This window comes from Pyxicephalus adspersus, chromosome 1 (genome assembly GCF_032062135.1).
Source record: "Pyxicephalus adspersus chromosome 1, UCB_Pads_2.0, whole genome shotgun sequence".
Lineage (NCBI taxonomy): Eukaryota > Metazoa > Chordata > Amphibia > Anura > Pyxicephalidae > Pyxicephalus > Pyxicephalus adspersus.
Genome location: NC_092858.1, coordinates 56,637,467 through 56,764,496, shown reverse-complemented (window position 1 = coordinate 56,764,496; position 127,030 = coordinate 56,637,467). Strand labels below are relative to the sequence as shown.

Sequence of the window (127,030 nt, the reverse complement as noted above, 5' to 3'; positions counted from 1 at the left end):
ACAATAGGAACAGTTAGTGGTATGACTATTGACTTTGTAAAGTGCTGCATAAAATGTTGGCACTATATAAATACTGAATAATAATAAAATAGAAATTATAACAATGAAATTACCATGTACATATAATAAAAACATTTATTTTCTCGTGATAGAGTAGAAAAAGATTGAAATCAGTGAAATAAAGTGGAAAAGGTAGAGGTACAGTACAGTAAAAACAGAAACAAGAAACATTTATAATACATGACAAAATCTGCTTAGTACTTTCCTTGGTATGAATGGAAATTTTAAGCATGGGACTACTGGGACGAGACGGCAGCAAAATCGGGAGTGGTACTGAACTGAATCCAGTAAAACCAAGTACGAGTAAATTTTTCATAAGTTCCCGAATCCGTGGATATCAGATCTTCCATACTATATATATCTGTAACTCTCCCCAGGCATTGTCTCACTTTTCCAACATGAGGGAATGCAGGCCTTAGCCACATTCAAAAGGTGACGCAGTAAAGAGGATTTATATTGTTTCATTGCCATTTTAGAAACATGCAACAACGCCAATTCCGGTCTACTCCTTATATCTATTGACGCAAGGTCATTTGTAAGTTTTGCGACAGCTTCCCAAAAGGGTGCAAATTTCGGACAATCCCAAAATATATGAAGTAGGGTGCCATGGGCCGTCTTACATCTCCAACAAGTTGTGTCTACATGAGGATATATTTTTGCTGATTAACCGGCGTTCTGTACCATCTAGTGAGTAGTTTGTAATTGATTTCTTGATACTTATTGCTTACCGAAAGCTTTATCGCCAAAGTGCAACAATTATCTCCCGTTGCTTGTCTCTGAATTTGAAAACCATGTCCTTCTTCCATCTAGTTACAAATGTTAGGGTATCCCCATCCGTTGGCGTAATGAGGTTGCTATATGCACATGACAGAGAACCTTTAACTCCTGTTTGAGAGTTACACAGTGATTCTAAAGGCAAAAGAGGGCAGATAAACTGAGATGGAGAAGGGAGAGACCTGAGAAAATATGTCAGCTGAATGCTGTGCCACACTTTTGAAGTTGGCAGATTATGATCAGCTTGCAGATTTGTGAATGACTGATTTTGACAACAGTAAAATGTGGGATTTTTCCTCTCTTTCTCTCTGTGACATTGGTCACATTGGTCACTGTTTGGTAAAGGGAAAGACAGCAAAAAATGCTTTGCAGCCTTACAGCAATCAATAGCAAACTCATCAGTTTTGACAATTAGGCCCCTGTCTATTGCCAACTGCTGACAGTCTCAAAAACAGCAGTGCCATTACCAACAGCATTAGAAGTCTGCTGCTATGCAAGTCAACCCTAGCAATGCCTGCACTGTAAACTGTGCCCCCTTTGGTGTTACCTTTAGTCAACAGTTTTCAGGTAAAAATGGGCGGTCAATTTATACCTAAATAGATTTACTTAAGTATATAAAACACTATGATCCCAATCCCCAGTGGAAGCTCAGCACATCAGGTGGCTTTACCACCTTAAAGTGCATAGGATTGTCTACTGTGCTTTTTGTGGATTCAAGAATGACTAAAGTTATAAAAATACTTAATATCAATTATTCTGCCACTTCTAATTCTAAACCATGGCCAGACTGTGACTCCTTCTCAGATTAAGTTGTTGAGTGTTGAGGGAAATACTTGGGGCTCTATCATAACATGAAACATGCTATAAAAAGAAGATACCAAATCTAACTGTCTCCTTGTGAAGTCTGTGGAGATCTAGAGGACAGGAATATGTTCCTAGGGTCCACAAGGAGTTCAGCATGAAGTCAAAGGCCAAATGTTTCAACCTAAACTATTAAGAGAACAACTATAAACAACAGTACATATTAAATGTAATTACCTTATCAGATCCACCAGCAACATGAGACTTAACATGCAGCATGGATTAGGAAGAAAGAGAACCTTAATTGCAGAGGCTTTACAATCCAAACCAATGTAAACCTATCTCTAAATCTATCAAGGGAGAGAAGAGTTTTGCACTGTATGTATCCAGACATTTCACACATTGTAACATTTGTTTTTTCTCATTTGTATTATCATTGGTTAATGTTTATATGGTCCTGTCTTTTTACTTTTTTATGTGTTTATTATATTTAAATGCATCTAGAGCCAAAACACTTTATGTATATGTAAGGTGGTGAGAGATTACAGTTCAGGTTTTTATTGCTGTCTGTGTTCCTGTCTAGGACATTTGTTCTAGTTATTTGTTATGTTGATCATTGTTACCTGGACTGACGAAAAAAACCAACATTCTGTTACCAGAGCAAAAATAGAGCAGAAATTTCCTAAAGTTGACACCAGAGTCAACTGTATAAATTATTTTATGTTCCTCTAATTTTGAGATTTGCTCTCACTTCCTGGTGGGTCTACAGGATGTGATGTGAAGAGAAGTCTTTACAATGGAATTAAGTAAATGTTACAATGGATGATGAGTAGATGTTACACAAATGGCAAAAAATGTAAATGGCAAGGGTATTACAATGATCTTACTGTAGCCAAACTACAAAAACATTGCTTAGGAATTACTTTCAGCATAAGGACTGCATTCTTCTCTACCACAACCATAAAGCCTCTGCAGACAAAATCTCTCTGATTTTAAAGTGGAATGAACCAGGGCCAGTACATCAAGCACAATGTGCTGTGCATCCACCGTATCTATAGAGAATAATGGTTTATTTGTACAATGCTTAGCTTCAGTTCAGGTAAATGCAATTATACCTTTATGACTAGGCCTGTCCTCAGACTGGAGTATGTGCAGCATTGTATAAGGGATGTGATCGAATGTGACTACTGTTTTTAAATTAAAAAGCCTTGAAAAGGCCTTCCAATGATGGAACATATAACAGATAGTTTTTGGGAATGACAAATTGAGCCCTAGAAACACCGGCTGCAGAATGTCTACTGTAAGTGCTTTATGGTTCGAAATAGACTTTCATTATACCATATTTAAACAGCTGCTGCAAGTAGTATGTCAGCTATGGTATAAGTCTCATCATTTAATAAAAACGTATTGCCTTGCGCTAATTTTAAATGCCCAATCAGGTTTAGAGGAATCAAAAAAGAGAGGCATCGCCTGCATATAAGTGGATGGTTAGTCCAAAGACAGGCTCATTTCACCAAAAGGTATAAGGAATGTTATTATTTACTTGACATTTAATAGCATGACATATTACGCGGTGTTTTACAAAGTATATATATATATATATATATATATATATATATATATATATATATATATATATATATCACCCAACTCCAGTTCACACAAATGCCCACTGTTTGCTATATACAGCACTGGCCCCTATGTGCCTGTATGACAAGATGGCAATCAGTCTTACAGGGCAAGCGTTAAAAAGGCAGGTAATAAAACCTTAACTGATAGATAAATACATGGGGAGGAAGGAAGAGATATAGTTGTGTCTGGTATATGTCAGAGAAAATCTAATTAGGTTGTGGTGTTAAAGGTTATGTAAGAGTGGTGAAGAGGGAATGAAAGCAAACTAGAGAGTACACTGATACAGATACTGTGGAATTATACAATGACAAGCTACAGAGCCACATACAGCACAAAAACATAAGATGGCTGAACTATCATGAGATATTGTACAATTCTTTCATTATTATAGCAAAGGAAAGCTACAATATAGTGGAATTATTGCTTTTGCTTTGAAAACAAGCCTTGTAAGAGTTTGTGTGCGGGCAAGTGTGCAGAAGGCATTGTAGCAAATATCAACTGATCAGAAACTGCCTTTTATTTTATAACTGGCACTGAAAAAAATATGATTGCTAAGCCTGCTATAATCACCTAGATTTATAGAGTATTTAGTGAATGATATGTATTGTAATTTTACAATTCACTAAAACTCTGGCCAGTATGGTAGGTAGGTGATGTATTTTGTGCTTAGCAGCATTAAGGTCCAGGAACCTCATCACTGCAATGTGTATATTCTGGCAATCTACGGGTATTCTAGTTTTATGTCAAGTAATTTATCTACTTGCTTCACAGCAGAGACACTCAAATCCTCTCAGCTGCTTAGCACCTCCTGTTCCCCCTTTTGTGTTAACAGATTACAGGGCTGGGAAGCTCTTAAGCTACATACACACTTCCAATTATTATCGTTGGTAAACGAACGACGAACGATCCTGTACGATATCTGCGAACGATCGTATAGCACCGATCCTGTACATACAGATAACGACACGATCGTTCGCAGATATTGTACACACGATAGATGCGATCGTTTGAACGATACAGGAAGTGACGTGCACCACAGGAAGTGAGCGAACATTCGTTCACCGCGCATGCTCAGACCATGTACGATCAATGAACGACCGTACACACGATAGATGGTCAACGATCGTCGTCCAATCCGATCCGCCGGTCCGGTCGTTCATTTCCAACGACTATCCTCGTTCGTCGGCGTCGTTGGTTACTTTTTTTACGAACGATTTTTGCCCAATCGATCGTTCGTCGTTCGTTCGTTGTTCATTTCCAACGATAAAAATTGGAAGTGTGTACGCAGCTTAAGTCACTGCTGTGAGTGGAAGCAGGTGGACTCACCTTACTTAAGCTGCATACACACACAAATTTTTTGTCACTGGAAATAATCTTTCATGATCGTTTCCAGTATTGGAGAGTGCCAGATGAACGAACAAGTGCTGTTTTGTTTATTGGAGAGGGGATTGGGGGGTAAGAGTAAGCAATACCCCGTCGTGCTGTCCTCCCTTGACTTGTATAACCGATCCATGAACAGAGTTGGACAATCATTGTATATGTGTCAGATTCTCTCTTAAGACGAGCAAGACCATTTATCTATTCTTGATCACGTAGAACAGTGTTTCCTGAACTTTTTTACACGGGTGGATCCCTTAAAATAAATTCTGTTGTTCAGGGAACTCTTTCTGTAATTACCATATACACAGATCACAGTACATTAGTGTGGTTAATACTCATGGCTCGAAGATCTCTTGAGTTATGATTCAAATTTACCTCAAGCTGGGTATGACATTTTTAGAATATAATACAATAGAATACAATACAATAATTTAACTTAACAATTCAGTTCATTTGACCCTAACCAAATGGATGCCATAATATTTATTGTGGAATAGGCTAGTGTTAAGGTTATTGGTAGAAGGGTTTGCTTATCTGTTCCGGTTACTATTGAAGTTGGGATCTGCACAGGCAGTACCAGTCATTATAATCTAGGGTAGTGCAGTTGGGATAGGAGATGAAATAGAAGCAAATGTATAGTATTTTTGTGGTCGTGATTTGCAGCCTACCAATTGTCGGGGTCAATAAAGAATGGTACATGAAAGGGCCACAATAAGGATCTGTGGGACAGAGGTTGGTTGGTGGGGAGTGAGGAATTGCTTATGTGTGTAATGAGAAACGAGTGGGTTTGGTACAAATAGTATAGAGAAGAGGAAACATCTCCAGAAGTACATATTCTTTGGCTATATCCTAATTCACTATCCTGTGAAATGGCATTTTAAATGGCCTTCATACTTTCCCATTTGAACAAAATACAGGGTCATGACAAAGGTCACAAGCCATTTATTGGTTGAAACATAAGATTTAATCATCCACTGTTTCATTCTGCTGATGCTGTTCTGTTTCTCTTTTACAGTAGCTGCAGGTGAAAGCAACTATAATACCAGCCATTAACTTTCTGGTAGCTTCCTTTCAGCATTTTGATCATTCCCTTCTAGCAGATCTTCTTCAGGGTGTAGCAAGTTTGCTGAGTGTCAATACACTTGAAGTTTTGTGGACAGAAAAGACACATTAAAAATATCTATGCATCAGTATCAACATATTAGATATTTATATAGTATTATACATATTAAATGCAGAACTGTCACTTGTACTAAAAGGAAAAATACATTGAAACAAAGTGAAAAAAAACATAAAAACCAAGATGCATAATAATATACATAATAAATGTAAAATAAGTATATATATAAATTATTAAATATGCGTGTGTGTGTGTGTGAGTGTGTGTGTGGTTGGATTGAATGGCAACAAAATCTCAACAAGAAATATGGCACAATAAAGAAATAGATATACATACCAAAATTCGCCTCATCCTCACTTGTGGTAGCCATTGTTCATTTTTTAAAAACTTCAACTTCCTATTAGTATCAGGGTATTTTCTATCTTTAGGGTCATGGAGTCCTGGCCTCTCCTCTGCAGCCTCAGTTATTTGGGGTGCCTCTGTAGTCCCTGGGTATATTTCCAGCATAGAGAATGGAAAAGATGGAGGAAATGTGACAGGATGCAGGAGAGTTACTCTGGGAAATATGAGAGACTGCAAAACAAACAACAACAACCAGAAAATTATTAATACAACTATGTGACTTTCTATGAAGATGGCTAAGCACCTCACTGTGAAGCTGTTGTTTGCCAGCCACTAGATGCGGTATATAGTGATTTGCTTACTGTTCTCAACAGAGCTGCCCTCCAACTGACTTCACATTGGTATTAATGCAGTTTTTATAAATGGGTGATTGGGGAGGCTTGAGTTGGATAACATTCTAATGAAACACTTGGAAAACACTAAAAAAGCTGTCTTAAAATACAACTTTTGCTTCTCTTGTAAAATTTTCCATAGGGCCTGAAGCTACATAGTGATAGTTTTCTATTTCTATTTCTATATGAGAATGTATAAATACCTGAAAGTCCATAGCCACAGATTCACTTTAATGCTACAATGGTTTTCTGTCACAAAACAAAATAGGTTATTGATCACTGGTTTCTGATCAAGCTAGACTGTGGGCATTTTAGTGCCACTATAAAGGCGGAAACCTAAGCTCTGTAAGCAGAACATTAATGTACTGTGTTTACCACTATATATAGGAAGATAAATACATACACAGTGCCATACAGCCAGCTCTCAAAGAAAATAAATTACCCTGAGACCACAGTTTATGTTCATTCAGGTAAGAAGGGAATGGAAGATTGCCAAGAGGAATCTCCGAGGGGGTGATACAGCACCGGCTCAGTTCAGCTCAGCAGTCTACATTCAATTTAAAATAAAAAATAAAGCACCACACCGGCTCAGGAATAACAAGCATTCAGTGCAATACACTTTCCATAAAAAAGGCTTTGGCGTTAATGTCTGATAGACTTTACAGTATAAAGTTCAGCATCTCTTTATTCTAAAAACACCTATTTGTGTAGAGGTTTTGTGTATATTGCAGAATTTACATGTTCTAAGCCCCAGCTTTGTTTATTCCCTTCGCATTTAAACCCTAAGGAATATTACTGACACACAGTCATTCGGGAGAACCATTGTGCAGGAAAAAAATAATTCTAAAAAGTTGCAGCTTTCACAATAAAGAATGTAAGCCAATGTTATCTAATATAACATGCCCAGAAGGACTAGGGGGCAAAGTATTGCACTTGCACTGCACTTTGTTAAAACGTGAGAAAGGCCACCTGACTTCTTAGAGTCATTTCCCACCTAAAGCAGACATAAACTCAACTTTTTTAATTTACATAAAAGGGTAGACAACCCTTATATATACAGAAAAAATGTAATTGATTTTTTTTTTAAAAAAAGGATGAAGCACTGCCCCTTTAAGTCTTGATTGCCACTGCGATCAAGACTGAATGGGAGCACAGAGCCTCCCGGGATACTTATATCATGCATCAGGAGGCTGGTGGCTGCTCCTTCTGTGCACGCCCGATTTTGGGGAAAGAGATGTCGATCTCAGGCATGCGCAGTGAGATCAGCTATCATTTTTCCCCTTTACAGCAGGCTATGTCACCCCATCTCGCACCTGCATAGTGTGAAATTGCACACTGTGGGTAACATAGCAAAAGGCCAGAAAAGAAGATGGCTGCGCCCGGTGCTTCATCCACACTGGGATAAAGAAGAATCCAAGGAGGGCACGGGACCACATCAAGGAAAGGTCCAGCATCATCGAGGGATCAAAGGTAAGTGTGTTTTTTTTACTTTAGTTCTGTTTTAACCCACGCCTATGCATACAGCTGCCTGGATTGTAAAAGTAATTGTGATATATGAAAATGACTTAACTGGTTACAGAAAGTGGTGGCAGGTTAGTTCCAAGCCAGTTTGGACTTTGAGTGTTTTTGAGCTATTTTTAACTTGGATTGGAGATTGCTAAAGACAGAAGGGATGGGTCCTCCCCAAACAATGTAAAGAAGGGTTAAAAAACAAAAAACATGCTTCCAGTATTTAAAAGGGATATCCACTCTTTTATATAATGTTAAAAATTTGATGAGAGGCCTGCTTTAATCCGCATATATGTTTATACAACATTTTTGTATGGACTGGACAAAAAACTAGCCTAAGTACCTGGATCTGTGTTATACTTACTTGCCTGATCCCTGTCTTCTGGTGAACAAAGCATAGCATCCCCTTGGGCTGCATTACGTTATCCCGCCATAGTCCCAATCAAGATGGGCAAAGATCCAAATCAAGAAGAGAAGAAGGTAGATGGCCGTACCCATGACAAAACAGGGACAAGTTAAAAATCAAGATCAGAGAGGTAATGTTATTTTATTGCAGAAGGGACTTTGCCTATAACTTATGCAATAAAGTACCTGCCAGGTCACAATTTTCTATTTCTAGAGTTTAGTTCCAATTTAGTACCATGAACAGCAGCTCTAAGAATGGGACAGAGAAAGGCATACAATCTGATCCATCAGACTCTTTTGCTTTGTACAGTGCTGTCTTACAGGATAGGGTAGTTTCATGAAATGTCCCCATGAATATGTTGCCATCTCTTAATTGTCTAGCTAGACCAAGCTATTTTGCATAACTTATTTCTAATTTCGTTCCATTATTATTTAATTTTTTATTGTTATGCATGAAAAGTGCATTTTTTTAATTTCATCTTTGTATGTTTTGTACCAAAACATAATTTTTTGTCAATATTTTTATAGAAATGAGTTTCAAAGATTAAAAAAGTTATTACTGAAAGAGACCCATAGCGGAAACATAGAACCATTTCACCTTGGAATCAAATTTAAGCTCCTGTGCTTTGCCTTCAAATCCCTACTCAGTTATTGTCCCACTTACATCTCTGACATGGTTAAAAAATACTCCCCCTGCAGCTCTCTCCGCTCCTCCAATGACCTACTAATGACTTCCTCACTCATAACCTCATCACACGCACGGTTACAAGACTTCTCTAGAGCTGCTCCAACTCTCTGGAATTGTCTTCATCGTCCTATTCGAATTGCTCCTACTTTGTGCTCATTTAAAAGAGCGCTCAAAACCCATTTTTTCAAACTTGCCTACCCATCTTCTTCTGTCATTTGAAACCACCACTACTTCCCACCACTACATATCGCCCATCCTATTGTGTGTGAAATTCCCCCACCTACTAGATTGTAAGCTCTTCGGGGCAGGGTCCTCTCCTCCTGTATCACTGTCTGTATTAGTCTGTCATTTGCAATCCCTATTTAATGTACAGCGCTGCGTAATATGTTGGCGCTATATAAATCCTGTTTACTAATAATAATAATAATAATAATAATCAAGTCCTGGTACAAGAGCTGTAGTGGTTATTACCAGCCTTTAGATGTGCTACAATGTACCTTCCCTTTACTTTCCCACCCCTGTATACGTTTACGGAAGCATAATGAACTATCTAATAATTTGTCATATGAAAGGAGCAGGTGAATATTTTTCTTTCTTCCATGTAACAACAATAATGTTTGGCTGTTTAAGAAGCCAACAATTTATACTCAACATTCCTTTACAAACATACATTTATAAACTTGTGCTGGCTAATTGAATATGCTTTTTCTGACTTAGAAAATAAAAATTTTCATATGAATTCCAGTATTTATTGCACAATTTTTTCTTCATTGTAGGGTTTGAAGAATATTGTGTTTTGGTAACATCCCTGATGAAATTTGATGATCACCATACCACCTTCAGGTGTTAAAAGTGACACCAGCAGGCTATAGAAACACGCTACAATCCAGATACAACCCAGGGATCAAATCATTACTATGTTCTATGACATGCACAGAGCAAGATATTGCCTTAAACAACAGTCATCCATTGTGTGGCATTTCCTCCTTCAAATCCCCTTAAATACAACACAGAAAGTAAAGAGAGTGAAATAAAACCATATGCAGGAAGCAACTTGCAATAAATTTGTTTATAGTCTCAGCGTTATTAATAGTGGCAATCTGAACAAGTTTTTATGGAAAAGCTTTGTTCACCAAAGTACCTCCTTTGTTTGCTAGCTTGGTGGGAACCCCTACAGGACGCTCATAAATGGACACATTTACAATGTGGACTGTGTAAAGTGCCTGCAGCACTTTTTACATCTAAACTGTCTTTGTGATTGTGTGCCACCTGTGATGCTGGGGGGGCTGGAGGTCAGAGCTAAGCAATTCCTTCAGCTCTTTATAACACAGAGCTGATCAATATGGTCTTATCTGAAGCTGAAAACTAGCTTTACCTCTTCTAATCTTTTTTATAGCGATGTTATTTTTAGACATTTGTGCTGTTTGCTGTTAGGATTTGTACTGTTTGCTACTTTGATTTGTAGGCCTCTTTATAAGTCAGTATACCATCAATGGGTTGTGCAGAACACTGTTGCACAGCCAAGCAAGGGACCAAAATTGCACAGGGTCAAAAAGAGGTTCAATTTTACTCTTTCACTGTCATTTGTCTTGGCTTTTGATGCAAGTATGATCATTTACTTCCACGGCTACAGACATCAAATGTTGGCATATGCAAACAAGCATTTTAGACTAAAATCAGGATTTGTAGAGCATGTAAAGTGCATAGACGAAAAAAGTTGGGTGCACAAGGGCAGCCGTTTCTTGAATGATCATTAATCATTTCCTTACAGATTAATATAACCATGATTATATGCAATTATCAAACAATTTAGAGTGATTTTTACAAAACTTTTTTTAAAAATGGGAAAAAGGTTTAGGGTCATGCTGCCTTTTTTCTGCTGTAGGGAATATAGTGCAGATTTAAGGGCACTGCTGTTAAAATTATCTACTGGGGGTTTAATTTTAATACCTTTTGCTATCCCTGAAGAATATTTTCTGTTCTGTTTTACATGCTAGTATAACCCACAGCCAGTGGTCCTCATAAAGTTGTTTGTCTTTGCCATGTTTGTGCAAGTTTATTCTGCTTATATTTTGCCTGTTCATTTCCCCTTTTTATCCACAAAAAACTGTTCAAATAAAAGCTTTCCTTTTTCATTCCTCAGTAATATCATGATGTGGGTCAGGGACAGTTAGGCTGGAGAAAAAAAGACTAGGTGATGCTGGATTTCCTCCAGTCAGGATATCTGAAATGAAATCTGCATAAGTATATTCATTACAAATGGTAACATTTTCTAAGGAATGTTCAAAGAAAAGAATTCCAAGAAAATTATCATTCCCTGTGCTGCAATTTCTTTTACTCAGAGTACTCAGCTTTCTTGGGAATATTGTTGAGGAGATAGTGAGGTCCCCTACTGCACTGCCGGAGCTAATTAAGGTAAGTATATTAGGGAAGTTTTCCCAGTTTTTTTTTAATTTAATGTAACATTTTATCAAAAATCAATAAAACAAGTTTCCTTGGCCTGTAAGGTCTGCCTTTATTGTGTCCTCTCATTAAAATCATTACGCTATAAAAATTGACATATATTCATAATGCAACAAATTTGGTGCATGTGCCACTTTTCCAAAATGAAATACTGCAACCAGTAAATCAATCATGCAATCAATTTGTGATCTCATTAAAAAGAACACCCATGTGTTTGTTTTAGTTGCCTCTAATGTGTTCCAAAGGTGACCATAAACACAAGCTATTTTACTATTTTACCTGCTTTATTGTGTGACCAAAAACGCCTATTAGTGTTTTGGCTAAGTGGGAACCAGCACAGTAGGTGGCCACAGTAACCAAAGGTTAATCATTAATAAAGTAATTGATTTGCAAGTGAACATTATACAGTACATAGGCAAATGAGTATGCAAAAATACCCCATAGTGTGCTAGACCATGGCTGAACATTGTGCTAGACCTTTGCATAAGATTGGCAAACCTCATATCACAGGCTACGTATTTTGACTGTACAATAAGTACTCGATTAAGGCAATATTTTACAGAAGATATTGCTATCAAGTATTCATATAGTTTTGATTCATTATAAAGTACTCATGTCACTAACTGTCCCCCAGAAGGGCTTACCACGTACCCGCCATAGTTATATGCAAATGCTTATACTAGTTTTGGGGTTATATGCAAATGTTTATACCAGTTTTTTTTTTTGGGGGGGGGGGGGGTGATATCATATACTTAAAGGTTTAAACTCCGCTCTAACAGTTGTAGCATTTACCCTGATGGGAAAGGGTAGAACTTCCTGGATGATCCTCTGTAGTGTGGCATAAGAAATCACAGAGGCTTGTACTTTGTTGTTTAGGTGAACTTACTGTGATACAACAAATAGCAGAGAGGGTTAAGGTAGCAGAATGTCATACAGTGGCAGATCACATCCAGTAGCAATCAATCAAAGTCAACACTGACAGCTGACCTCTAGCATCCTGTTTGAACTCTTCATCCATATCAGGCAATGAAAGAAGAGTCTCTCTTCCAGAGTGGGTCTCTCCATTGAAGTGACAGTCCCAAATTTAGCACCAACAGGATCCTGTCCTGTACATTCCTTCTACTTTGGTTTACACTTGCTAAGTCTTTTACTATTTGGGAACAAGGTTAATCTCCTTATTAGTTCAGTCTTCAGACCCAAGCCTAGCCAGGGTCCTGGAAGGCAACCATCTCTGTCTCTCCTTGCCCTTTTCTAGTCATCCATGGTAAGAGCATATCCCAGGTCAGGTCTCCCAAGCATTGACCCTGTTTATGGACCCACCTAAAAAGTACCAAACATCATAGTAGGTTCAACGGGTAAATGCACCAGAATATTGTTTGGTTCCTATCTTGCTAATTTTGGGATCTTCTTCTGCAATAGAAGGCAGCAAACCAATACTCCCAGGGAGGAACAGAGTCAAGCAGACACTAGTTTAAACCTATTCATCTTATGGAGACCTTTTGGTATTAAAGGGGCATTACACAATGCATCTCTGTTTTAACATACGTACCCTATCTGCACCTAAAGCATTGATGCCCAAAGCTACGATCACCAAGCTCTAAAAACTCGGGTCAATTGAACCATCTACCCACAACAGCAATATTAGATTTTAATAAGCTGTCTCTGTGCATGTTGTAAATTGCCTTTGTAATACCAAGTTTTGTTTTCTTTATTTCAGTGTTATATTTGCCATAATGTGAAAGCAAAAATTGAATTTTAATTCAGAAACTTACAGAAAATAACTACAAAAGGCAGTGGAATAATTTAAATTCCGCATGCATAAATAAGATGAAAGGCACCTTGTGCGGTAACCTCTGAAAACACTGGACTGTAAATAAAACCATAACTGATTTTCTAAACAATTTACGTCTGATTTATGTACAATGTTTAGATTGAACTGCCACCCAGCAGAAAATGAAGCTGCCTACTCAGGTAGAGTAATGCCATAATATTTAGCAACACATATTCCACGCTATGCTCTGCATAGAAATGAACAGCACACTCATTTAATTGGCTCAGTCACTGTGTTATATAGTTCCTTCTGATTGCACACCATACAAACTAGTTTTCAATAAAATGAAACATAAAGTAGAGATATTTTTCTCTATGCTAATGAGAAAAGCTGATCAGCAAAACTGCAGTGTTTTATTGTGTTATTAATTTTGCAATCATGAATTCATTTTTTACGCTGTTAATTTAAAGTCGTTTGAGAAACATTCAAATCTGTGGTTAGCCGGAGAAAAACAGTAAAGAAAGAAACATCTCATCAAGATGAAATAAGAGCAATCATGCAACTGCTGCATATTAATGCACTTCAATTCAAACTGTATTAGAAGCCTGCATTTTAACTCAAAAGCCATTCAGCAATACCCACCTTACTACAAGCAATATATATATATTGATGTATAAATTTTCATGTGTACTTTTTAAATGTCAGTTGCTAAGCAATAAAAACTATCACGTTAAACTGGAATACATTCTGTACCTTTTCCCTAATGTTATCTGTACATCTAAAGCTATCTTTACTTGCATTTTCAGAGCTGAAAGTGGTGGTCCAATTGCTGACCAATATGGCCCTATTTGTAAAAACAAGTCATTAGTCTAGCCTACGAATGCCATTTCCATCCAACCCAAATGATGTAGTGGTAAAAGGGTCATGCTTATTTCAGTTTGTAGGCTATGAAAACAAATTGAGTTTTTACTGGAACAGGTTCAATAGCTTTTCCCAAACAGTAAAACTCAATTCCAGCTACAGTTTATTTTTGTCTTGTTATATTGCAACCTTTTCCTCAATACTATCCCCCCTCCATGAATCACCATTGTCACCCCCAGGAAGCTTGGGCTGAGCGATGACATGGATTGTAGTGTAGCCATTGGAGTGTAGGCAAAAAGCTGCTTAAAGAAGCTGGAAAATGTCAGCAGGACCAATATGCAAGAAGGGAGGTGGGTAGAAAAGTGCTACTTTCTAAAAAAAACAAAGAACATTACACTTGTTTATGATACACAGTGCTTTAACAAACTAAAGGTCACCCAGTTAGGGGATTGATTTCCATTCAAGCACACTATTGTTTTAGATGAATATGACACATTACATGCCTACGTAGTAGGTTTCCTAGATCATACATATTTTATACATATATTTAAAAGGTCCTTTTATTATTAAATGCTAACAACCAGGCTATATGAACAGATTTGAAAATCTAAATAAGACTGGAGAAGATAGACTATCATGGGAGAATCTGGGTAAGCCAGCAAACTTGGAATGGATTTGGTCCAGGATTAAAAACATTTTCAAACTAATAGCAAATGATTTTTGGAATATTTGTTCTAGGTTTGCTGGCTCACCTAGGTTCTACCATGAAAGTCTTTCTTCTCTTGGGGAGCTTTATTTAATCAGACCCTATGTTCAGAAAATAGGAAAATTGTACTTTAACTGTACAGTTGATTGTTTTCCAATGCAGAAAATACACAGGGAAATCAGAAATGACCCTTTAAATTCGAAACAGATGCTAAACTTTAAAAAAGTGACACTAAACCCATCAATGTAACAATTTCCAAAAAAAAAGCTTACATTAGAAATTCACAATAAATGTTATTAACAAATCTGTATTAAAAGATACAAAGGTAAAGGTCTCTTGTTTTCAGCATTTTTTAGAACCTTACCACCAGTGAATGCATTGTGTATATTACATTCAAGTCATGCCTCTGATAACTGTCACAACTGTCAGTGCGGTTATGTTGGCTCGCAAAGCCCTCCTATGGCTGCTGTCACAGCTGGCCACATTGGCAGGACTATGGCAGCTACAGATCTAATAGAAGCTAACATGGTAATAGAAGGGTTTGGTTCCAGTTTAACTTGGCTGCACAAGACAGGAACATCCTACCTATTTTCTAAGACAGATTTACTAACCGATCACAGGTTTCCCTTTCCACTGCTTTAGTGGAATCAATAGAACTATGCAACGATGCTCTAGATTTTTCTTACATAGTTTCAAAAGTATATTCATAAATACAGTAAGATATTAAAAGAGACACAAGCAAGGTGTAAAGTCCCAATCCCCCCCCCCCCCCCCAAAAAAAAAAAAAAAATCTGTTACCTAATTTGCACTTGGTTGTGGTTTATAAATTTGTTATAAATATAAGTGATAAAACTTCTTTATTGTGTGTTTAATTCATTTATGAATGAAATGTTTTTACAAATATTACTTGCAGGATAATCTTCCTGGTACATGTGTATTAAATTAGAGTGATTGGTTCACCACAAGTGATTACATTTATTTATATGCCCCATTGAGGCCTGTTTATAACACATTGTGAGAACCTTCCAGGTCCCTGTGTTTCAGTTGCAGTAACCGATTCCCTAAAATATTGCAGGGAACATTTTAGGGGATGTCAGATTCCCTGTTTTTTAAATATGAGCCATTAGTGTTCCATGTCAATTAAGTCAAAAGCTGTATTTGTGCCTAAAATACTGATATTAGAATTCTACTAAAAAACCTAAGGGAGAGAGTGTTGTCCAGAAAAAGAGAATCAAGCATAAAACCCCAGATGCCTTTTAAAAAGGCATCTTTGAAACAGATTTGAGATGGTAATCACAACCCATATGCCTGCAGTCCAGGACAACTACCTGTGACAGTTGTATTGTTACTTTCAAGCCTGCAATTTGTTGATATCTGTCCAATTTTAGAGGAAGGAACTTATGAACCATCTGTGGTCTTCTAGGAAATCTATCCCATAAAATATGTATTGGCTCCCATTTTGAACTGCCTTGCTGTGCAGTAAAGTTGATAAATCGGTCCTACTGTGCAGTTGTCAAAAATTGAATTGAATCACGAATGTGCTTTATTTTGTATCATTTAGAAACATTTGCATTTCTGCCTCCCTGTAACCTTTTGACCTATGTCCTAATGGCACTGGTCACTCAAGAGCAAAAGTTCAGCTCCAGGTTAAGTCTGTGTGTGTTTGCATTGAGGAGGGGCACTGTCTGTTCTTACTTCCTCTTGTTAGATACACACAATGCAGTTACTCTCTAAAATTCAGTGTTGACCCCTGCTGTGTAAACTCCCTCCCCTCCTAAAGCATGAAGGAGGACCTGTGCCCTTGCCTTCACTCAACACAATCTTTTGTTTTGTTAACATCTGAATAATGTAACTAAGCCCATCTGACTACAGCAAACCCTTACTGGATGATGTACTAGGTTGTATGTCAGCAAAAGTTTTACTTCTTTCCCCAATTAATATTTAACAAAGTATTTTTCCTTACAATTCACTATTGTTATACAGTTTATGAAATGGTGGCTGCCCATCTGTTACTTAGCTGTGGGAAAATGTGTACATCCCTTCCATTAACCACAAGGGTGTTGCAGGAATTTACAGTGATTAAACACTTACACCAACTATGTTATTGCATAGGTACGAGTAATGTATATATTCCTATTGAAAATGTTTTTGGGTATGCAAACAACAAGTGTATACTAGGCATTTCTTTAGGTGGCAGTGCTTACTTTTTTCAGCTGTCACTCTGGACTGCAAACAGCTGTACCAACATACAGTACATAGGCATGCTCCACCATAGTCTGTCTGGGAAAATTGGGATATTCAGCTGAAAGGGGAGCAAATAATCCAATCCAAATGTGCAATGTTCTCTTTCAGGTTAGCCCAGTCAACAGTAATAAGGAAACTAATTGCCATATAGACAGTGGATTTGATTAACTAAAGGCCATTCATGTAAAAAAATGAATTATCATTTTGCAGGGGTTAATTCATTTGGAGAAGTAAGGGAAAATTCACTTTGAAATGAATACCCAAGAAAATGTACATAAATATCATTCTAATTTGATCATGATTTTGTCCCAAATCTGTTTTTAATTTATTGCAATTGAAAGTGGGGTAAATTTGTAGTCTAGTGACTCCACAACACTCCCCACAGAAAGACTTTCATGGTGTTTACCTGCCTGCACATAGCAGAGCAGAAACATATAGTAATATCATATATTAGTATTATTATGCCTCTCAGTGGGTTATCCCTAACTTGAAACAAATAAAACCTTCTAATAATAAAAACATATAAAAAAACACAAACATACACAATAATAGCTTGTTACACCTGTGGCCAGCAATTGTGTTATACGTAGGAACTGCCTAGGGCTTAAGTAAGGGGGAGCCCCAAATGCTTGGCCCGGTAGCACAATCACCAAAAAATGGTAGTTGCTGTTTCTTGTGAGGTCACTGCTTAACATGCCACCATATACTGGCATTGAGTGGGTCATCCATTTATCATTCCTAACAACTACTAGGTGCCCAGGAGTGGTAACAGAGAGAGAAGTGACTGCTGGGCTTTTAGGTATTTGCAAACATTTGTGCAGGTGCGTGTTGAGTTTGCAAAGGCAAGCAAATCAGTGCAGTTGTTGCTAACTTTTTTTTTAACTTCTGTTGTACACCGCAGGCAATATGCAATGTATCTCATTCATTACAACATATGCACATTTCTATATGCCCAGCATTTCATCGTATTCTAATTACATGCCATGTTACAATGGGTAGATCCAGCCTCCAGTGGTTTACAAGAGGTAAATCAGATTTAGGAATAGGCATACCATTCCTGCTGGGAACAGCTTGTGTTTTATTTTAGTGTTTTCCTGGGAGAAGATAAGAGGAGCAACTAACACTATTAGTGCTTGTTATCACACACAGAGATTTTCCAAACTGGTATACTACTAATGTGTACACTGTCTGGTCTAATTAGATCCTGGCTAAAGACTGTGGGTGATAACTGATAATGGATCTCTAGTCTGGAAACTGGTAAAAATAGCAAAGCATGCATGTCCTGAAGAACTGGATTGCATTAGGAGATAGGTCAGGACTTCCAGATAAATCCTGCACTTTATCTAATAGATGTTTATCTAGAAACACCTTTGATAATTGACAGATCCTTCAGGGTGCATTTGCAGCACTGAGATGTGTTAATGCAGGGACATTAACACAAATTATAATGCATGTGACCTATACTCTAATAAAACAGTTATAACACAGGTATATAGCAATCATTTTGACATCATTTTGACAACAGACCAACAAAAATTCTGCATGTACCATTTCTGACAGCACAGGCTGCACTTTAATACATTAAGTCCTTAAGGTACATTGGGATGTTTCATATCCCAAAAAAGCCATGTAACATTAGTTGCGGCATGCTAACCCAACCCAATAGTGTGAATGGGCATAGTATGGTCTGTGAATGAACCTGGTTGATTTCTGTATTTACATACAAAATATATAAACCCCAAATTTCCAGTGTGATATTCATGATCATGAAGCATATGTATTCTTATTATGAAACTTGCTAAAATTGATATTGTTACCAGTTTACTTTTGAACTAAAAAATAAACACACTATTAACTATTAATCTAATATTTAGACTGTGATGTGAAAAATACACTCAAGAATAGTTTCACATAGAGGCCCACATTTTAGCTAAAACTTTGGCCTATCCTAATTATATTAGTCCCAAAAATGAGGTCAGATGACCACCTGAATATAATGAATGACCAAGTTTTTCCATCAATGTGACATTGTTTGGCCAGGCTGTGTATGAGCAGTTTCATTTCCGGAGTCTGGTAACAGGTGCACTGTGAAACTAGCTTAGTAAGATAGACCTAGATAAGGATTAAAGTGTATGTAAACCCTAGCAATGAACATTTTTTTTTGTTTGCTCACTTTTAGTCTGTAAAAATATCAATGAAAGTGTTTTATTATGTTTGTCTGATAAAAAAAACAGTTTTTTCTCTTTGTAGAAATCTTGTTAGCTGATAACTTCCTTTTTCTCAGCTTCCGCTGACTGTTATCAGTTGGTATTTTTTAGACTGTAGATTATCAGCGGTGAAGCTTGGTAATCCAGCAAACCTGAAAAGGATTTATTGCTATTAGTTGCCACATGCTTTAAATCCTGAACAAAATCCATTTCAGATTTGCTGGATTGCCCAGTTTCACCCATGATAGTTTAACTTCTCCAGTCTTGGAGAGCTTTATTAAATCAGACCAAATGGGGCAGATTTATTAAAGCTCTCCAAGGCTGGGGAGGATACACTTTCATCAGTGAAGCTAGGTGATCCAACAAACCTTGAATGGATTTCTTAAAAGTAATGTGCTATTTGTCCTGGATCTATTCCAGGTTTGTTGGATCACCCAGTTTTTCCAGCCTTGGGGAACTTTAGTTAATTAGGCCCAATGTGTTTAACTGGTAAGCAGCAATGTATTACATTTTTCTTGTGTTAAGATACATTTAAATTCTATAGTAAAACCTCCACACAAGGCTTTAAAATGTAGGAATACCATCCCCTTCTATAAACACAATAAATTACTATACAATGTACCACGGGTGCACCCACCTAATGGCCACCAGACCTAATAATGCTTTTATTATTTTAATTTTTTATTCATTGAAACTGTTATCCTGCACATATGTAACTGTAATTATTTTTGTGTTTACAGCAAAAATGTACATTTCAACCGAAGGTTTGGAAAACTACACCGGTAACTACGATGCAAAGTACTGTACATCTGTTAAGAATTTGAAATGCAGATGTTGGATAATCACTGCTAAAATGACTTTAAAGAAATAATGGTGCCGTTTCCACCACTTCAAAGAATTATATATTTAAAATAAGGGAAACACTTTGATCATGTGATAGTTAAAATGTACACAATTAATGCAATTTAAGAACAGGAAAATGGTTTACATTTTTGCCTATATTAGTGGAGCATTATGCAGTGTACGGTGATGTCCAGAAAATATATTTAGTGTCTAGGAAAATGGATATAGCTAGCTAAACTGTCATATTATAAGAATAGATAGTGGAAATTAATTTTTTTATAGATTTATCTTCTGAATTTCATGCAAGGTTTTTTTTTTCTGGTGAAGAATCAACTTTGCTCTGATTAGACTTAATTGCTGCAGGTTTCCAACAGTCAAGCTTAAGGTTTAGTATTAATTCATTAAGAAATTAGATAAATGGTACTGTGCTTGAATATATAAATGTAGGCTGACAGATAAAATAAAAAATGTATTAAAAGTCAGCCTAAAATCTAAAAAGTGAACATCCATAGTCCCACAAGTGGTCCTACAACACAACCAAAAATTCAACAGATTGTGAAACATTGCATCAAATAATATTATTATCCAGTATTTGTATGGCACCAGAATATTATGCAGCACTTTACAAAGTTCATGGTCATGTCACAGTCTAAAACTAGTTTTTAGAGGAAGCCAATCAAGCTAACTGTATGTTTTTGGGATGTGGGAGGATACCAGAGTGTCTGGAGTATAAATACAGGGAGAACATATAAACTCCTTGCAGATAGTGTGCTGGCCAGGATTCCAATCTGTCCTAGTCCAGCACTTTCTGGTCAGACATTGCCTACATTTTAGGAATCAGACTATCCCATCTCAAAAGCTCAATGTCAACCAAGTCTTTTTGCCTGGTTTATTTGTTTGATTGCATGCTTTTACCATACATTTTGTATTCCTTGTGATTTTAGCTTCTTCTCAGCAGAACCATGGTGGGACTAGTCTATTTGAATGGACAAATTAAAATAATACAAAGCTACTTTATATGGCAAAAAAATGTTATTGACATTTAGTAAATAAATTTACAAAATCACAATAACAAGCTAATAGTTTAAAATATTGGTAAAATACTGGTATTGTTCTATAATTAGAATGGAAGAGAAATGAATAAACACACTTGTTCTGGTGACAGCTGTGTAAATGTGGATTTCCCTCATTGCAGACATATTTATTCTCATTTGCCATTGTATATATAGAACAGGAAATAAAGGGACACATCCCTAATGATACACAAACGACAAAACCTGACGGGTTTAATCCCTTCCTGCTCTATACAAAATGAAAATATATTTCAATGCTTTTTTTGTTCCACTGACCTAGAACAGATGTTCAGATTATGAATTCTGAAGCATACTCGTTCTGGGCCAGTGACTGAGAAATTATCAAGGGCCAAAACAGCCAGGGAACAGAAATCAGCAATAAAATTAGAAATAAATGTTTTTTTAAGTACGTCTCCTTTAAGACATTTTGATGAAACCTGTGCTTAATTAAAGTATAACCTGTTGGGGTAACCCTGGTGGGCTTTTTCCTTTGGGTTGGTTTAGTAAAGGAGTTTTCAATTAGCAAAGTGAATGAACGTTCTGAAAGTGAATGTGGTAAAAATTCACTTTGCAAAAAATTCCCAATCACATGCATTGAAATGTAAAAAAAAAATGTATTGCCCCTCATGTAGTCTGCATTAAGAGAGCATTTTACAGTGATGATGAGTGCAGGATCGCCAGGTGGAAATAAAGGAAAAAAGACGATATGATGGAAGTACAATGGAAAAATAGGACGGATTAATAAAGGTGACAAAAAAGTCAACAGGCAGCTGTGTGTCTGATGTTTTTAACAGTTATTTATGACACACATCAGTATTATCAAACTTTTATGGCAGAAACCTTACCACTCACCTTATAGAGTTTGAAGCAAGCTTTGATCAGGGGAGTCTGACTCCATCTTATCCTCAATCAGTTTACTGTAAGTATTTTACCTCCCCCAGCATAAGGTTTTGTTCTTCTGTACAGTTATACACCACCCATCACAATTCTGCTCCAGAAGTGTTTCACATAAGGTAATATGAAATATGGCGAGGGATGTCTCCAAAGCAGAATGGAGGTGAGTGACAGAGGACAGTTGCTTGGGAGAAGAAAACCTAATGCTGGAGGAGGTAATATATTTCTTTCTTTTTATTCACAGCTTTATTACTCTTAATTGGGGAAGAAGAAACTTATAGTTGCTGCACCTGACCTAATCTGAATGAAGCTTCTGGCCATTGGATTATCACAGGGGAAGAGGGGACCCCCTAAAGTTTCACAGGGTGAGGGCATAATTTGTAGTCATGCACTGCCCTACTTTACTTTGGGTCATAGTTAAATCACCAACACTTAGAGCTTCTACATCAAGGAAGTGTAACAAAAGTTACATTGCCATGGCGTGGCCGAAATTCTCAGAATAGTATTTCGCACACAATGGGTTATAAAAGGTAGCTGTTATAAATGACATAAATGGATGCAAGCAATACAATTGTATTCCTCCCATAGCACAACAACTCTTTCATAATACACCATTTTGCTTAGAATCCAAAAGCTAGTGTTTGCCTAATTCATACTGAAGCTGATTATCAGAGCAGAAATGGGGCAATAGACTGCATTCTTCCAATGCAGACAGCTATAAATAAAGACATGTTTCTATTTTGTATTTGCTCAATGGGGCCTTAACCACAGTAATCCTTCCACAACAATACAAAAACAATATTGAATGCAGTCATTTTATTGACTGCCATAGATTGGAGACAACAATAAACTGGAAATACCTGTGCTTCACTGATGTTATCTCTGTCATTTCCGAGCTTAATTAAGCCCCCATTACCAGGTCACATGAGCGCATTGTAAAAATCAGGCATCTGGCAGTAACCCTAGATGTTTTGGTCAGGAACTGCCTTATTGCTGTAAACATAGCATTCTGCTCTTCTGCAATAACAAAGTTTTTTTGGAACAAACAATTTACATAAAATGCAGCCAGTCCTTCCCTTCCTGTTATTATAAAATGTAGCATGTATATGAGAAGGCTTAGGGCTTGTTTATTATTATTGTTTTAGGGATGTAATTAGAAATATTTGATTTACAACTGTTTTGCAGAGGTAAAGGTATTTTATATTCAGACATTTACAATGCAAACTAGAATGCCTAGCAATGTCCTAAAGAACCCTTTCTACTGATTCTGCTTGCTGCAGTCAGAAGACTGCCTCAGTCTGTTATCCCCTATTTTCATTATTATTCCTTGTAATTTAATAAAATCATGTGCAATGAAAAAATCCTGCCTATTTAATTCCCATCGCACATAACTGACTATTCAAGGTAACTCTTACTTAGGTAAGTTGCACTTTTCTGCAAAGTGAAAGTTGACTACTCCTTTTGTGATCAACCTGCATGACATACTGTATCCCCCCAACTGGGTTTACAATGTAATTCCAGCCTAGGAACATTTGTTCCTGTGCTCGGCTGCTGCTCCGTGCAAAGTCTATGAACAGAATAATATTTCCCCCTGACAAACTCTGCTTCATAAAGGCAGATAGGAGAAATCAGTGGGGAAAGGCAGCAGGGTGGTACATGGTACAGGTAAGAGCTAGATGTTTCCTACTGATCATTTCTACATTGGTAAGTCAGAGGTTTGCAATGGGGTCTGTTACTAAAGTCTACATCAGGGGTTTGTCACAGAGGTCTGATGGGGGTTTGTCACTAAGGTCTGCACCTGAATGTCTGTTCCTAGAGTCGGCACCAGAGGTCTGTCACTAAGGTCTGCATTAAGCTGTTTCTCACTGGATCTCGGTCATGTCTACCATTTTTCACAGTTGAAATTGAAGCATGGTAACTGAGCATTTCTTGACTCTACTGCACACCAGGAATCTACCAAATAAAAATAATCCAGAGGTTCCTGTAGAGGTGTGCTACACTTCTATCAACAGGTGGCCACATTCTGTGCTTCACTGTTTTGTGGAACACTTCAATCCCTGAACACTTCAAGTTGTTGCCCAATTAGCCTTGAGTTGCCAACCCTCAACCCTGATGTCAGCAAATCTGCCTCTTGATGTAGGTAGAGCTTCTGCAATTTCTAATTATATAGGTGGCATGAACAGGAGCTAATTAGGTAGAAAAAGAAATGTGTGTGTGTATAGAAAATGAGTCAGAATGGGGACAGCTTTTGCTTTGGTGTCTTTTTAGATAACTCATAGTGCTGTGGGAATCTCTTGTTATGTACTAAATGCTTATACAAAAAGAGAGCGCATGATCATTTTTTCAAGTAAATAGTTTTTCCTAAGCCTTTAAAATTATAATTTAGTCCATCAATGATTACTATAGAAAATTACAAAATTCAAAATAGATATAGATGTCCTGACCATTTGGGTAATTAGACATAAATATATTTTTTTATTATGCAAATCTAATACCAGGAAAAAATTATCCATCCAAATATTACATCTAACTTTGGACTTTCATTTATTATAAGCATTTATTAAAAGGGAAAAATGTGCCCATGATTAAATGTTTATTGAAAGAACTCATTTTTGTCCCAGTGGTTTTTGAACATTACAGTTTCTCAACTAATGAACAATAAAGGAATGTCCGTAAATCGTAATCAGGCTAGAAATTCTCTAATTATTGCTATATGCAGTGATCTCTTTCATTAAAAGCTCTGGGAGTTTTGAAAAAATATGCTGAGCGCTTCTTATATCAGCAGCATTACTTTATACATCCCTGTCATTCACCCCTACCCATCTGCTATACATCATTAGCAGTAACAACCATTTCACTCCAGTAGAAAGTTAGCACTGTTGACACTAAAAAGGCTCAGGGAGATGATGCCATGCTATCAGCTGTGGCAACAGGAAACTACCAACAGACAACACCAAGGAATAACAGCAGCTGTAAAAGTAATAAGAGGACTTTGTGATATCTTTCCATGTTTGTTGTTCTCAGTCAGCTTTTATGCCATTGCACTGTACATAGTATTAAAAAGTTTGACATTGTTAAGTACTGTCATAAAGTGCTAGAAACTGGAAGAACTCTATGTTACTACTAATCAAAGAGCATATATAGAAGGAAAACATCACCAGTTAAATTAAATTCACTCACATACATAGTTAATGAGCTGTGAAATATGAATATTTCTTTGTAGCAGATATGGAGTTAATTTTTATTGAATCTTATGTGATCAGCTAGCAATAGTCAGGGACCTAAAACAATTTATTGCTGAAATAAAGTGCTAACTTTAAAATCCAATTCAAACAACTAGCCCCCACATTTATACTATATTGTGTATGTAGAGGTTTGTGTAAGGACCACTGTGTGAAGCCAGACATCATCAATTCTGAAACTGTTGATTTTAGAGATTCTTCAGGGTGTGATTTCTCCTTTGTAGTGGAACAATCATCAGCATGGGCAGCATGAGAAGTAAGTATCTCTATAATAATCTGTTCAACTTACTGTAAGTTTTCAGGAAGAAATACAAGCTTAGCCTATCTAGCCATGAATAGTGACATTATTATTATTATTATTTTTTATAGCACCCACATATTATGCAGCACTGTACAAAGTCCATAGTCATGTCACTAGCTGTTCCTCAAAGGGGCTCACAATCTAATATCCCTACCATAGTCATATGTCATACTCTAAAAACTGTATTTCTCAAACATATTTCATTTATAAGGACAAATAAATTGATGTAATGCAAACAAACGTCATAGAAAAGAAAAAAAGATATTTCACCTTTGCCATCTTGTGTTCACCAATGAAAAATCAATACTTGAAAGATCTAATATGAAACAAAGTGATTTGTAAACTAATAAGTAAGATAAATATGGATGGTAGATCGCCAAAAACACTTAAGGAAAAAAAGGCTTTTTTCTTTACACAGATTGGTACTCTAGCATGTACTGTAATTCCCCAAATTCACCAAAATTGTATCATCATCCCATTCAGTCTTGCCCCACCTATTAAAAATTCAAATTTTAATAACTAGTTTAATATTATTTCCCTTTTTCTGTCCTCTCCTTGTGCTTTTTTGCCTAGGCAAGTCTGATTGATACATCAATCCTACAGTATCTTTGGATATGTGATGTTGGTGTCCAAGAATACCAGAATTAATGTGTGTGAATATATTCACTGTACTTGCCAGGTGCCATGCATTGTACAAACACCTAAACTTGCTCTGCGCATGCTAAAGATTAGGATTGGTTGTTGCCCTATCAAGGGCAGCTCCACACATAATGGTTGCTAAGAGATTAGCACTCTGGCCTTTGCAGCGCTACGTCCCAGGTTCGAATCACGGCCAGGGCACTATCTGCATGGAGTTTGCAGGTTCTCACCATGTTTGTCTTAGTTTCCTCTCACATTCCAAAAACATGCAGTTAAGTTAAATATTTTCCCCACAAATTTACATTAGGCTGTACTAAAGACATATGACTATGGTAGGGACATTAGATTGTGGGCCCCTTTGAGGGACAGCTAGTGACATGACTATGGACTTGTAAACCGTTGCGTAAAATATCAGCACTATATAAATACTGGATACAAATAATACATTTAAAATGGGAAAATACTCAACAAGCTTGTAAAGATTGTCTAAATGCTTGAGGGCAGATAAACATGATGATGCGTAAATAACTAAATTTACTATCAATTATTATTCTTAACTAAAAAATTATTATTACTTATACTAATTAACTATTATACTTTTTTTGAAACTTTAATCAAAGTCTATTTTATATTGGGTGAATCCTTTGGCCATCTATAAAAAATTGTTAAAACAAAGTATGTTGGTTTAGTTAATGTCTGTGGATCAGGATTACAGTCAGACAACTAGCATTTTAAAAAGAGGTTTTCAGTTGTAGCATCTCTATTTATCTCATGACAGGTTCACAAAATATAGTGCACTTTTCTCCTTTGAACTACATTACTCATTTTCTGAAATACCTGATATACCAACCGCTATCTCTTTTAATATTGTTCTTTATGAATAGTCAAAAATTTCTAAAATTTAGATTCTCCACCAACCTGTGCATCTGTTTCTGCAGCGCCTTTAAGCCACTGGAGCCTTTCAGCCTAAACAGCCTTCCAGATTGGAAAACGGTTGGTATTGATGGTAGTGGTTGCACTGGCAGTCAGATTAAGCACCACTTCAACATATAATTGAGGACTGTGGCATGAGATTTAGGCCTTGTTAACAACTTCTTAAGACCAACATTATGCTATCTCTTTGTACTGTCTTGCTTACACTTCCAGTTGCTTGTTTTATTTATTGGCCATAAGATCTACTCTTGATTTCTTTTATTCTCTAGTGTATGTCTTCCCATACTTCCCAATAAAGGCTGTGATTTTTCTCCTGTAATTTACCTGTAGTACACTTCTTTCTCTGCATTGCCACTGCCTTGCTCTGGTGTCTTTTTCACTATCTGTTATCCCTCTTTGATCTCTGTTTAATCTCTGCCAATTGTAAATCTCTCTGTCAAGATTCAATTCTCTAGAGTAATACCCTTACCTCTATTAAATGACCAGAATAGATGGCTGTGTATCATTAAAGACAAACTGCCTGCAAGGTGAGATATTGCTGTGGGCACAGAGAAGAAAGGGTGGTCTGTGCCACTGGTTTGACACAAGATTGGATTTTTCTTTTATCCAGATCTCCTTGGCTTGGTGAGACTTCATTTTTCAACTATTTAACCAAATTCAATCCCGACACTGCAGTATCAAGTTTACCTAAATTAGCGTGGCTTAGCAAACAACAGAGTTTTGGCATTGCTCTTTGATTTGTATTATTCTATCATTCCTATATGTTCTAAATATTCTCATGATAGAGCATAGTGTATTAAGTTTCTGTAAAGTATCTAGCAATTATTTTAATCCTTTTAATAAATTAGAAAATCAGTCTACCACCTATCTGCCTTCTATTTATGTTTGGTAATATTTATTGATGGCATTATGCATATGTCATTGCTTTTTTCTTGGAACTGATATTATCTGTCATTTGTATTATTTACTTGTCACTGATATTCGACAACCATTAGTAATATCTTCTTGTTGTTGCAAATACCCAGCCATCAAGAAAGTATTTGCATGATACAGACATCTCTTGTTGGCAATATCTGCATGCCATTGATATCTGCCATAGTCACAGGATCCCCCAAATCAGTAAGCAGTTTCTGCCCCCATAATATAATATGTACCCAAATTGTAATGTTCCAGACTCTACATATTATGGGAGCAGGGGGTGCACAAAAATTTAGGACCTAGTTTGGTGGGGAATGAAACGCTGATATATATTTTAGAGGCCTGTAAAGCTCCAGCTTTAATTTTATGAAATACACACTTTGGGGGAAGTGGAAATCTGGAGAACACAATGGTTGGATGCATGTTTGAACAGCCATTTGATGGCCTGAAAGATTAGTTAGGAGCTGATGTAAACAGACTGTACTGTGACAGTTGTTACCAGTTGCATGCCAGTCAATCAAAAATCAAAAAGCAAAGAAAATAGAATAGAAAATAATAACATGAGCTTTCTTTTGACAAACAATAAAAGGATATCTGCACGTATAAAGTTAAATACAAATTTCATTAGCCCTCACCCATAATTAAAAAAATGTAAATGGCACCACCTGCTTGGGATATACTATGTAGACTTACATATATAAAAGCGTTCACTGCTCCAGTCCTCCGTTCTATGTAAACTATAGAGCATCATCCCACTAAATATACACCAGCTTTGCTTTCAGCTCCAGAAAATATTAGGAGCTGGGTTTCAGCTTCAAGCTGCACAGCTCAATTGTTTATATGGGTGAACCACAACCATGCAGCAGGCAGCGGTAGGTCTGTACATATTAGCTCATACCAGATAGGGCATGCCATTTACATTTCTGAAGTACAGGTAGAGAGGTCCATGAATATTTGTGCTTTTTAGGTGCAATTATTTTGAAATGAGTGGGTTTAGTTTCCCTGTAAAGTAAACTTGTCACAAGATTTATGTAAATAGCCTTTGCTAGGTTCTGCTTTCGGGAATGTTAATTGTCTGTCTGTCAGGTTGATACTAAAGCTTTCTCATTCCCTAACTGGTAGGAAGTAAAACAATAAAACAAAATTTACAAGAGAATATAGACACTTTACTGACACTTGTTAACAGCATGCATCTCTCTCTCTCCTGTCTTCTCTCATGACAGCTATACTTTAAGGTTAGCAGTAATTGGTAAACTTGCTAAATTACCAAGGTTTGAAATAACAAAGCCATTTATTGTGATAACTCCATCTGCAAATAAACTGTATATTGTTTGTACAAAAATCCAAACCCAGGTATTTTAATCAAGAATGAAAATAAAGAAATAGCCTCACAGAGGGTCTATATTCATGAATAGCAGGTTGCCCGAAGACAGTCTTTTGCAACCCTTTTAAAATTTGTCAATAAATTGCAGACTTGTTCTGCATATATTTTGTTTACTCCTATTTTGCCCTTGTGTACTTAAGCCTTGGAACTGAATAGAGTAGAGAAGCCTGTCTGTTCCCATTAAGAAGAGTTTCCTTCTCTACTTGTCCATGTAATTTCTTTAAATTAGGTATAAGGGTAATGGGGCAACATTAAAATTTATTAAAAATGAATGACAGTAGTTTTAACCCTTCCTTATTTTTCTAAAAGTGTCTGCACACACTGAGAGCTTCCCTTCTCCCCACCACAAATGAGCAATTCACAGACCCTAGTGATAGGTGAATCTGCCCAGGTTTGATCCTTTACAGGTTTGGCAAACTATAGTGATTAAGGCATCAAGTGAGCACTTTAAATTTTTCCTGCATAAACCAAGCTCAGGTTCACTTTAAAAAGGCAAAATGGTGTCTTTAATACAGTGTTTGCTACAAACACATATACTGTAAATTAAGTTTTTTTATATATATATATGAGAAACAAAAGCTTCATGATAAAGCACAAATCAGCTATTAAATTAACCATAGAACTCAGTGAAGTGTTACAAAACAGACTGTTATATCATATCAAGGCTTATACTGGTACTATTATTTTGAACAACAGGAAACATTTTTTCAGCTCCACTGACATTCATTTTCTTATTTAAATTAGTGATTTAAACTTGCATGACATTTGAAATGGTTGTGAAACTGCTGTTTCATTCCTTATGTTCCATCTATTTAATGTGATAGCATGGCGGTGTAGCGGCAGGCTAGAGCCTGACAATGATTTCTAGCTGGGATCCACACCTAATCCTATTACATGTCGGTAAACAGGTTGTTCTGGAACGTGAACTACACTTATAAACTACTCTATATGTCAGAGCTGTTTTATTATAGCCCCACATTTACTATGTGCTTATGTTTATTCCAAATTTCAACAAACATTTTTAGGATCAGGTTAGGAAAATATTGTTTTTTTTATTTCCTGTGAATTTTTATTTTTTAAGGATATCTTTATCCAAACAGATCCATGATGAGGTCTTTTGCACAGGTAAGCATACCATAAGACAGAGGTCCCCAACCCCCGGGCCGCCTAACAGGTGGGCCACCAGATCACAAAGACCAGCAATGGTCCATGGCTCTGACCGGTGCACCCCCCAGTGGGGGGGAGGGGGGTAAGGGCAGACCTGCGGACCATGTCTTACGTACGGATCGCAGGCTCAGGGCAGTGGGCAGGTTGTGTCTCTGGACTCAGACCTCCGATGGGAGAGTGGGCATGTTCTGGCATTATGACGTCAGGCATGCGCGGACCGAAATCCGTAGATTCAGTGATCCAGGAACGGCAAAAGGTTGGGGACCACTGCCATGAGATATGCAAGCCTAGTCTCTGTGAATACTGAATATAGTTTTGCTCCTCAATGATGAACAATGACTTTATGCATATGCTAGGTTTGAAGTTTATCATTTAGTTTTGGAAGTGTTGAAGCGTGTTAGAATTCTGTTTGTACATACATAGGTACAACAACCATTCTCCTATAATATACTGTTATTAGCAGTTATACCACCAAGTGGTGTGTTTATTGTTTGTCTATTGTATTATTCTTTCTAATAGAATTATGTGGCTATGACGTATGTTCCTGTTGTTTCCAATAAAACAGTACAGTGTATACAAGTTTCCAGCCCAAAACTATCTATAGTCAAATGAACAGAGAAATAAAGAAGGATCAAAAAGCTGAAAGACCTTTATCCCTGAGCATAGATGGTGATCAAATTGGGCACATATGCATAGGTGATACTGCAAAAGAAATGTGGGGGGGGAGCTTAAAGTACATGAGAGCATCTTAGCAATACACTGTACTTAATTAGAAAGCTATACCAAGCTAAGCTGATGAAAGCCCAACACATAGAGGACTATAAAAGATGTGAAATGATGGAACGCCTGCAAGTTATAATCAAAGAAATAATGGGCTTTCATTTAGCGATACTGCTACTCCATGGTCTCTCAGACCACTATGAGACAGCACTGTTAAAGCTCTTGATGCTCGCCCAGGGGATGAGCAGAATAGACACTACGAACCAATGATTAAGAAAATGGAATTCTTTTCATGCAGACCTTTAATCAGGTTCTGGGATATGCACATAAAGTGGCTGCTAAGAATACATTAATGCTTTAACGATTCTCCCTGATGTGTGCAAGACCAATAAGGCGATAAGATATTTGTTGGCCCAGGCCGATAAAGATATTCCATTTAAGTTCTCTGGGAGTTTTAGATGTTGCTGATACAACATCTGTAATTTTATTGTTACAGGAAATACTTTTATCATCCCTTGAGTGGAAAAAGATATAGAATACATGAGATTTTCACATGTAAAACTAAAAAGAAGTTCCTGTTGGACGTCACACCACTGCAGAGAGGAGATCTAGGGAGATCAGGGGGATGTAGGAAATCAGAGGAAGTTTTAAAGTTGAGGTCACCAAACCACACCAAAGGATTGCTTCCTGCAAAAGATGTTATCTGTCAATTTTATTTTTGACAGCTTGACTACTCACAGGATCCATTATTCATTTTGTTAACCAGGGCTGGGAGCACATCAGCCTGGGTTACAACATCTATAGACTCTAAGAATATAGCACAATAAACCATTCAGATGTGCTGAGATGCCCATGGTATAATTGGCAATATGTTGATAAGTGGTGAGAGCAGAATAACGGAGCAGATACATTCATTACCCAGCTACTTCTACTGGACTCCCTATGGGAAAGAAATATTTGGTCCCCTGCACTGCCAGAGAAGACTGGAGTGACAGGCCTAAACCTACATGAATAGCATCAGGATTTTACAGAGTTTTTATACATTTTAGAACTTCTCTCTTTTCCAAAGGGCTGCATAATAACAAAAATAAATGTTTCCTGCTATTAGCTAGACCATATGCAGTCTTCTAGACATTCTTTACTTGTAGAATCATTGTGACATCCACCGTATGTGAAAATGATACAGAAAAACTGATTATTTTGGTGTTTGTCAGCTAACTTGATTGTGTAATATTTTGCTAAATCTTCCAGTAGAAACAGCAAGCGCTGTTAGTTTTACAGGTAAGCTGTAAAAAATTGAGCATTAAAATGTATCAGTTGCTATAACGACAATGAAGAGACATTAGAAGGCAGGCAGTCAAAGGTACAAGTAAAGAAAAGGTCTTCCTACCGCCAAACATGTTTACAGGATTGCAGAGTCCTGCATGTACCCTTTTGTGTTACATAAAGACATTTTGGTACCTGTGTTGATTGTATATTGAAATCAAATAAATAAATAAAAATGTGATATGTAAGGTACTTGGCAAGTTTTTTATATTCACATATTTGTTTTTGTAATATTTAATAATATTTAATTTAATGAAAACTGAAAAAAATAGAATATATATACTTGAATATAAACAGATTTGAACATAAACTGAGATACTTATAACTGAGAAAACAGAAAAACTACATTAACTTGATTATAAACCTAAGCCACAAAATATTTTTTTAATAATTTTTATTATGAGACAAGTACAACAACATTATATCAAAAAGTAAGGGCAACATCAAAAAAACGGATAAATATACAAAGTACAGCTATTACAAATCAAGCATTGACAATGTCGCACCAGCCATTACTGTTAACATTCAAAACAGTAATCAACAGAAATGCCAGTAAAATGAATGTAAATACATCCACGTTGTGTTATTTTTAAAAAAATTAATTTAAAAAAAAATAAATTAAAATTACATGAGCTCTGTGGTTATTTGCCCCTAAATGATCTTTTGTTCAATATTGCTGGCCACCAGTAGATGGTACTGTGTAACAAACTAGGTTTCAGATGGTGAGAGTTTGTTATACCTACCGATACACAATTTGCACAGAACACAGGGCCATCTAGTGGCCTGAGTATAGACTGAGATTCATTTTCTAGTGACTTTCAGGTAGGGAAAAAAAATCTCGGTTAATACTTGAGTATATACATATAAAGCAAAGAATTAAAATTACAGACTGATATGTGTGAAGCAGGGTTTGACCTGGTATGTGTCAGCCCCCATGAAGCTTTAACCGTTTTTGATGGCCTATGATGGGCTCCCCCTGGTAGCACAGAGCAACATCTTTTTCATGCTTTCATGCAGCAAATCAGAAGGGGTGGGGGTCATCAATGCATAATTTGTAAGGCTTTACTGGAGCATAGCACATTTCCTACTTTCTGCTCAGTACTATCATGTTGCCCATAATCACCATCATCATCATCATCATTATTACACAGGCCATTATTGCATTCTCTGATTGCTGGTGTTCAAAACTATTTGTAAGTAATTCACACGTCTCATTTAATAGAATAATATACCATTACTACATTTGTTCAATAGTAGTAGTAAATCTCCCTCAGTGCAGTAATGTCACCAGCAGCAAGCACTATTTTCTAGAGCTGTTTAGTGTCATAATGTGTAATGTGATTTTGGCTATACGTAGTTAGGTACTGGCTTGGAAACTTTCTTTAATTTGCACAGTCATTTTTCCACAATAGGTTTTTGGTGGGGTCTATGAAAAAACAAGGGTTAAATGGAATATCTGTAGAATTAAAATTATTTTTTCTAACAAGCACCTCTCATACATACAAATTTGATAATAAATGATAAAAATACACAGGGACTGATGGCAATGGAGATCTGGTCTGATCTCTACTGCCATCAGTCCACATGCAGTAGTTGTTTTGGGAGCTGCTGTATCCACAATAACCCCTATAAAAATTTCTACAAATTCTGCTAACCTAGTGATCCTGAAATCATATACAGCATTTCACTTCTTAGCAGGCTGATAGTCCTGGTTCCTAGCATGGTACTTGCTACCTTATGTATTAGGCATTCTGGTACGTTCCTTTGAAATACAGTGCACAGTATAATAATGTTTTATGAACTCATAAGGAAGCAATACAAAGTTACTGCGAAGCGCATTAAGTATTGTTAGCTGTCAATCCTTTTTTGCACTTGAATCACTACATGCGAAAAAGTGGACCACATAATTATCACAGTATAAGTACTGATTTAAAGTCTGGCAAAAAGAATGTACTGTCACATGAAGCACAACACTTGATGATCATGATAATTTTTCTGCGTTTTTTGCTAGTTTTAATTAAGATAACTAAATAAAGATTGTTATTTAATTTTTGTCATGTTTGTATGTATGTGAGGTGCTTGTTAGAAAAAAAATTCTAATTCTTTGGGTATTCTATTTACCCTTTATTGTTTCATATGTATACATTGAGGGGTTGAGCACTATTCCTTGAGTCATATAAACCTTATAGTATTTTGGGCAGTCTACCAATTCTATGTCCAAGTTCTAGGTTCAGTACTTTTTGGGCTTAGAAGGAGGTGGTCCCCCAAAACTCTGACCTTAAAAACTGTCAGTGAAAATAACTATCTGATAGTAGCAGTTCATGGTCTGTTTGTCACCCAGGGCTTATGCTTATGTGGATTATGGTGTAACCCTATTTAATGTACAGCGCTGCGTAATATGTTGGCGCTATATAAATCCTGTTTATTAATAATAATAATAATAATAATAAAGTGTATCTGCAGCCTGTATCTCCCTACACTTCTTGTCCCTGAGACACAACAGTTGGGGAAAAATTGAGGGGTAGCCCTCAGGTGTCCCCTTTTTCTCTTAATCATGTTCTAGTAAAAACCATACCAATTTTGATTCACTCTCTAGTATCTATGGTTACTTGGATGAAAAAAGGGTGAATCTTCTCAGTGGGGTCAGGGATTACCTGCTCTATTACTGAAGCACGAGGACCCCATGCCATTTTCCCCTCTTTTTTTAAAAAGCAAAAGTGAAATGAAATTGTCTTGGGGTCCCCATCAATCTATTGAAACCAGACCCTTATTTAAGCATATAGTTTGGGTGGCCAAGTAAAGGGGGGCAGTGAGTGTGTGGCTCCCTTTCCTGTTCCAGACCAGTCTCTATGTTTTATAGGAAGCCCCCTATTTATACTCCAGGTAGGATTTTAGGCTACAAGAAATATTTTTTGTAGACCATGACATAATTTTGTTTACAGTTTATTGTTTATTATACTGTTTTTTCTATTTTTTGTCACTTATGTTATTCACTGTTTATTGCTGAAATTCCTAATAGAAAAATACAGAATAACAAATTACATTATACAAAATCTATTAAAAAGCTGGAAGCTATTTACTCCTAAACATGAGGGATTTACTGCAGATTTCCAGCAGCCTTATGCAATTTCTATACAGTCCTGCAGAAATGTGGATGTAATTGTATTTAATTTCACATGCTGTTAAGTATAAGAGAATGTCAGGATGGACTCAGGATGTGAACATATTCCCTAATGATGTGTGCTGGCTGTAGATTGGCTCATGCTGGCCATAAGTGATACGTTATGTTGCAATTTGTACGTTTGGAAGAATTATTTGTCCCTGTGGCATTAACTGAACTATTTCCTTCAAGAGTAACTGCATTAATTCTAAAATTAAAGCAAGAACATGACAGATCACTGCCGCAAGAAAAAATTCGATATCCTGAACCCGTCATTTCTTAATGGAAACTGAAAAAAAACATATATTATGGCAGAAAAGAAAACAAAATGTTACTTGTAGGTCAACTCTCTAGATTGCGATACAGCTTGGAGAATATTTCCAGGATATGCGTAATTTTGCTCATACACTGTAAATATAAATGGCCATGTTCCGTGCTTCTGGCAACTTTTAATGTTGTGTTACTCAGAATTCTGCTTAAAGCTGATCCCTTTTATTAACTTCCATAATGCATAGTTGTACAAGCTACTCTCCTTTCCTAGAATTTCTTACTCTCATTTCACTGATCACTGTAAACTTCTCACAATGTACATTATAAACTGCAGGAAGTCAGACAGAGCCTTCCTGGCTGGATCATTTATCCTGCATTGACTAATTCTTTCCTTTTCAGCCTTGACCCTGGCCTACCCCCATTCATTCCTTCAATATGGCCTTCATATTTTTCAGGCTCACCATCATAGGTAGACCTTACCACCACGTTCTGTCTTCAGGAATGTATGTGCAGCACCCCACTAACCTCAATTGGTCTAAAATAAGGTTTGTAATACAAAAAAGGAATTAGAATGTTGATAAGAAAGGAAAAGAGGAGCCAGGGAAGGTAAGATATTAGATTAAAAAATTCAGCTCAATCTAGTTGATCTGGAGTGACAGAGAGTATGTATAGGACAGGAGCAGACATTTTATGCACGGTTAAGGAGAGAAACCATTGCAATTTAGGGTCTGTTATGTGTCTCACTTCTGGACGAGCATGGTTCTTCTTGTTGTGTACCCCAGAGGCTTTGTATAGAGAAAGAAAGGAGAAAGGCATCACCAGTGATATATTACTTCAAAGAGAGTGTACTTTTGGATGACTAAGGGAAAAGAGAGGGAGATACATTTTTTTTGAACAATCTAAAATTCAGTTTACCCTTAAAAACATTTTTTTATTAAACAAAAGTTTAAAAATGTTAAATTATCTTCAACAACCAGTATCTGGACATCCATTTATTAGTGGCACCATAAAATATCCTGATGGTAGAGGTATGGATAAAAAAAAGGATGGAGAGACAGGTAAATGGTATGAGGTGGCAGAGGAAACCTCAAGGAACAGTTGGTAATCGTGTATATCAATTATTTAGTATGGAACAATGGATTAATTGGGAGCCGTAGGAGCAGTGGTAAGACAGTTTCCTGACTTGCCTACTGACTGCAAAAACTGGACAGAAGTAATAAACCTGCCATCTGGGACGTGACCTGACCATTGCAAAGGAGTGGTCCTACACGTGTGAGTGAATGGACTCTGAGTTCTTAATATGAAGGTGAAATTAAAGACTGATTTCTTTAACACTATGGGGGTCTATTTATAAAGCAGTGAATCTTTACATTCACTAAATCATTCCCTGGTGGAAAATCAAATACAGTTATTGAAACACAAAAATGATTCTCCACCAGGAAATGTCAGATTCCCTGCCTTATAAATAGACATCAATAAGAAAGGGTTTTGCCCTGTCTGGTAATTCTTAAGGACCTCTAGAGAGAGAGGAAGTGTAGGCAACACAACGGACACATCAAGTGCTACATAACAGGACTAGCCCAACAATCCAATATATATACAAATAATCCAGGCACATTGAATCACCACAATTCCCAGATGTTTTTTAATACAATAAATTCAAGCTGACACATTGCTACACAGCAGACATGGTTAATTAGTATTAAAAAATATACAATATCGCATTACAGTTCAATGTCAGTTCACCATTCCATCTACACTCTTTAAGATATTTCTAAAAAATCATCAGAGCCTTATGCTAGCTGGTGTGTGCACACTGCATGTGGTAATATACACAGTATATTCATAGATTTTAGTTTTGACAATACATTCTCCTTGGGCTCCTTTTCTTTTCATCCTCTGTTCACCTAATGCATAATACATGGAAACTGAGCTAAGAATAGCACAAACATCTAAACTGCATGTGACATTTTTAGCATTTGATGAGATACAAGGTGGAGAATTGTGCATGACAACATTAATTATTAGAGAACATGTACTTTGCCATCTTTGTGGGAAGAACTTTGTAGTAATTATGAACAGCACAGGTTCACCTTGTCTCATTAAATCCTGCATAGCAGATGCTGAAAGGTGATCTGTACTCACCTGCTACCTAACAGTTACTGATGGATCAATAATGACAGAGACAAGCTACTGAGGTACAAATTATCCCTTGGACTGACTCAAGCTTCCACCCATGCAGTTTTTTTAAGGATTCCCAACTGTAGCACCACCAGACACTGTATTTTCATAATGATAATAGTTATACCAAAAAGTAAAGGAACAAGCAGATGTGATAGTGGTTGGATTGCAGCATTCAATTTAATATAATACAATGTTAATAACCACTACATAAATGTTATGATACAAATCAACATAGTGAATATAAAGCAATGATTCAGCAGAGGTATGTTACAGATAGAAGGAAATTCTAAATTGAAATGCTACCAACTGCAGATAAACTTATAGTGTAGGTCCAGCCAATACATTTTTCTTATACATTTGGATAGAGTGTCTTTACATCCATCAAGAGCTATACTAGAAACATTTCTCTCATTTACTGTTCTGATGACAGTAGTTTTAACCAGCTAGGCAATGAAAGTAAATCTCAGACAGCAAAATGGACAGAAATGCTCTTTTAGTAGAGTAGGGGGATGCATGAACACTCATCAGCTTTTTATTGTTGTTATACCCTAACTGTAAGGGAAAGTATATGTAAAAAAAACCTTGAATAGTAGTATGAACATACCAGGTGTACCAATCCTCCCCTTTCTATCCAAAGCTAAAAAAAACTTTTGACCAGATACACATTTTAACAAAGACAAATGAATGCCTTAAAACCATATTGGTACCACTGTTTCAGTGCCCAGAATGATAGAGTATTGAAGACACCAATCATAATATTAATCAGCATGGGGTTTCTGTATCTTTTACATGTTGGCCAGGAGGTGCCACATTACCAGGGGCTATGGGTGTGCCATGCAAATAATTAAATAAGAATTGAAGTGGTTCCTGTAGGGTTCCACAGTGCCCTGAAAACAGATGGCTGCAAACTAAGACAGCCATGTCTGCACGGCATCTGTATCCTTCAACCACTTCTAAAGACTATTCATTTCATGCACAAACCATCCATATTCAGAGATGGATCCATCGAATATGATCCAAATCTTCAGCACTGAGCTGACTTGGTAGTACATAGTTTGCACATGTTGTATCTAAATATACATAACTGTATGGTGCTATGCTGGGTTGTGACTGGAAGGAAACACTGGGAATTATCAGCTGATATTGCACATTTCATTTGTCAGGTGACATCACACTAGGATTTGGTATTTCATGAATATAAAACCTTATACATTCAGACTCCTGTCTTTGTGATTTGAAGTGGTGAATTATAGGAAGATGTGAAGGCATTTCCCATTTCTAATAATTCTGTGAATAACTGCATACTGATACTGCATGTTAGGCTAAAGCTGGTCCACTATCCACACAGTCTACACATTAAAATATGGTGAGGTACAACAGTTTAAGAACTACAGAAAAGAGAGCTCCAAAAGTTGCATATTTACACAAGCAGAAGAGTGAGTAGTGGAAATTTGAATTTCCCTTTGTAAGGAAAAAAAAACTTTGGGCTCCCACATCCTGTTGAACCGGTACTCTCTAGAAATAGCCCAAGGTCTATCCTGTGAATACAAGCCAGGTCATTATTACTTATGCAAACTAAAAACAATTACTAAACCAGACTGAATCAGCTTTAAACAAATAAATTGTTTTTCCCCTGTAAGTAAATATTTTTAACCAACCCCAAGCCATTCATTCTGATGTAACTGGTAAAACAGAAAAACTCCAGTCAGGATATAAACAGCCATAATGTTCCTTATTGCTGGAATATTCATACTTCTAGTTTCTTTCTATTAAATTATAATTGAATATAATTATTAATTATGAAAATTATGTTGTGCTTACTTCCTCCCCATTAAATGCCAGTACTTAAAAAAGATTCTAGAACATCCCAAATTTGTGGGTAATCTGGGACCTAAATTTGGTATTCTGGCCTGGCCCTCTCAGACAGGCAGCCTTACTGACCAGCTGTGATGTGTGAAGTGCCATATCAAGTGATGAGACAGTGCCCCTGATTCATCAATAAAATCCGTGCTCGCTGGAAGCGCGAAAGTACGCGCGGACATCGATCGCGGATTACCGCGGTCCGGACTTGAGAGTGCGCGTACACTCGCCTCACTGCCAGCCGGATTCCTGCCTTCACAATAGGGAGCGCGAATCTGCCAATTAAGGCGATTAGATTTCAGCTGCGCGATTAAGGAGGATCTTATGTGCACTCATGTCTATACATACATGAGTGCATATGAAGCAAAACAAGCAATATACACAAATCAATTACAAACTTACCTTAATGAGGACTGTGGAAAAGTGCAGTGCATTTTTGAACTGAAAACAATTCAGGCGCATGTAGCTGGTCCGCTTTGGCGCACAACTATGAGCTACACGCGTCTGAAGTTCTGCGCATAACTATGCGCATCAAACTACTGAGTTGTGATCATATGACATAAAAATAGAATCACAATTATTGGATACATGCAGTTAAGGCTGGCACCTGTTTTGGGAAAAATATAGTTACAATAGTCTGTTACCTAAGAACAGCATCAACAAGTTTCATTTTGGTAACCAGTAGTAGCCAGCTGGCAATCCCTAAGTGCTGTAAGAAAGTATTTAAATCCTTAAAAAATATGATAACCCTATAGTCTCTAACATGCTCCCAAACAGGACATCTTTGCTGTGTTTTTCACTCTAGGTGCCTGACAGTCACCATCCACAAGATTTGTTTGGAAGCCAACTAGTAGCTCTCAAAGGCTGGTTTCCTGAATTGGCCAGGCATTGTGTGACAAACTAATTTATTGAAATGCTGTTTTATTTCTGTCTACATCCCTGGTGTATTTTCCTCAGCAGAGAACAATGGACTGTCCTATAACAATATATTTTGTATTGTCAATTAGTAAATAGGATATTTACTGAATAATAGCTGATAACAGCTGAATATGAAAACTGCAAAAACATTTGCCCTGGTCATGAAGTTTTGAATATTTCCTGGGCATGGAAGGGATTTGGTCAATATCAGGTTTTTACCTAATGCATTTATAGCAGTAAATGATTTAGCATTCTAGAGCATACATATTACACACTGTGGGTATGATTTGCTAAAGCTCTCCTACACTAATGAAGATAGATTATCATGGGTAAACCTGGGGGATCCATGAAATCTAGAATGGATTTTTTTTTAAATCCTTTAATAATAACTAGTTGACAAATGCTTTAAATCCTGAACCAGATCTATTATATTCATTTTCTGGATTACCCAGGTTCCCATTACAGTCTATCTTCTCCAGTCTCGGAGAGCTATATTAAATCAGGCCCTGTGTATAATACTAAATGCTAAGTACTATAAAGTATACCGTTAGCAACACTTCTGTTATTTGCATTACTAGGCTTGTTATTTCAAGTCCACCTAACATTTTATTTTGACTTTCTTTCCCTTATTATTTAAGTTTTCTCATAGATGACCTTTATAAAGTCACGTACTGTTACTTGTAAGCATTTCCAAACCTGTACAATATGCATATTGAGTTAAATGAGCATTTACATATGCTTTTTCCCATGACAGGAAACCTCTTCAGAATTATTGCCTCACAGGCACATTAATAGGACAATCCTGTGTTTTGTAAACAAGCCTGCTTAAGTCTAGTGTATAAGTACTCTCTTCCTGTATCAATCAATAAGAGTACTGTGTGAGAAAATTCCAGCGCTCTTGGAAAATTTTGCTTTCCTTTTTATGTTCCTATTTCACTAAGTTTTCAAAGCTTCTTTCATTGAGAAAACGACCGTGTGCCTGGAAATATGCCTAAGTAGCTCCACATCTATTAGTACACAGGCTTATGAAATTTAAAACACTCTGTCCGTGGTGTAGGCCTCATTGTTTTTAATAAGGCCCACCTATAGTGGGCACACAAAGTGAAAATTCTAAAAAATTACTTTATTACTTATAAATTATTTTTTAAAACCTTTTCTAACATTTGCACGTAATTAGACACAATAAACATTTTATGGGAGAAATATACAGGTGGCTTTCCAGCAAAAATAAATAAAGCTCTGTGTTTAAAGGAGCATTAAACAATCAGTAAACATTAAGTAGGCCAGTTTGTTCCTTATGAAACACACTTTTCTGATATTTTCTCACTGTTTCTAATTGCATCTCACCTCCTAAAGTTTTACTACAAAAGTAATTTTTCTCTTTCATTGGCTAGTCTGTGGTTTCTTCATGTAAACCATTGAAGTGAGGCGCTATGAAATAGTTATATGCATGGCATTGCTGTTGTGTTTGGGGATTACTGGGTTGCCATTGATTATTTTAAAGTACAGTAACCTTAGTCTATTACAATGTGCTGTTTCCTGCCCGAAACCAGCTACCCCGTAAAACAAAGATGGCTTTAGGGTGGAAAGTCAGAGGTGCTTCTATTAAAATGTAATCTTGGCAGTAACAGGTCACACAATTTAGGCTGTTAATCAGAGGCAAACACAGACATAAAACATAAGACTGTTCTTGTTTGCATTTAATTATGGTAAACTATATTGGTTGAAGAATGGAAGTGAAAGGTTGAACAGGAGACTCTCATAGGAGGTTTAAACTGATTTTGCTAAACATCTTTTTAGACAGTAAAAGTTTGAATAACATATTATTAAAAAAAATAGAGCTCATCATATTTGGTCTGACAAGTGGGTAACAAATGACAAGAAACGGTAAGGTACACAAGTCAAGATTAGGCAATATTACTATCTATTCTCAAACTCCTATGAAAGCAAGAAGAAACATATTATTTCAGCAGAAAAAAAAAAATAAGTCAAACATCAGCAAGAGTAGGAAAGACTATGAAATTATTTTTTCTCTATTCCAAAATGTGATGATTTTAAAGAAAGATGCGGGACAGGGAACTCATGGCAAGTCAATCTTCTTTATTGTAGAAAAACACTGTATATCAAAATAATCAGAGAGCCAGGTCATCTATAACCATTAATTCAATTTAAAAGCAATCCACACAACCTAAAAATAGCTCTTTTACGGTATTCATAAGTGCAGCAACAGGTACAAAACTCTTTATTCTTTAAAAGTTTTTGACCCTAACAAGTCCTTTGTCAAGCTAAGAGCTTAATGTTAACAGCATCACTTTTCACATGTCTCCATGTTCTATCCAGGCATCTATTTATGACCACTTATTTGATTGAAATATATTTATTAATGAACACATGGAGAGTCTAAAAGTAAATGTATCATAAAGGGGAATATGCAGGCTGACATTGCTCCTTTTTTCCCATAAATTATTAATTCCAGAAATGATTTTTTCCAAACTTGTATTTGCATCAGGAAAATAAGAGTGAAGTCCTTCTCATTAGCATATTTGCTCTAGGTAAGTGACTTAAGCAATATGGTCAGCACGACAGCCAGGGAGGTAACATTTTGAGAAGAACAGATCAGCAAAAGCAGCTCCCAATGCTATTTTTTCCAGTTTCCTTTGATATTGGTACTGATACTACAAACTAGGTTTAAGCTTTTATTATACATTGCTTGAAGCATAGGTCTAGATCCTTTATACACAATTGCAGCTCACAATTATTCATTTAAATACTGTGCAGCTGCAATGTGAAACTTCCAGTTTGAGACTATGAAATAGTTATTTAATGTATGTATGTCAACAGCAGAATAAAATACCATTCACATCATACAACAAGATTTTACACTAGTATGAGACTCTTAAAAGCCAAAATATTTGTGTGAAACATCAACATATAATGGAGCAAAATTGCATTTATTCTGCTACTGACATATATGCACAAAAAGAAATATTTTATACTATTGAAATGGAAGTCCCACAGTGCAGGTTACTAGCAGAAATCAAAGTCTTATTCTTGTTTATGCCACCAAGAAGGAAGGAAGGGCATGGGGGAATATTTGGATACGGTGTGCAATCTATCTTTCAATAGGACAGCTTAAAAAAACATCTTTTTTGGGGGTTGGAATGTGCAGTTGCAAGCTGTCCTACATTCTGGCAAACTGATGTTTACAGCTTACCAGTTGGAATAGAATAATGGAATACAGCAAAGAAAAGGATCCTCTGTGGTCAAGGAGAATACAGTTCTTATTACAGACTCTTTTCATTGTTGTCAAATCTTTTTAAAAGTGTATTGGCAAATCCAATATCAATTTGTAGCAAATATAGTAATATTTTTCTGGTGAATAAGGAACTTGCTGAGCTTGATAGATGCTACTATGAAGGATGTAAAGCCATAGTTACCTCTTACATAAAGCTCAGAAATGATAGCTGGGGAATCTTACTGCCTATCAATAAACATACAGCAGGAACAGAAATACCAGAGCCAAATGACAAATGAAAGTCAAGTTATGAAGAATGGACTTTATTCTTCTGAAGTTGTAGAGACCAAAAGAAAGGGTGTCACTCCCATTCTATTACCGAAACAAAAAAAAACTTAGTGGCCAACAGTGTTTGATTGACAATGGAGGAATATTCATCTAACATTTCTGTTCAGTAATAATTTATAAATCTGGTACCATTAAATAAGGTAAAAGAAGTAATTTCATGATAATTTTCTAGGAAAAGCCTAAATTAGAGATTATGGGTTGAAATGTCAATAACCAGTGCTAACAGCACAGTTATAAATGTACTGTAATGTATTATTGCAATGTAATTGGAGAAAACTAATTGACCATGTCAAGAGACCATGCCATTCGTCACTTAGGCCACATGCTTCAGCTCTGCCATTATCTTGGTGAGTTAACAAGGCAAGTACTAATATAGAGTAGAACATTACCTGGATCATAAACTATGGTTACTAAAGACCATGGTTGCCCAATGGAAAAATAGATCAGAAACCCTAACATGATATCTTACATTATAGTAAAAACATTTTTCTGTTTTTATTACTAGTTTTACAAATATATACAAATATACATTATATTGAATATTCCATTCTATCCTTCATTGGCTGTCATTGCTGAAAATACAAAAAATGCTTATTACAGCTTAGTTATACTGATTTATCAGTCTGCTGTGATAAAGAAACACGGCTATTTGTCATGCCATCATGACACCAGGGAGTGGTGTATATAGCCATGCAAATATCACCTGTTGCTTATTACTTGATGCAAACCTCTAAACAAAAGGTTGTGGTGCTATTTAGAGAAGTTCTTCTTTGTCCATTGTTCATTCCTGAAGGCAAAACACAGTATAAGGCAAAACATAAGCTGAACAAACGGCTTATTAAAAGAAAACTACCAGCACCTGTCTCTACATAGTAGTGTTTCCAGTTTCACTTCCCTCTAACATGAACATCCTGTTCTGTTACATGTGTACTATCTATTTATGGTTCTGATAAAAGTGGTGGTAAACAAAAATGTCTTATAAATACAAAAATAATTAGCCAAATTGCATGTAAATCTGGTCTTACAACCTATTTGCATTATTCCTTAAAAGTCCATTTGAAAGAAATAGATATTCAGCCTGATAGACGTTATATTTAATAATAATTATAAATACAACCTTTATTTTCATAGCCCTACCTCCACTTTCCTGGTATATTAGTTGTGCAGGGTCTCTAAATATGACACCAGATTTTGACCCCACTACCAAATGCACTCCATAATCAGGGGTGTAGTCGTAAAAGAAAGAAGAGGGGGCACAGTAGACGGACCCGTCCCACTACACCCCTGGCTATGTGTCACTGAAAAGGGAAGAAACCATTCAGAGTGAGGTCATGATACCAGAACCTACCCACTTGGCATGTTGTGTTCAGAGGAACCTGGTCTGTGGCTCTGGCCGGTGTGCCCCCCACAGCAGGGGGTCCTTCTCCACCAACAAAGAATTCTTTGCAAAATAAGAGTAGGTTTGCGTGCCCATTCCTGAAAAAAGTGAGGGCACAATGTTCTTACCCGTGCACGCCCCACTACACCCCTGTCCATAATCTAACAGATTTGGGCTAACGCACCCTTATTCTTCTTAAACTTTGTACACACGTCAGATGATTCTCATTTGAGACAAACAGTTGTGTTCATCTTGAGCAAAATTTGGACATGGTGTATATAGCCATGATTCTCGTTTGAGACATACAGTTGTACAGAAGCCCCTAATTTTGTTTATCAATCAGCCTCAGAATTCACCTCTACACACCAGCTTTCATTGTTTGCACAATTCTAGCTAGTTTTCTAGTTACAATGAAGGTATCACTAAGATAAAGCTCTGACATGGACCGAAGTGGTCACAATCATGGGCTTCATCTAGCCAACAGTCTGCTCTCTGACTAAACACAGGCTCCCTCGGTCTGATGACCTCGGTCCCCATAACATAGGTTGCTAAAGGGAATTTTTAGGAACCTGGACCACATTCTGAATAAACACAAATGATCACCATGACTATTATTGTGGTTGTCTGAAGCACTGGAGCAACTAAAGATTGGCAAGGTGTGACCAACATCCATAGCCCAGTAAGACTCTGAATCGGCCAACACTAAAAACTGCAGTTTTATTTTTTCCTGGCATTGTACTTGTGGCCAGGAAGTCACTGCTTAGTTTCCCAGAAACAATACCAATATAGAACTATAGTATACAGTTGAGCTTCTAATTTAAAATGATAGTTTTTAATACTATGACTGCAGAAAAAAAAACATTTCTTTGTCAAATTTGAAATGGTATTCATGTACATTCATGTACTTTTGTTTCATTTGCTTTTCATTTCTATTTTACCTGTATTTTTTTCTGTAAAACTATTTTAAATAGGCTATCCTATGACCATCCATTTATTGCACAAGAGCAAATCCACAATAATTGAAAGGTGGCCTTCATTTTGCCCAATTTAACAAATAGCTAAATATTGCTGAAATTTCTCCAAAACTTTACAGAACTGAAAACTCCAAGTTTGCTTTTCTCTACTAAGAGGTGGCTGGTTAGGATTTGTTATTCTTTTATTTTACATTTTGCTACTGTACATTACTGCAGATAATAATGTTTACCCCCTGCTTTCACATTTACGTACATCAGCCCCACCGACAATCATCTTCAAAGGACATGCAGGTGGCTTTTTGCAATATTTTTTTTTAATTGAATCAAAGAAGAAGAAAAATACTCAGAACTGGTGTGTAGGGCTAATTCATTTTTTTTGTATAGCACAGACGGCCTCAGTAAAGCCCAGAATGAAAATAATAATGTTATAGAAAGCTAGTTTTTTTTTTCTTTTACACTGCAGTACCATACTTTAAAAATATTTCTATACAAATCCACCTTTATAGAAAGGTTAGGTAGAAAGGCTGACGCAGAACTCAACGTTCATGTATGATGTCCAGGCTGCCTATTAGTCCCAGGCAGTTCATCCTGACAATTATTCATAGCGTATATTTCCCTGCCTGCAGATTTACATAGTTCCTCCCACTGTGAGACACTAACCTTTGCCAAATGATTATCCTGCTAAGCGCAGCCAGTTTATCTGTCAAAGCCACTGCTGTTTGTGGCCCTGTGCAATAATTATCTCTAACCAGACATGGCATTACATCCCACTCTTTTATATACCTTAGCAATGGAGTTCACAATGACTTGGGCCTAATAAATATACAGCTGTTCCTATGGCAACTGGACAGCTGCAGTGACAGAGGCAGACACTCATGCCCGGTCTGAATTATGTCTTGATGCTGTAAACAGGTGCAGTGCAAGGCTAAAGCTGTTGTTTTTCTGCTACATGACACTAATTTCATTGTCAGCTTCAAGCTGTACAATTAGGCGAGTGTGTCGTGATAATGTAGAGGAATGCAGACATGCATGGCAGACATTCCAGCCAATGCCATTTACTATACGGTATTAATATCAGTCTGGCATGGCACGGCTATAGCCCCGTCATCTGTGGCAGGTGAATGGCTCTCTTCTGCTGGTAGGGCACACTGTCATCCAAGCTCACTGAGCGTCATACATACTAACCTAAGATTAAAGAAAATAAAAAATCATATTTCTGTGCTGGGACTACTTGCAATTCAATAAAACATGCTTTAAGTATATGTAGACTCAATTAATAAATATTCTACAAAAAGGCATGCAGACATCGCTGCAAACATGTAGTGGCTACTAGAGATCAGCAACGTTTAGATACAATACCAAATAACACAAGCACGTTTTAGGCTAATTTCGGACCTGCTTTGGACCACAAAGGTCTGCTGCAGGCAAAACCACACTCCCAACCAAGCATAACATGATGCTGAATTCGACATGTTGATTCTGTCCACCTCTGAACAACCATCTGCTTCCATTAACATGAATGCAACCGCCTTCAACCGCAACATACAGTGGTTGGAAGGCGGTTGAAATTGGTTGTGGTAGCTTCCCTCTATGCATCAACTACCTAAAAATATTGAACCCCAGAAAACCTCAACTGCATAACACAAGGGTTGATTGTGGTTGAGGTTGATTTGTAGTTGACACAACTGGTTAAACTGCACAATATTGAAGAGGGGCAGTGGAAGTGGATTGGCTAACAGCAGTGGTTTTCAACGGCAAGTCTTGACGGACTTAAGCAAACTAAAAGTAGTTCAGTTAAGGGTGTATATCTACTTTAAATATGCAGTACCCCAAATGAACTATGTATAGATTAGAACAATGGTCACCGCTCAGAGCATATGCAAATCTGATTATATGCTACGCTAAACCAATACGTAAAAATAAAGTCCATTTAAAATATGCACTTATGCACTACACATTAATGCTTAGTAGAAGAAGACCTGACCCAGCTAAGTCAAAGGTAGGGCCTCTTCTAATAAACAAGTCAATTATGCTCTAACAGTAATCAAATATAATGAGTTCTACTGCACAGTGACATAAAATTATTTTCTAAAAAATATATTAAAAGCTTTAGTTGCTGATGAAGAGATAAATATGCCAACTTAAGAAATGCTTACACATAATTGCAAAGATAAAAAGAAAATAGGATATAGAAATACTGTATCATGTTTGTTAAGTCCTTTTGACAGATGCATATAGTAGGTAAATGTGTATAGCTAGGAATAAGACAAAACCTAAAGAACACAATTTATGGACAAATTATAACCAGTACCTAAGATCTTCTGCTGTTAAAAAGGAATGTAGGGTTGTCTGTGGATATGCTACAATGAAAAAATTCACCATAAGCTATGGACCGGGAGGAATCTATGGAATAGCAGTGTGTTGGTCTGCCCTAAAAAAGGAGTAATTTTTGGATGAAAGTCCAGTTTTACCTTCTTTGGAGTTCTCACTGACAAAAATCTCCTATAGCTCAATATTACAAAGGTAGATTCCTGTATTGGTATATTGTAGAAAATATTTAAGACAGATACCCTTCTTTACAGGAGTGGAGGTCCCAGCAAATTCACCACAAGGTCAGACCGGGGAAAACTCACAGAAATTGCAAAAAAACAAGAATTACATCTCAGACTCTACAGGCCTCAGTTAGTATGTTAAATGTTAAAGTTCATGGCAGTGCAATTATAAAAAGAAAGAACAAGGTTGAACAAGTATGGCTTGTATGGAAGGATTGCCAAAAGAAAGCCTATTCTCTCTTTAAAAATAAACATGGCAGCACAGAGTTTTAAGTGTTACATCTAAACAAACCACAAGACTTTTGGAGCACAGAGATTTTTGCCACAATGCACAACACTACTTTTGGTTAAAACCAAAACAGTATACAGCATAAACTCCTCACACCAACTTTCAAGCATGGTGGTGGACTTGTGATGAATTGAGCTTATTCTGCAGCCAGAGGACCTGGGTAACTTGCACTTATTGAGTCCACCATGAACTCTGTATACCAAAGTTTTCTACAGTCTAATGTTAGGTCATCTGTGTAAGAGCTAAAACTTGGCAGAAATTATGTTATGCAACATAATAATCCCATGCATACCAGCAAATCTACAACAGTTTGTCTGAAAAAGAGGAGTCAAGATGTTGCAATGACCCAGTCAAAGTCAAGACCTTAACCTGTTGGAAATGCTGTGGTGTGATTTTTAAGAGAGCTGTGCATGTACGAATTCACACAACCCTCAATGAACTAAGAAAAATAGGCCAATACAACAACATGTGAAAGACTGATTTATATAATTGCTACTACATATATATGTAGTCATACATAAAACAATAATGTAACTTTTAGCAACTAAAGGTGGTTCTACAATTGACGGGTATCATTTTTTAATAAAATAATTTTTCACTCATGGGCTCCCCATTTGGGCTTCATTTTTGTTTAAACAAATAATCACACAGTAGAATCTGTTGTGTGTAGTTTTATACCTGAGGTTAGGTTTAAACAATATTATAACCTCCACAGATGGCACAGTGGTCAGAGGTTAGCAATCTGTCCTTTGCATTGCTAGGTCCCAGGTTCAAATCTCAGGCAGGGTGCTATCTGCATGGCGTTTGCATGTTTTCCCTGTATTTGGATACGTTTCCCACAAGTACTCTGGTTTCCTCCCACATTCCAAAAAAAGGTGTTTAGGTTAATTGTTTTCCCAAAAAAATTGACGTTAGTGATTGACTTTGGTAATGATATTAGACATTAGATTGTGAACCTCTTTGGGGGAAAGCTAGTGACATGACTATGGATTTTAGGGACAGCAGTATGAGGCCATATTAGTGGTGCATTTTTTTTTCTCTAACATGGTTAGTTGATTAAAAAAAATATTATTTTAATTAAGCTGAGTTAACATTTACTTTGCTAAGATAATAGTCTCTTTTATTATTCATCTTTATTGCTCCTTTCCCAAATATATCTAGGGCACACATACCCTGAAGGGCAACATGTAATGAGTAAGGAAACAATATGTCATCCATGTTCCAAAAACCTATTATTCTGCAAATTTTCTTAATTGAGCATGTATAAAAAAAAAACAATAATAATAAAGTGCTAGCCAATAGTACTGATAAATGAGCAATCATTCTTTAAAGATAAAAAAGACATTCCTAAGTTATATGGCTGTGGAAGAATGGAAAGAAATTGCACAATCCATCTCCCATACAAATGGAAGGATGTACGCAGCAGTGTGTATAAATAAAACATCTCTCCTAACTGAGAGGGAACATCCACCCTATGATCATATGTAGTAACAGCTCATCCACCACCTGCATGTTCAAATAGCTACAAAACATCCTGTTTATAAGGACGGTTTGTTTAGAAGATCACCAGCAAATCTCTACTCTGGAAGGAAGTCATTGTACACAAGTGTCCGAGCCATTTCCTATTTTACATAAATATTTACACCAAAAGGCAATTTAGTAGTAGAAACAAGTTTATAATACACTAAATAGATACAGGTGTCAGAGGACATTGTAGCCAGTCTGACAAATTGTTTACTGGGTGTACAAACAGGAAATGACATGTACATACAAAACCATAGAAGGTAAAGGAGAACCTAAATCCACTTAGAAATTATGTGTCCAGGAGTTTCCTTTGTTATGTTTCCTTTAGTTAGAAAAAAGGTGCTTGCAGTAAGCAAAAGGAGATTTGTAACATTTGTTTCCGAATATGGCTGCAGTAAAGAGAAACAGAGAAACAGAGAAACAGTAAATACATTGAATAGATATATACAAAATATTCATTTTTTATTACAAACCATTGAAATTAATATATATGATTTTTACATTGGAGATCACCTATCAATATAATACAAGTATCTGCCACACTGCAAATGTTTATGTCTATGTCTTACTTCTTCCTATTATCCCATAATAACGTATAACATGTAATATTTCGCAATTTATTCACTATGCACTATATGAAAGATGCACTATATGAAATTAAAATTGATTCACATTTATTCAAGACATATTTGAAGATGTATAACAATCGGGGTGCATGATTTATGATGTTCTATTTTCTATTTCATGTGCAGTTTATAACAATTTTTAGATTGGCTGCCTAATTGAATATCTTTTTTCAGTTGGTTTATATTACTAAGACTCATTTAAATTAAAGAAATTGCTTGAATATGCTACAAAATGTCTTCAAAATTACAAAACTATCATTACTTGGATGAATGAGAACCCACATGGGCATTTTTAAATGTATTTATTTTAAACAAAGAAGGTATAAATATAGCTAAAAAGCTAAATGTAATGACAATGAACCCAAAACCATTTTAGATTCTTATTACCCCTGTCTGTTACAATTTTTGTTTACATCTCCTTAATGGTAACCATAATAAAAGACCATAAATAGTGCCTGAGCATGACATATTATTGGTCACTGTTTTTCTAATATATCTCTAATATAGGGGAATGGAAAAGGCTCTTTTTTCCTAAACAGTAGTAGGCACCAATTGATCTAAACATTATGCAACACTATATATATCTTTAGAAAACTAGTGTGCACCACAAAAGTATATAATGGAAGAGGTTGTTGTGTTATATATATATATATATATATATATATAAAGAAAAGAGAGTGTCATCATGTTACAGGAGCCTGATGAAAAAGTACAGCAGACTATTATGTTAGAAAGACATGAACACTACAAGAAGACATTGTGTATGCCATGTTACAAATGACTGTTTTCATCCTTTACAAAAACTGTGGGGGCCTACTTCCCAATTATAGGGGGCCTTATGGCTACATTGTTAAAAAAAGATTGAATAATATAGTATATAGAAGCTGCTGCCACATCACAATATAGTTACAGTAGAAAAATTTAAAAAATGACAAAATATTAGGTAGATTTTACAGCAACACTCACTTTAATTTAGGTGCTGTCCAATGCAGTACTTTTTTCAGCCACTAGATGTCTTCCAATTTGAATGACAACATTCTTCAATCCAATGCAGGCTCTCAAGGACCAACCTCCAGCTTGTGACTAGACAAAGCAGATGTAGCACACTGCTTTTCATCACTCTGCTTTCCTTTTCTATCAACTTGATATTTGTCAGCATTATAATTGGTTGGCTCATTGTTCTGCTATTACTTTCCCATTTTAGGTTCAGTTGAACATGGACTACAGAATGATAGCAAGTCAAAGGTAGTTTTGCAAGTAGGAAAATACCTTTATTGCTTTATTCTTGGATACTGACCTGCATTGCTTGTTCAGCTTTAACAGGCACTATACATTAAATATGGGTATACAGAACAACCAAGCATCTTAACATATATAACCCTTATTGTCTGTATTTCTTTTCCTTGTGTTTTAGGAGTTGCAGGCCTAGACCAATATGTACTTTATATTCAGCTTGCAGCTGCGCTGTAACTGCAGACAAAAGTGAGATCAAGGAAATCATCTGTTCCACACCTTTTGATCCACCGTCTTCAGTACAAGGAGTCACAAACGATTATTTCTAAGTTGCAGTTCTTTAATAGCTAAACTGCCATCATATCTTGCTGCAGACAACCTAACTAATAAAAGAGCACACTCCTTGGATTTCCCTAAACCCATCTCTCCTCACATTTTATCTGACTGCAGGCAACCAATTGGGGAAAGTAAAATCCACAGCCCTGGTGCCTGGCCTGTCAACGCAATGTCATTGTTGTGCAGCCCTTGGAGTCGCTTCAAAAAGTGTTTTCTTTTCTCATTGCTAAATTAGGCCAGTGATAATATGGTTCCTAATGGTTTGCTTTTTTAATTTTAATGTTTTTACAATGTCTCTTGCTGTGGCAATTTTTTTTAGGTTGGATGTGGGGTTCACAAATGTGTAAATATGTAGGGGCAATATCAGCGGTAATCTTTAGCAGTCTCGTATAATGAGCCTGATTTATTAAATCTCTCCAGGACTGGAGAAGATAAACTATCAAAGGTGAATCTGGGTGACCCAGCAAACCTGGAATGGGTCACAATAAGTCTCATATCCCATTTACTATTTGATACGCAGGCTTCATAAACTAAAAAAACTTGCCTACTCATAGTGCGCCAAATCCCCCTTCATTTGCACCTCATGTACTACCTTTTTTGGATACTGCAACTCATAATCGGCACACTTAGGTGGAGTCAGCTGTTGATTGACAAGTTGCTGACCTGGAAATCAGCAGTAACAACTGTGAAAGCCACAATCCCTTGGAGCATGTGTGGCACCCCAAAGCCTTAAAAAAAACTAAACACTGTTACAAATAAAAGTAAAAACTTACTAGACCTGGGTCTCAGTACATGTTGAGTTCAACACAAAGAAGTTTTCAACCCAAAATGGCTAGAGCAGTGGTGCACGCTTATTCACTCAGGGATCATAGACTTCCAAAGAGTATGAGTTTTGGGTCTAATAGCCCTTTAAACTGCAGATAAAAACATGTTCGTGAGATAAAGTTGGAATTTACATTTCTTTAAAAACAATTTTTTTCTTGTTAGCCACTGACAGTGGAAATAGTGGGTTATACAAACTTTAAGAGAATTTTAGATTAAGTCTGCATTTTGTGCTTGCAGCTTGTGCTTTCTGATCTTGCAAATATGGCATTGAAATTAAAATGAACTGAGTTTTATGGAGAGTTTGATGCAGTTTCCCAGTGGAACCTAGCAAGGTTTGGTAAAATGTGACAAAAGTGTGATCTGTTGAGCCGTATCTCTGTTTGAGTAACTGTTGTACGTAAATTAATGTTCAGAATTGATAAAACAGACATTTGCAATAAAAGGTAATTCTTCTGCTGTAGCTTTGCCTTGTGCATAGCCTTTTGGTTCCGTGAAAGATTAGCAGAAAGTCACAGTGCTGTCTGTTTTCAAATCTATCATGTAGATGAGCTGTTAAAGCTACAGAAGAGTTGACTGCAAGCATTACATTGCATACCAATTAATGAATTTAAAGGAATGAAAGTGTTTCTGGTGAAAGAGTGCCACCACCTGGTATTTAAATTCCTCTAAATTCTTCTGTGCGTTAGTACAGTTTATCTACAAATATCAGTACTAACACATTTACAGGTCAGTAAAAACATATGGGCATGTATATATACTTGTGTATTTTTAACTGTGAATGTTACTAGGTGATATTATACCATAATAAACGTGTCAGGATACAACCTATGCTTTTACCAGCTGTCAATTCCAATATAAATGGCATACATAATATGCCATACCATCTATTCATCAGTATACAGTGGTTTCAGGTGGTCACTATACAATGTTTTTTGGCCTTGCAACACAGCCCTTCCGCGTAATATGTTGGCGCTATATAAATCCTGTTTATTATTAATAATAATAATAATAATATTAATGCAGAATATTGTTTTTTTTAAGGCAATCTATAAATTTCTAACATCCAATATCCTTGCTGCATCAGAAGACACCCTGACAAGAAGGTACATGAAGTATTACTTTCTTATTTTTCTTTCTTTGTTATTATTATGGTACTATGGCTTTCCACACAAAATTAGCAAATTTACCATATATTCTGAAATAAAAACTGATCCTAATATACACCAAGATACCTGCTTGAAAAAAAAACAAGAAAACTACATTGACTCAAGTATAAACCTAGAACACACAATACGGTCATCACTGCAAATGTTCAGCACAATAACCATCAAAATGCAAAAAAATCATTTGAAATATTAGATCCATGGTATGTTATTCTTAAAACATTTATTTAGAAGAAGAGAAAAATTTAAATCACATTTGCTTGGTCTGTTCATCGTTTTTCTCTCCTTTTTAACGGGTCAAAGCAGCCTTTCCAGACCTTTTTAACTTGGGAGAACCCTTGAAATAACATTCAGACCTTAGGGAACCCATTCTGTAATTGCTACATCCACAGTTTACAGTAAATTAGTATGGTACCAAAATGATCATGTGTGTCAGTTAAACTGACCTCAAAGGTTCGAATAGCTCATGGCTCACTGAACCCTAAGCAACCTCTGGAGGAACCCTAAGGTTCATGGAAACACTAGGATAAAACATTTTGGCTGACAGTACTTGGTGCTTTGCCCAGTAAAGTGTGTAACAAACTTTAGGAATGTTTGAAATGGCAAGAGTTTGTTATATCCTTTACATGAGGAAACATCACCATCTAGTAGTGTGACTTAAGTATAAACCATGAATCTTTTTATATTAGCTTTTTCAAGTAAAAAAAAGTAAAATCTTGATTTATATTAAAGTATATAAGATATTTTCTTTTCAAACTTCACTAAACTCTGGCTGCTCATTGATGATCCAATCTTGTCTATATTATATACTGTTTCTTTTTCTTCTTATAGTGGTATGTTACATTCAAGTGGACCAAACCAGTTATATTATGATCCTTACTGTTAGTCTGTTAAAGTCAAACCAGTACAAGCTAGATTGTTCTTGACTTTGGGTTACTGTTCTTTAGATAGATGTAATTTGAATCACTAAAATCTCATATAAGCTTTACTATTGTCAATGTTTTTCATTTTTATATAACTGAATCTGCAGCTTCCGTTAAAATATTAATTCATGGCCAACCTGCCCTAAAGGTCCTTGTTCATACACTTCCTGTTATAGTAACAATACTCTCCCAATGGGCTTGATTTATTAAAGCTCTCCAAGGCTGGAGAGGATACAATTTCATCAGTGGAACTGGGAGATCCAGCAAACCTGGAATGGATCTAGTCCAGGATTTAAAACAATTGCTAGCAAAAAGCAAATGACTTTGAAGAAATCTGTTTCAGGTTTGCTGGATCACCCAACTTCACTGTTGAAGGTGTATTCTCCCCAGCCTTGGAGAGCTCTAATAAATCAGGCCCAATGTCTCCCAAATGTGCTCTTGTGTTGTCACCCTGTCACATGGGTATTCTATGGAAACTACATATTGCCATTTTAACAGACATTATGTAGGCATACCAAGCCAGGGAAATGCCATGTGGTCATGGCTGGAGTGCATATGTAAAGACAGTAGCTATAAATAGGCGGCAGATCAACAAAACTGTCAAGCAAAAGGACGAAAAAAAAATATACTTCTTACAAAACTATTAGAACTTATAAAAAAAATTCTTGTTATTGTATATGATTGTATATTATTATATATTTTAAACAATTGTATATTGCTTATTATGTCACTTTTTGGCAGTTTACAAAACTTCCCTATTGAATTTACCAAGTAGAAAAATAAAACATCTAAGACATCTCTTCAACTCATATTGGCATTCAATGTGTTTGAATGTTATAAATATCAGGATACATATATGGCATTGTCAGTGACAGTCACAAGCTGCACACCACTATTCTCTCAGTAAGGGGCCGTGGGGTGTAAAAGAGAGAAAGGAAATGAGACCTCCAACAGAGCATAGCAACCTGTGAATATTCTAACATCTCCAGTAAGATTGGTGACAAGAGCATAGCACTGCTCTATTTTTAACATGAAACCATATCAAGCAATCATATTAGCAAGCATATGTAGTCATAAAGTAATTGCTAATGTGACAAATGACACTAGTCACATTTCATTTCTCTGCAATATTCTATTATTGTCAATGTATAAGCCTACAAAAGTGAATCTACGCCACAGAAAAGCTAAAAAAAATAGACATACTCGATTATAAATTTCCTCTTGATATGTTTCCGAGGTAACAGATCTGTAAAACATCTGACCCAGTACCGGGGTGGTTCTTAACACTAGCCATGGGGTTGGATTTGCTAAAGGAAGACAAAATGTTCTCTTGGCTTTGTGAATAAGGGGAAGCTGTGCTCACTTCATTCATCCAATTACAGGAATAAATCCCGTTCTATTAAATTACCTTGCACATAAATGGCTATTTATAGGGATCCCATTTTTACACACAAAGTGAAAACTCACCAACATTCAGATATACACTTTGCTCTGTGAACAATCAGTATTCTTTTAATAAATCACCCCCTTTGTGTTTACTGCTAAATCACACTGTTAGCTTAAATTACTTTTTCCTAAATTTTCTAAACTGGAGAAAATATTGAATGTATTATCCAGGGAGCACAGAGAGCATTCTTTTACTTGGTAACGTAGCATTGGCTTTTCTTGGTGCAGAGCATGGAGTGAATTTTTCCTTAATACCATAGCTGGCTGTAACTGTAGTCCTGCAGCAGGATATATAGCATCCTGATAATAAACTGAACTCTCTGAACAAGAGGCTATGGCCTTTCTAGAGCACTAGGGGTGTAGATATAAGATATGTTAAAATAACACAAGTCTGTCGGTGGGCCTCCAAATAGCCTAACTCTTAGAACATAGAAATCCCTCTGGTACACATGACAGTCTCTCTTCTTACAAGCAGCATCTTTATAATAGGTTGAATTTGATTGGTCACTATGGGCCAGTACTTACCTATGATACAATCAATAGTTCCCTGATGTAAACCTGAGGATTTGAGTATAACTGCCATCTTGTATTGCTCAAGCAGTAGTTGGAGAGAGCAGTGGCTTCACTAGCTTCACATATCCTGGGCATGTGCCCCAAATTTTCTGCCTGGTGCCCTGAATGTCTGATGTTCTATCATGTACAGGTTGCATGAGAGGAGCTGTGTTGTGCATGAGGCAGAAAGATCCCACAGCCAGAGAGCTGGGGCTACATAGTCAAGCTGTAAAATATTGGTGAACCTTGAAGGGGATGAGGGGAGAGCAGAGCTGAGGTATGTAATTAGAGAGAGCTGTTCATGGGGTAAAATAGGTGATCTGAGGAGCAAGTTCAGGAGTAAGTTTTGGATGGAGGTACAGAGCTTTAAACAGGCATTCAGAGGTGAGCCATGCAGTGATGTGTCGAGGTAAAGAGAAATTTTTGGGGTAAGGAAGGACTGAAGAGGTGAATAATGGACAGGGGGTGCAGAGGTCAGCTGTTGACAGGGATAAAGAGTTAGACTGTGGATAGGGGTAAGATGAGAGCTATAGTGAGCATAAGTGAGGAGGTGATCTGTGGATAGTAACATCTTGACTATTTGAAAGAAATGCTTTAACATGTATGTGTATGTATGTTTACTGACCTCTGTACTCTACATCACTTACTTATGACTCCTGCACTTGGCATTACCGACTCCTGCACTTTGCATTATTGTCCTCTACCATTTGTGTTACACAATACTGACCCCTGCACTCTGCACATTTCTGCACTGACCACTGCACTCTTTGTTACATACTGCTAACATGCTTTGTTTCTACCATGTATACAGTGAGGACAATATCAAATAGATCCCAGTTTGGTTAACCATGGCACTTTAATCTCCTCCTGCTCCTAATACAGTTTGTCCACACCCTCAATATACTCATTTTGCACTGTTACTCTCTCCACTGTGTCCATGGGTGCCCCAGATATTTCACAATACTTTGCTAGTTAGGATGCTCAGTATTTGTAGAGTTCCTTTTTGTAGGTCTTTTTTTAATGAATATTTAAATATTAGGTCAACTTTTAATTGCCTTGAAAAAAAATATGGTTACACTCATTCTAATATTGTGAAACTGTATTTTTGTTTTTCTTAGTTATATTTGTTGCAAACTCCCGAATGTGCTCTTCTCATTTCAGTGTCTGTAGCATTGCACTATTGACATGATGTCATGGCCATACATAGCTTGCCATGTATAAGTGATAGGAAGCATAAAAGACAGCTTGTTCTCTATGAGCCTGTTCTCCTTGGATAACATCTCACGTAGAATTGTGCTGCTATCAGAAAAGAGAAACCGCCTCCCTACTATGCTAATGGTTCAGTTTTATGTATATGGTGTCACAGCAGATGAACTATAGTTATGTTATGCTGCCAGTGTTAACATACAGACAATGTACGTTGGAAACAATGATGATATTTGGATGCCACTGATGAGCTGTCAGGCTGGAAAATATGGTCTTTCAGCAGCATGATGTGTAGACAGCTAGGTCTCCCCCTCTCTTGTCCATGGTCTGTTTGGCCTATTCCCAAATCTGGCCTCAAACTAGCAACACGCATTCAATGTGGATCATTATCATAATGAAAATCTATAAAGCCATTATGTCTAAAATTTAAAAATCCCTTTTTCAATAATTAGCCATAATTGTTTCTATTCTGTTTTGTTTTCCTGTCTATTGGGTATTTAGAAAAAATCTCATTACAAGGTTATACCATATCCTGATGATGCCACATATGCACAGCTTATATTATTTGCATATATAACTGCTCTGTATTTCAGCTTGGCAATATTAGTATATTTGTTAATGCACTGCTATAAACAAAGATCACTGTTTAATTGCAGGTATCTTACTGCAAATTGCTTTTTTCATTATACGTATAAACATTTTATTATGAAATGCGCACAATTCTTCTTTTATTATTGCTTCACAAATACACAAAATCTTCCTTAGCTGAAATAAAACCTTTAAACTTTACAAAATGGATTTGTATTGTGAATGGATAGCTCCAATGAAGTCACTTTAAAAAGCTAAATATATTTTCCGCATTAAACTTTTAAGTCAAGCAATAAAGTTGATATTTGTTCCCTCCAAGGTTTAGTGAAGAAGAGCAATTTTTATTCTAGGCTGATATTGCAAAGGCTTAGTGAAAAATCCATGTATATATTGGGGTGGTATTAAGCCAAATTGCTTTCCTAAAATCACAAGTGCCCCTCCTGTATTTTGTGTCCTATAGGTTAGAGGAAAGTAAAACTACACTGACCTTACTTCCCTTATTTATCCTCATTTCTTTGTCCTTCACATCATGTCCTATCAAATGGGATATAGAATAGAAGATAAAACTTTTGTATGTATTGTTATGAAGTGATGATTCTTTCTACAGGTTATAGGCTAACACTTGGTGAAATGATTATTTCAGTTATGAGTAGGGAGTACAATCATTTACTTCGATATTAGAATCTTTTGGCAAGTCTAGGATGACCTCTATTTTGGAGTTTACGACTCCTCAACTTTACTGCCAATGCCATGGAGTCTTACTTCATCTTATTCAGGGTAGTGAGGTTCAGAAGTGTCTTTATCCTTACATAATTTCAGTCTTCCAATTGCTTGAGTAAATGTTACCGCCTTGCTCTTTCCTGGTATAATGTGAATATACAGAAATATATGTGAAATATATAGAACTCTGGAAAATAGACCTGCAGTCTGGAAGCTATGTCCAATAATAAAAAAAGAAGTGGAGGGCAAATGGGTATTTGCAAGTATTGCCTTTGCTCTCCTATCTTTTCCCCATTACTGACTAGCCATGTTTTGCATTGTGTTTCTGTATGGAAGCTGCAATTTTAGTAGAGGCAAGACTTTGCTTTATTGGGTCTGATATATTAAAGCTTTCTATTAAAGGCTGGAGAGAATACACTTTCATCAGTAAAGCTGGTTGATGCAGAAAATCTGGAATGGATTTCTTCAAAGTCATTTTCTATTTGTTAGAAAATGTTTTGAATCCTGGACCAGATCCATTTCAGGTTTGCTGGATTACCCAGCATCACTGATGAAAGTGTTCTCCAGCCTTGGAGAGCTTTAATACATCAGGTCCAATGTGTCAGAGCCTCCAGCAAGGAGAACAGTGAGCAGCACAATGGTGACATCACCATATCTCACCCTAGGTCTCCTAAGAAGCAGGCTGTCTCCAGTTAGAGGTCTGTTCCTTAGTTCTATAAATGTATAAATATTTCAAATTTAAGGGTATGTTTAATATTATGATTTGACCTTTGTGCCATTTAGAGTTGGTAAGTGCAGTATTTTCTATTAAGTGTTTATGGCTACAGAGATTCCCCCTCTGCCCAATGAGGACAAAGACAATGATTAAGTCGTAACATAGTTTCTAATTCTTCCAAACTTTTAGTGTAAAGTGAGTATACCCAATGGTGTTGAAATAACATATCCTTATACTAAAGACTAATATTTTTTATTGAATTATGTTAGTGATCAGAACATTTAAAAAGATGATGTTTAGACAGACACAAGTGCAACAATCATTATTATTATTATTATTATTATTATTAATAATAATAATAATAACAATAATAATAATAAACAGGATTTCTATAGCGCCAACATATTTCGCAGTGCTGTACATTAAATAGGGGTTGCAAATGACAGACGAATACAGATGGAGAAGGTGGGGGGAGTAACACACAATAGGATGGGAGATATGTAGTGGTGGGAAGCAGTGATGGTTTCAAAAGACAGAGGAAGATGGGTAGGCAAGGTTAAAAAAATTGTTTTGAGTGCTTATTTTATTGAGCAGAAAGTAGGAGCAAGCCGAATAGGACGAGGAAGACCATTCCAGAGAGTTGGGGCAGCTCTAGAAAAGTCTTGTAGCCATGTGTGTGATGAGGTTATGAGTGAGGAAGTCATTAGTACGTCATTGAAGGAGTGAAGAGAGCAGCTAGGGGAGTATTTTTCTATCAGGTCAGAAATGTAAGTGGGACAAGAACTGGAGGGATTTAAAGGCAAAGCACAGGAGCTTCAATTTGATTCTAAGGTGAAATGGAAGCCAGTGTAGAGATCTGCAAAGAGAGGCAGCGGAAGAGGAGCGGTGGGAAGGATGGATGAGTCTGGCTGCGGCATTCATGATAGATTGTAGAGGAGAGAGTCGGGTTAGTGGAATACCAAAAAGGAGGATGTTACAGTAGTCCAGATGAGAGATGATAAGAGCATGTACAAGGAGTTTGGTGGTCTCGGGACAGGTAGAGGCGGATTTTGGAGATGTTGCGTAGATGAAAGTAACAGGACCTGGAAATGTTCTTAATATTAGGGGTAAATGAGATGGCAGAATTAAAGGTTACACCAAGACAACGTGCCTGAGGGGAGGGACAAATAACAGTGTTGCTAACAATTAGATATATGTCAGGGGGAGATGTGGAATTTGAGGGGGGTGGGAGATGGTGAGTTCTGTTTTATCCAGGTTAAGTTTCAGAAATCGGTCAGACACCTATGATGAGATGGCCGACAGGCAGCATGAGACCTTATCCAGGACCGAGGGGTGGATATATAGATTAGCCATTATCATATAATATACTGTTTTTAGTACTCTAAACTCGTTTAGAGTACTGTTTAGGAAAAATATATGTAGATATAATGTATTTTCTGTTTTGTGTGCCTGTTGTTTACAATTGGAACAAGAAGGGCTCAGCCATGTTTCTAACACCATTTTGACTTGTGAGAGTCATATCTAAACAGCTTTGCAACAGCTTTTAGCATAGCATGGGCTTTCAAATCTGTGCAAACTTTTTTATCTGTCAGTTTATTTTAGTGATAAGGGGGGCACACACACAGCAAGGCTGATTTACTAAAGATCTTTCAAAAAGATCTCTGAAAAAGTGTGTCATTGTTTCTTTATGGCCATGCATCATATGCTGATGTGTTCCACATTATTAAAAATTTTAAATCTACTTTTTTGAATGAAGATTTGTGAGATCGAATTCTTTTAGTAAATCAGCCTCAAAACTTGATAATTTCATGTGTCTTCCTTTCGCTTTACTGATTAAAGTCAAATTTAGAATAACATTTAGCTTTTCTATTCTGTTCTCTTTTTTATTATTATTGTTCTATATAAGGTATTATGATGGTATGGTGGGCTCCAAATTTCTAAATCATGCTGCGACAATAATACATTTAGTAGGTACAGAATGATACAGGTATATCACCGTATAAAAGGTACCCTCATATATGCAAGTACTCCTATATAGATATAATAAAATAATAAAACAATGTTCTTTTTGTATGTGGTAAGAAGAACAATTCAATAAATCAAAGTAATCTATATAACAATCACAGAACATAAGACATTCACCCTAACAAGTCCTCTTCTGGGTGTGCAGGATTCATGTATTTCTAAGAAAAACACTGGGTGAAATTTTTCTGCACCAAACAAAAGCAAAATTCTGAACAACTTTCTTTAAAATAATCCCATATCCCTCATATTCCAAAGAAATTTAATGACATATATATAAAATATAAATAACTTGTACTATTACAATTGCATAGTAAACACACACAAGTACATATGCTATGAGCTTTAGGAGTAAATGATCCCAGCTCCCCCAAACATATCTACATACTGTCTGTAGACTTTACATTCAGTATTACCCATCCCTGTGCTGCTGCAAGAAATATTTAGGATCCAGACATTTTTTGACAGTTAGTCCTGGACTTTGCTGATAAAGATCTAGATATCAGGCTGGTAAGAGGAACAAGTGAAAAAGAGGGGGTGCAGGGATTTGGGTCTGACACTGGAAAACATAGCAGGGATTTGTTGAAATGCCTCACAGAAAAAAAAAGCCTTTAGCCGTCACAATCTGGATGGCTCTGACCAGTTGCAAATTACTCTTGTGTCAGCTGTATGTGTGACAATGCAGTTCAGCGATAACAATGCTTTCAAACCCTGACTGACAGTTATATGCAAGGCTTAAAGGCTCGCTATCCTTCATCCCCTTTTTTTTTTTTTTTTTTTTTGAAAATTTGTGGTTTTACAAAACATTTTTTCTGGCTAAGTAAGCCTGATTTTTATTATGAACATAAGACTTTAAAAAATATACTTTACTTGCTAAGCAGAATCTGGACTTTGTAATCATTGTATTTCTTTTAAACTAGGATGTGGTTTTATTAATAGGGTCAGTACATTGTGTCTCACAGTGCTTGAAATGAAGCAACAGCCATTCCACATCTGCCTTCATAGTTCAAACAGTTGTTAGATATTTCCTGAGCCAAATAAAGCATCCTTAAATCACTGCTCTTTTCAGGCACAATTCCTTTTTTGGGAAAGTTAGTGAAAAAAACTAAATTGCAGAAACACCACCAAGGGGTCATGTTTAATAACTGTTTACGCTCGCATAGTTGTATGGCGTGGGTGAAATAGGCAAAATTACACTGAGATCAAAACAAAAAAATTAATAAATATAAATACATTTTTTTAAAAATGTCTTTATTCTCTGAACAATTAAAACCTCCTTTGTAATGTGTGGTTGAATTGCCTTTAAAGTGGAAAAATGTACTTCCCAATACCCCAAAGCAAGCAGATAAATATATGTGTGTATATGCATTGCCTTATAAACCGTTAACAGCTCAAATGGTAGAGAACCCTCTTGTAGGTAAAAGTATGAATGTATGTATGTATGTAAACAATGAACCTCCCTTTTGCTCTGGAAAATATAGGAGTAGAATCTATTGTTATATCCTAGCAGCGATCCAAAACTGTGCGCAGACATTAAAGTGAAACTATATTTCTGCATACAAAATCATGAACAGGCAGGATTTTTATTGCAGAAGAAACAGGCGATGTCCCTTGCAATAAAACATGCTTTTTTGCCTTTTTGCAATCTTCTTTTCCAAGTACACTGAGATGTTTATGTGCAGCTCAGTGCTGGGCTGGCCTGACCACTCAGGATAACCAAAAAGCTGAACCTCATAAGAGGATCAGAAGAAGATGGTAGTGCCATGATGATTTAAGGACTGGTAGGTGTAATTGAATACATTGCAGATGGCCAGGTAAGTTTATTTTATTGCAGACCTGGTCACAGTTGTTTATTGGAAGGGATGTACAAATTTATCCTTTCCTCAATAGAGAAAAAAAAGAGAAGTAAACTAATGGAAACAAAGTGCACTGTATGCAATGCCTAGTTGTTGTTATACCCATAAAGTAACATGATCATGATATAATTAGGTTACATTTCCTGGTATAACCCAAAACTTTGGAACATATCGTTCTTTCTTTGGTACATTCCATTATTACAGATTGTTGTGTCTAGCCTAAATTTCCCTTTAACTGATTATCTGTGTTGCTGGATTGGAAAAAATATATTTGTACTATGAAAGGGAAATAACTTTCCGAGATGAAAATATATACATATTTATTACAGAGTAATTGGTTTAGGAATCATGATAAATGTTTAAGCAATCTAAATCCTTCTTGTGGAGAATATATATGGCTATTCAGAATAAATGAGATCATTATTTCCCCTGGAAAGTGATCTGTCATTAACCTGTATTTATGCTGAGTGGATTCCTGGGATGTGTAAGTAAAGCTGCTCAAGTTTCTTATTTATATTAGACAAACATGTTGACAGAATAAGCTATTTCTACATACTTCCATGGACAACACAATGAAACCTTGTTATGTAGAAGTTGTTAATGAGGCACATTCATTTTGTCTTTATTAATTTTGCAATTTCTGATGACCTCTGTTTCGACTAATAAATTATTAAAGGTATAAATGAATGGTCGCATTAATTAATAGGGTTTTATTTAACCTTTTTCATTCTATTTCATATGACCATAATTCAAAGTATCTGTAACAACATATTTATGGGCTGCCTTTTCCTACAAGGCATAACGCATAGCAGCTTGTACATACTAGCAAAAGCATTCAGCAACAAATCTGGTCCAAAGTTGACCACACCTCTAATGGTCCCAAACTTCCTAATTCATTGATAAATTGAGGGGTAGATAAGTACAAACAAGACATCAAAGCTTTCCAAAATAATACTAGTTGACAGAACTCAGTAGATGAGAATAAGATTAGATTTTAAAACCAAACCTTTAGTGGACCTCACAGTAAGTTTACAAGTGCCCATTAATAACAGTAAAAGTTTTCAATGTACTTTTTATCATTAAAGGAAGTTTTTGAACTCCAGTCAAGGCTGAAATGATGTAATCAGTCTACTGCAAACAGAAGGCATTTCCTCCTCTTCGCCAGTGTTTAGACTTCAACATTGACATTGGGGGCATTGACCTTTGTCAGGCATTTTTGAACACAGCTAAAACTGCACAAGTGCCATGATGTACAGGATTGTATCATTTCTTCATTGAAGTCTATGAAGATGATGCTGAATTTAGATGATACCTGAACAAAAAATGTATCCACTATTCTTGTATGAAAACCAGTGGAAAGCATTGTCAATGAGAATACTATGATTTCTGTGAGATAATAAATTCCTATAATTATTACACTTGCATGTTGCTTAGCATTCCTGAATGTAACATGATAAAAATATATCTGATCATATCATATCATAAGCATATCTATTTCCACTTTATGGACAAACTGAAGTCATATATTCCCATCATTAACACTGCCTGTGGTTTGTGTGTTCTCTTGGTGTTTGTATAGGTTTTGCTCTGCTTCCTCTAATGTAAAAACATATGTTACGGTGAGTGATTGTGTCTGTATGATTGATAGCTCATTAGAGTGCAAGTTCCTTTGACTGCTGGAACTGATATGAGCTGCTCACAATGCTCTGTTGTGTACTGTCAAAAAGATTGAAGCTTTATAATTGGAATAGAAACACATAGTACTAAAGCAGAAATAAAGTTAAAAAAATGTGAGCAGTCAGGTTTTTTCTTGCAGGCTAATAAACATATTAAACTTACCTGCCTGTTTGCAGTTTTTTAACTAATATCACCTCTCCTTGCTGTGTTGCTGGCACCAACATGTTTACCTGGTCCTTTTTTTAGGTTCAAGTTCTTCAGCCATCTTGATTGGCCAGGTGGGAATGACATAACTCCTGCACATGTGAATAGGAGTTCATTCCTGGCAGCCAGTTATGCTGACATTATACCATCAAAAGACATGGATCTATTCTTAAAATGTACTTTGCTCCATCCACACAGCCAAAACAGTATATAGAGTCTGAAACTAGTTCACACTACTTGATGAAAAAGTTAAAGGCAGTCTTGGTGGTTTTGTAACATTAGCTTTATATGTATTTTTGTTAGTGGGAACAATTGGGGATTTTCATAAAAATTGAATATTTCCATTGGGTATGTACACATGTAGGCATTCTTGGAAATAAAGTGCATTCCTATTTGTTTTTCTTTTTTTACATTATTGTTTCCATGAATTTTGTTATGTTTTATATGTGGTTAAGTGACATGCAATGTCCCACAGAAGTTTTGTAAGACACATCACACAAGTATATTTGGCAGCATTTAAATACATATTTAATACATTTACATAATCACTTCATGCATTAGTATCCTCTAATGCACAAATATAGGTTCTGGCTTTTAGAATTGTCACACAATGTTTTGAAGTAGGTGGTGGAATTTTAAATTCTTTTTATGCGCACTGATTCATAAAGAAACATTGAATTTTTTTTTTAAAGTACTACAGGACAGAGAAGGTGATACAGCTAATACATCTAACAACACTTAGGAAATTTAGCAGTTTGTATCTTCCCTAAAAGATTTTTGACTTGCTTATCAAGTCCTGAGTACTGGCATTTTTTTACCAAACTGATATTTATTCACAATAGATTACAATCACTCTTAGATGTATTTACTTTGTAATATTCTGTATATGTATTCATGTGTGAGGGTTGGTGACACTGTTGGCTCAGTGGTTAGTTAGCACTCTTGCCTCTGCAGTGCTTGGTCCCAAGTTTGAATTTTGATCAGAACACTGTTTGCATGGTATTTGTAAGTTCTCCCATGTTTGCATGTACTTCCTCCTGGCACTCCGGTTTCCTCACACGTACCAAAAATATGCAGTAATGCTAGTTGGGTTCCCCTGAGAAATTGTCCTTGTATTGTGTTAATGGCAAATAACTATGTTAGGGACATTGGATTATGTGCCCCCTATGAGGGACAATTGGTGGCATGTTACAATATTATATTATGATTCTGGTAGTTTCCATAATTTCCGTAAATTTTTCTTTGTACAGTAAGATGCAAATCGCCCTTTCAAAAACCGCTAAGATGGAATTATAATGTAGATATTAACCACAGGCTCTTCATTGCAGAAGGGACAGGTTATGTCTCTTCTGCAAAAAAAAAACATACCTGCCTGTTCACAATCCTCACTAGAATGTACACTGCTGTACCATGCACATGCTCAGTATAGAGTCTCAGCATACCTTGGTGCCAGCATGAATGAACTTCTATGTGTAGGTATGGTATTCCAGTCTGGCCATGGTAAACAAGAACCGTGAACACAAAAAAGGACTGGTGAAGATCTTGGAACTGCTGGGGGAGGGAAAGTGAGTTTATTTCAACTTTAAAGAGCTCTGAGGAAAGCAGTGATCCATTGTTGAAGTTTAGGCTCACCATTGCTGGTCTTTTTACAGCCACCTGACATGGTCTCATCACTCAGAAGGGAGTGTTTAAATCTAATGAGAAGACTGCTGATGGACAAATTGGAAGAGTTGACATTACTAGATAGAGATATGGGCACATAAATAAGCACTCTCCCACTCTATAGCCTTGAACCGCGTTTCTCGACTTTTCCAACATAGGGGAATCCTTGAAATTACTTTTAGGTCTTCCAGGAATCCCTTCTATAATTACTATATCTACAGCTCATGTTATATTAACTTGATGGTCAGTAGGAAGAATGCCTCTTACATTGCTGGCCAGTGGGAAAAATACCAACCCTACAGATAGACAATAGAATTATTGGAGTCAGTTATTCTGACCTCTGAGGTTCAAATTGCTCATTCCTCATATAAATCAATCCAAATTCCATTTCTTTTTGAAGGTGTTCGATGCAAATGATTTTGGAAACAGAACCAGAAGGTCTCCTTACAGGTGCCATGTATTCTAGTGAAATACATTACATAGAAAGGACTGTCTGTGTTCCCTGTCCTCACCTGTCATCTTTTTTTACATCCAATCTCCATATTCTTCTATCACACCTAAACTAGATGGAACCAGAAAAGTTGTTAATTTTCCTTTATATGATTTTCAGATCTATGATAATGTACCCTACCTATATTTTTGCTCTAATAACCTGTCATTCCATTGAGGCTAAAGTAAGAAGCTGACATTGTCTAGTGAAAGTACTAGTGACTTCTAGTTGGAGACACTGTTAGCAAAGAGAGTCTGTTGTCATTAAATTGCAATCCCATTTCTTGTATCTGCAGCTAGGGATTATAAAGTGCCTCTTGTCATATTACCGGGAAAGTCAACAGTCCTCGCACTACAAGCGACATTGAAGATAATTCTGGCAACACAGAACATAGCTTTATTTAGGGCAGCTGACGTATTCCTATTTTATCTGCACTGTTCACAGACACCAGCATTTGTTCATTTCTTTTATGCTGACATTTTAAAGAAAAACTAGCTATATTTTCAGCAAATATTCTGGTTTATTATTGTAACATCTGCCTGATAGTAATTTTTGATGTGGCATTTACATTTTACATATTTTCTGTGCCCGTACTTTCATGGCTCTGTCTTATGTATAGATTTGAAGATTATCCCTCTACTAAGGTTATCTAGAGTATATAGTAGTCAGTTATAGTTACTGCAGGACAGCTGCTGGGATTACAGGATAAATCACATAGGTTGTTTACCTGTTATTCCTGATCTAAAAGAAGATTAATAAAGCACAGTTAACCTACAACACTACTAAACAGAAGGCATAGAAAGACATGTCATGATTCCACCAGTTTTCACCAGTTTATTCATAAGGAGCATGTATACAAAAATTTGTGGTTTGTTTCTGATATGTGTTTGTAAAACTTTTCTAATAAGTCTGGAATGCAGTTTTTGCATTTTAAATCTGACCGTATGCAGCAAAAATTTACTCATGTGATGGTATCATAAAATATCAAAAATTGCTTCCAGGTGCAGGGTGTGTGCATACATATTGTATGTTATTGTTGCATTATGTTAAATAAAACTTCTACTGATAGGGATATATCATTACTTATCACCTTATGAGAAAAAGTTTTAAAGACATGCCCTGGTTTCTGGGGTCCTGAGCATTTATCCACTCTGCCCTTATTACAATCCAACACTGTCTGGTAATTTAGTCTACTCCCAATCAACTAAAAAAACACCTTTCTCTAAAAAAAAATCTAAGGTTGCTAATAGCAGCACATAGTAGAATTAAAAACAGACCTGCATCTGGTCACTTCCTTTGCATAGATCAGCCCCGTGATACAATAGAAGCCCCCTATTGTGTATTATGCTAATATTAGACAGGTAAAATGCGATGAAGCAGGTGGCCATAGGTAGGAAAGGCTTTCAGTTTTTCAGTCCTTTTGCTTTTTAGTTGCTTTCCTATGGAAACTAGGCCAAATGTACCATTAAGAAAATGGGCTTGTGGCTATAAGCAGCAGGGACTGCAAGGAGCAGTTTTTCCTGTATATATTCCCAGTTTATAAACATTTCTTTTTACAAAATATTTGCTGATTTGCACAAACTGCAAGCCAAGTTAGGATCAGTAAATAGAGAAAATATTCTGTGAAAACAGCTGATCTTTGCAGAGGGTACTCACTTTAGACACCACAGGCTATATGCCTCCATTGATGGAAATGTGGCCCTGCAAGCAAAGTAGGTAAAATTGTTTAATATTACTCTAAAAATCAATAGACAATATGTTGGATAGAAAGCTTTAGGGAGCTTTATGGTGATTACAGTGAACCGTCTACCTGCATATGTCTTGTCTAATAGTTCTTCCTGTATGACCCAGATATTTAGGTTACTATAGGAAACCTTTTTCTAATCCGAATAGTTCAACAGATACACAGAAGGTTATTTACTAAAGAGTATGGGACTATCATTTTTGTCCCTTAAACCTGTGTTTATATGGGAATGAAAAAAATGGGATAATTAGTTTCCTTGGACTTGAGTGAATATTAAAAATGAACATTACAAAAAGTATTTGTAATACTATAATAAAACAATACCCCAGGGAGAGATCAGCTCTTTTCCTGCACATGTTGTCCACTATCATACCCTCAGCACTTTGATCCTGCACACTCTGTCTGCTGTTATATCCTCTATACTACCTTCTGTAAGCCTCTTTTCTACATATCAACTATTTCCATACACTCTGCACCCATTCCCAGCACAGTTACCTTCATATCCTGCACATAAATGCAACCATACCCTCCACACTCATCTTCTCTACATAATGGTTATTAACATCCACACATCTTTCCAAAACATAATGATTATCTTCATACACTCTGCACTCCTCTCCTGCATAAATTGGTTATCATCATTCACTCCACACTACTCTTCTAAACATACTAATAACCTCCACATTCACCTCCTGCACATACATTCATCATCATACCCTGTGCACTTCTCAACTAAATGTGTTGTCATGTGCATACCCTCCGCACTGCTCTTCTGTACATATTGGTTATCATTATACCCACCACTCTCATCTTCTGCACATACTGAATTTCATCATACCTTCTGCACTCATCTCCTAAACATTCTGTCATCTTCATACCCCAACACTCCTCTTCTGTATAATTTGGGTTATATTACACCCTCCACACTCATCTTCTATACAGACTTTTCATCATCATATCACCCGCACCCCTCTCCTAAACATATTGGTCATCATCATACCCCCAACACTCCTTTCCTGAATGTGCTGTCATCTTCATATCCTCCACACTCCTCTGCTGTATAAATTAGTTATTATTACACCCTCCACATTAATTTCCTGTACAGACTAGTCGTCATCGTATCCCCCACAATCCTCTCCTAACCCACTGGTCATCATCATACCCCTAACGTTCCTCTTCTGAATATACTTTCATCTTCATACCCCCAACACTCCGCCTCTGTACATACTGGCCATTATCATAACCCCAGGTCTCCCCTTTATGGTGAATGAATGATTATGGCTCCTGAGGCGGTGCTGGGCAGCTAGGGGCCAAGGTTGAGAAGTTGGAAGAGTTAAAGTCCTGTTGGGTGCGGATTTTGTCTTCTGAGACCTGCAGCCTGGTTGTTTGGGTGTATAACCGGGAGTATGGAGTTTGATAACATTATGGATATTGTTGTTATTAAGGTTATGTATTACTAAAAGGGAGGAATTAGGTTGTTGGTTAATTAGGTTATATTCAATGTAATATGTTTGCGTTATGTAATCCGGGTAATAATAAGTAATAATAATAATAATGTAGTGTTATGTTATGGGAATAGATGCTTGCATATCAAATGTGTAAATGTATTTATTAATTTGTCATTTATTTAATAATGGATATTTGTTAATTACTTGAATGGTTAATTTATTTATTGGTGTTTAAATAAACGGCTGCTTGCCAGCCAATTTAAATCCAAGACAGGTGTCTGGGTATTTAACCTCCCTAGCGGTAACCCCGAGAGAGACTCTCGGGGTTAAAACACCTAGGGAAGTCTAGAAAATAAAGTGCTTACCTGATCCGCCAGGGTCCTGCGCCGCCCAGCGCCGCGATCTCCGTCTTCTTTCTTCTTCCTGCTTCTGCATACGATGAGTCACGGGGGAGTTCCCAGTGATGTTGGTGCGTGTGTATTGCATTCAATACAAAATAACTGTATTGAATGCAATACCTTGTATTTTTATGTGTAAAAGCAGTACATTGTTTTCAAGAACATTTATTTTACAGTATGTATAATACTATGAGTATAATATGTTTTTTTTTTAAATATATAGATTTTTTAATTTATTCAATTTATTGTTTTTAATTTATTTTGTGTTTCAAACTTTATTATACTCATACTATTATATTATACTGTAAAATAAATTTTGCATGAAAAACAATGTACCGCTTTTAGACATATAAAACCGGAAAGAAATGAATCGCTAGGGAGGTTAATAGTGGGGGAGTGGATGGTAAGCAGGTGGGGGGTCAGGGGGAAGCGGAGGTTCTGATGGTGGTGGTAAAGGATAGGCTAGAAAGTCTGAGCTACCCTCGTCCTGGTCATTATCATAACCCCAGCACTCCTCACCCAAATGTACTGTCATCTTAATATTCCTAACTCTCCTCTTCTGTACATACTGGTTATTATCATACTGGTTATTATCATAACCCTAGCACTCATCACCTAAATGTACTGTCATCTTCATACTCCTAATACTCCTCTTCTGTACATACTGGTCATCATCATATTCCCCACATTCATCTCCTGAATGTACTGTCATCTTCATAATCTCCACAAACCTGTTCTGGACATAATAGTTATCATCAAAGCCCCCACACTCCTTTTCAATACATATTGGTATATTCATACCCTCTGCACTCTTCTCTTGTATGCACTGTCATCTTCATCCCCACACTCCTCTTCAGTAAATATTGGTTATATTCATACCCTTTGCACTCCTATACTGAATGTACTGCCATCTTCATACCCTCCACGCTCCTCTTCTGAACATATTAGTTATAATCGTACCCTCTGCACTCCTCTCTTGCGCATTCATATTCAACAAATCTTCAATATTATCTGAAATGCATCCAACTTAGCCCATTCTGGAACAAGCACACATTTGTTAGTTAATAAAAAGAAAAGAACTCATGATAAAAAGCCACACAAGCGCTGTCATAAATCCTACATCAGCTCATCTTGTAAATTAAAATGTGGCAACATGAATTTTCTGTCACTTATTTGGAAAATGAAGTAAAATCCACTGTACAAACACTTACATAATGGATTGTATATGCTGACAAGCTCATATGTCTTAAACCCCCCGATCCATCCAATCCCAGAGTTACAGGGGAATACAAAGTATGAAAGATTCAGATGAACGACTCAGCGAACACAGAACTACTGGGAGTTTCCTAGTCTGTATTTATCAACACAAAGGCTTTGATTTGAGCTGAAAAAGCAGAATATTTTAAACCAACAGCTGTCTAATTTCATATGTCATTTTGTATGAGCGCTTTCACTAACCCTTTAATGTGAAGGCAAAGGAAGATCATACTTAAAGTAAATGTTCATAGGGACCCTGGTATGCTGTTTTAATATTTATAGGGAAGTTCTCCACTTATAACGCCTCCATATCAATTGATCACCATAGCATGACCACAATGCAGTTTTAGCAATCAGCCAGGTATATATGATGGGATTTGTGATGGGATTTAGAAAATCAGAATGTGTGATATTATTTGTTTATCCAGTACAAAGAAGAAAGGTGAAAGTCATCATTGATCGTACTGTGCGATTCAAGCACTTACATATATTATAGCTGTGCAGTCACCCAGCCAACCAGCATGTCTAGACATTTTTTTTGTAATTTTTGGTTCTGGATAAAGCTGAGAATACACTTCCAGGGTCAATGGACAGCAAGTGGATGTTTTTAGACTGTCTCCTAAGTCTTCTAAGTCTTCTAAGTGTAGACACAGGCAGCTGTAAAAATTTGACCATTAAAAAGGGTAAAAAACCCTTTAGATAGAGTTGGGGTTTTTAATTGCCTTAGTGGGTAACTAATATAAAAACAGCAGTAAAAGATACCCTGTTCCTGCATTCAGTCATATCATTCCTGTGCTTCTGGTTAGGATTATGCTCCCACCGGAAAGACAAAAAAAACCATGAAAACAGCTTCCATCTGTGTTTCCACACACTGATATTTCACTTTTTAGGATTCTATTTTCAGGTTGACTGATTTTATATAGAATTTTAACAAAATACACAAAGTCTTATTTAGGGTCAAATGCAAAGGCACTGTTATGTGCCAGTACATTGCAGCGCATGCATTCACCCTGACTGGCACTCTTTACAAACGCTACCTTAACCCCAGCTTGTCCCTGGAAGAAAAATCTGCCCCCCAACTGATCGGAGTGCTGCGGGCAGCGCTGTCTGTGCAAGTAGTCCATTGAATACACAACCAACAGCCACGTACTGCAACTAGCGTTTGAGATCTACTGCGAGCGCCTGCAGGATCTAGCACAAAGGACTGCCACTACTTGCCACCACTTATCACTGAAACACTGTTTTCATTATAATGATAAGCAGCATGAGTTAGCGGTAGTCCTACAGCTGCCAGGTGGTACAAACACCCCGTATCTTTCTGCTAATTGTTGTTGTGAACAAGCTCTTGTTTCAGTTTGCTGCACAATAGGTGGTTACCATCCAGGGGTTATCTTGCATATTAGCAGGAGAATAACATTTTCTTTGTATTTTAGCTTTTACTGTATGTGACTGCTAGTTCACCTCCATGCTGTGGCTTTTTCTCTGACAAGGTTTACAACACCTGTGCCAGCTCAGATACCACTAAAAATGTTGAGATTTTGTCAACAAAACAATAAAATGTCATCCATTTTCTTTTTTTCCCATTAATTAGTCAAGCACTGCAGAGCATTGATAATAGCGCACACCTCCCAGTAACAAGGGAAACAATAACACGGTGACAACCTTTCATGATTATCCCTCCTATTTTGATGTATTATGCATGCAGTGTTCCTGTTTTAGCTGTTAAGTGGTGCTCTGACAGGAAAGATGAAAGGATTGCTGTTATCCACTTGACCCAGAAGCAGAATCGCAAAGTGCATTCAGAGCCCTTGATTTTTTTTTCTTCCTTTCCTGTTTATGACATGGAGGAGATAGTACACATCCCATTAATCTGGTGCTACATTAAGTGGAGCAATTAATCTAATTATATAACACATAGACTGACTTTTAAAATGTGCAGACATTATATGGCATGCTGTAAAGATTAATAGCATTTGACCAATAATGTAATGATTCAGATTTGCCTCCATCAATTCTTCTTGTCATCATATTATAGTAACCAATTTTATTTTCACATAAATATTGTGCAGGATTACTAATAATATTCATGGAGAAATAGATTATGTATACAGTGTAAATTAATTTTTAAGGGCAGACGTCTTTTAGACTGTGCACGATCGTAGGGTGCTCATCATGCTGCTGGCAATTATGCAAAAAGGTCCAGCTCTGCAATGTAGTTAGGTGTGGGTGGGTGAATCCATAGACAGGAATTAGAAGCAGCAATATGCCTTCTGAATTTCCAAGCTGGAAACATGGGTAAGATTTTAGCATAGCATACATAATATTTTGTATTGGTGTTTGTGTCCCTTCTTGGAGTTTTTTTTTTGTCAAGCGTTTCTCAACCAGGCTTCCTCCAGAGTTTGCTTGGGGTTCTTTGTGCAATGAGCAATTTGGAGCTCTCAGGTCAGCTACCACTGACACCAATCATCTTTTTGGCTAACAGTGACCATCGAGCCACTGGCCAGCAAAGTAGGAGACATTCTTCCTACTAATCACCACATTAATATAATGTTTGGATATAGTCATTTCAATGAATTCCCCCATGTTAAAAAGGTCGAGAAAGGATGGCCTAGATCAGGCGTCGGCAAACTTTTATGGCCACTAGGCCATTTCAGGGGTGGGCAGGAGCACACTAGACCCTGAGTCCCACCCTAATGGCTCTGCCCACCACCGGGGAATGCCCCCTGAAGTGAAATCCCTCTCCTCCATATGCATTGCGGAGGAGAGCTATTTCCCTTCTGGGGGGGGCGTTCCCTATTTACGCAGCGGCGAAAATATCAACACCAGCTGTGATAAATAGGGGAGCTACAGCAAGGAGGCGGCACCGAAACTCCGGTGGCTCCGGCTCCAGTAGTTCCTAACGCCCCCTGGCTGATCCACCGGGTAGCCGGACAGCATTGGGCCACATCAGTCAGGGGACGTAAAGGCCTAAAGGCCAGAGTTTGCCGACCCCTGGCCTATATGAACAATAATACTAATAAATGCCAACATTTTCAGTTATGACCATGAACAGGAACAGAGGTTATTATTTCATTTTGTACATTTCCCTTTATTTAACTGGGAAAAATAATTGACTTTAGAAATATTTTAACCTATTGAAGATTAGGTCCAAACTGGGGCTCACATAAAATAAAAATCTTTATATACATAAGCGTTTTGTTTTGTATTTTGTTTTATGCAAAAGACAAACCTCCTGAGACCCGGTTTGTATGGACAGTATGGTGATTTGCTGATCCAACAAGCAGTCTCAGTTGAATGGACAATATGGTAATATTGCTGACCCAACAAGGCAGTGTTGGCTCACTCAGTTGTTGTGAACAAGCTCTTGTTTCAGTTTGCTGCACAATAGGTGGTTACCATCCAGGGGTTATCTTGCATATTAGCAGGAGAATAACATTTTCTTTGTATTTTAGCTTTTACTGTATGTGACTGCTAGTTCACCTCCATGCTGTGGCTTTTTCTCTGACAAGGTTTACAACACCTGTGCCAGCTCAGATACCACTAAAAATGTTGAGATTTTGTCAACAAAACAATAAAATGTCATCCATTTTCTTTTTTTCCCATTAATTAGTCAAGCACTGCAGAGCATTGATAATAGCGCACACCTCCCAGTAACAAGGGAAACAATAACACGGTGACAACCTTTCATGATTATCCCTCCTATTTTGATGTATTATGCATGCAGTGTTCCTGTTTTAGCTGTTAAGTGGTGCTCTGACAGGAAAGATGAAAGGATTGCTGTTATCCACTTGACCCAGAAGCAGAATCGCAAAGTGCATTCAGAGCCCTTGATTTTTTTTTCTTCCTTTCCTGTTTATGACATGGAGGAGATAGTACACATCCCATTAATCTGGTGCTACATTAAGTGGAGCAATTAATCTAATTATATAACACATAGACTGACTTTTAAAATGTGCAGACATTATATGGCATGCTGTAAAGATTAATAGCATTTGACCAATAATGTAATGATTCAGATTTGCCTCCATCAATTCTTCTTGTCAACATATTATAGTAACCAATTTTATTTTCACATAAATATTGTGCAGGATTACTAATAATATTCATGGAGAAATAGATTATGTATACAGTGTAAATTAATTTTTAAGGGCAGACGTCTTTTAGACTGTGCACGATCGTAGGGTGCTCATCATGCTGCTGGCAATTATGCAAAAAGGTCCAGCTCTGCAATGTAGTTAGGTGTGGGTGGGTGAATCCATAGACAGGAATTAGAAGCAGCAATATGCCTTCTGAATTTCCAAGCTGGAAACATGGGTAAGATTTTAGCATAGCATACATAATATTTTGTATTGGTGTTTGTGTCCCTTCTTGGAGTTTTTTTTTTGTCAAGCGTTTCTCAACCAGGCTTCCTCCAGAGTTTGCTTGGGGTTCTTTGTGCAATGAGCAATTTGGACCTCTCAGGTCAGCTACCACTGACACCAATCATCTTTTTGGCTAACAGTGACCATCGAGCCACTGGCCAGCAAAGTAGGAGACATTCTTCCTACTAATCACCACATTAATATAATGTTTGGATATAGTCATTTCAATGAATTCCCCCATGTTAAAAAGGTCGAGAAAGGATGGCCTAGATCAGGCGTCGGCAAACTTTTATGGCCACTAGGCCATTTCAGGGGTGGGCAGGAGCACACTAGACCCTGAGTCCCACCCTAATGGCTCTGCCCACCACCGGGGAATGCCCCCTGAAGTGAAATCCCTCTCCTCCATATGCATTGCGGAGGAGAGCTATTTCCCTTCTGGGGGGGGCGTTCCCTATTTACGCAGCGGCGAAAATATCAACACCAGCTGTGATAAATAGGGGAGCTACAGCAAGGAGGCGGCACCGAAACTCCGGTGGCTCCGGCTCCAGTAGTTCCTAACGCCCCCTGGCTGATCCACCGGGTAGCCGGACAGCATTGGGCCACATCAGTCAGGGGACGTAAAGGCCTAAAGGCCAGAGTTTGCCGACCCCTGGCCTATATGAACAATAATACTAATAAATGCCAACATTTTCAGTTATGACCATGAACAGGAACAGAGGTTATTATTTCATTTTGTACATTTCCCTTTATTTAACTGGGAAAAATAATTGACTTTAGAAATATTTTAACCTGTTGAAGATTAGGTCCAAACTGGGGCTCACATAAAATAAAAATCTTTATATACATAAGCGTTTTGTTTTATATGTTGTTTTATGCAAAAGACAAACCTCCTGAGACCCGGTTTGTATGGACAGTATGGTGATTTGCTGATCCAACAAGCAGTCTCAGTTGAATGGACAATATGGTAATATTGCTGACCCAACAAGGCAGTGTTGGCTCACTCAGAGACATAGAATGAAAACCAACATAGTCAATTTCTGGTTGGCTGACTCTCAAATATCATTTTTATTGGTATAACTAGAATTAATTTGGGCGGTGCACGGAGGTTAGGAGGATCTAATTAGGGTTAGATCCACATACAAATAGGAGGCACGCAGAATATACCAAGTACAATCAATGGCAAATGATAAACAGTTTGTTGGAGTCAAATCACAGTTGGTCTAGTGGAAATTTAAACAAGATTTTTCATAAAAAAATTTTTATGTCTTGAATTGTAGGGGAAGTAGAACCTCCTTGAAGATTTAAAATGCCCTGACTTTAACTGTGGAAGGTGACTGTTCTCAAAGCTAATGTCAGGACTTAGTACAGCACATAGTAGAGTAAAGATAATTTTGCAATATTTTTAGTCAATTAGAGGATCAATTAGACAAAAATGTAGATTCATTTAAAAATTGATCTCTATCAAAAATGGACTAGACAAGGTGTTTTGTTGTTTCAATTGGTTAGACATCATATTGGTATCAAAACAATTTTTTCTGTTTTAAGCTCAAATACAGATACACTGAGGCATGGGAGCTACATGAGGAGGAACAAATACTTTGTTAGGATCAAATTAGGCTGAATCAAATAATCAGGCGTTGGAGACGGTGCCAAACAAGTGTGTGTATATAAATACACGTGTGAAATGAATAGGATTTAGGTAAATAATATTATTGTTTCTGTGTAAAGTTGGTAAAAATATGTATACTTTGACCATTTTACCTGTATAGGTTTTGCTTTCGGCTCAGTACTGCTCCTTAAGGGTTGTCCTTTATACCGCCCAATTAGGAATTTTCCATAATCTATTATCTGCTACAACTTTCCACTCACAGTGTAAATCCTTTCCCTCTGTTTTGCAACCAAATGATCATGGAGCTTAAAAATCACAGGGAAGTAGATAGATCCATTCCAGGAAGCACTGGTAAATGTATATTACAGTAATCTCTAGAATATATTATTTATACTATTTCAAAAAGGACAAGGGGCAAGGAAAACACAACTTTATATAAATTGTGTGTAAAGTTAAATAGGATAAATTATTACAACATGTTTATTTGACTTATTTCATGCCATATAAAATAAAAATTACATTTGTCAGCATATAGGAAGACTTACATTTATAAATGCTGCAGTGACTGTGCTTTTCTGGCTAGCTGTACAACCTCTGTATCTGTTCTATCACCTAGGTTATTCTATCACAGTCTATCTTGTCCATTGATGGAGAGCTTTAATAAATCAGGCCCAATGCATGCATTTTCTTGCACATTTTGCCCACTGTCATACCCTTCGAACCCTTCTCCTTATTGCCCATTGCAATTACTTTCTATTATGGGGTGAAACCTTTCTACCAATTGTGCTCCTGCATTGACACCTTCTCATATATGTCCCTAGTGGAGACTACGAGCAGACATGCCAGTACACATTGTATGACCATGGATATGAATATAAAGGTACTTACTTTTACCTAAAAACAAAGTATACCTGCTTTGTCTTAGGTAAATACCTATGGCACAAAATGTGGTTGCCACCGCTAACATTCAAAATAGTAATCAATAGAAATGCTAATAGAAATATTATGAAATAATACATTCAAGGTGTGTAATTTTTGAAAACAGAAAAAAAACATTAAAATCACCTGGGCTTAGTCTGTGTATATTTTTTACCCCTTTTGCATGTTAACCCCCTAACCGCTAAGCCCGTAATTTCTCGCACTAAATATTTTGGCTCTTTTGGTTAAGCCCGTATTTTTTCGCCTGTTAATGTTAGTCGGTTCCCCACATGGCTGTGTAAATGAGATAACTGATTGTATGGTGCTAAAACAAATACTGGCTCCCTTAATTTATGGTGACTTAGTGGTAAAATCTCCCCACTATAGCACCTGGTTAAATCTGTGTAAACACATCACATAATCCTCCTGCCACAACATAATCCTGCTGCTGTCTTAATAAACCAACTGAACATTTGAAAAGCAAACATGAGCCTGGTTATACTGTCCTTGACAAGTGGCAGATGATTTCTTGCTACTGGACACCAAGGAGACCTGAAATTCCATCTGCATGCAAACTGTACTATCAGTTCTACATGAACCAACTCTTCATATATTGCACATTTTATGATCACTATAATAGGCTAAAATGCTTCTTTGAAGAATCATTTTACATTGCTTTATCTGTCACACAATGCTTTTTCCTGTCAGAAAATTAAATGAGCACAGTAATGGGATTCATATATTTCACTGGCTGTTGTTTTGTTAATGGACAGAAATAAAAATGGTAACAATTCTTGTAGATGATCCTGATTATTCTCAGACTCTGCAGAGACTCATTCAGTGTGGGAATGTACATGCTTGCATGCTAGAGACGAAAGTGTCTGCTCATAATTCCTTGCACATATTTTAGAGTTCATGTTACGGTTATCTGAAGAAATCTATGAAAAATGAAGCTGCATACAACTGTGTATCATCAGGGTGGCTTAACCTTGTCAAGTATGCTTGAAACAGGAAGTGCTTGGTGACACTCACTGCTAGAGACACAAGCTGATGGGGAAAACATACCATGAATCTCTACTTAAGACACTGTCACGCTTGGCCATAATGCAAAATGAAGTATTTAACCTGATGTTAAATGTCAACCATTTCTCATCACCCTGCTAAAAAGGATTTCTTGTTGGGTAGCTTTCTCATAACTCTTCCCGCTGCAAGTTTTTTCAGCTAAACTAGTTCATTAATTGTAATTGCCCCTGAAACAATTATTCATTTTTTAAAGTTGCTTGGCCTAAAGTTAAAAAAATAACATAGGCATATTTTCTGTCTTAGATTAGAGGGTAGGTGCAGCCAAAAGTGTAGTCAGACATGGATTCTGCACAGCTGGCTTTTTTTATGCTTAAATATTTAAATAGCAACCCTTTTTTGCCACAATTCAACTCTCTACCTGTCTACCTGGGGTTTTTGGGTCCTCTATCCTATATTCATGTGTTTCAAAGTTTCCTACTGCTTTCTCCATAATAAAAATGTGCTATTGGGCAGAGTCTCATCCACATTATTATTAATAATAATAAAAAGCAGTGTTTGTATAGCGCCAACATATTACGCAGCTTTGTACAAAAAATAGGGGTTTCAAATGACAGATTGATACAGACAGTGACACAGGAGGAGAAAAGGACCCTGCCCAGAAGAGCTTACAATCTAAGAGGTGGCAGCAGCACGCAATAGCGGGGGGGGGCAATTATTTGTACTGTATTTGTAATATTTCTCTATTACGTAGGTTTTTCATATGCCATCTCCTTTTTTTAAAAAGTGTTGTGTAATATGCTGCTACTTGTTATCATTTACAAGCTTTGTTACTAGTGCTCACATATTTATATAGTCATGATCAGTGTAATAGATTTAAAAAAGTGGAAAACAAAGTGGAAACTTGACACTTCTTTAGAAATGGGTCCAATAGCATTACTTTACAGCAAAATGATGGACATGCATTGACCCTAATAGGGAAAGCTGGCTGCTACTAGAATTCAGAGTGTAAGGTGCTTTAAGCCAAAGCCTGTAAATAAAAATAAAAATAATAAACAACAACTAGGTTACCTTGAATTATGTGAGAAAAACAACTGTGGAAGTTTAAGACAAAAAAAAAAGACATTTGCATATGACAGAGAAGAATCAAGGGCCATTGAAAGTCAGCAAAAACGAGAATAAAAAAAGAACCAGCAATAGGGACACACAGTATGGGAAAGACAAATTCTGGGTGTAACAGTGGCAGAATACTATAGAAGAGTGGACTGTGGGAATTCTCTCTTATCTTGAATAATGTTTAATAAAAGAAGATACCGTTAAACAATTCTTCTCTCAACACACAGAACCGTCCTCACTCAGCACAAAGAACAGAACTGAGCAAAACAGGAATCTGGTCATTTGCATTTGAAGAGTTCATCAGCAGTTATTCTTAGAGAATGACATTGTACTATTCTGCATGATAAAACTGCTTCAGGACAACTTATTCTGAATTGTAAGTAACTGTTAATAGAAGAAAAAAAAACTGACAGATATTTGTTAAGCTAAAAAAATTGAGTGTATTGTTCACACAATAAGTGGTAAGAGCACATTTTAAAACTATAAAAACATGTGAAAAACTAAGTACACCTCATGAAATTAAATGTAAAAACATTGGATATTTATTCAAACAATACGTACAGAAAATACACTTATGAACATATGATACAAATGACACATAAAAGGGACATGGTATAATAGTTCCTAAAATCATAATCTAACTCATAACTAACCATAAAACCCTAAGTTTCCTCCAGAAGTTGCCAGGGGTTCTTTGAGCTGTGGCTGACTGACCTCACATAGAATGGTGCCTGCATATTTCCAAGGCAAACTCCACTGGACAGAGCCAGCTGAATGAAACTAAGGCTACGTATACACGTCCAATAATTATCGTTGGAAATGAATGAATAACGACCGATTGTCCGTCAATCGTTTAAGAAAAAAGTGAACGACGACTGTCCAACAACGGCGATGAACGAAGAATGTCTCTGGAAACGAACAACTGTCCCGGCGGATCGGATTGGGTGACGATCGTTCTCAATCTATTGTGGATGTTTCTGCGGTACACTTTCTCCAGTACACGTCATTTACTGCATCATTCAAACTATCATATCTAGTGTGTGTACATTATTGGTGGATTATTTTTGAAGGATCGTATCATTATAGCATGTAGAAAATTGTACACTATATGATCATACAAATATCCGTTGATCCGTCATTAATTGTTTTCCAACAATAATTATTGCACATGTGTGCGTAGACCTTTTTGGTTGTCTGTAAAGATAGCATTCTGATTACTCAAAGGTGAACATTGTTCCTGCTGGCAACAAATGTAAATAGCATTTTCCCCATTGACTGATTGAAGCAAAGGTTCCCTGACATCTTAGAATTATTTAAAGGGTTTCTCAGAAGTAAGAAAGGTGAGAAAAACTGATCCAACTAAATAAATAGATTTGTCATGGGACAAGAAAATTGCTACCCCCTACATTTATCACTATATATCCAGAAAAGTAGAAGCAGGACCCAATTAAGTGCAAAGAATAAGAAGGGCCTTATTCCTAAATCTTGTGTTCTCTGCAATTGTTGATAATTTTTGAATTCAGTCATTTCACTAAATTAAAAAAAAATTAGATTGTTTAGAATATCCCTGCAGAGAGATTTCCATGTGAACAGCCTTAATAAATATACCCCAATGTAACCAAGGAAATCTTACATGAAGATGAGAAGTTAAAAAAATTACCAAGGCAACACCAGACTCTGGTGAGAAGAAATTAAATTACCAAGAACACCTATCAAAGTACACAGACCAGCTTAGCCTGCCTTTGGTGTACTTACTTTTTTAAGACTACACCATTACATCTATTCTTTTTTTTTTGCATATTACATTAAAACATTTTTTTTTTTCATTTTTGTTTTTATTCCATAGGCATTGTTTGTATGAAGATCTAGTGTCTGTTGAGAAACTCAATAGTTTCAAGTGATGTCATTTTTTAACATGACTGTAGATGGGTGGTATCTTCTGAAATCACATAGACTGATGCTAAAAAGTAACAAAGTGATTAATGCTAAAATGGCAAAGGCTATTGACAAATAGCTCCAGCTCATATTGGAAGACAGGTGTTTTAAGCTCAGACATTTACTAGCAGCTTTAGTTATGACCAAACAAGGAAATTTCTGGCTGATAGCGGTCTTGGTAATCTAGGGAAACTAAGCTTTCCTTGTTGGTGCTGGGGATGTGTATATATGCAGGGGCAAGAGTGACGTCATCCTGGTACAGCCATAAAGGATGGCCGAAGATCATCTCTCGCAGGAAAAAGACAAGGAAGATGGAACACAGATAGGTGAATCACGTGGGTTTAGTTCGGCTTTAAAGTGGAGCTATGGAGAATTAGAAACAACCCACATGTATGAGTTAACATAGATTATCTATATTAAACATAAATTATATTTATTGCATAGAACCCTGATCCTTTTTTATATTTTCTGCTGACATACTCTAAACAGTGGGACTGGAGGGGACACACAAGCTTAGCAGTAGGCTTCTGATCCTTCACTATCCAGTCACAGGCTGGGTCATATCCCACACCAAATGTAATATATTTTTGTTTACAAGAGCTGGGACAAAAAGAAAAACTACTGTGAATAAATGGCAAGGGAAGTCGCGTGTGTTTGCCTACCTATCCCCCAAAAATTGATGTCAGGGTTTGTTCGAGGGGCTTATTGTGAAACCTGGAAGTGCAGGCAGATAGCAACCACTTCGACCAGGGAAATATTTGGATGTCTTCTATTGTTTTCTATTGTGCCCTGTTTTGGGGCTTTTCATGTGACTTAAAGGTCAACCTTAAAATTACACATTCTTTAAATAATATGCTTGCTTGATACCCTAAAGGTGTTTGTGATGTTATTTTTCTTTTTTATAAATATCACTTATTCTAAATATTGTTATTTTTACAAGAAAGCATTAGGTTTCCCTAAATTTTAACCAAATAGTTTTCCAAGCATGGTAGCCAGTCAATAGGCCTGTAGGAAACATGTACCTTCCCGACCCTTTGTATCCCTACCATACTCTATGCCTTCCCACAATAGTAGGGTCCCATAGTTGAGGAGAATGGCTTTTTCCCACATCCTGTCCCTAAAAAATTTGATGTGAGTTCTTGCTTAAGGGACTTATGATGATACCTGGAGTTGGAGGCAGATACCCACCCCCTTAACTAGAAGAATATTTGGATGTCTAATACTGTGTTAAAGTTGTTCTTAGGGTCCCCCAAACTGATTCCTACCAAAAAAAACTAACTAAAAAACTAAAGTAAAGTTACCCAACTTAAATGACTTTGCAGTACCATTCTGTTTAATATTTATTCAGACTATGCCCAATTTTTTTGGCCTTTTATTTATTGGTGTTATTGGTGGTATATTGAAGGAACAAAGATCTTTTGCATCATAAAGCATATGTATTGTGTATTTACAGTACTTATTCATTTAGTTCTATTACTGTAAAATGAATCTGAAAATATTTTAAACATCACTTAAGCCTGAAAGCATGTCCTGTTGGGCTAGACAAACAGCAATACTCATTCTTCTCTAAATGATGTTAGATTGACAACACCGTGTACTTTAAAGCCTGAGGAACCTGTAGTGCCTAATTGCACACTTTATGCAGGCAGGAATGTACACTATGGGGCATTTTACAGAACAATAAATTATTAATAACAAATACACTAATGAACAAAATGTTGGTTTTATATTTGCCTGCAGTTTAACTTAACCAGATTGATTTTATTATGTACATCTAAGTGTTTAGTAACTGAGAAGACCATAATTGCATGTTTATACCTAATTGTACTTATACATACATATACAGCAGGATAAAAAAAGTATGATGTCAGACTGCAGTTAACTTATAAGTCAATGAATTGTGTGTTTGCCATGAACTCCAAGCGATACCGTCTTATACGCCACCTGTTTCCTCTTTTGTGGACACTTCAAGAATCAAGCAATAAAACAAGTAGTTATTCAAAGTGTGAACCTTTGAAGTTATTAGCAGTGTATTATAGATTCACTCCTGAAAGCTGCAATTCCTGCTGTGGTTAAATAAGGGAGTAGACTGTTGGCTTTAGTTTACTGAATTATAACCGTGGATTGTGGTACATGAAAAGTGATTTCCAGCTTCCTGCTTTGAACCATGCTGCCCAGTAAATGATTTTTTCATAGTTTCTCAAGCTCACCCCCTTACAAGTAATAGAAAAGGCTTCTTCTAAGAAACCAGAATCTATTGTGAACATAACAAAACCTGGGAATAGTAGGAAAGAATTATTGGCTTTACAGATGGCTATGCAGGTTTCTTTTTCTTTCATACCTATCAAAATTTTTAGATTAAACCAAGGATTATTTTGCTAACAAAAAAAGATATATTTTAAAAGTTTTCCAAATATTATTTTTCTATGTGAAATGCAGGAAAAGTGGAGGAAGACATAAGTTATACAGATCAGAGTTTTTGGGTTTTAAGGGTGATTGTAATACAATGGTATTCATTTTGTAAAATTTAATATATTTAAATGTATTTATGTATATATTGTTTAAAAGCATAATAACTCACTTTACATCATGCAGCTAGGCTTATTTACTGAGGCCAAAAGCAATGTACAATGCTGTGGTTTGAAAAATGATGTATGAAAATAAAGGGTTACCCTTGTAATTTCAAAAGCATTTGGGGAAGGTGGTATGAGAACACTCATACAACACTGATGGCTAGAACATAAAAACAGCACATATCACAAACAGATAGCATATTATAGCATCAGGTATGAAATGCCCTTGTACATGTTTTGGTAATTAGAAATGACTACAGTGTGAATATACTGATTTTATTACAATAATGCAATAACCATATTATCTGCAGTATTAATATTAATATTATTATTATTATTAGTAAACAGGATTTATATAGCACCAACATATTATGCAGCGCTATACATTAAATATGGGTTGCAAATGACAGACAGATACAGACAGTAACATAGGAGGAGGAGAGGACCCTGCCCAGAAGAGCTTACAATCTGCAGTAGGTAAACAAACTTGAAAAATAGTAGAACTGAGTTCCTGTCTTTATCGCTGCATGAGCCGTGTGGTGGGATCAGGTGGTCCATGCATTTGAAGGGGCTGCCGATTGTAGGGAAGTGAATGCATTTTTTGGTTTTCATTTGCACCACACGTAACACATTCATTTAAATCAAAATGAATGTCACTGCAGTGCCCCAATGCTTGTTAGAATCTGTATCTTGCGCTCAGGTACCACATGCGCTGTAACTTATTCAGTACAGAAGTGAACCTGGTCTAAATTGGAACCAGATGCACGGTTATGCGTGTTATATATGCGTTTTATAGATTCTGTTTTTCATGAATATACTTTTTCGTGGGAGCAATGTGCAAAGGGAAGTTACCTAAGCCTTCAATCATAATTCATCAACAAAATACCACACACATATATATGTATATATATATATATATATATATATATATGTGTGTGTGTGTGTGTGTGTGTGTTTAAAGAGTTTTGGGTTGAAAATAAAAGAGTTAGATCATTGATTGGTAATATTATTTTATTACAAATATTATTGTTGTGTCCCTGATTGGTAGAGTTTCCTTTGGTTACTCTCCTGGGTCCAAGGATAATAATACCTCCTTGTTTCCAGTATGTTTCTGAGTTATATTGCAAAGCATCATTTTACACATCAGGTACCTCTAGTGATCTAACTTACAGTATGGTTATCAAGAGCTGTAAAATCAACAGGCAGACCATGATTCAAGGTTATTTACTGAAGTGTGGTTGAACAAGTCTTAAACCAAACTTCAGGGCTAATTATAACATCCTCCTACGCCTCCCTACCATCTGACTGCTGGTATCACACGTGGTTGTGTGAAGCTGGTCTTCCTATGTTTACTTACCAGTGGAGACCTTCCTCAGATATCCATATCACTGACTGACATGGGCTTTTTGGCTTTCCACAGATTCTTTTTTTCTGAATAGACCACAAATAGATGTCAGTGAGAGGTGACATACAGAGATGGCCAACCAGTGCAACCTAAGAATGGAGGAGCAGTGGTCAACCTGGCAGGAAGGGGCACTTTCATAAAATATGGATGGTGGATTTACATGAGTATATCTTCCGGTGTATATTAATCCTGTGGTATGGAATACAGAGGGCTGGGATGGAAATTAGAGAAGTTTTGACATTTTGGCCAGACATGGGCTTTAATACATCCTCATTTATAAAATATGTTTGCTACTGGTTGCAGATATGTACTTACTGCAAAATAGTGTCTAATCAAAAAAGGCTTATTTACACATAAATGAAAATATCTTTAGGCTTTAGAAGTAAAATTTAGTCTAGGCCTACCATTTTTGTGTACAGGTTTGCTCATCTATGACCAGCAACAACCAAAAGCATGCTCTTCATTTATGGCTTTCTTTACAAATAAAACAACAAAAAAGAATTTAACTAAAGTTTGAAGCGCTAGGATTAAAAGAAATATTCCCAGGAGACAAAGATTACTCAAACAGCCATTAACATGTTTGTGTCTGTTGCTATAAACACAAAGCACATTAGGGGCAATATATCAAAACCGTGCAGGTGCTAAAACCGACATCTGCAAAATACACAAGCTTTGTGCCTTATCTTAGTATTATAAAACAATAAACGTACCAGGTGTGATGCTGGGGAACAGAAAATAGGCCCAAGTTATAGAAGTATAACTAATTAGCATAAAATATATGAATAAATGCCAATAATCTGGTGATTAAGTAGAAAAGGAGCTCAAGTAAACAGTGAATATGAATGAACAGGAAACAATTTTGGATCTTATATTTGGTTTCCATACAAGCTCAATTTATGTATGTGTGTATATATGACCTACCTGTTTGGCAGTACAACTAGCCAAATCTCAGGATCTACTGACTGTTTTGACCTAAGAGACGTTTTCTAAAGGAAGCCTCCTTGGTTTTTTGGCACATGTATTGTCCCAATTTATGAAAGGGAAATCAAAAGAAAAATGTTTGAAAGCAGGCAGAATATTACTTGACTTTCTTAAAAATTGTGTTGCTTGACTTTCGTAAAAAATAACCCATTTTACTATTTTTTCAATTCCCTTCTAACTTGATTCTTAGCCTTGTTAACTTTCTAAAACTTTGATGACAACAGGTAAGGATAGGTTAGGGAGGGGCTTATATTCAATAAATTATAGTAAAAAAAAAAGAACCCACACCCTGTACTCCCATAATGCAGGGTTCAGTGTATGAATAGGCAGCGAAATCAAGAAAACCATATTATTACACATATGCATTAGGTGCCATATTTAACAAAGTTTCATAGCTGACTGACTAGTTGTCTGAAATGTTGAAGCCAGCGGCATTCCACAGTGCTCTCCTTCCATCTTTACCAGGAATAGCACTCACTATGTGTTCATCTCATTGATCCCTTTTATTTTCTTCTTTTCCCTAACCTACCATAACTTCTATCCAGGGATACTGCGATTATAACTAATTAAATGTATCTTTTGACTTTATGTTTCCTTATTTTTTAACACATTTCAGGAATAACGATGCATGAAATACACAGCTGCCTTGGTTAGTCTTGCAAAACATATCTGTAATTACACCTTGTACTGAAACACAAAAGGTTGCTCCTAAATATTATTTTTTCTGCAATTAGTACAGTATATCAACATAGTAACATAATACATAGAGGTTCAGTAAACACAAACATGCAATAAAGCTTTAAGAGCACTGCTGTACTCCTGATCAAGACCTCTGTAATACTGATCACCCATAAGGTTGTTGCATTACCCATAGCCTCATAAGTGTTGTGAGAAATGTAATTTAGGGGCAGAGATACAAAGGTAAATGCGGTCTGCTAAAACAGAACAAACCACTGATAATGAAGTATTTAAATCCTAGGATCCATAGGGCAAAATTAATGTGTAATATCAGGTAGACCATCATATTAGAAAATAACATAACTAAATCCTCAGACCACAGTTAAAAAAAAAAATAAAAAAAAGATATGAAGCTAAAATAATAAGGACCAGGCTGGTAGGGTAAATTAAAAGCTACAAGACTTTGGTGCAAAATCTACAAAGCAGCCCTGCAGACTTTCCCTTTTATCTGTGTCCCTGTTGTGGACCATTGTTACCAAGACACAAGAGATAGGAAATCCAGAATTTTAGAGTCATTATCAGAACAAGAGGGAATGGCCAGTGTTTTGGTGACAACTGTATAAAAGAATTTCCCTCAATTGGAGGAGATTTATTCCAACGTTTGCTTCATCTTTGGTAAAAAAGCAAACAGAAATCTCTGAAACAGTATGTATACAGCAAAAATAATCTGAAAAAGGTTTCAAGCCTTTCCTGCTCTACCGAAAACATGTTTTGCCCATACCCACACTTAAAAGTTTCAGGGGAGAGCAAAATCTACAAATTGGGAATATATGGTATAAGACAGTTTTACAGGCTCTTCTGCTATTCTAAAATTTCTTACTCTGATTATACTGCACATTGCCAATTTCTCACAGTGTGAATTAAAAAACTAGGCATTAGAGCTCTGCTTTGTCTCCAGTCTGGAGAACATCCAGCACCATCCATCTGGTGCTCAACCCTTTCTTCAATAGTAGTTAGATCTGGCTATCATAGATGCCCAGTGTGTCATGTAAGTATTACCCTCACCAATCTGCAAGTAAATGCAAGTCCTGTGCATCTACCCACAAGCCCACCCATCAAGATGGTTTGAAATTTGGATAATCTTTACTAAAAGCCAGTCAATAGCTTGCATTAAGACTAATACCTAGTTTACATGAATGGTGGAGTTGTGGTACAATTATTGCTTCTTCACCAACTGTAAATATGTCTGCAGTAAAGACAACTCTTGCTATGTGTTGCTTGTGGCCACCAATAGGGGATTATTGGTAGCAGTAGCAGTTGGATCATAACTGTTCAATTATTTTATTGTTTGGTATTGATAGTTTATTTTATTATTTTATTGTCATCTGGGCTGATTATCACATGTTTGTGCACTTTTTAATGTAAAGAGTATTGAGGACAAGGGTCACTTTTCTTTAAACATTTATATAAAAAAAGTCCTTCACCAAAATCTCTGCAGTACAGTTTATTTTTATATATTTTTATATTGCATTTTATAGGTATTACAAGCTCAAACAGAAAGGCAGAGTAACCAGTAGACTGAAAAATTATTGGTTCTATTGATGCCAGAGGTTAATAAATATTTTGTCAAAAATTATGAATAGTATTTGTTTACTTCAATATTTAATAAAGTTAAAACCTAAAATATCAAATATAGCAGTTCTATGTTTCATAAATTAGTAATAAAGCCTTCAGTGTTTTAGATAAATGTGTTCAGATCAGCCTGGGAAACATTGCCCAGTAATTTATTTTTCTATACATGTTCCCATGCAGTTCATGATTTTCTATGTTCCTGGCTCCTGTTTGCTCGATACCACTTACCCAAAACTTTAGTCATGCGATGCACACTTAGTACGTCACACACGAGAGCTGCTCTCCTAAGGTTCAGGACTAACTGTTGATGCATACCTCCTAGGAACACTTATGTGTAGTCCTGGCATGCACTCAAGGGTGGCTACACAAGGGCTCCATGAGTGCTCCCAGGGAGTGTAGTTACCCAAAAACAAAAACAAAAAAAAACAAAGGACCGTGTTTTGCAACAATTGAACGCTACTGAACATTACATTAAAATACATGCAGAAAATAATCATATTCAAGGACTTTGATACATGTGTATATATGATATATGTGTACCATGAATACAGTAAGTAAGCTCAGGATTTATTAAATATTGCTTGAGGCTACTCCCACTGTGAGCCAATTTAGAAACACCACCAATTTGCAGAGAAGTGGGGCACTGTAGTATCTTGCTTAGAGCACCAAAATGGTCAAAATGAGCCCTGCTCAGATGATTGAGGTCATGTTTAAAATTTTTGTGTTCAATATTTCCTTAATTAATTTAATATATTTGTAAATATAAATTTAAATTAATATTAAATTAATATTATGATTTGGTACATATTTTTATGTTCTGCTTCCTTACAGTAATTTCCCACATTTATTAAATTAACCTCAACATTTCCTTTTCTGCTTTACATTCCACTTTTATTTGCTTGTTCACTTGACAACGCTTTTGTTTCATGACTCTTGGCTGTGTACAACCATGTACATCAACCATCGCCTCTCACACAGATTACAGTACTGTGCTAAATGTATGGAAATTGTCTGAATCTCAGGTATAATTTGTACAATTTCTTCTCATACTTTTCTAAATACAATAATATTACCATACACATTACTATTATTTCATGTCATGAATATATTCACTGCATCTTATTGTCCCAATGTTTATGCATTCTGTGACCTACTGTATATTTATATATATATATATATATATATATATATATATATAAAGCATTGTTCTTTTTTTTTTACCATGCTGTTATACATACTGTTATGTATCTTGTATAATTTCAAGCGAATGCATAAAATACTTCCAGTTAGCTTGGTTTGCCTGGTATTTTTTACTCTGTGATCAACATCTACTGTTTATATTATTGATTTTTTAATTTTAAATGCCAATCAAAATAATAATCATGACTTACAACTATGGCTGGAGCATAATGCATTTGTTCTGTAATGGAATATGGAATAGTAAAATGTAGTTTGTTTTGAAAGTGCTGCTACCTTTAGGTACTATATATGTAAACTCAATCAATAAATCTCATAGGGGTCAGTCAGTGAAAATTACATTCAGCAAACATTTTCTAGTTTATGTGTTTATTTAAAATGTAATTTTTTGTCATTTTCAATCTGAAGAATTTACTAAAATAGGAACCAGTAAATCGTCTATGAAGATCTTTGGACAGTTCCTGTTATAGAGTGACAATGATCTGTCCCTGTCTCCTATTTGCTCTAGGTAAAGAAAATGACAAGTGACTGTGATGTCGATGCACACTACACAGACATAACAAAAATCAGTTGCTTGTGATACATAATGTTATATCAAAATAAACATCATTCAGTAAGGATGTAAGTAATATATTATGGTGCTTTATAAGAAATCAAGATCAAGCTGAGGGGGGAAATGTGTATCCACCTTGGCAGGGCTGGGTTTAAGGAGGGGAAATGTGTAACAACCTTTACTTTAACCAAATTACCATTCTTCTGATACACACAATACACCCTGTTTTTTGTTGGGATAATAATTGGCCACAACTTTAATGTAACAAAGTTTGTTTAAACAATAGAAAAGGCCTTTAACAGTACGTAGAGTATAAATACCATGACCATCTGTATCATCCATCAGCTTGTTGGGTATTCCTGTAAATCTCATACCATTAAACTTCTCACACAAATCTCCATCTGTAGGGGCTTAACCTTCCATTCACCATTTTCTTCATTCAGCACTATCAGTTCTATTTGGATGATGCAGCAACAGAAAACAAGAGAAAACCTGACCCAACCACACATACCATCAGAAAAATAGACATTGGGCCAAGTGGGACGACTTTATGATTTCACTGCATCTTCTGAATAGGGATGCCTCTGGCATTCTGGCGAAAATTTCCTCGAACTTCCGATGGGTCCGCAAAATTTCGGCGAACTGATTTTGCGGAACCATCAGAAGATCGAGGAAGTTATTTCGATCCCCGGCACTAGAGGTTAATTAACCTCTAGTGCCCCAGGATCGCAGTGAATTCTCAGGGCTGCATTGATTCTTGCAGTGGATTGCACTGGAACTGCAGATGAACTCTCGATGGAGTTTCCCCTTTGAGAGTTCATCTGCAGTTCAGTTCTTACAGTCACCGTGCTGATAAGTACAGCCCGGTGACTGTGGGAACTGAACTGCACATGAACTCTCAATGGAGAAACTCTATTGAGAGTTTGCCTGCAGTCACAGCTGATTGGGGGCACCCGCGTGCCTCCAATCAGCTGTGACTGCAAAGTTTTTACGGTCACCGGGCTGTACTTATCAGCCCGGTGACCGTGGGAACTGAACTGCAGATAAACTCTCAATGGAGAAACTCCATTGAAAGTTCATCTGCAGTTCCACTGCGATCCGGGGGCACTAGAGGTTAATTAATTAACCTCTAGTGCCCTGGGATCACAGTGGATTTTCAGGGCTGCATTAGTTCATGCAGCCCTGGGAATCCTGTGTGCGATTCCTGTCACTAGAGGGCAAATGGGGACAAGTCTCCCCGTTTAAAACCTCTAGGGCTCGCTGATTGGCTAAGAAAAGCTTTCCTCAGCCAATCAGAGAGCACTATAGATTTTGAATGAGGAGACTTGTCCCCATTTAACCTCTAAAGCCGGGGATCGCACACTGAGCTGATCAATGAATGCATCTGCATTCATTAATCAGCACAGTCCGCGATCTTTTTTTTAACTTCGTTCTCATTTGGCGAATATACACCGGCCGTTCTTGCTTACAATTTCGGTAAGTGAGAACGTTTAAATTCACAGCGAGATTGAGTTTTAAAAACTCGCTTGCTCATCCCTACTTCTGAAATGGTACCTTCTTTTTGCTGCCAAAAGCCGTTATGCTCTTTGGCTTTGCCCCTTCTGTTTCTTTGTTTCTCCTTCACCTTACAGTAACCTCCCCCTTTTACAGCCCTGCGCAAATCAATTCACCCTTCTCCTTTGTGGCACTTAGTTTAGGTTGTCGGATGTAAATTTAGGAAACCAAAGCAAATTGCAGAAAACAAAAACCAATTTAGGCCATTAACATTCAGCATACGGGTTTTCATAAAATATTAAACCAGGCAAGTACTAATATATGTACCTGTACAAATAAAAACCTATACAAAAGTGCGACCTTAATGATAGTATGAAATGTGCAAAAAATCAAGAAAGTTCCATTAGGGGCAAAGCCTGTCTGTATCAACAGTTAGGCAATACTGAGGATCTACAAATTATTGGCACACAACAAAAATAAAATAACCCCAAGCTGATCTCATAGAAAGCAAATGGATACACAAAACACCCTGAATAAACCAGAGATTGTTCATTCTATGTATTTATCAAAATAACAGCAAGCCTTAGACCTAACATCAAGGGCAATCTCATTCTTGGTTATATACAGTGAATGAAGATGCATCCTACAGAAATATTGAACTGTTTTCTGAGACATTAAATAGTTCTTATATGGATTTGGTAATGTTAAATTGCACTAAAACCAATATTAATGATGAATTAATATAAATATTCTTGTTGGTGGGGGGCATTCTTATGTTTATAGCATTCTTTTATTATTTTTTCATTTTGCCTCAATCTGTTTTTTTTTGCACTTTAGCACAGTAGGTATGCACTAGTGAATATTTATCTTCAGCTTAATCTAGTTTATGTTTCTCCTATTTTATCATTTACATCTTTTGACTACAGGGACTCGGTTATTTGCATTCAATTGATGGATTTTCACTCCTCATTACCCACAGATCTCAAAAACTGTTTACATTTATGTTTTCATTGTTCCTGACTAGTTTGGGCCATTCTCGATCAACAATTTTTGGCTGTTTTATGCATCTGCACTCCCATACTTAAGTCCTTTTTGTTGTTTGTTGTTTCTTTGCAATCTTTGTGACAAATGTCCCTTATACTAGGTACTGCTCATATTGAGTCAAATTGTATCCCATATGGTAGGTGCTGTCTAATTTGAATCAAATTATGTCCTTTACAATAGGTCTGTTAAAATAAAGGTGAACCTACACAAAATAAATACCAAGTAAGTGCGTTCCCTCCTTAAAGCGGATCTTTCTTTATCTTTATGTCTGTGTGAATAAATTCCTGGCATGTCACAATATACAGTAACTATAATTTTTCAGAAATCAAATCCACCTTGTTATTAGCAAGCAGTTCTTTAGTGCCAATCAGTCACATTGCTTCTGATAAGATGATGTTATCATTTTGCTGCAGGAAGAAGAAAGCATTTTCCTAGTTTCCCTTACCCACTTGTGAGACTGCACCATTGTCTGCAGATTGTCAGTCAGCTTGTCACTGACAGGCTCTACATGGCAGCAAGGCAGCTTCAAACTGGGTCTGTCCTATGCTTCTTAATGACAAATTCACTTAACGACCAGATCTCAGGGACAGAACCTGGCCGTTAAGCAATGAGCATCTGTACTGTGATTCATCAGTCAAAGGGAAAGGATTCCTCAAGAACTGAGAACTGATGCCTGACAAGCCTTCTCAATGTCCATAGGAAAATCTTCAAAGTTTTGGCACTTGTCATCAGCAGCAGGCATGTTAGCTATCTGGGGGACCTTGGAAAGACACATGGCTGCTGGTTGGAGGAAGTATCTGCTAGTAGGAAAAAGCTTTTATTCTGGTAAATCATAAATATCTCTGGTTGCTACTAGCAGATAGGCTTACAATCTAAATGCATTGATTAGTTGAAAGTCCTTTATGAGGGGTAAGAGAGCTTTTCATTTTTATATCCTTGGCAGTGCAACAGGGATGCCTGCTGAGTCCCAGGTATAGGTGTTCACAATTGAACCCTTCATTCAAAGGCTAAAGGACTGTTATGCAAGTTCCTTTGGGCATTGCCATAGGCCCATTTTGAGGGTAGCTGTCTTTGCTGGTGGTATCTCACAGAAGACACACAGGTGACACTCTCAGACTTTGAGCACTAAGTGGAAGCCTTGGGTTCTAAGATTAACAGTGACAAGTGTGAGATTTTCTGGTTGGCTAGGGTAGGTGAGAATTGTGACCTTCTGGATATCTTCCCAGAAACTCAGGAGGAAGTAAAAGTTTTTGATAATAAGATTTGGGACAGGCGAATATAACCTGCTAATTTGGGTGAGTTAGCTGGAGATTGCAAATTGGAGTTGAAATTATTAATATGGTAAAGTTTAACAATAAATTTAGAGACCTGACTTGGCTCACCTTTCAGGGTTACTCTACCTTGGCTCTGAGTGCTTCAGACTGAATTGCAGTGGAATGGAAGAGACCAGGGATCACTTTACAAAAGGGTAAGAGGGTTCTAGGTATTTTCGGTTTTAGTCACATGAGTTATGCAAAGTGGGAATATAATGTGGATTTGGATACATGTTTTGTAGTTAGTACAGTGGTCCAATACTACACTTGGAACACATCGTGTCAGTTATCCCTTCCTGGGAAAGTAGTTTGAGGTGAATAATATTTTTCACATGGTAGGGAAACATTGTGGTCTGGAGGTGGAGGATATGGAAGGGAGCCGGGATGGGAGCTAGGAGGAACATCAGGTCTTTGTTATGTGTGCATTCCTTCTCAGGGTCAGTGGTTTTCTTTGTCTGTCCTTTATATTTTCCTTAGATTTTGATATTCAGAATAATTGGGACAGGGCTACATACATGGTGAAGGGTTTGTGCTTCTTGGCTTTGATTAGATATGTTTAGTTAGGAGGTTTAGTTCTTATAAAAATGTTTAAGTTTTTGGCATGAAAATATTGTGTAAATTATTCTTTTTTTTCTTGGAATGTTTTGTCATTGCAAGATTTTTAATAACAACGTAATATATATATTTACACCATGCAGGGAGAGGAAACTGTTGTGGTGTTTGCAGATTTAGAAACCAACAGATGGTAAGAGATAAAACAGCTCATATTTCTGTACTTCTGTCAAATGATGTTTTAGTTATTAGGATGGCTATTTTTTTTTTCATTTAGGGATCAGACCAGATTATGTTTAAAGGTTTAACCAAAAGATCACACAGAAATATGGATTGCCTCCATTTAAAATGAATGGTCTTTTAACTCCATATATAACTTATGTGTATTCCAAAAGAGCTCAAAATCTTTTCCTGGCATACATATTGAAGATTGTGATCATATTTTAGTGGCTGTATGTTTGAGAAAATGAGACAGAGAATGAGTCAGATGGACCATCTCTATAGTGGCAGCAGATGTGCTAAAAGTCATTAGATTATAGTTCTAGATTAGTTTTAGGATTGCTAAAATAACTATTTCTACCTAGTTAGCTTGATTAAAATCAGGATTAGTGAACAGTTAATAACTAATAAATTACAGATTCTGTCTAAAGGTTCCTACGATAAAACTGTATGCTTAGTACAATATAGATTGTGGTTAAAGTGGAACTGAAGCTTGCAATACTCACCTGTCACTGTTCCCTTGCAGGGTGCTGCCATCTTTCTTTATTCTCTTTCTGGCATTGATCTTCAGTCATCTTAACTGGCTGGTTCAGGATGATGTAAGTCACACAAGCATACAGGAGTTCAATATTTCCGGGTAGTGCAGGGGAAGCCAGGATTTCAGCAAATACTGACACTGTGCATGTGTGAAAAGTATTTTTTTTTTTGATTGGTCGTTTATTAATCTGCCGTGGCATGTGGATGAATGGCACCCAAGGACTGCTGTACACAGGTCTGATTTTTGCCCATAGTGAACAGTTGTTCTTGTTTTGAATGTTAATCCCGCATTATCTGTTCATCATATTTTATCTAATGTGTGTACATAGCCTATAACTTACTTTTATTAAATTGCGACTGTAAAGATAATAAAAAAACACCTCTCTAGAATTAAAAAATAACTACTCTGTTTCTTTACTCCATCCTATGCTATTTTGGAAACTCCTCCTATACTACAAAAATAACATTTTTTAACATGGACCAAGGGAAATGTATAACTTTTATCCCAGTCAATTAAAAACTAATCTAGGCATTGAAACAATATAGTAAATCTATAGTAAGTGTATATATATATAATTAATTGGGACAATGTTTAACACTGGATAATCCCAGAATTGAAAAAAGGAAAATCACATTACTTTTTCATCTCTTTTAGATAGAAACAAAGCAAAAGACTAAATGATATTCAGACAGAAATTAGTAAATATTTCTACTTTTTAAAATAAACTATATAAATAAATGAGTATTCATTAGTAAGTTGGCGGCAGAAATATGGATAATCTTTTTTTGATAGCTACAAAACAGTTTTATATAACCTGAGAAATCCTGGTTAACACTTTTTTCTTTGACTAAGAACAGTCAGCATGAATACCCAAAAGGTGATTGCAAGGAATGGATACACTTGACAACTGCATCCTCACCTGTCCACAATCATTTATATCGGACAAGGATGGCATTATGTGGATCTGTTGTGTTGGATTTGCATTTTTTAGTTACCTCTCTGTAAGAAAGTTTACAACCTATAAGTATTAGCTTTAATTTTAGATTTGTATTCTGTGTCATGTCAGTGTCCTTAATTGCATATTTGTCCTCATATGAATGGTAAGATTGAGGTTTAAGGCATCCATATGTTGGCTGTAAACGATGAATATCATATACCATTATCACATGTCCAGCAGAATGTTTACCAGCCATCAAACCTGTCATCCCAGACTAACGGAGCTGGGACAGTGGGATTGCGGGATGTGCTTTGATTGACAAAAAGAAAGGAAGAAGCAAAAGGGACAAAACCCTCCACAGCAGGCACTGTGATAAAGAATAATAAAGAGAAGGGGCTTTCTCTTCAGAGAAGGAAGGTCATCCAAATGATAGGAATAAAATAAACAATGTTTGTGAAGTTTGCTTTTCAAAAGCATTCTGGGCCTCCTGCCTCCATGGTGTGCTCAGCACTAGGAATGTTTGATATCACACACTTTGAAATGATGATATATTCATCGCTATATACTAACCAAGTAAGTTGCTAAACAGCATCAAAGAACAAATCAAAGGGCCAGATCGGAGGCTTTTAAAGGTAATAAGGGATGTTCAAACACTGCGCTGAGTTTGGATATTTTCAGGCGTCCATAGAATCATGCTCTGCAGGAAATAGCGTGAGAAAGGATTTCTGTGTTGGATTGCTTGCTGCTTATTATGAATGATGCTGCCTAACTCATTATGTGTGGTTTTTTTTCACCAGTTTGCAAGGACACCGCACCATACATGAAAGGACTGTAAGCTGAAAAACATGTCATTCTTCTCATCACAGAAGCAAAGTACAAAATGAGCTAATTTTCTTTCTTCCCCTTTTGTGCCAGAGGTAGCTTTAAATACCTCTGAATAGCTAAAAAGGCTGGCTGTTTTCTGAGAAAGGGTCAAAATGTCTCTGAACCCTAGGTACCAGTCTGGTTTTATCCAATGCATCTGCATGTGGCACAGATCAAGGCCAGCAAGGCCTTTAAAGTTTTTTCCCCTCTGTAAATCCTTGTTGTTCTTTTAATCAGTGATCAGAATAGCAAAGCTTTAGAAATCTACTTGGAAAGTGTCCTGGAGTTAGGTTTGTGTTTGCTTTGCACTACAGGAATAAACAATTTTACTAAATAACTTTTAGAACTTGCACAGGAAATTTAACAAGGTTTCGGTGGGGTTGTCCTGGGAAAACAAGAATACTTAACAAAATTAGTGGACAGAGATAGAGAATTGGGTAGATCCACTTGCTTTTGGGAATCAGTCTCCACTGTAACTATTGTTTACTAAAAACACATCCAGTAGTAAGCCTGGTAGGAATAACAGCGATGGTATGTGCTTTCTTAACATGTCTAGTCCTTATTTCTCCCTGATGAGCCTAAACCCGCTGTATTTGTCTGTCGTTGTATGTCTTTGGACAGTTATAAAGTACCTCAAATGTAACAAGACCCGTTACCAGATATTTTACTTAATATTTATAAGTAAAAACCTTCCTTGTGTAGACATTCAAAAAGCCTGAGACCACAAAAGGTAAAAAAATAGAAATTAAAATATTTGTTCATGGAAAGAAAAATGCTGAAAATAGGCACTTAAAATTCCTATGTTTTGTCCTTTTAACTACACTAGATAGATTCTTCCAGTAGCCTGAAAGAGACATTCAGATGTACATAGAAGCTGATTTATGGAGCATTACTGGAGAAGTTGCCCAAAGCAAAGAACAGAATTTCTGTAAATCACGTTTATTGTTTTGACATCACTGGGGTGGTTTGATAGCTGTAGAGCTGATCAACTTCCTATTACAGACTCTGCAGATTAATTTTGTGGCTATTTGAAGGACAAATCTCTGCTTAACACACTGGGGTCAATTTATAAAGCAGTAAATGTGACATTCAACAAACATTCTATAGTGGAGAATGTTTAAAATGACAGTGATTACTTTTCTACTGGATGATGTTTGGTGAATGTCAGATTCACTGCTTTCTAAACAGACCTCATTATCTAAACCATAGTAGAGAAAGCTTGTAAAAATGTGAATTATATAAAATGACTTTCTGGTATACATTGCAATAGTAACTGTTTACTGAAAACACATTGAGTTTCCTCCGGAACTTGTCGCTATGCTGGGTAGATTTAAAGATAAAGGAATTTAATGGAATACATATTTCAGGCAAGTTAGTGATGTGAAATGACATTAGCTGCTGGAGCTCCTGAACAAGGATTTATTGTGGGACAGCTACCAGTATACAGGCAGTTCTGGGAAGATCACCAATTACTTGCATAGCAGGAGTGTCTTCAAACGTTCTGCCACAGCCTGCTCACAGCAGTGGATTAATTTCATTAATGATTTCCTGTAGAATGAAGATAAACTAAATGAATGAAAACAAAGCTGGGACTCATTTACAAGGATGTCACAGTCTGCCATACAAAGTTTTACTCCAAATGCCTAAATATCGCTCATTACTCATTAGGTTTTTATCCTTTTTCTTTCTTTCTCCGGTCAAGAGCAAAGCGGTTCATGCTTCTCTTTTTTTAAGGAAATTGATTTAAATTATTATTTTACTTGAAGGAGGAGTTTGTTTGTTCATTTGTTATGCTTTCAAAGTTGTTCTAACAATAAAAGGACTTTGAAACATAATGAAAGAAGCTGTTTTATGAAACCTTACATTAAGAATAGATTTCGGGAGAGCTACACATTAGTAATTCTCCTTAGATGATTGTTTATGAGAGTGTGAAGTCTCCTATGACTGCTTTATTTATGGAAAAGTGTTGCATAGACCACTATCACATTGATCCTTCATGTAGGATAAAGAGCAGAAAGGTTGTAAAAAATAGCGTGATTAAATCTTTTATCAGTATAGAATATATTGCTGAACAAAGGAAAAGCAGATGACCCATTAGGAGGCAACATTTTTGCTCTAATAAGAGATAAACGTTGGGAGATTTAATAAAAACATTTTTTGAATCATAGTATGACATATAGATCCCTTTATTCAAAAAGATCTGCAAACAAAAGTAAAAAGTTAATTCATGCTCCAGTTGTGGTTTGTCGAGGATTGCACATTAAGTGTTGCTTTGGGCAGCTCATTTGTTTTCAAAGGCCAACGCATCACTATGTAAGCTAAGAATGAACACAACCAGTGTGTGCTGCATTATAAATACATGACTTTGTACTGCAAAAGTGCATTGGGGTAACACATGCTTTATAACATGTGCTGATATGATACATAGATCTGAATAGGGTATAAATATAATGCATGTCTGTCATCATTGTACTATGAAGAATAACCATATAACTAATATTTTAGAGATAGGTCAGCAATAGAAGCTCCTATTTTCTTCATGACAGGTTTCCTTTAGCTGCTTGCCTAGAGTTCAGAAAATAAATAAATTGGAGCTATTTTACTTTCTGGAATATTTCTAATTCAGTCACACTGCCGGCTTGATGACCTACATTTTTCATGTCCAAGGTAAGCAACACAATAACCCTGATTTAATAAAGCTCTCCAAGATTGGAGAAGATAGACTTTCACAGGTTAACCTGGGTAATCCAGTAAACCAGAATTGATTTCATAAAAGTAATTTGCTATTTGTTAGCAGATGTTTTCAGTCCTGGACCAGATCCATTCTAGGATCATCCATGAAACTCTTCTACAGACTTAAAGAAAAGATTTAATAAATCAGGCTCAGTATGTATATCTCCTTTCTCCCAGCCTGTGAATGGACAATGAAGGGATAGCAGCAGACTGATGCGATTATCTCCTTTCTCCTAGGCTGGGTACACATGTGCAATAATTGTTGTTATAAATGATCTTTCAAAATCCTTTGCAACGACAAAAGACTGCAGGATGCATGAACTGTACATACAGTTGTCCTGCTCTATGGAGAGGGGGGAACAATGGATCAGTAACCTGCTGCTCGCTCTCCCTTCACTATTATTTATTTTGTTTCCTCGTTTGTCGCCCATGGATCTGCCAGGCATCGTGTGTATGTAGCCTTACTCTCATATTCTTTGCCAGTACATGAGCATGCAGGATACCCAATTGGTACTCCTCTGCATGCTGTTGTAAATGATATATTTTGCTATGCATTACTGTGCATTGTGGTTTACTCTCTAGAACCGTTAAAATATTCTTCTACATGAAGAAGTCCTTTATACAGCACCATGCATTCCACAGTTAGCAACAGTGGTGGTCGGCATTGTTTGAAATGAATGTTCAGAGTTACTTACAAATGCTTTGTTGACTCCACCACCTATGGGCACTAACTTGTAGGCTTTACATACAGGACCTTCTTTGTATTATTATGTGGTTGGGTCTTGTTAAAAAAAGCAATAAAAGCTAAAAAGCCGTGTGCAGGCCCCCTGCCAGTTACATACTACTCAGATTTAGGCTTATGTGAGTATGAAGATGCAAAGACAAGTAACTTTATTAAAGGCATGGCAAACCTATACACAACATTTACATAAACTTTTACTCATAATATATATATATTCCAACTCAATCAAGGGGGAAAATATAAATTGTGTGAATATGGGTTAAAGTTGGGTGCCTCCCGGGGTGAAAACATTCTTTACAGACCTAAAGGGGTTAGAGGTGGACAAATTGTGTCTAAAGATAATTTTTGGAGGTTATGAAAACAGAAAGATTCAAATCTTTGTTAGACCAGTGGCATATTTTTTTTTCATGCCGGATTACTGCACAGATCCAAAGAAATACACAAAGGACACTAAGATTAAAGAATAAACATAGCCCTTGTATTTGGACAATATTTGCCTACTCCGATTTTGCTTTTAAGGTATTTCAGGGTAAATATTAAGGATGGTCTAAAGAGCTTTTCTTCTTCAATACTAATCCCTAAAAAGGGGCATGTATTCAGACTATAGGACAAACCAGTTTATAAGCAGTGTACAAAGGGCTTTTTCACTGCAAGGGTGATCAGGCGTGATGTCAGATGAAAGGAAAGGGTAACCTCTGTAAGACTGATGCTGCAGTTCCCCATCCATTGGCATTGCTCTGTAAACCTGGGATGGTGTTCTATGTGACACCAATGCTGGGCTGATATTCTGTAATTAGATTCTGTATGTACAGAGGCTAACAAATTAAATACTCAGGTAAAACAGTTAACGCCAGCATCCTGGTAGCACCTGTTTTCCATGCAACCTTTCATAACATATCACAAGGCAGAAGACATTCTGCATTATCTTTCTTATTAATAGCAGCAATAACGTTACATCCACTCTGAGAACATATCATTTATGACAAATAACATTGTAAAAAGGCAAGTGTAGCGCCATTTAGCATTTTATCTACATTTTGCATTAATTAAAATTAAACTGCTCTTCTTTTCTCATATTATGATTTGGTGGATCTGCACTTAAAAGATATTAGATGGTAGACACAGACTGTAACTTGTGCCAAGAGAAATAGGCTATTACTGCTGATTGCTCCTCCTAAAAATACTTTTGTTTCTTACATGGATTTAGTGGCTTCAGTAATTTTCAGGTCACATACTCTGTAAAGATCAGCAGTTCTCACTTCTCTCTTGAATTTATTGGCTATATGCATGTCTTGGGGTTATTATTTACAGGGTCTTGAACCACAAATAGGAGTCTATTAGGACAGAAATACACTCATGGGCGACTATAAGGTAGACAGGTTCAACTGTTCACACAAATATCTAAGCAGCCAAATCACATGGGTGCAGCTCAATACATTTAGGAATGTAGGCATTGTTAAGATGTTCTGCTGTAGTTTTTAATGAGCATCAGAATGGGGAAGAAAGGTGATTTAGGGGATTGGAGCATGGCATGGTTGTTGGTGCCAGGTGGGTCATTCTGAGTATTTTAGAATCTGTTGATCTGTTGGAATTTTTGGACACACCATCTCTAGGGTTTACGGAGAATGGTCTAAAAATAGGAAAATATTCAGCAAGTGTTCTCTGGGTGAAAATGCTGTGTCCATTGCCAGAGGGGAATGGCCATACTGGTTCAAGCTAATAAAAAGGCATCATTACAACTGGGGAATTCAAAAAAAGGTACATTTTTTTATCTAATTGAAAAATTAAGACAATCCAAAAGGCTACTAGACCTTCACTTCTCTGCAATTGTGGTCAAAACTTCCACATTAGGGGGCTTTACAAATAACTAGCAAACTGGTCAATGAAATTTACTATTTGGCAAACATTTTTTTTTGTGAAAAATTCCTCTACTCCTTGCACAGTGAAAAAAATGTTGTCAGCATTTCCTGATCCCTACATTGGACACAATATATGGCCCTAGTAACAAAGATTTAGAACCACAAAAGAGAGGCAGCTGAAGTATGGTGGAGGGATAAGCTCATTTTAAATGCACTTTACAGAATTCTGGTTTGCACTAATCAATTCAACCAAATACAATGGTCGGTCACCAGGTGGTGTAGAAGCTGGTGTGTAAATTTTCTTTTTAAATTTATATACAGTACCAGTAATTCCTGTTAAGTATTTACTGTTTTAATGACTCGTATCATGACATATGTCAACTGCATTGCTGAAATTGTCCTGTAAATGCTTGTTACCTCACTGCCTCTAACTAGAACTCTTTAGGACACTGATAAAGAATTGTGTATGACACAAATGTAGTCTGATCCCTAAATCCATTCACCTGTTCTAGGTGTCCATTCACCTGTTCTGAAGTCACAACACCAACAAAACTAGCGTTTTCTACAAATAATGAAAGCGTAATTCTCCATTGTTATCATAAAAGGTTTTCATAAATGTGAGCCTATTATGCCAGAAATATCTGGGCAGCCATTGCTGACTTTCTTCTGAAAATTCCAGTTGCCTGGCTGTAATGGTCCAATGCTTTCCGAGTCATTGGGAAGGAACAACTATACAGCAAGTGATCTGCTTACATTTTCTAGGTCAATGGCTCAAATGGTAAATCTGGATCGTGCTCTCTGTTTTTCCCTCATGAATGATTACATTTAAATTATTAAACTTTCAATTTTTGAATGCAGTGTTTTCTTTAGCTTATCACATAAATACACACTAAACACAGCAGTTCAACAAAACAATGTTTTATTGATTTTCTTCTCTTTTAATCTTACACTTACAATGAAAATAGAAAAATAAAAATACAGATGAATTTCAGAAAAATGGTGTAAATCAATTGGTAAGCACTTAATATTATTTTTTTTATTTTTGCAGTCCAAAGATGCATTTTTGGTACTTACAATTTAGCAAAAAATATTAGATGGTTTGAACAATGTAAAACAGATCACACATTAAAAATTTCTTTGCATTTTATATTGAGGGAAAAAAAAAAGAAAACATTGCTGTATTCCCATTTCATATCAGGTACCAAAAACGTGATTTTTTTTTACATTTTAATATCCTATATTTACAGTTTTTTATAGCACATTTGTTTAGCTGGAATATAAATTAACTATGGACCATTCACATTAATTTCTTATCAACTTAATGAATGTACACATGACCTGGTGGTGTCATGTGCTACCATGTAGAACAAACCCTCCACCAAAGAAATCTGAATGGTTAGGAGATGATATTCAGGCTAACATAACGGCACAAGTCTACTATATTATTCAATGAGGTTAATATTGATGGTATATGCTATTGGGGGTTATATTAGTATCTCATCAAGTACCTTTTATCTCCCCACATATCCAGAAATAAAGGCACATGCAATTAAAAGCGATCCTTAACAGCACAACTGCATGTATCTTATGGTTCTAGAGTAGAAGGTGTTGGCTATTACAGGATGCTGAAGCCTTTAAACTTTCTGGCAGGTAAAGATGAGCGTCTATGGCACTGGCTGTGTAACTTAACCTTTGCTTTATAGTGGATAAATATAAAATCCTAATTTAAGACAAACTTTTCCTCCCCCTGTCCTCTTCCACACATATTTTCATTTTTCTATACCCACTTCTTTTTCAGGTTCCTTTTGGTTGGTCAGTGTTACCTACCAACCTCTGGTACTGGGTGATCTTCAATCTGGAGGGCGTCACTGGGATGTTATAACATCAACATCATTGTCTGCTTTACTGTACAATGGGAGCACCATAGCAGTGCCCTGCCTAGAGAACAAGCTCATCATGCCCTGCACTTAGGAAGCGGATAGAACAATGTCATTCAATCCAGTGCAGGACAGGACTAATGCTGGAGAGGTGAATCTGCATTAGTGCTGAGTTTAACATATCCCATTTATAGCTATGTTTTTTTAAGAGGAAGACTGGCACCAAACAGCTTTGAAATCTCCTGTACAATGACAATATATACTAATATAATAAAAACTTAAGCACTTGAAAAAAAGAACTAATTAATAAAACAACATGTAAGGAAAATGTTATTGTCTTTTCTGGCCACACATATTCAATCTGCTTCTTTTGGGATTTTGTTTTCCTTATCAAAACACACTGTCCATTGGATTCCAGCACAAGCCATATAGCCTTTAAATCAGCATAACTGGCTTCCATCACCACTTATAAAGACTTACTGTGATTAGTAAAATTAAAGGGAATCCAAAAGTTATTGGAAAAATGTTAACAGGCTCCCGATTTATTTTCATCTCTATGATGCTCCCTATTATACTAACATGACTGATATGATATGCACATCCATTTAGCCTTTTCCTGTGGATATTGGATTAAAGAGTAGAATATTTTTTTTTAAAACTCATCTCTCACCCCTCTCCAATAGGTTTTTGTCTTCAGAATGACAATTTTTGCAATTGTGTGAGTATTGGAAAATTCCTCATAGTGTGTAATGAGTACAATGAATATAAGTAGTCTGTAGAGATGGAAATATGCAAGGCTGGTACTTGGAAGTTTTATATATGTGGACCAGGGAAAGGCGGTAACATCAATAAAGATCATTACATTGCTTGTTGCCTGATTAGCAGATAGTGTTTTCCTCTTTAAATTGATTGTGTTTTTTCTTTTTTACAATACAGGTGTTTGGTGAGCAAAAGCCCAGATGGCACAACATGTAGGGTATATGGTTTGTCATTGGCAATATCAGCAAGCAACCTGCTCAGACTTCGAACCCATTCAGCTCACGTTGAACTTATTTCACACTGCTGAACAAGAAAGTATTAAATATAAGTAACCTTATCATCTGCCTGCAAACAATACAATTCTTTTAATAAAAGACGATCTAGCACACACCATTATTGCAATTACAGTGTTTGCATGCAAATGACAATCTTTTTCTTTCAGTGTATGTAATAGAAATGAGAGATAATGAACATTTATTAGATTAAGAAATCATTAAGATGGAAAAAAGAAAACTATAACAGAGGTGCCACTTAGTTTTGCAATTCCTTTTGTGGTTTGTAGGTAGAGGAGAAATGGGGACAAGGGGTTTGGATCCAGACAACTAATAATCTAGAATAAAGGAAGCAGAGCCTATCATTTATTTGTTATGTACCATTTTTGGCATTAGTTTAGGTACCTCCAAAAACAACCATGAAATGAGTACCTTTTTGGAACACTATAAATGGTATAACGTGTTGTACCAGCTCACAGGACACACACCTATATATTAAAGAATACCCGTGCTCAGGGATGCTAGTAAATAGCAGACATCTGAACACCATTAGAATACACTACACAGACACACTTCTTTTAGATGGTGGCTGCAGGCACAGTGGTTGTTATTGCATAGTGATCAATGATCTGTATGCGAACACCCATCTTAATTTCTGGGAGAACGGTGTGCAGCATGGTGGCTCAGTGGCTAGCACTCCGAGCTTCTTCTCTTATCCTAAAAATAGGCACTTAGGTTAATTTGCTTCCTCTAAAAGAAAATTTGACCTTCCACTGGGTAATGACATTGGACTATGTCAGGGACATAAAACTGGGGGCCCCTTTGAGGGACAGTTAGTGACATGACTATGGACGTTGTAAAGCGCTGCATAATATGTCAGCGCCATATAAATACAAGTAAATAAATAAAACTGAAAGCAAGGCAACCACAAAAGAAACTGCAACAATATCACCCACTACATGGGGTGGTGAATAGTGTGTTGATTTATGTAAGAAGGGCTTTACCACAGCTACTGCAAAGAACAATTATTTCTCCGTCCTTGTAACATAATTGTTTGATCTCAAATTATAGTAAATCTGTATATAGCGCATGACCTTTGTTCTTTTTTTAGATAAACAATGTACAAATATAGCTACAGATGAAAAGCATTACAACTAAAAAATGCCTTATGGAGCCATGCAATCCTATCAGCTGGAGAGGACTAGTAAAGAAGCTTTAATTACTACAATGGCATTGCCTCTATTTTTAGTAACTAACCATAGACAATAAAAGAAAATGCTCAGTACTGTAGGTTCAATTAAACAAAAGAGCATTTGTAAGGGAGAAACAATCTTTGAATAAAAGGTAACCACACCATGGATCTGCATAGAAGGAGTAGAGACGGATGTGGTGGTATCATTAACCTTGTATTCCAATTCAGTCATTTGTCCTGTCATTATTATATTCTCAGGAATCACACACTTGGGAGCAGTACAGTATAATTTATGGAAAGAACAAAAAGAGAATAAAAAAAATTAAAACTTTCAAATTACATTTTTTCACTTATAACCTATTTATTGTACAGCACTGCATAATATGTGGGCACTATATAGTTTCTGTTTATTAATAATAAAGGTAAGCAAACAACATTTTAACCAGATATCTAATCATTAAAGGAAAGAAGTAATAAAAGACATATTCTTAAAAAAGGACAGTCTGCTGTCTTACAGGGAATATCCAGTATGGTAAATTGTAACTGATCTATACTCTAAACTATCTACAATTTGTCTGGTACTACTTAGAAGTTGTACAGTTTATTTCTTGCAGGTCATCCTCCTCCTATAGCCTTGTATCTGTCCATCCACAGTGATAGACCATACAAGACGAATCCCTGTTGCCTTCTAGGACTGCTGTTGATGTAACGTCTGTGCGGCTCATTGTGCTGATTAGCTCTTGCTAAAGAAAAAAGTTGTATTTGAAGACCTGCAGGGCATGCTTCTCCCCGCTTCATCATTCTGTGGATCCATACTGTTTACCATTACATCTCTGCTCCTGCCCATTGGCTTACTTTATTTTTGGTACTCTGTAGTACAAGTCCACTTTAACTGGATACATAGGTATTTGTAAGCATATTGCTTAGAACTAGAGACTTTTTTACTTTCCTGCAGGTACTTCTGATTCTGATATGCAACACACTTTACCGGAGATGCAGCATACAGGCTGATTTATGTTCCAGAGGAATTTGCCTCTTTGGTTTGGAGTGCCTGTCGTCCATAGCACTCTGGTAAGAGAGCTTTCCATACTTAACTTATTTGTAAATTGAGTGAATTCGAATAGTGAATTTTCATGGTGTTGATCTGGAATCAGAAGTTCACAGCATGGCAATTTATACGTCTCATCAGCCTTAGCTCAGCTAAAGGCTGTTTAGTGCTCTCAATGAAAAGTTTTATTTTATCTATATTTCCCATATCCTTCAAAAATGGAATTTACATAAACACAAGCTTACAAGTCTATGAATAGCAATAAAAGATGCAATGTAACAATCATAACCTGATCAGGGACTTTAGATTTGATCCTGAATGAATATATTCCAGTTTTAGTTAATCTAAGGGATTCTGTACAATCTGAATGTATAGTGTGTGTTACCAGTTTAGGGAAGAACTGTTTCAACTTCACAAAGCAACCAATCAGATCCTCCCTATGCCAATAATAAATGCACTACCACATAAGTGAGAACAGAGTTGTTCATTGATGCACAGGAGATGATACCACTGACTGCTTTTTATTAGTGTGCTATGTTACATATGATGCAGAGATATTGTCCTGTAACTGTAAACACTCTCAGAACTACTGTGGATATTGGCAACCTCTGCAGCAAGCTGTATTAGCCATGACTTCTTACCAAAACCACAATTATAGGTCAGGTCTGACAGGGCTAATAAGTAACTGAAAACTGATGTGTCATTAGGAAACCACAAACGTAATAGGACTCAACTAGGATGTGAAATATCTCAGGGTATGTCAAGGTATGAGAACTTTATCCTTTTTTTCATTAATGGCTTCTCCACATAAGGCGGCAGCTGGTTTAGTGGTCCTTTCAGCATCATTCTATAGCAAAATGCACGGATATTAATTAAAATTGTAATTATTGGACAGTAAGGGTAACGATATTACTATAGATGTATAACAGTATGGAAAATGTGGCAGTGTACTCCTGTCATGTAGTTCTATATTTTCAATAATTGGCAAGGGGCAAAATATGCATTTAGATATATGAAGAATATGGAAAGAGGCTTTTGGGTTATATGGCATGGATTAGTGCTTCTGTTCCTAAAGCGTACCTAAACTCAGAATTTTCAGTTTACATAAAAGAGAACCCTTTTATGTAGGGTAAAAATTCTGTTTTAGTTTTTTAGGTGTAAAAAAAAAAAAAAAAAAAAATAAAAAAAAAGGGTGCAGCACTGCTCCGAATTCTCGGCCGCCTAGGCAGTCGAGAATGAATGTGAGCACAAAGCCTCCCGGCGAGACCTAGGTCAGGCATCCTGGTAAGATCTTGGGTGCTCCTTCTGCACGGGCATGCACAGAAGGAGCCTTTTTGCTGAAAGGGAAATATTTGCTGATCTCACGCATGCACAGTGAGATCGGCAATTTTTTTTTTTATCCTACGTCACTCGATTTTGCGCCTGGGTCAGGTGAAGTAGGATGAAGAACCCGGAAGAGAAGACGAAGATGGCCGCACCCGAAGCGCCGGCTATGGGACGGATGCCGAGACAACGCGGGACCTGATGCAGGACACCCCCAGAGTGATCGGACTGCACTGCGGGCTTGAAGGGGCAGTGCGTTTTTGTTTTGTTTTTTTATTTCTGCGTATAGTTCCTCTTCAACTAAATAGCAGACTAATGCATATAAAACAAAAATAGAAAACACATCTGCCCTACCTATTCTGGAGAGAATGAGGTCAGGTATATGGAGATATACTGTGTTGTCTGTAAATGGAATGGGATATCTAATCTCTATTATAAATAAAGCCCAGGGAATCTGAAATCTTGTGACAAAAAGCAAGGTGCAAGAGCCTCTTGAGGTGAGATTTCAGATCTTTAGTTATTATCAATAATGCATCTATTTATATGTAGTGTGAAGGCACTTTGCAATAATGGATCCTGAATTTTAGTAAACAGTTAACTTTAATTGTTTTGGTACACCAGTTGAAGTTATACCAGTGTTCTCCTCAGCACCTTTTAGCCAGGCACACCACCCGGCACTTTTCAGTAACCACCCGGCTGTTTTTGGGTGGTTACTGAAGAGTTGAGTCACAATACAGGGACTGCCACCACCGCCTACAATGTCTTCCCACCCGGCTTAAAAAAAATTCTGGATTGAACACTGGTTACACCAACCCTTTGCTGACAATGCCTCACTTTAGAATAACTTAAATTGCCAGGTTACAAATGGAGCAATTTTTTTATAGACTGATTTTTCATAAAATATGTAAAATTCCAGCAATGTCCAGAGCATGCTCTGGCTCCAGAATACAATGTCTAAACTAGGGTATACCTGTACTTATTCTACAAAAAGGCTCAAGAGGGGGTCACAATAGTTCAGATGAAAAGGGTGTGTGTGTATATATATATATATATATATATATATATATATATATATATATAGAGAGAGAGAGAGAGAGAGAGAGAGAGAGAGAGAGAGAGAGAGAATTATTATAAGAATATTTAAGAAATATTAAAGAAATACAAAAAGGCAATAGACTTTTACAGACGAGTTGTGATATTTCAGGTTTCATGAATGAATCAAATTCCAGTTGGAGGATAGCATTTACTGCATCATACCATGCCTTATTATCACATCACAAAAGATAATTCTCTTGCTAAATCCTAAGAGTGCTGTTCCCACATTTCACAAGCAGGCCACAAAGGTCAGAACACCCATTTCCAATCATGTGCAAAATTACCTCTTAGAGCTAAAAGGGGATCAGGAGATGATATAAGTTTTCCAGCAATCATATGTTAAAGAGCTTAATTAGCAAAGATGAAAAACATTATAATTGCACACATAAAGACTGTACAGATGAACAAAAACATTACGGAAGCAAAATAAATAATATGAAATATGTTTGCCCTTAACAGAGGACACAATACACAGCGCTCCTCACTACTGCATATTATATGCAGCAGAATATTGCAGTATGTTAATAAAATCCCTCAGCAAATTACGGCATTACCATTTGATGTCGGTTTCCAATCATTTTAAAGAATACAGAAGAAACAGCATTTAATAGGTTAGAAATGTTCAATAAATGTTAATAAATCCTTAACCATACCCATGAATATTTCCTGCAGTACCCTCACTTATAGCAGATTCTGCCTACTAACACATGCGCAGTGTATGCTATAGTCTACGTATGCCTATAGTGATAACTGTCACAGAAGCAAGTGTGCTCATGAACAGCTCTCAATTGCTCTTTCAAGCCTTGGTGCCATAGCTGGTCATGTGCAGCATAAAAGCAACATAGGATCTAAGAAGATGCTAAAATACCATACCATTGTTAGCAGATAGTAGGGTTTTATTTTCGATTTAAAGCCAGGTTGCTTACAGTTATTTTGGAACATCTGAGGGTGCTAATGGCTTCTCCAAGATGCATATTCACCCCTGATTCAGCAAACAATCAGTTTGCACCTCTGGGCTCTGTCTCTGAAGCATTTGGCCCTGTGGAAGGGCTTTGTTGTAGAGATGGGCAGACATGGGTCACACAGCTTTATATAGCAGCAACCAAATAAAATAAAGATCATGTAAGGGACAGTTTTTATATAATATACATATATTCTAACTTATTTCTGTGTACATATATGTTAAAAGTACAGATATGTTAATAGGTAACCCTATCACAGTGCAAAACGTTTCAGAGTTAGGCTACGTAAGCACTTGCAATGGTTCTCGTCCGATAATCGACTCAGGGCTGATATCGGACGAGAATCTGGCGTGTGTACAACGCTCGTTGTCCATCGTGCGAACGACCGTCCTGGCGGATCCACAGACGACGAACTATCTTTGAGAAAGTGAAGGGGGAGAGCGCACAGCAGGGTGCCGCTCAGTCATTCTTCCCCTCTTCATAGAGCAGAACAGTGCTGAATATACAGCACTCGCTCATGCATCGTGCAGGTGTGTATGCAGCCCAAGCCAGGGTTCAGCAGGATATTTTTGAATAAAGCTTTATAAGAGTTGCTGAAGTGCAGCCCATTGTTCCTGTTTATTAACTTATATTGTTATTTTGAGGAGATAAGTCGTTCTTGAGAACATTGTTAAGGTTTATAAGTATTTTAAGCCATGTCAAAGCTATTGATGCTGTAATGTGAACAATAAGTACAATTTGGGTGACAAAAATTGTTAATATTCATTCTCGAAGCAGTGAATAGGAGTTCCTTGGTCTGAAGCCCATTCTGTCTTTGGGTTATAAACTTTTATCAGCCCAAACATGACAACCTCTTGATTTTACCCCTCCTCAGGTAGGACCCTAGTTGAAGTTACAGATATACGAAAGATATCCAATCATCTAAAATAGGGATATCAAAAATAGAACTTCAGGACTATATCAACAACTCATTTAACGGGAAAAACAGTTTGTGTTAACTAGGCAGATAAGTCAACCAAAAGACACAATTTAAAATGGAAAACACACCTACAAATGAATTCTTAATTTTTCAGCAGCCAAATCTAATCCCTGAAGACTTAACTATCCATCAGTATATAGCAATCAAATCAAATGGGTCTGAGCTACCTAAAATAACCATATTAAATGCGTTTTTTGTCTAAAGAAAATGCATACTGGCAGCCATTTTTCTCTGCAATTTAGCTCTGAGATATTAGAAAATCAAGACACTTCAGCTGGAAGATAATACTCTGTGTTGATATAAGCCACCAGGTTGAAAGTGAGAACATTTTTGATGCATTGTCAAAGTACTTTTGTTCATCTAGTATTAAAAAATGAATCTTAACAGATCACAAGATGATTTCAAGACAATCTGGTGGTTTGTTGAGAGCACAAATATTCGTATGGCACATTTGGGGTTTGAAATCTAGAATATTATGTATCAAGTACCTTTGTTCTGGTCATTCATACAAAAAAAGCTAATGTTAGTAAAAATAGACATATTATTAAAATTTAAATTAACTTAACTGAGCTTATGAGATATAATGAACCTGCTTTTCAATCATACAGAGATGCATATTTACAATGGATTACGTCACTGTATTTGCAAAATAGTTGTGCCTTGTTAGGAAAACCTACTCATGCACCAGTAATATACATGTTATGAATATTGTTTTGTTGATTAATCCAGCAAAACAGAATATAATAGTTCAACTGTTTGGCATTGTATGAGAAAGAAAAACCAGGCCACTGCAACAATAACTTGCATGTCCCGGTGATATATTAGGTGTAGTTAAATGTGCAGTTTTATCAGCAATATTTACAGTTCTAGCATTTCATCCAGCATTTGAGGCTGCTGGAGACCAATGGTACATCTTGTGTTGAAGTCTTCTAGATGGTTTTTGATCAAGTTGTAGACAATGTTGGCTCTCTCTGTGGAAAAGGAATGTTTGGTTGCTCTTGTCTAAAACAAAAAAAAAAAGTAAGTAAATATAAATATTTAAATAAGCAACTTAACATCACTACAAGACCTTTGAATAATTTGATAGAAAAGGAATCATTGGAGATCCAACACTGAAAAATGATTCGTTTATTCAAAGAGCCACAGAAGGCATTTTGTACAAAACATGGGATAGCCATAAAATACTGACATTGCCATCTTTTGGACAAATTAAACTGTAATTTACAGCTGGAATAACCACTAATAGTTTGTGTGCTTGTGTGTGTTCATTCCAAAAGGGATTTAATGCACCTTTACATTTACACACATACAAGTATATGTCAAAAATAATGAATATCAGACTCCAAGATTGCGTAAATGTAATTCTGCAGGACTAAGATGTCCAAATAATAAGCACTCCGGGTAGAAGTAATGAGTAGACAAAAATTGTTCTGTGCAATCATAGGTAGTTAGCAGACTTCAGATTTATGCCACATCTAAGATGTGGAAGCCAAATTGAGCAGCCAACAGAACTACACTGTGTGAAATGTGAAAATGTATCAGATATTTACTATTCAATTACATAAAGATGCTAAAAGGAAAAGATCATTTAAGTGATTCAGTCTGCCTTTGAGTGTTGTAATCACACCAGTAAACTGTTGGCATTTGTGGCTAAAACAGCAGCAAGTCTTCTCTTTCTTTCCTAAAATTAAACTGAAGTTTGTGCTTATTGAGGTTACAGCAATACTAAAATGATTTTGTGAATATTTAACACACTTTTATAAATCTACCTGTTACATCCAGTTTAGATTTCTATTAATATTTGGATGGTCTAGCTTTCTCTTAAATTCTACCTACACAGATACAAACTGATACAACAGATATTCAACAGGCAACTTCCCCTCTGACTCAAAGGCCCTGATTTACCAAAGATCTCCAAGGCTGGAGAGAATACACTTTGATCAGTGAAGCTGGGTGATCCAGAAAACCTGGAATGGATTCCTTAAAATCATTTATTTGCTGGAAAATGTTTTGAATCCTGGACCAGATCCATTCCAGGTTTGCTGGATCCCTCAGCTTCACTGATCAAAGTGTATTCGCCCCAGCCTTGGAGAGCTTTAAAAAATCAGGGCGAAAGACTCAGGCATACCCTGGAGGTATATAAGAGGTATGTAGAATAAACAATTCCAACAGTAGAAAAGAAATATATGAACGCCTTTAAAAAGGGTCAATAACCTAATTTAATTACAATTGTGCAGCTGAATCTTGGTCAGGCATACCATGAGATACTTATTAAAATCATTGCCATTAGACTGAATTCAGAAACCTTATTTCTTATTTTTTTATGATCAAAGCAGACTGCCAGGCAAATCTACAACTGTAAATAGAGTACAGCTCAACTAAAGGAATTTGAGGAACAACCAATTCCTTTAATACTGGGGCATGATATCATCATGAGGAAATTATCCCATTGCTTTAGTACTTTTGGATTCAAATACCAGAGTTGGGCTAAACTCTTTTTGTAGCACATAGAATCAAGCTCATTCAGATGATTCTATATTCCAAGTGCTTAAATGAATTTTCCCATATTCCACAAACTCCCCAGAAATTCTTTCTTTGTTGTCTACCCTTTAGGGGCAACTCCAAAGTTACATTATTCTCACTGAGGGCAATTATGAATATCTAACTTCAGGTGATTATGAATGGGATATCATCTGCTCCTCTCCCAGGCTGTTATTAGATGAAGATTAAATATTGTTTACCAATTTTATATTAAAACAAACTTAATCAGTGTCCTGCCCAGCACTTTTTAGCTGGTTACACCACGTGGCACTGTTTAGTAACCTCACCATGACTTTTGGGTGGTTACTGAATAGCTGGGTCGCATTGCACTGGACAATGGAAAAATGGGTCATACTAAGGGTTTGGGCATTAGAAAGATGGAATAAAGTATACGGGGGCTGTAGAAGGGTGACAGAATGTTAAGGGTTACGGGATTACAATGGCAACAACTGTTATCACTAAATATGTTACGTGTCTTTCACCTGCCTACAGCTTCAGCTCTGTATTAATAAATACAGAGCTTCAATAATTTGTTTGGTTTTTATCTGCTGGCTGGTAAGCTTTAAGCATTTTTAAAGCTTCTGTGTGGTGATTACTAACCATGCACCTCTTATTATAGCAGTTTTAGTAATAACTACATAAAACAATTAAATAAATGCAAAACTAATCAATAAAAACATGCAGCATATTTTTATTTTGTGTTCCCATACTCCGTCTCCCACATGTTAATCAGTGCAGGCACACACAAGCCTATGGCATGTGATTTGCAGTCTTTTACAGCAGAGATCTCAAGTGATTAGGCAGCAGATTAGCATACAGAACAGCAAGGAGCTGTCAATGCAAGGCAAAGCAGGTCCCATGCTATTTGGTGCTATTTTCATGATGTATAGATTTAATAGCACTTTCACTGGTATAATGTATAAAACATTTTATGACACTTAACACATGTCCAATATTAATTTAAATTGCCAGCCTCATTTTAAAGGTAAATCAGCTGGAGAACATTTATTGATGATACCGCTTTCTGTTTCATATAAATGAAAATTCAGATAATTTCTATATTTTGACTATTTTTCCAAGAGGTGAAGAGAGATGCAATCCATATTAATAATTTTCCATGTAGATGAGCTTATAGTGCTGGTATGTGTCAGTCTTGTTTACAATAGTGGTGTTTGTTTTAGACCAAACAAAAATCTATACTGCAGTCTAGATCAAATGGAGGATTTCCTCAAAATTGGATTTTAAAAACTGCACCTGCAAGAAGCAATCTTCATATATATTAGAATTATTTCTGAAATCATAGTGCCTAAATTAAATCAGGACTCTTTTTTTTCAGAATAATTTACAGGAAGAGTTCTGCAGTCATTTCAGCTGCACTAGATTTTTAAATTGAATATGAAGCAACTACTACAGAAAGCCAAAAGCTATTAAATGACTGACATAATATATTGAAATATACAAGTTGTGTTCTCTAATACAATTGTGTAGAAATTAGACCATGTTCTAGACCAAAGGTAGGCAAACTCTCGCCTTTAAACCAGATACGGCCTAGGCAGCATTCCAGTCCGGCCTAATGCCCCCTAGTTCTTTATTGTTGTATCTGTGCCTCTTGGTGCCTCTGTTTTCCCCTCCTTCACCCGCCCCATGGAGAATTGCTTTTGGCCGCTTGTGCACCACATTGCCACTTTTCTGCAAAGCGGTGCAGAAGCCCTTGTCGCATCCCAGGAAATCCTGACTGACATTTGCATTAAGCACACACGCCCCACACGGCGTTCCTGCTTCAATGCAGTGATGTCAGCTTGCTGCAAGCATGGCCATAGTAGGCAAGCCCTGACGCTACTTTAACCCCCAGCATGCTCACAGCACACGCTGCCGTTTGATACCCAGGTCCGGAAGCAGGACTCGTTCCTCCACGACTCTACTAATCACCACAAACAAGCCCCAACCTTCCATTTGATGTTAGTATACTTATTATTGACCCCTATAATCATCAGTCACCATTAGGCTTCATTCCCCACAGGCGTTGGTACTCTACACTTCATGCCATCTTGTTTATCTTTGACTAAGTAAGCACCTGCCAAGGGCTAGGAATCTTTCCTTGGACACCTTGTTTTTTGTGGCCTAGTGTGCCTTCTTGACCTCCTGAAATGCCCTGGTAGTCCAAAAAGTTTGCTGACCCCTGTTCTAGAGGAATTGTTTTTTCACTTAGTTCCCCATTTTGCAACCTCAAGGCAGAATCTAGGGTAGGGACAATACTGTAGTTAGCTCTTTAAAATGAGAAGGCACTACAAGTGCCAGTTATTTCCCAGAGATCTTAAGTAAAGCTTTTTTCAGCAGGATTACTTCTACAGCACAACCCCTAGGATTGGCTAGCTGGTGACAGCTGAGGGTGCACAGAAAGGATCACATGAAGCATGGAATAATGAAGCGGACCTGCAGCAGGGTCCATATACTCAAACAGGATCAGAAGTTTCAGGATAATACAAATCAGGATAAAAACTATGTGTGTGAATGACCAAGCCAAAATGCAGAAAAAGGAGAGGTCTGGGAGCTCAAGTCAATACAAAAAACAAAGAGTAAGACATAAATTAGAAGATGACCACATAAAAATATATGTTTGTATTAGTTTTGTTTGAACATAAACGATGTTTAGTGTAAAAATATTCATATCAAAAAATAAAATGTTCTTTTATGTGGAGTAGCTGCTATAGGTAAAACATTTTGTTATCTTTCTTATCTATAGATTACACAAAATACATTTTTGAAAGACAACATGACAAAAGAAAGCTTTGTTTTTTATTGAAATCAAACAGATCAAGTGCTGAACTGTAAAGTTTGCTTAGGTCCATAGGGTTGTGGTGCCCAAGGGTACAATAAACAAGATAGGGGTGCAATTTGTGCATAACAGGACAGGGTGCCATTTATTATTATTACACAGTATTTATATAGCACTGACATGTTACGCAGCACTTTACAAAGTCCACAGTCATGTCACTAAATGTCCCTCAAATGGGCTCACATGTCCCTACCATAGTCATATGTCTTTAATACAGTCTAAGGTCAATGCTGGGGGGAAGCCAATTGCCCTAACTGAGAAAACCCAGGCAATCATGGAGAGAACCAGAAAATAACATCCTGGCCGAGATTCGAACCTAGGACCTAGCACTGCAAAAGCCAGAGTGCTAATTTCTGAGCCACCGTGCTGCCCGACAAGCATACAATATACAATTGTCAGATCCTCAGTCTGGTGTGTTGTCATTGTTATCTAGGTTCCTATTGTACTTTTTGACATTTGTGCATAAAACTTACCTCTAGTATAAGAAGAAAAATCTTGTTCTGTGCGCAGCTGCCATGCTTTCAGACATATTTCGCACCTTAAGGTAATTGACAAATCCTCTAAAGAACAGCAACAGCCCTAAAATATCACAAAACATTAATTAACCACAACTTTAGACTATCAAATGAACATTTTATAGACACCTCAAAGATATATCACACAGGTTAACAGGACTGATTAAATTTGCTGCACCTTTTCTATACCATATGCTTGTTATTTAAATATGTCAGCCATAAATTAATAAAATCTTATTGCTTATTTTCCATAGACAGACAAAAAAATAGAAAAAGCTGGAATTGCTGACATCCCAGTGTTTAAATGCTTGATGTCTGGATATCATGCTGACTTTTCTGACTTTAGTAAGTAAACCACTAACACAGAACAAGTATCAAGATTAGGACTTTTGATCTTTTCCTAACTTTCCTAACTTGTATACTTCTTTAGGGTCAGTGACTTAGAAAGCATTAATGGCAGACGTCAACAAACAGCCAGGCCACTAGCATCTTCAAAAGGAGGTTTGGAATGGTAGCAACCTATTTCTCCTGTGAAAAGTGTCCAATGGTAATTGGTGGCAAATGGTAGAGCAGGACAGCATGTTCTAGAATACCGTGGTTAGAAACTTTTGTGACGTGAATGTTATTTTAACACACAATACTAAACCACCTTTTTAAATAAAAGCTTTCTTTTTTTTACAGAAATGAGTGTGGAGCATGGAAGGTAGAGAGAAACAAGGGTGTAAAGGTAGAATGAGACCCTTTGGCATGCAACATAACATTAAGATTTATTTTACAATAAACTTGTGTTGACAGTTATATGTAGGCCATCCATGCTGAACTCTTCTCCTAAACAGCTTCATTGATTGACTAAAAAATATATAGGATTTGCTTCACTTGATGCATGTTTGTTGCAGTTTACTGACCCAAAGTACTGAAGCCAGAGACCAGCAACTAAGAGAACTCAGCAATGCCAACTTATCATGATTACAAGGTCTAATATTAAATACATCAGTAAGCCTAAATTCACACAAACTGCTAGCAGATGGATGGCCTGCACCCTTAACACTAATGGCAAGTGCTTACCCACTGCTTGCTTGCTCTATCACGCTGTCATTTATTCAAAGTGCTGGCTGCTAAGTACAGTTAGGGTTATGAATGTGGGTTGACCACCTGTTTTTCGCTTTGCATTCATTCAGGCTTAATGCGCTCATTTATTAAGGGGGTAAGCATGTGTATGTGCATTTTGCTAGGGATGGTTAAGGTAAGGCCACCTGCAAGCTATACATGTAAATTCAGGCCAAGGGTATTCATATTTGTACAACAAATAATTCTACATTTTAAAAAATGCAATAAATGAAAGGTACCAAAATGTCACAGCTGATAGCGGACATTCTCCAATTCAGATGCAGATTATTCACGCTTTGCAATGGAAACAATCTGAAATGGATTTGTGCTTTTCATTGCGAAGTCCACAGAGCAGATTATAAACAGGTGTGGTGAGACGACACATTAAGTGGGTTAATACATTATTTCCCAAGTCATCATTACGTGGAGCAAATAACTTTGTAAAATAAGTAATCTTGTTAAATGCAAAGGCTTGCAAACGATCATGGCTGAGTAAATATTCCACAATATATTTTTGGAGAAAAGCTGATACAACGGATGTGCTGTGATCTGGAAGCATGAAGGCTTTTTCTATGCCTGGCTGAGCATGGCATAATGTACTATGCATTTCAAAGAACAGTTTCCTGACTCACAGACACACCATACAGCCTAAGGGGCCTGCGACTCTCCTGCATTTCCATCAGAGTTGTTTTGGGGAACAGCTACATATGAGTCGAAATTATGTAAACTTAAAATGAGGAGATGCTGCAAGCAAGACATGTCAAAAAAAAAAAAAAGAAAAGAAAAAAAAAGGAAAGTGTCTACATATCTCCTAATTTTAAAATGATACTGCAAAGAAATGGATTTGGCCGTCGGCATTTTGTATAATGCATAAGCAGCTTCACCCCCTAAAGGAGCACATTAGCTACTTGCTACATAGTTATTTTAGCTAAAACTAAACTTGGTACAGATTGTTCAGTATTCTTGCCAATGGAAAAATTAGCATGTTAGCAGGCTAAAACTAGCCATTTTTTTAAATTTACTACAAAGATTATAAATTGAATTTAAAAAGATCTTACCATGTTCAAAGAGATTCTAACACCCAGCTAGACATTGCATACCTATTCGGTATGGAGGGGCCATCAAGAGCTGAGGTAAGGGTGACCGCTAATTCATCAGTTCACCAGGTTCTGAGAGGCAGATTGGAGCTATGGCACCAATACCCATTTGTTTGTTGAAGAACATCCTTAGCAACAAGATCTATTCTGTATGGCTGGGTATCAAACATTTCTGGACTTCATACAGTTTACAAGTCTCAGTGATGATCTCCTAAACAGGCTCATCACAACTATTTAAAGCCACCACAAAGGGTCTGTTGAAGAAACTGATCAATCGGTCATCTACATCCTATTGCATTACTATTACACAAACAGCTACTAACAGGAATTTTATAATTGAAAAATATTTTTGTTGCTTCATTTCAGAAAGCATACCAGAGTAAATTGTGACTGCAGTAGACAACCCCAAACAATAGTTCTTGGAGGTAGCGGGTGTTAAGCCAAACAACTGGGTTAGATTGTCCAAGATGATTAGTATGATTATCACTGGTTCAGGAGTTTATGCTTGGTGCATAGATATGTATGTTAGTTAGAATTTATACCTGAAAAATATGTTCAGTAGGACTCACATATTCTATCCTAACTTTCCAGCAGATATTTCAGCTACATGATTTTCAATCTGGCATAATACTGATGGGATTAATTATGTCCGTTATAAGACAGCAGACTCCTTTACCCAACCTGAATGAATTCCTATGAACTGAGGGAGGAATGTATCATGGCTAGAATATCATTTAACAGCAAATCATCAAAGCGATGGGCTCAAAAGGGAAGATGTCTTACCGATATACATTACTATTACTAATCCCAACTTCTAATAAATCCATTACAAAAAGTCTACACAAGCAGGCAAAATTGTCATCCCCAGACACTGGCGTCCGTCTACTTGCTGAAAGAAATCAGTTATTCTGACTTGTGCAAGCTCTATTTTTTTAAGTTTAAATTAAACAAATGGGCTTGATAAACACAAGTGTAACTTTGTTAGTGATATGAGATCCAGCTAGAGCTTTCTGCGCTCTATGTATAATCATAAGGATCACTAAAGGGCTTCACCTGGTAATTGCTTTAATGGCACACATGCCCACATCTCAAGCTACCCTAGCACCACACCGTCATTTTTTTTACCTTTTTTAATGGCTCCTTGTTTTTAAACTCTACTTTTCCGCTAATCCCCATGACCTTAAGGCGGTAAAATACCTTGTGATGGGATAGAAGTGTTTAGATCAGGATTTCTAAGGGTTTTTTGAGCAATTTGTGCCTCTGGAGTCAGTTTGCACTGACAACAATGATCTTTTGGACAATCTGTAAGAGTGATATTCTTCCTACTGGTCAGCAATGTAGGGGACATTTTTGCCAGTGACCAATATTATAATATACTGTGAGCTGTGGATATTGTTATCATCATCTGGGGTTCCCAAAAGCCTTAAAATATATTTCAAGGGTTCCAACACATTTAAAATAAAAGTTGAGAAAGCCAGGCTTCAACACTACCTGGTGCGTTGATTGCCCACTTTCCCCAACCCACATTTTGGTTCCTCCCTATGTTGTCTGCCTTTGCTGGTCCAAATACTAGTTGTGTGTGCATTTCTGGTTTGAGTATTTTTGGCTTAAACCAAAAACAATCATGCGAATAAGAAGATATCAAAAGTATTTGCTCCATGTCTTTGACTTCAAGGAAATTTAATTCACAAAAAACAGGAATGGCAACCAACATAATCCTTCCATTACTTTGTGGCAGGTGTACAGGATATTGAAAGCTTGTTTAAGAATGGTAATATAGGATATGTAAATCAACCTAATTACCATGGTTCTCATTATTGAAGAAATCTGTTTTTTTAAGTACAAGACAGTATAATTAATACTGAAAATGTACAATGTCTCAATATAGAACTTGGTACATATTCAGCATATTATTATTTGTGATTTACTAATCCTTTGAAACACTAGATAAAGACTGATTACAAACAAAATAGGTAACTCGGCAGTTGGATTGTGCATGAACCTACATCTCTGGGCAGCTAAAGATAAAACTCCTGTTTACATTAGGTTGAATAATTACTAGAACCCTAAACATACCCAGTTATTTTAGTTTTTTCAGTAATTCGGTGTGCCTCAGGCAGATGCCAAATCATGCATTACAGATTAGAATGCTGGAGCCAAACCATAATTCTTACTATAGTTTATATTCTGACAAAGAAGCTAAAGTAGCATAATACGGGTAAAAACATTTCATTTTTCATTTTAAAAGCATTTCAAAATTCATTGCATGCTGTACGTTTTCCCAGGAAATGCAGGTTTTATAACTTGCTTAAAACATATAAAAGTTCTCATAAATATGTTTTATTGTTGCTGAACTATGACTGCCATAGAGATTTTATCTATTTTTTTTCCTCAGTAAGTATTAGGCAGGCTGCTTTCATCCATCATTTTGATTGAAGAAAGCAAGTAGCAATCACCACATTGATAAAGCTAAGAGTGTCAGAACAGATAGCAGTGTTACACTGTATGGTATAGGCAGCAATATACCCAGAATGCACTGTGCTCTCCTTAAGACCTCTGTCCTATTATTTGTAGTT

At 36.7% G+C, this 127,030-nt stretch overlaps 1 protein-coding gene and 1 long non-coding RNA gene across 3 annotated transcripts in view; both read right to left on the bottom strand.

Annotated features, from left to right (window-relative positions):
• Nucleotides 1–5,573: 5,573 nt before the first annotated feature.
• LOC140321785 (uncharacterized) lies at nt 5,574–74,640 on the bottom strand. The gene is made up of 4 exons (XR_011919012.1): nt 74,533–74,640; nt 71,388–71,432; nt 6,104–6,340; nt 5,574–5,788 (listed from the first exon to the last, which is right to left on the bottom strand). It is a non-coding gene; the product is annotated as an uncharacterized lncRNA (long non-coding RNA).
• Nucleotides 74,641–107,753: 33,113 nt separating this feature from the next.
• NDFIP2 (Nedd4 family interacting protein 2) overlaps nt 107,754–127,030 on the bottom strand; it is a 69,169-nt gene continuing 49,892 nt past the window's right edge. For both annotated transcript variants that reach the window (XM_072410969.1, XM_072410978.1), the window contains 2 exons: nt 122,209–122,314; nt 107,754–117,360 (listed from right to left, as the gene is read on the bottom strand). In XM_072410969.1, the coding sequence (XP_072267070.1) occupies nt 122,211–122,314 (104 nt within the window). In that variant the 3' untranslated portion in view covers nt 107,754–117,360; nt 122,209–122,210. The remainder of the gene's footprint in view (nt 117,361–122,208; nt 122,315–127,030) is intronic.